The 144179-nt window shown below is 39.3% G+C and overlaps 7 protein-coding genes across 8 annotated transcripts in view; 4 read left to right on the forward strand and 3 right to left on the reverse strand.

Moving 5' to 3' along the window:
- The first annotated feature begins 1240 nt into the window (after positions 1 to 1240).
- Positions 1241 to 22607, forward strand: m1ap (meiosis 1 associated protein). Its single transcript, XM_034303357.2, has 10 exons — positions 1241 to 1496; positions 2520 to 2778; positions 3641 to 3826; positions 5131 to 5320; positions 15067 to 15252; positions 15385 to 15544; positions 16553 to 16694; positions 17571 to 17768; positions 19336 to 19518; positions 20518 to 22607. The coding sequence occupies exons 2-10, from the start codon at positions 2530 to 2532 to the stop codon at positions 20677 to 20679; spliced, it is 1656 nt and encodes a 551-aa protein (XP_034159248.1). The 5' UTR covers positions 1241 to 1496; positions 2520 to 2529; the 3' UTR covers positions 20680 to 22607.
- A 2356-nt stretch (positions 22608 to 24963) lies between these two features.
- dok1b (docking protein 1b) lies at positions 24964 to 40974 on the reverse strand. Its single transcript, XM_026936736.3, has 5 exons — positions 40632 to 40974; positions 30240 to 30533; positions 29522 to 29612; positions 27437 to 27609; positions 24964 to 26770 (listed from the first exon to the last, which is right to left on the reverse strand). The coding sequence occupies exons 1-5, from the start codon at positions 40686 to 40688 to the stop codon at positions 25628 to 25630; spliced, it is 1758 nt and encodes a 585-aa protein (XP_026792537.1). The 5' UTR covers positions 40689 to 40974; the 3' UTR covers positions 24964 to 25627.
- Positions 40975 to 43004: 2030 nt separating this feature from the next.
- Positions 43005 to 47407, forward strand: nagk (N-acetylglucosamine kinase). Its single transcript, XM_026936120.3, has 10 exons — positions 43005 to 43131; positions 43391 to 43475; positions 44591 to 44689; positions 44793 to 44934; positions 45158 to 45268; positions 45372 to 45484; positions 45566 to 45653; positions 45754 to 45851; positions 45972 to 46050; positions 46682 to 47407. Exons 1-10 carry the CDS (start codon positions 43103 to 43105, stop codon positions 46873 to 46875), a joined length of 1038 nt encoding a protein of 345 aa, XP_026791921.3. The 5' UTR covers positions 43005 to 43102; the 3' UTR covers positions 46876 to 47407.
- A 2332-nt stretch (positions 47408 to 49739) lies between these two features.
- Positions 49740 to 61800, reverse strand: LOC113539907 (polyadenylate-binding protein-interacting protein 2B). The gene is made up of 4 exons (XM_026936012.3): positions 61640 to 61800; positions 51364 to 51524; positions 50814 to 50993; positions 49740 to 50480 (listed from the first exon to the last, which is right to left on the reverse strand). The coding sequence occupies exons 1-4, from the start codon at positions 61644 to 61646 to the stop codon at positions 50424 to 50426; spliced, it is 405 nt and encodes a 134-aa protein (XP_026791813.1). The 5' UTR covers positions 61647 to 61800; the 3' UTR covers positions 49740 to 50423.
- A 10516-nt stretch (positions 61801 to 72316) lies between these two features.
- hspa12b (heat shock protein 12B) lies at positions 72317 to 87335 on the forward strand. Its single transcript, XM_026936442.3, has 13 exons — positions 72317 to 72689; positions 73707 to 73778; positions 75622 to 75716; positions 76343 to 76467; positions 76673 to 76859; positions 77070 to 77174; positions 78092 to 78208; positions 78944 to 79121; positions 82197 to 82283; positions 84185 to 84289; positions 85230 to 85488; positions 85903 to 86006; positions 86100 to 87335. The coding sequence occupies exons 2-13, from the start codon at positions 73730 to 73732 to the stop codon at positions 86759 to 86761; spliced, it is 2073 nt and encodes a 690-aa protein (XP_026792243.1). The 5' UTR covers positions 72317 to 72689; positions 73707 to 73729; the 3' UTR covers positions 86762 to 87335.
- Positions 87336 to 87421: 86 nt separating this feature from the next.
- cct7 (chaperonin containing TCP1, subunit 7 (eta)) lies at positions 87422 to 94670 on the reverse strand. The gene is made up of 11 exons (XM_026936443.3): positions 94545 to 94670; positions 92031 to 92184; positions 91777 to 91883; positions 91496 to 91674; positions 91047 to 91218; positions 90470 to 90634; positions 89899 to 90087; positions 89628 to 89725; positions 89319 to 89451; positions 88971 to 89177; positions 87422 to 88076 (listed from the first exon to the last, which is right to left on the reverse strand). Exons 1-11 carry the CDS (start codon positions 94548 to 94550, stop codon positions 87846 to 87848), a joined length of 1641 nt encoding a protein of 546 aa, XP_026792244.1. The 5' UTR covers positions 94551 to 94670; the 3' UTR covers positions 87422 to 87845.
- A 5464-nt stretch (positions 94671 to 100134) lies between these two features.
- slc8a4b (solute carrier family 8 member 4b) overlaps positions 100135 to 144179 on the forward strand; it is a 58781-nt gene continuing 14736 nt past the window's right edge. The window contains exons 1-5 of one of the 2 annotated variants that reach the window (XM_053233040.1): positions 100135 to 100664; positions 101517 to 101671; positions 124460 to 125545; positions 125717 to 126007; positions 127641 to 128119. In XM_053233040.1, coding sequence (XP_053089015.1) covers positions 124517 to 125545; positions 125717 to 126007; positions 127641 to 128119 — 1799 coding nt within the window. In that variant the 5' untranslated portion in view covers positions 100135 to 100664; positions 101517 to 101671; positions 124460 to 124516. The remainder of the gene's footprint in view (positions 100665 to 101516; positions 101672 to 124459; positions 125546 to 125716; positions 126008 to 127640; positions 128120 to 144179) is intronic. The other variant, XM_026937054.3, reaches the window with a different exon arrangement.

Genomic DNA, 144179 nt, shown 5'->3' on the forward strand with positions numbered 1-144179 from the left:
CGCTTACTTCAAACAGGAAATCTTTAAAAATGAAGGTAAAAAATGTAGGTTAAACGAAGTGTCACTAACCTTTGCGTATTCTGCAAAAGCAGTGAGATGTGTCGTTTTAGTGAAAACAGTATTAACTGCCGCACATACAACATTACTTACAGTCCTACCGTATTGACGATACTAACGTTTAAAAAATACAGTGGCATCACTGATATTTTGAAGCTTCAGTATCGCGATACTACCGTAGTACCGGTATACCATGCAACTCTACTTTGTAGGTATGTAATTATAGACTGCTGCTCCCAATTATAGATGGAATTAAACTATATTTTATACATTTCTCTAATTAGATAATATGTCTTTTAATCATACATTGATAATAGTGATATCTGATTAATGGGGTTTACACATCAAGTTCCTATGGCACTATAAGAAGGTGTAAGTACAAAGAGGTGGTTCTGTAGAAATGCACACTTTTCACCTGTAATTCAGTGAAGTGTTTAACACCAGAAAACCTTTGTAAAGTTCTCATATTTTAACATCAGTTCAGAGACGAAGAGTGTTTGTGACACCAGTCTCAGGATAAACAAAATATAGACTGTCTGTTTAGGGCTGATGAGTCCACTTGCACATGGTCTGAGTGTTTCTTTCTATGATGTTTATGAACTGGTTATGGATTTAAAGGTCTTTCCTTTCTTGAAGTCCTTACATGATTGGCTAAGTATATTGTGTTGGCAGCACATTATGCATTCCATAACATTTAAAATATCTGCATTTGCTTAGATGCCTGGCAGTATGCTTGCACATAACCTGAACACATGCACAAGGGGACAGGGTCATAACCAGATTGTTCAGAAAACAAACAAAAAAATGAAGTATAAAGTCTTGAGAATAGCTACAATAGCTTTGTCGCAATCTAATGTTGGTTGTCTGTCACTCCCTTCAAGGATCCATTGTCCTCTGCTGAAGTTTGCCTTTGCTCAGGTTTTGGTTCAGGTCTCTTCCGAAACCCAACACTACCTGATAGGCTTCCCTGTGTACTTGTCGCAGAGCACTGCACATTTGTACAAAGTGCAGTCACTTTATAAACCCCTTCTCTTCATCTGAATGCAAATACGTTGACATTCATCTTCACAGAAGTATAAACCAGCTCTCAGAAATCTCCCTCTCCTGTGTTGATATTCAGGTGTTCTAGTTTCTATGTTCTCAGTGTGTGACTGGCAGGAATGATTGGGATGTATTTATTTGAATTTTGGGTTCAAAAGAGCTAGCTTCAGCTCACTTACATCAAAATCTCTGTTAATACAGTAGTATTGTTGTGCTTTGGTAAATCAGGCATTAATTTACTTACCCATGTTTAATATTTGTGTTTTGTTATTAAATGTTCACCATCCAGCTGATCGGTGGCCTTTGTTACCCCTGCAGGTTTCAGCTGACCTGTTTAGTTTTGTGGTTCATCACTAAGCCTGTGTTTGTGCTGTAAGTGTGAGTTTGCCAATACAATAGTAAGTGCATAGTTTTTACAATGTTTTGTGGTCAAGTTTCTTTCTTGCTGACTCCATAATACAGTGTATTGAGGCATAGTTTCAGTATTTAGGAAAGGCAAAATTAACACTACACCATGATATGTGGACCCTCCTGCCTATTGTTTGAAATCATTTTCCTCTCTTGTAAATTGTATGTCCTTTAATAATGTGATTCCTGGCTACAAAATATGAAATATGAAATTATTTACAGTTCAAAGCTGAACCGTAAATATAATGTATGTGTAACATTGTTTAAATTACTCACAGACATTAAAAACCATCTCACAGATGTCTCAAAGATGCTAAAAAGTAATGATACAAGTTTGAAAATTTATTTCAAAATCATGAAGCATTAGTTCTGACACTTAATGCCAACAACTGAAGTGAGCACCAGAAAGTTCTTGTCAATAATACAGTCTTTCACTGCTTTCAGAAGACATTTGAAATAATAGGTCGAAAACACGGTTTTGCTGTAGAGGATTTTATGCCTATTAAAATGTCCCCATCATCTCCTCTTGTTTTGATCAGGCTGCTTGCTCATCTAATGACATTGGGCCTGTGCTGCCCTTCAGTCTAAAGCACTAGACTATTTTAGATGAGACAATCTGCCTTTTGTTGTGCATGTTGTGTTGAAACAGGGGGTGAAAGCCTGAGGCACAGAAGGATCCAGAACATCAGCTTGGTGAATGGGCTCTCTTGTGAAATAGAACAGAACTGATAAACCCATAGATTTCAGAGAATCATAGCCGTATTTAACCATTCTCTACCAGTATCCTGCTTGTTTGATGTAAGCAACAATAACAGCCTTGTTTTAAATAGCCATGGAAAAAGTCTTAGGAAAAAAATGCTTTTGGTCCGTCTGCTACTGGTAATTGTCCATTAGCTTGATTACTGCCAGTCATGTTGTGTTAAGAATGAATAGTTTTGTTGCTGCCTCATTTTTTTATTCACATAGCTGATTATTTTCTAATATCAATATCTGTAATCTCTGTTTTCCTGCAGATTCAGAAGCATGAGTGAAAGAAACCGGTCAGGTGCTTCGGCCAGCCAGGTGTGCCGTGCATCGTCCTTCTCCAATCAGCCACCCCGCGTGCTGATAGTTGACACATCGCCACCTTGGTGGTCAGAGACACGTTCCGTCTTGTGTGAGGCTCTAGAGAACTTCCTCTCTCTGGCAAGCAGTCTGGAGGGACCCAGTCGAGTACCGCTGCTCAGCCTCTATGCAGTAAACCTGCAGCAGGAGTGTCTGCTGCCATTTGTGGTGAGAGAAAGACTGTGTTTTTTTGTTGTTTTTTTTAACCAGTGATGATGTGTGAGTGAAAGATGGTACTGACATTCATAATTTCATCTTATTTACATGTATGTGAAACTTGGACTGTGTCAAATGTTACAAAGCACAGAGTTTATTCATATTACCCAGGGGTGGGTAATATGATGATTTATACCACAGAACTGTTGAATCCAAGTGGTTAGAAGGTGTTGATTCATTTCTTATAAGAGCGTAGCTCAGACATTAGTGCGGTTGTAATTCAAATACATTCTACATTATGTTATTGTTTCTATAGTAACAACTCTTTCACAGGGATTTCTACCCAGTTTAATTAATCCTACTAATAAACTGTAAGGGGCACTTAACACTTTGTATCTGACAGTAATGGGAGACTCTTCAAGACAGAGGACCTTGCTCTTTCTGGTACCTCTGTAACATGACAAACTCTATTTCATTTTCTTTTTTAAGTTCAAGAGAGAGAGAGATTAAACTGAGAAGCTGCTGAAGGAAGGAGTGTTTGCAACTACCATAGCATAACTTATTTCACAGACATTTCCCAACATTAAATATACCTATTAATGGATCAAAAGCATGGCATGTCTTTCTTTAATTAATAACATATATAATTATTGTCAAACTGCTGTGGTGTAAGGGGAATAAAATACTTTGAGACATGCTGTTATTGGAAAATAATCAACTCTGCAGTGGTAATTTGGTTTTGCGGGTGGCATCACACCATCGCTGCATTGTTTATTTTCACATAAAAGCATGTCTCTGTCGTATCATGCTACAATATTTTATCTCATCTCAACATATCCCCCTGTTTTGGTTTTTCCATTCTGTCACTTGGCAGCAGGTGAAGGGGAATCTTGTGCGTTTACACTCATGTGTGGAGGAGCTGCGCTCTCTTCCTACAGAGGGCTGTATACGGCCACAGGTCGAGCTTCTTAAACAGGCAGTGCTGGACAGCCTGCAGCAGTACAAACACTACATCCGCCATGCCAATCTGGGGAACAACCTCCACAGTGGCTCTGTAGAGGTAAGAACCCAGCAAATCTCTTATATGTTGATGAATGGGTAAGCAATGGGTAAGATTTTGCATGTTCCAATTTCTCCAGCCTTGCTGGAAACAAATGAATATTTCAGTTGGAGACCAGGGCCTTAGCCTTGTGTCTAAAGTGCTTTTAGTGTACTCGTCAATGGAAACCACCCGTCGCGCCGCATGAAGATAATCCCACTAATTTTTTCTGAGCACCAGCATTCATATTTAAATTCTCTGCTGATGGAATGTGGCACTGAGTTAACCCCTGTTATCAATCGGTAATGAAGCCATCAGCATTCTGACACAAACCACATGGCCTGATGTTTCCTCTCTGCTCTCCACAGGCCACACTTAGATGTTCTCCATACAGGAAGCAAAGCAGAGGACAAGTGCTTTTAATCAGATTGTTCTGATATTTATTTTGGCCTTAATGGGATTAATGTTACATTTGTGCTTTTTGTGTCGATTACTTTAGACAGCTGTAAGAGAATAAGAATGACTGCAATTCAAACAGAGATGCTTCTCTGTTAAAGGAGGGTTTTGTAGCCTACTCCAACTGCATGCTCTGTGTAACAGGGTTGGACATGAGGCAGAGTTGAGGACCTTCTTGTGCCATCATCAGACAAGGACCAATGCACTTTTTTTTACAATAAATGAACAGATTGAAACTGTATGAAAGTATCTGCAAAATATGTAATTTCTCATTATTTATAGGACAACACTGTCTACAAATGAGATTTTTTCTTCTTCTATTTTGTAGCTTTATAGAAACAGACCCAAGCCCAAATGAACCAAATCACGATACATTTTGGATCAGGGTTCTCAAATCTGTGGAGAATCTGCAGAGAACCTTATGATCATAGTACAGATTATTAGAATAAACATAAGCATATTATTCAAATATTAGGCAGATTAAGGAAAAATTAATGATCTCAGTATATGCATGTATTGGTCCAAATAAAACTTAGCTTATAGTAACTGAATAATAACTACAACGATTTTTGTTAGCAGTTAATAGTGACCACTATCAACTACCAATTTAATGTAATTTTACTAAATAATAAAACAATTGCAGACCCCCTTGCTATATGTTACAGACTCCTGTGGGTCCACAGACCCCACTTTTATAACTTTAGTTTAATTAACTACTGTTAAGGATTTTGTTAATGATTGATTTTTTTTTATTATTCAACAGATCTTGATATTTTGATGCCAAAAACAGAACTTCAGAAAACAGAAAAAGAACGTCCAAAGAATTATTATTCATTGATTAGGTTGTAATCAGAATTGTGTGTTTGAAGGTGACAGTACTGAGCAGTGAGCCGGGCCGGGCTGTACTCAGGCAGCTGGAACAGGGCCTGAAGGACTCCGACCTGGTCAGTCTGCGACGGCTGGCTGTCGTCCACATTGCCGTGGAACAGAACCTTCCAGACAGAGAGCCAGCTTGGAGTCCAGAGTCCTGCTCTACAGAAGACATGGAGCAGCCAGACGGTCAGCATCACTTCACTTCAACACATTCACTTCAGCACTTTCAGTTTAGAGGCAGTGAGCATATTTAGTAAAGCCTTTCAATATAAAATAATTATTATTTAGTAAAAATTGACTTCCTGCACACTGTGCACATTGTGTGCTCATTGTATACAGTATACTATTCTATACTATGTATACAGAGCAGCTAACCTTTTATTTTTGAAAATCCATTTTAATTATTTTTTTGTTGTTGTTGTTTTTGAGTCACAAGCCAAAACAGAATTAGGTGAACTTCTAATCAGAGTAAACTTCTAAACAGAGGTCTAATCCTTCTGTACATGTTTACTACATGCTTGCAGTTAGCATTCTAAGGCTTGCTATAGCACAGACTAAAAAACAGGACGTTTCCTTGGAAATATGGATAAATAAATGACCACACAATATGCGTACATTTAATCCTTTCTACCTGACACTCTTATTCAGGTTGTCTTACTCCACGTAAGCAGCGGAAGGCAGAACAATACAAAATACTTGAAGAGTCTGTAAGGACTCATAACCTGAAAGACTAAAGCTGGCTTTTGGAAGTTCAAGTAAAAAGCCAAGCCTCACCTGAATGAATGAGTTGATCAGTTCTTGTAGTGTGTGGCACACAATTACCCGGGCTGTATTTCAACAGTCACAAAGCCCAGGAGTGCCGGAATGTTATTTAAGTCAGAAATTTAGTTATTGTTGTTTCGTTGGTTAGTGCATGCCTTATCCCAGATATGTGTGTGTGTGTGTGTGTGTGTGTGTGTGTGCGCCAGCAAGCTCTGCCTTTCCCCCAGCATAGGCACAGGCAGTGTGTGGAATTGGTGGAGCACAGTTTAGTTGGAATGAAAGCAGAATTATCCGTCTGTGTATCTCTCTCACGGTCTCAAAGATGTCTGACCCTTAAAAAGTCAGCCAAGAAACCTCAAAGAATTTTTAACCAAAATCGGCAAGAAGAGTGAAAACATTGCTGTGTAATTGACAAAGTAGCAATTAATTGTGAGATAAATAGGCAGAGACTGAGGTCATGTGAGTTTAAAAACACAGTACAGGGCGTAGAAAACATAGAATTTCTAAAAGGACAGTTACATAAGCGTAATTACTTTAAAGATGGGCATGCCATGGTCCTTCAGTCTCGACTACATGATTATTCTGACTGCATCGCTCCCGGTCAGCTTAGCTGCTTAACATAGCACTTTTTCAAAAGAAGGAGTCAGATGGTGCACTAATTGTAAGACGTTGATATGGATTATAGTTGAATGTGTTCTCAAGTGTGCTGTGATTCTGCTAGACACACACTCATCCATACACTCAGATCCATGCTGAACTCCAGAGCCCAGACACATCAACAGGGTAGGCCTGCTGGAAAATGAGCCAGAACCCCTCCTTCACATACATCCTGTTTTTCAGCTTTCAGAAGACAGACTTGAGCATGACAGCCTCATGATCTGGGTTGTGGAAGGTGTTTTGTAAAAGAGGAAGGAAGCCTGAAAGTGTGTGCATATGTACACTATAAATAACAGAAAGAGATTTGTGCAGATGGCTTTTTGATACAGTATTCATTCATGTAGCACAGATTAACCAGAAAGTGTGGATTATTCTGTACTAAACTTTCGATTTATATCATTTATATAATTTATAGCCATTTATATCACCAGTGTCCAAATCTTTAGGCTCATCAGAGGTTAATTGTTTTTAAAATCTTTCGAGCTACAGAAAGAATCTCTTTTATCCCATGAAGCCTCAGAGCAGTACAAACCCTTCTGGGGAGCTTTTGATGCGTGTCATGTGTGTCCATCTGGGGTTTAAGCTCTGTGCATGAATCATAATTCCGGAGTCAGTCTGCAGTGTAATACTCTTAAGCAATACAGAGAGAGTTCAATGACAATGACTACCTTATCATGACATTACTCTTAAGTGCATATTCAGTGAGTGCATTTACCCATAATTCATAAGTCTGAGACTGTATCAGGACCATAGAGTAAAAACATTTGTATAATTTGTATAATTATATAACTGCATTCAATACCAATATTAAAATAATAATTATAATATTAATAATTTCTCAAACAGATTGAACATTCAGCCCAATATTTATTCTCCACTAAAGCGCAATTGATATTTTCCTGCTGAGACTATTTATAAAGCCCTTAAAATGTGCATAAGTGTAGAAAAATATACATGACCATGAACCATAAAACTAAACTTGACAAAATTATATAGAAATGGAACCTGCATTTAAAACACACAGCATAAAATCTTCTCTCATGCTGCTATTTTGGTATATAATGGTCAAAAATCAACCCTAATATCAGTGGTGGCTCAGTGAGTGGTGTCTCTCAGCTCAAGATTTTTAGAATCCCAGGACTGCCAGAGAGCCACTGCAGGGCCCTTGGATTGTATCCTGGTTTAATCGTAAGCCGCTTTATGTAAAAGTGCCCGTGAAATGATTAAACGTAAATGTAAATACAGGATCCAAGCATGTATCAAGAGTATGACCTGTGAGGCATAAAATAAATGACAATTTTAAATAAATCCAGTCCAAATCACATAGCCTAGTTATAAATGCTCTGTTACCCATCGCTGATCAGTGCACAGTGTGGTGAACAGCTTGATATTTACAACTTGATATTGGTGAGTTGAGTCAGATGGCATACAGCAGAAAACCAGAAAATTATGCAATGACCTTGTGTTCAGGGATGTGATCTGACTAACACGGTTGTAATCTGTTGCTTGTTTTTATTGGGCTATGTTTACTCATTGTGGTGAAGGTAGCACTGTCGGACTTCAGTCATTTCCCTCTGTGGCACTGAGAATTTCAAAAGCTGGCAATGACTCTTTCCTGAAAGCTATAGTTGCAGCTTTCTTATGCTAGAAATTAGACAGCACTTATGGGTCAGTGGTACATCATGAGTTTTCCACATGACTAGTGAAAACAAGGCCACCCAATATGTTTGTCTGACTTTCAACTTGTCCATGTATTTCTCTCCCATGTCTCTGTCAGAGACAGTAACTCTGGCCTTTACTATTTCTGAGATGTCAGATTTACTGCTATGGGTACAAGACAGACCTGCCCATAGGTCGTGCCCCATTTCTTTTTCTCTTTCACCCCGTTTGGCATCACCGTGGTGATGGGTTGGTGTGGTCAAGGCAACTAGATCAGCGAAAACATTAATGACACTCAGGCTGCCACTGGACAAGATAAAGTGTGCAAGGGTAATCTAAATATATCGCTAGACGTCAGAGAACTGGCATCTATGTGAATAGGTCTCTGTTGGTGCTTTGGATGTGCTGAGAGTGTGTGTGTGTTTGTGTGCCTGGTTGTGTATCCCTATCTCTTAACACTTATTGTTCATGAAAATCAGATTCCTGCATTCCAGACCAATTCCACATCACTGTATCATCTTGAACCTGTATATTTCACTGTGTAGGAAATTAAACACTGTTAAGTAATAAGTGACTATATTTTTAATGCATTCTATGCTGTAACTTGTTACGTACTGTAAATTAAGTGACTAGATGCTGTAATCAACACAGGCTAAACAATCTTCTACACATCTGTTTTTCTCTCACAGACTGAGTGCAAGTCCTTAAAAATCTTAATTTGTCTGAACATTTTATGAGCTAAAGGCCTTAATAATGTCTTAAATGTAATGTCACAAACATTTAAGCCTTTTAGTCTATTCTTAATAATGCAATACATGGAGACATCAGTATCAACACAGACTGATTTTATATACCCAGACTGGCTGCAGAACAGAACATACTGTCACTGTGTTGGTTTTAAATTACATTTAATTGGGATATTAAAGGGTTTTTTTTGTTTTATTTTGTTTTGTTTTTTAAGAAAATCCACTTAACTTGAGGATACCTGCAGACACCCTGTACCTAAATTTAGCATGATTAGTCTGTCTTTCCAGACTATAAGACAACCCAGACACTATTGTCTCATAGTGGTCACAGAACTGCAGGGAAAAGAGTGATGGATAGCATTTGTCTTTTACCTTCATCTTCTCTCAAGGTGCCATGTTTCAATATCACCGGGCCATTTCTGTTTTATGGGATATTAGTAAGTGTGTACCACATATCTACGACTAGCTGTAGTGTATGTTTGAGATTTCAGGATTCTCAGGTCATTTCAGGGGAAGGTGGCCTCTATCATCGACATATTTCAAGGTCAGTTTCACCAGCTTGTGAGGCAAGTGGGAGTTGACCAATGATGACCCCCCTTGAGTGGGGTTATCAGCTCGTGTTTAGACTGCTGTATTCTCAACTGACAAGCACGGATATTAAAAATAGGCCAGGCCAATAATCTAAAAGCAATAGTGGGTGTAATAAAAGGGAACAGTATGTGGCAAATCAAAAACGTTCCTGTTGCTGGAGGCAGCTTATGAACCTCATGAATTCCTATATATTTATTCAGAGTAGTAGATTAACCAACATCACTCATCAGCATAAGTCGCTCTCTAAACATGTAAACATCTTTGATAATTGCCATTGTAGGCTGATGAAGAAAAAGTGCTTTCAACCCAATTCCCGACCTAAACTGCTAGAGATTAAACCATAGAACTGGGTCAGTTTAGCCAAAAAATGGCATACAGTGCTTCACGGGTTCTCACATATATTCACAGTACTAATTAATATGTGAAATTGGATAAATTGTGTGCATTGTTAATGGGCTTTTGCTGATAGTTTGCAAAAAAATGAATGATGTCACATGGAAAATAGGTGGAAGAAACACTTTATATGAGGTTTTTGCATGTGCTAATTGTTCTTGATAGCCATGGTGAGTTCAGATCTCAAAGAGACTCACAGAAAAGTGAAACTCAAGTATTAAGTGTGATGAGACCTGTAGGAAAACTGTTGAAGTGGCATGGTGGCACAGCGCCTCACAGCCCCTGTGTCCCTCAATCCATCCTGAGCTCAGGTTATTGTCTGTATTAAGTTTTGGATGTTCTTACTGTGTTCCCTCCCAAAAACATGCTGGTAGGTGGAGTGGCTACTCTCACTTGCCCTTAGGTGTGAATGAGTATGTGAATGTGTGTGTGCATGGTGTCCTGTGATGGACTGGTGTCCTGTTCAGGGTGTGTACTCGCCTAGCACTCGATGTTCCTATGGTAGGTTCCGGATCTACCACAACTCTGACCACGATACTGAAATGGTTACTGAAAATAAATATGATACGAATGCAACATAAGTGTGTAGACATGAGTGTGTATTACATTAGTAAGGTTTTTGAATAAACCTCAAATATTTAACTATTATTTGCACCGGATGTGAATATTTAATATTGAACTGCCTTCACTGTGGTAATAAGTCATAATTTTGAGAAGCTTTCTGATTATTTTACTAAAGCATATTTCTGTAAGCTGTCTCAGTATTAAAACTCAGTGAATGGTATCATTTTGCCTTCAAACAACAGAAACAGGCTTCTGTAAATTTAATACCTGTCATTCGGTCATACTTATTTGTGTATGGGATTGCCAGTCTCAAAGTTAGTGTTCTTTTTTTTCTTTTTTCGTTACTAATTCTTTGGTTTGCACAGACCCCACCCTGTATTTTGCACTTTTAGGAATATTTAACATTACTTAACATTACATAACATTACTTTTAGGAATATTTAACACAGTTACTTTAAAGAGTTGTCTTGGAAATTGAGATTATAGAATGAACTAAACAAGCAGCTAATGTTTTACACAAATAGAGTGTATCTGAAAAGCTCTGTTCTGTGTATTAGATTATCTTTTGGCTGTAGACAAAGATTCTCCATTTTGGAAAAATGGAGAACAAAAAAAAACATATTTTGTTGCTTTATCTCACATTTACTCTCACATCTTTCTAATGTGCCTTGTTAACTTGGAGATTCACCATTTCTTGAAAATGAGATGAAGGATAAATGCGTGTTTGTGTACTTGGGTTTGTATGTGTGTGCTTGTGTGTAGGGTGTAACAGTCACGGTGGTCTGTCAAGAATTTGGCCTTGAATGGTTCTGTTTGGAGGGAGTTAAGAGGATCTGTCTCTTTGTCTGTCTCATATCTCACATTCTTTCATTTTTAAAAATCACTATGTGTATACTCAACTCCATTACATTTTCAGTTCAGTGTCATTAATAATGTTGTGATTTAAAAAAAAACAAAACAACTATGGTTTAATGGTAAGGTATTACTTGAAACTTGGTTGCGGTCTGTCACAAATGCTATATGCAGTCTATGTCACAAAAGCCCTTCCCATTAAATATAAAACATATCCCATTGCCAGACTTTAAACATTTGTTTTTTATTAAAACGGCAAGCCTGATTGATAAGTAAATTAGGGAATTATTTATTCTGGACTCCCACCACTATGATCACTGTCATGTTTATCACAAAAGTGTTTCACTGTTATAAATTATGGAGATAAACTCAGGCAGACCACCAGGGATGACGTGGAAACGTTTCACATCTGTAACACTTGTGTGTCGTTGTTTATAACTCTATCTTATCTTCTCCCTTTGTTGTTTATCATGTTCCATATTTGATACCTGATGTCTGATGCAACTCATTAGTGTTAGCGTTAGTGTTACAAAATCCAGGACTGGACTGTAAGACCTGGACAGTTATTTATTTTTTTTAATTTTCCATTCTGACCTGAAAGCCACCCGCACAGTCCAGCAGCTCAGGAAACAGTCACTGTGGAAAAGGTCATGTAAAACCATAGCAGTTGTAGTAATGATGTTAGCATCTGGCAGGTGTGTGTGCATGAGGTAGTCAGTCTTCATTTGCTAGTGATGCAGATTTTATAGTAGTGTTCTGTTCTACAGTCTTTTTTCCTCTTATCCCTTTGTGAGAATTCAGGAAGGAGGGTGTGAGACTGACTCTTGGCTTCAGCCTTCATTCAAAGCAAACAAAACAGTTTCTTGTTTTACACTCCATGCTGTTTCTTCTCTATAATTCTCCTATGGTTAATGGGAAGCTGTCAAATTACATAAAATGTGATGTGGATTCCTGAGAACTTACTCTCATGAGGCTCGATCACTCAGAATCTTTTCAACATTTGTCCTCACCAGAAACAGATAAAGTCACTTATAGAACTATCAAGGATCCATACTGTAACATCACCCTTATTCCATTTCCTCATAAGATAAGAGATTAGCTATTAACCCTTTAATTATTACCAGAGAGTAATGAGTCCTAATGACTCAGTAGCTATTAAGTGCACAATACATGTCAAGTTGAACCTTCTGATGTCTAAGTGACGGTAAAATGATCAATTAGGCTCCATTTGTTTCAATACGACAGAGAACAGAAGGTCATACAGGCAGCTAATTTGATAGTGTTTTCAGGACAGACAACATCTCTGATCTCTATCTGCTCTTAGGAAAGAGCTATGAGAGAGATGGACAGCTAGTGAGAGACAGTAAGAGACAGATCATGAGTGAGGAGTGAGGATATCATGTGACTTCTGTGTAAAAGACTTTGAGATTGCTGGTAACCACTTAACTTCATACAGATAAAGACAAAGGGAGTGAACCAGAGGAAAGAAGGAAACGGGGATTATAGGAAGTAGTATGTAAGTTGTAAAACAAATATGCTAAAAGCATACAATTTGATTAGATTAAACTGAATTTAAACACACCCAGTAAGGAATGGCGGGGGGGGGGGGGGGGGGGGGGGGGGAACAGAAGAGGCAGACAGAGAGAAATGAGATGTAATTTTGTGTTAACAGGTGATGTGGGGGTTGCTCTGCATCTGTTACTCGTCATGCTCTCCGTTTCCCACTTCTTCATCCTCACCTTTTTAGCCCACTCACACCATCTGGGTGACATTTACTAGATGTTAAATCTTATCAGTGTGCAGTGGTGTATGACATTCATCAGCCTTCATTTAGGATTCAACATTAGAGCTACAGCTAATGACATGTAAATGAACTCATGCCACGTTGTGAACATTATACAAAGATTTGACCTGTGTTGAAATCTTTGTCTGTTTAACTTATTCTGTAGAAGACATTCAACTGCATATATATGTATGAATAGCTATATACAGCTCCACGACTAATGTATGTACAGCCCCATGACTAATTGTTATTTTTAATAGTAATAGTAGTAGTAGTAAAGAACAAGAAATTTTTTACAGGACCCTTCTATTTATTCGCTTTGGAATGATGTTTACTTACTTGCATGTAACCGATCATAAAGCTGCTGAGGTTTAAATATTAACCTACAGCAAATGATTTCCGTGTCTTTGTTGACAACTTGTGAACAGCAAACAGTTCTGTTCATGTTTGACTTGCAAATTTTAGATAAGATACAAAGGATTAGCAGTTCTGCTTCACTGATAACCTAGAAAACACGTATTTAATACAAAACTGCTTTAGTGTATGTTTTTGGTTTGAAAGATCTCTAGCCTCTCCCATCGTAAATCACAAGACAGTGATTGCATGCTAGAGTTGCTTCCTTTTTTCTCCAATCTTTCTCTTCATTCCTGGCTCCAACTCTTCCTCCCCCTCTCTCTTTGCTACTTAATGAAAGTTTAAACATGACCACTTGAGTCTCATTAGACTCTTTGGGCCCTTGGAAGTACATGAATAATTGAATATGGCTCCAGAGGACGCACCCATGAGTCTTATCTTACAGAGGTTTATGTCCAGGATGACATTCATGAACAATTAGGCTCCTTATGTCAAAGAATCATATTGTGTACTGTATGTAAATATTAGTCTTATTGAAGATTTATGTTAGTCCAGAGTCTAAAATCCCAAATAGAGTAAGCCAAAGTAAACTTTGAGGAATCTTTTAAAATGCACTTATGTATGAAAAATTGTAGAGCAGGACAAGCAATATCTGATTATCAGAATTTTCATGTATTCATTAATCTTTAGTAACTGCTTTACTCTGGTCAGGATCACGGTGAATCTGGAACCTATCCTGGGAACACTGATTGTAAGCTGGGAATATAGCCTGGATGGGACACCAGTCCATCACAGAGTTCCAAGCACACTCATTCACACCAAGGGGCAATTTAGAGTAGCCAATCCTTATATCAGTATGTTTTCAGGACTTGGGTGGAATCCAGAGAACTCAAGAGGAAACCCACATGGATACTTGGGCGTTTGGGAGTGGGGGTGGGGGTGGGGCAGCTGGGGGAAGAACGTGAAACTCTGTACAGAAACCTTAGTAACCCAAACTCGGGATTGATACAGGAATGCTATCTGTGCCACCGTACTGCCCCATTATGTAAATATTTGATTAATTAATTTCAGGTACATCAAGCAATATCTTTGCTGCATTTGAAAGTAGTTTGCAGAGGTGTCTGCTAATCTTAGCAAGTAAAGTTTTAATAAAATAAAAAACCCCCAAATTTCTGTCTGTTTTCATAAAAGTTCTGAAATGCTTTAATCGCTGCCAAAACCTAGCAGATAAAAAAAAAAAAAGCGAAATAAAAGTTGATGAAAACTTTGTACTGTCGATATATAAGACACCACAGTTCTGCACCACCATCTAGTGGTAACATCCCACAAATACAAAAGCTTCATAGAAAAACTGAAAAACAATATGAAGCACTTTGAAGACACCGGTTCTCCTTACTTTCCCCTCAGAAAACTTACTAACAAAAACTCTCTGTTTTTTAAAATGAAAATCATATGATGAAATCACATGCTGAAAAGGATGGAATTATAATGACATATAGTTATATCTGATCTGAATTCTGTCCAAAAAAAAAAGAACTGCAGTGAACATTTTTAGCTTACTCTCTCTGTAGATGATCTGATGCTAGGGGCTGAGATGGACTTGCAGCTAGTGGAGAACAGTGTCATCGCTGTGGAGAACATTCTGAAGGCATGGCTTCATGATCAAACAGGAGAAAGAGAGCACCTTCAGCTGCTGTTACCTGCATCTGTACAGACAAACAGTCCAAAACGCACTGCTGCTCACAGACCTGATCCTGGTGATTCACAATACACATACACGCTAACTGTGACTGGTGACAGTCTTATGCTATTTCTTAAAAATCTAAGGAGATACAACATGTGTATGTAGGCAATAAAGTAAAAAAAATTGTGTATGTGTGTGTCTGTAGTGTGTATAAAGTGTGACATGCAAGAAAGGCTTGTGAGCCCAGCTCTTCTCCCCTGCACGTCTGACCTTGGAGCCAAAACTGAGAGCATACGGGACTTCCCTCCAGCAAGCAAGAGCCCATCCAATCAGAACTCAGGGCCGCAGCGACTCCGAGTCATCAAGTACAGCTTTACTACAGATAAGATGGCTGTAACTGTGTCAGTGTAATGATAATGGTTCAGCCTGAGGCATGCGCACAGCCAGTGATGTTTTCTGTCATGAACAAGGCCTTTCATGCAGCCCTTTCAGCAGATCAAACACACAGCATGTCCATGTCTGCACTGTCAGCAACAGTCAACAAAAGAATTCGAATTGCCTGTTCATTCATTACCAGTTCTAAAAGACCTATTTTGCTGAACTGAATGCAGATTTTTTAATTTGGGACATGGCAAGTCTAGTGGAACTTTACTGTACACCTTTTTCCAATTACATGCACTTTTAGAGACAATGAGCATGCATGTCTTGCCAGTCAGCTACAAGAAATTAAGCAGTATTAAATGTGACCTGTGGAAAAAACATTGAAACATGAAAGAGAGAAACTGAAAAACAGAGATAGTGAGGCTAAAGGAGCGGCCAAAAGAGATAGATGCGAAAATGAATGGATTATGCAAAAAAGGCATGTGTATCATGTTGAACATGGCCATGAGTCATGCCCTAATGTGGTGTGGAACATCTAGACAGAGACTTCTGTGTCTGTTGTAAGCACACACACAGACAAACACACTGCCATGCATTGTGGAAGCTTGTAGATTTTGCATACATTTTGCATGCCCATGAGGTCATTGATTTCAGGGAATTTTAGAGAGACAGTGAAAGCATTCTCACCTTGTTGTTGTGCAGTAAAGGGAAAAATCATCACTGTGTTATTCTATCTCCTTTTCTGCTTTCTGTCACCTCAGTTTCATTCTCACTCTCTCCTTCCACCCACTTCAATAATTATCAGGATGTTGCTTTAGTCTTTTCTTTTTCATTGTACTGTTTACTTATTCACAGTTTACATTCAGCACTTACTATGAAGCCGTGCAAATTAGAAGTATTTAACATATTTAAGAAGCATTAGTAAATAACTAGTGTGTGGTAATTGTTTCTTGATTATCGATAAATTTTGAGTCTGTATATGTGTGTGTCAGAGCTCTGCGTGCAGAAGGAGTGTGTCAGTCTGTTCTGTACGGCCTTCCACTAGTCATCAGACCTACAACTTGCTGGCAGCTGGACTGGGAAGAGATGGAGAGCAACCATCAGACCTTCCACGCTCTCTGTCACACACTCCGAGTCAGTGAACAATGTGTCTGAGCGTGTGTGAAGTGGAAAAAAGAAAGTTCAGATTAATATTTATAATACAGGAAGAGAAACATATCCATTACAATATGTGAGATATTATTAGAGTAAGGGTTAAATTTTGAAAATCTAATTTATACAATTTTCCATTTTTTCACAGTGGTGTCTGACTTTTGCTTCTTCAGTTTAGCTCTGGAGCTATCAGGCTAATGTAGTTAACAAGTGCAGGAAGTCTGTCTCACCTTGAATCTTTTCCGTAAATAAATGCCTTAAACTGCATCACTGGAAAAAAAAAAGATATCTTAGCAGGTGAAGATATCTTCAATAAAGGAAATGTTATCTTATATCTCTCATCATGAGATTATTATATAACAAATATAAGACCATCTACTAAAGAGAAATATTAGTTGAATTTGTTCAATTTATTTATTTAATTAAGATATCATTTTTGCAGCGATCCAGTGTTACTCAGACTTAGAATTGGTCTGTGTTTTAGTATCTATAAAATAAATAAACAAAACTTCACCTTGTAGCTTATTGCTGTAACATTAAAGGAGCAGCTGTCAAATTTTTTCTAAGCTTAGTTTGATCTCAAGTATGAAGGTGGAATTGAACTGAAAAAAGTTTATAATACTATAATTTCACACTTAAATGTGTAACTAAAGACTTTTACAATTTTGCAAAACCATTTATTTAAAATGAGGTCACATAACAATGACATTTCGACCAGTTATATGAATATTTGGATAGACATTTGGGGTCAGTGGAAAATAGTGTAAATGAGATTTCTTTGCTGCACTATTTTAAGGAATGTTCCTAATGTTTTAAAAACATTATGTGTTGTTTTTGCATTTCCTTGTGCTTCTCCAGACACGTGACTGGTTTCTCTTAGTGCGTTCAGAGCCTGAGTTTCGTTCCGCATCCAGCGCGTTTTCCTACTACGTGCTCCAGTCTTCAGCCTCCCTCTCTCTCTTACTAAAACCTGTCCTCACACGAGAATTAATACTGCCCTGCGATCTGCCTATCTCAAACGAGGACCCACCACTCAACACACTCAAAATGGTAGAGGTATTGTCTCTCTCTCTCCTTCTCTAATGTCTTAAACACAAAAACAAACACAAACGTGGCTCAGTATTCAAATTATGTTGTTTCAGTTTATATGGTGTCAAGACCACCTGGTCCCAGCCAAAACCCTCATAGTTTTTGACATATATGAAGGGCTCAGGTAGCATAGACATGTTACTTAGAGAAGGCATATGTAAACTTGATTCGGATGTTTTCCATATCTGCATATTAACATTCTGATAGCAGCAGTGACGCATCTTCGGCCTCACACTGGAGGCTCTCAAAGGACAGTGTTGTCAGAAGGCATGCCCAGTTAAGGACACAAACTTGGGTCCATGAGTAAGATCTAGTGTAAGTCATTAGCTGTCTAAATAGTGATTGCATGTTTTTCATTTTTTTAAAATCACCATTGGGTGGCTCAAGTCCATGTGCAAGTTGGTTTAAAATGATAGGAATGTTTGTTTATTAATACAGCCGGCCTATAATGCCATTGCCATTAACTATGGTTACTTAACAATGGCTAGAAATAAAAGAAACTGAAATTGGTATACTGATGTGTTACTCTTTGTAAAAAATAACATCACTCATTCACATAAATACTATAAATACACAGACACGCACACGCACATGCACACACACACGTTCAACATACATACAGGTATATGTAGCTTATTCTTTTAATTGCATAGTTCACAGCTTCAGTAAGCAAAACACTCATTACAAAGTAGAACTTACATTAAATGAGGCTAGCAAGCTGGTTTTGTTATTACTTTACAATAAACACTGTGGGCCTGCAAGGCAATATGTTGTACCTTATTTGCCTGTTTACAACACTGAATCTCAAAACAAAAGTAGTACTAGTTCTAATCACAATTAATGTGATACACTATAAAACATTTAAATTATAACATGCTGACTTACTAAAAATGTGTTGCATTGTTTTGGGGACTCCCCTAAAATTTCAGTGTAAATCAAACATTGGGCATAATTTGTCATTTCAGGGAAGCACTGTGACCTTCAGTGGATTGCTTTATGAGCTTTCCTAATGCCTGTGCTGTATGTTGCTATCATTTGATTCTGTGCATAATGTGTTCAGTGTTCTTCCCTGTAGTTATGACAGTAAATGACTCATAAAGTATTATCCTTTTTGGGTTCTAACATCCTGTTCCTGCATGTGTCATTTCCTCTTCTGTGATAGAGGTCCATGTATACAAAAAAAAAAAAAAAATCTTAGGGTTTAGTGAAGAGCATGTTCTCCTGAATCTGTCAGCAGGTCACAAAAACACGGTACTGTTACGTGTCAGGATATAATTATTAACTTGTATATGGTAGCAACATGTTTTGTTAACTTCAACAAAATCTTCACTATTGATTTTTTTGTTGGCCCAATATATTTGTTTGCTCTTATCTTCCTCACACCCCCCCCCCCCCTTTTTTTTTGTGGTTTACATTTTCATATTATTTGTATTCTCTCCACATAATACCATGACTACAAAACATGGAGCCCTAATCTCATAATCTAATGTGGATTTTGCAAAATATATGAAGTTTTTATTCATTTTTTCCCCAGAGGTGTCTGGAGCAACTGGAGACGGATCCTGTGTTTAACCCTCTTTGTCTGGGCTGTAATCTCTACCCGTACCTGAGGATGAGAGGCCTGCTCTCTCGCTCCTACGGCTCTCGCTCTCAGAGCCAAGCACGAGGCCAACGGAGAGACACAAACCGAGCAGCAGAGGGCTCCACACCTCGGCAGGTCAGATGCAGTAGGGAATGAAGCACAGAGAAATGCTCTCTGAAGTTTAATCTCAACATGAACCTACTTATTTCTTTTCCCTTACAGGTTTAATATGTCAGATTTTCATATTTGGAACTTTGTATCATTTTCTGGAAATAAGGTACCAGGCTAAACAAACTTGTTACACCTAATTGGGTGATTAGTCACTGTAAAGGAATACTCCAGAGTCTTTTAAACCTGATCTCTATCTACTTTACATTTGTAGCCTATGTGTGATTATAACAGACAAAACTATCAGCAATTCAGATGAAAACAACTTGAAAACCTTTTGACTTGAAACTCAGTTATATGTCCATAAATACTATAAGTAGCATCACTACATGCACATTCAGAACAACAACCGTTACAAAAAACTCTTTTTTATGCAACACTGGAACAATACATTAAAACGTAATCACTTGTGATTTCCCTAAAGTTTTGTGGTCTCCATGTGCCATTAGACCCACACAACCACATTAGTAACGCATAAGAACAAATTCCTCCCTCTGGAAAAAGTAGTCCCATCTCTGAAAAGACAAATGATTGCTTAAATTACAGAGGTTAATTTACAAATAGTTTTGACTGAAGAATTCACGAAATTCATAAATGCTTATGAGCTACCCCAAATACTTCCTTTAGAGCAGGTTTTGAGTAAACAGGTTTCTGTTCTTTTTTTTTAGTATAGGGAAATGTGTTGTCTTTCTTGTCCATAGCAATTTCTCATACTGTATGGAGGTAAATAGAGGTTAAGTTGAAAACTGCAGTAATTCTTTAAACTAATTAGAGAACAAATTAACATGTTATTGTGTTAATTACATTAATATTATATTATTACATTCTCACAGTGTCTTACACAGTTGTGTGGTCATTCTGGGTCTTGCCAAGTATTAGCAAACTACAGTAGTTTTATCATCAGCCTGTTATTAAGACAATGGAATTTATTTACGAGGTGAACATGTCTTTTCTTCTTGTATATAGTTGCAGCAAGGTCGTGTCAGAGCCATGGTTGCTCCTCTGTCCTCTGCACCCCCAGCCAAGATGGCCCGCCCCCCTCTGACCCTGAGCCGCTCACGACCCCATGACTCCTCCCTTTGCTTAGTGGACGATGATGTGGATAATGATCTTCTTATGATGTTGTGAGAGTGAGAGTGTTACAGTACTAAGTTTGGTGTCTACTATTCTGTGCAGACTGTTCTCACATTGGTTGTGTTTCTGGTAAGTGTATGTTTAGACACATAAAACTGGCTTACGTTAGCGTAAACTGACACACCACACCTCAGTGCACTTCACACCAAATCTTATATTTATAGCCCAGAAACACTTCCAGTTCTAAAGTAAGCTGGGGATTTTTTAGTATGTGCAGAAATTAACTCTAAACAAATGGTATCAAGATATCTTCAGATATAAACAGACTAATTGACAGAAGTAGTTGAAGCCAAATTCTAAAACTAGATATTTGTTGTCATTCACTATTCAGCAATCGCCATCATTCAGTGGTTAGCATGCAAATATCTCTATGCCCTACGAGGGAAAATATACAGACATGTTAATAAGTTTAAATATCAAATAAGTACTGCAGACAAGACAGCCTATTAATAATTCAAAACGATTCCTAAACACCACAATTTGTAATGAGTCAGTGATTGGACAAGGTTTGTTCCACTCACTGGTCTTTATTAGCTATTAGAGGACAAGATGGCAGCCTTACAGTGCAGCACACACACCAGCTGTTTATGCGTCTACAGCTGTTAAACATTAGAGCAGATAAAATGCCTCATTCTTCGCAAAAAGACTGGGAAAAAACTTTAGACCCCGTTAACGCCCCTACTTTGGCCCTAAATGGTCAGAACGCATAAAATAAAGCAGTTTTGTTACTGAGATGCTGACAGTTGAAGTAGTTCTCACAGTGCTTAATTAGTATGACTTGACTTTCAGCATATAACGACCGGGCTATTTGCTTTAACAGCAAATGTAGGAAATTAAAAAAATTGAAGAAAAAAACATAAGTAAAGGGTGAAATAAATATGAAGCAGGGTTTTCTAACTGTCTGTAGAGCTCTGAGGTGTAAGAGATATAGGAGAGCACGTGATATAGATGCATTGTGCTCTATCGTGCACTACAACATTCACACACCACCCAGCACGAGGCCACAATGAGTACTGTGCTGAAAATGAGAGAGAACTGTGTTCAGTTCAGAGAGAGAGAGAGAGAGAGAGAGAGAGAGAGAGAGAGAGAGAGAGAGAGAGAGAGAGAGAGAGAGAGAGAGAGAGAGAGAGAGAGAGAGAGGCTCTTTTTATAATGCTATGTAGCATTATAGTTTTGAGGATACAAAAGGGAATTAAACACTTTCTGGAACTGAAGTGATGTCAAGGCCATGGTGTTACTCAATGTCACTGTCTGACTGAGGCCCATCAGAGCTGCTTCATTAACATTTCCGCTATTCCACCCACCCAATGCCGCCTACACCAATGTCACTATGACCTCATTTTGGGGTTAGACATTATGCAAAACCCATCAAAAATGAGAAGCATTTTGTAAAAAGTTCTTCGTCTCAGTTTCCAGTTCCATATATTATTTTAAAAAGGCTTTAAACATTTAAAAGGAGGGATTTTCTGATTGTATTACTTGAAGGTTTTGCCCAGAGTGCTTTCACATCTGAATCTACCTAATGGCGTGAGCACGTGTTCTCTCCTGGGCCAGATTGCATGTGGATTTGTAATGTCTGTGAAGTGTTATTAAACTCCAAGTCGAAGTCCACAGCAACCTTTTTCCCCATAGAAGTAATTCTACAAATTTAACTAAAAAGTTTATAGAGATTGATACAATATGTCTGGGCATTTGTCCACAAACAACAGAGACGCAAATGTGTTGTATTTTAAGAGTCTGTTGCATTACAATAAAGAGCTTCCTTTCTCCTACCACTGCATTAAGGAAAGGAGGTCAGTGCATTAATGCTTCTTTCTTGATAATAATTAATGTTCAGTTTAATTGTTTTATTTTCATTAATTAACTTATTTTCATTCATAAACTTTATCTTAATGTAACTTGTTTAATACCCATTATTTAAAAGCCAGTAAATGTGTTAATGGAGTTTTGTCCCTGGCTGAGCAGTTTTGTTTAATTTTCTCACAAACAGTCCTACATAGTTCATCTACAAAGAACATTTTGTCATGATGTGTGTGCAACTGTGTGGAAAGCAAAGACAGGGTCTGGCAGGGACTAGAAAGACTGATGCTGTTTCCATAAATAGGAATGATTAGTTTCTGGCAGTAACAGATTTTTCATGAAGTAGGTTTTCCAGCTTTCCTGTTTTCACTTACGGAATATCCTATCAGTATGACTTATTACAAAATATATGTAATATGAACTCTCCACATACCTTTACTATTTTTATATAATGTTTATTTAGCTCTTTACGTAGTAAGGAGTTGATAAGTGCAAACACAACCACTGTCATTAGTAACTCATTCGTGACAAAGTTAAATCCTGGCCTGTAGTTTTATTATTATTATTATTATTGTTCCTCAAGCCTTTTTGTCACCATCATTGTCACTGACCACGCTATCCATCATGCCATGTGCTTTATGTTTTATTTACAAATTAATAACCATATAGAGTCAGTCAAATATCTGAGTTAAAATAAAAGATTAGAAACAGTTTAATACTCAAACTATAATTTGACTGCGATAAGAGTTTTCATATTCCAAAAGTACAATTCAAAGAGCAAGGGCACACTTCTGTTTTTTTCACCCCCTATGGTTATTCAGGCATACAAAAGGGGGTAGAATGAAAACAGAAACTGTACATTCTAGAAAAGGGGAAGTCAAGCAAGATGAGAAATACATCCCCTGTGCAACCCTTTTTATAGACTGGGAAATGCCAATAGTGATACCACTGAAAATGTCACCAATTAATTAATACTATTAAAAGCATTTGTGTTTAGATATCTTATTTTCCAGACACCTTTGGTTCTGCAAAGATGTCAGCAGGTACTTTTGTTTCCCAAGGGAATTGTGTAATCAGGTTTTTGGGTCACAGTAAATGCACTCATATATATATATATATATATATATATATATATATATATATATATATATATATATATATATATATATATTTGTTTTGTTTTGTTTTGACCAAAAAAGCATTTTCCTTGAAGCAGTTTGGCACTCTAATCACATTTACACTGCGTATCACTCTGCAATCTGTCAGTTACCTGGTTAAAAAAAATGCCAACGTATTAATTCGATCCTAATGGAACAACAGAACCAAGACATGGCTTAAGTATAGGAAATTATGCATAAATATTATTATGGTCACATTATGGCCACATGCTAACTTTGCTTTTGTGGCACTTTTACAAAAGTGGCAAAAAGGATTAGGAATTGTAGAGGTAATGACTTTAATGGCATCTTAATGACTCCACAGTGGTGCAGCGGGTAGAGCTGCTGCCTTACAGCTCCAGGGTTCCCAGCTCAACCCTGAGCTCAGGTTACTGTATGTGTCCGCGAGAGTTCTCCTCCCAAAAACATGCCAATAGTTGGACTGGCTTTGCTAAATTGCCCCTAGTGTGTGAATGTGCATGGTGCCCTGTGATGGACCAGGTTGTATTTCCACCTCAAACCCAGGATAGGGTCTGGATCCACTGTGACCCTGACCAGGTTACTAAATATGTTACTGAAAATGAATGAATGTATGCATTCACCACTAATACTGCCCTCTCTCAAACAATATCCAAAAACATGCACTGACAGTCAACTCACGAACTCACGAACTCACGAACAACCTTTGCTGAGAATATATAAAGAAAGGAGAAAGATGGATATGTGTACTTGTAACAAGCACAGTCTAATTTCAGGGGAGTTATTCGGTACTTTTTCAGAATGGACCAAAATGTTTTTGTCGTATTTTTTCAAGGAATACTATTAAGGACATGGCACTGCCTGCTTTTTAGCTTAAGAAAACAGCATGCTAAAAATGCACCACAATGTGATGAATAGATCAGATTCTGGCAGGCCAAGAGGGTGGTCATTGAAGAAAAACTTTCAGACAGTGGAAGAAAAGACAGAGGAGGGGAGAACGAAAAGGAAAGAGTGAAGGGGTGAATACGAGAAAAAAAACAGGACTAGGAACAGCCTGTACCTTCAGACAGAGCCAGGCAGACACAGATTAACTTAGCCAGCATTCTAGCCATTTAAATTAAAGCCCTTTTTTGTACAGCTGGTTAATATTCACTAGGCATCAGGCTGTGTTTTATCTTTTCTGGCATTCCTCAATAGCCATTTCAGGAGGACAGAATAAGGGGAGTAAATAGGAGGACGGTGAGAAAGGAAAAAAGTATTTGGGATGATTTTCCATCTTTGCTGTCTCCTGAGACAACAACAAAACCAGTTTTAAGACAAGCAGATATTTCTTGGAAAGTGCTAGGAGGTTCTGAAAAATCTTTTATTATTATCATATAATATCAACAGCACAGCTGTTTTTGACTTACTCCCACACATAGACATAGCAGATGATTAGTAAATTGCTACATTTAAAATCTCAATAGAAAAAAAATGTAGATGTGTGCATTGATTGTCTATATAGTCTATCATCTTTGACCATCCAGGGTGAATTGGCATTGTAAGACAACAGCAGATTCCCTTGTCTGGTAGTTTCAATTTCTTATTTAAGGGCTTTGCAGCCTCTAATATACAAGTCACAGACTCAGTATGATTCACTAAGAAGGAGAAACTGGTAAAATATGTGCAAAATTGACATAGTATAAGACCATGTGAGTAACCCACATACAAGAAATGTGTTTTAGAGAGCACATTTAAATTCTGCAAAATTTGTAGTTTCATTGTCCTTCCTAAAGAAAAGAACTTTGTGTCACTGATAATCGATCACAGTGCATTGTCTTTGATGCCAGTTGTCTATGACACTAACCTGCACACTTTTTCTGGTTTTCCAGTTACTGTAGTAATCCCAGATATTACAGTCGCCCCAGAACAAGACCCCAGAAAGCATGTGATCATTTAGAAACTCTAGGTATAGAGTTCTAAAGACACCAGAGTGCATTTTGCTGGAAAAGCAATGTAGGATCAAATCAGATATCACCCAAGTTGTCATAGATGATGTCTGGAGGTTGCATGGCAGGGTGCCATGCTGTGGCTGGGGGCTTATGCTTAGACACTTTACTATAAATATCAGCATGCTTTTCTACTTTTCCTCCACCAATTCCTCCATTTCCAAACCCTTCTCCAGCAGAGTAATTGATACTACTGCTGTTGTTGTTGTTGTTCAGGTTAGCTCCAGTTTTACCTTGGGGCAGTGGAGGTGGTTCTTTCCTGGGGAGAGCTCCCTTCCCTGGTTTGGGTGCTGTGAGGGGCTTGGGACCTTTAGGCTTGGCCAAAGCTGGTGGTAGAGGTGTCTTACCAGAAGGAGGGACACCATAGTCATCTGTATTTGGATTGTAAGTCACTTCATGACCCTGAGGTTCTTCAACTCCCCTGGATTTCCGGGACTGGTTTTCCAGACGTGCCTCGTCGTACAGACTGGTAATTGGCTGGATTGCTCTTCCTTCAGGCTCATCATAGATGTGCTCTGTCTGTGTTACGTCAGCAGGACGCCTGTTGCGGGGTTCAAGTCCCAGTGCTCCTGTTCTAGGGGTCAGGTCAAGAGTCACTCGGTCATAGAGATCCGAATAAAAAGGTTCGTGCTTGCTGCCTCCACCTTCATCACCAAGTGGACGATGCCATGGGTTGTGCCCTGGTGTAACTTTAATGCTGTCTACAGGGTCAGAATAAAGACATTCCCCTAAAAGAGTGGGCAGACGGACTGAGTCAGCAGGCTCAGAGTACAGATTCACTTGATCGTCCAATGCACTTTTTGGCCCGCGAGGCGATGTGCTTGGAACAGGGACTGGAGGCTCTGGTAAGGTGCGACCCTTAAGATTTTTACTTTCTCCTTCCCTTCGGCCAATGACTCCATCAGCAGATCCAGGTTTACTGCCACCGGAGTCTCCATCTGTCTCTCGGCCGATTCCCTCAGCGATGGCAGCCCGGATCTGTTGGAGAGCAGGACAGTCCCCGTCAAATGATGAGCTCTGGTGGTGTTCCTCAGCCTGAGCCTTCTGCTCCCGAATGGCACCCTCCACAATCTGGAAGATCTCATTCCCCTGCTTTGTCTCAAAGGTGAAGTTGCCTGGGCCAGATTCACAACGGCGCCCAGCCTCAAATGAGAACATAACCTGCACCAAACATCAGAAACAATGAACAATCATTATGCTAACCAAGGTACCTGTACATTTTCATTTTAATGGTCTGTATCTTTTGACCCAAACAACAATATACATAATAGGAATCAGCCATCCAGGAGGAGTTAACTGGGGTACTTTAACACTGTACGTCTTTTTTATTGCAGCACTGAGCCTGTAGACAAATGTTTCTAGTGAACATGTTATTATACGACCAAACTGTAATCTGGTCTAGCCGCCTAGGAGAATTAGCACGTGTTTATTTACGTCTGTGATAGATACCATAAGCTTGATTCCAGTCACCTTAGACCTGCCCCCCTGTCCACACTTGAGGGAGAGAGGAAGGCTAGTTTCCTGTATCAAACCGGTTTCTATGGTAATGACAGGAAGCAGAGATGGAAACAACTTGGCCTCAAGTTCCTGCTTTAGTAAAAGGGTAGCTGTCACCAAAATACAGTCTGAGAACAACCACAAAAGTATTTCAGGTGCACAGCATTTGTGTGCGCATGCATTAACAATTATGGGCATCAAGAACAATGTTGTTAAAAATAATACAAGGCCTTGTGTAAATGTAAATGAAGCACTGAAATGGCCCAAACTGTTGTAGAGCTATTTAATTTCCCTTCATATTCTGTTAAAGACAATAAAATAAGAACTCACCCGATCTCTGCCATAGCGACGTAGCAGTTTGTAGGGCCACACCAGTAAGTTCTTCTTCATCTTAGGCTCCTTCAATATCAGGCTCTCTCCATCTGCTTTAAGCCAGTAATTACCTTGTAGACCACAACGTTCGGATGCTTCTGTTCTTTGGACACTCACCCAGAATTCATTGACTGTAAAGTAAAACAGGTACAATATGTTTGTTCAGACCTGCTCAACTCCAGTCCAGGGGGAGCAACTGTGCCTGTGCAAATAGGGAAAACTTAATGTGCAGTGCCTCACCAGGGCTGCATTAGTTACAAGTTAGTTTTTCTTTAAGTGGTCTAAAAACCATAAATGTAAAATATATAATTATTAGGTCTGTCTATTGATTATTCACATAGAAATGAAAGTATCTCTTATATAAGTACATCTTATATAAAATCAGAGGCTAAAAATAGAGAAGAAATTTGTATTGGAAGTGTATTGAATACTGCACTGTGAAGTATGAGCTTAGTTTGACAAAGCAGATATTTCAAATAGTCTTGGTTAAGGGTAGGACAAAAATAACACTGCTTCACATTTCATATTCTAATGAAAACAAGAATCCGACAAACAGCCAGACCGTTTCAACACCCTCAACAGCTAGGTCAGTGGGCCAGTCCAGTGCATACTATGGCTTCTGAACCTGACTCAGTACTCAAGCTTATCAGGACCTGGCTCACAGTTGGCTTCATTTCAGAACGCCTGTAAAACCGACAGTTATTGCTATACAATAGCCACATGGTACACGGTGTTACTTCATATGCTGATGATACTGTTGAGCTACAGAAATACACCCACCACAGAGCATATGACATACACAAACAAGTGCTCCCACACACTCAGGCACTGAAGATATGACTGAGTGTGCCAAGACTGCAAAGTCACAAGCCTCTTAATGTCAGTGCTCACTCACAGACACACACAGTCTCTTTGAGGAAGTCACAGGTGCCCTTATGAAAAACAGAAGTATTAATGACCTCTATTTCCCTAAAAACCTTCTGTTCAAAGAAAGACACTGAGGTCTTCACAAATATCTATCAATAAAGCGCACTCTCTCTTCCCCTGTCGAAGGCATGTGTAGAGGTGGGTTGTGCCAAAGGGGTATGGGGCTAAATGCCTGAGATTCTGTGCAACTCTCTGTGCTCCTTTTCATGTAGTAATTTTTGTTTAACTACAGGCGACCAAGGCAGTCTGGCATTGCAAACATAGCAGTGAATGAGTATGTGTGTGTGTGTGTGTGTGTGTGTGTGTGTGTGTCATTTCTGTCACAGTAAGGAAGCAGCTCTCCACTATACTGTCTAGTGTAAACACATTAAAAGCCACATTTTTCCAGAGCTGTATGCCTAGCATGTGTCCAGAGGAAGTGTCCTTTGTATGTTGTATGAGGCCTGTTTTACCTTTTCTCCTCGATGGTTATGGTTTAAGTCAAAATTAAACATACACATTAAATGGCCAAAATTAAACATACACAATTTTGCCCTCAAATGTAGTCGATCATGTTCTGTGTCTGAGATTTTATGAATACAACTTCTTAGCCAAACAAAATCTTTTGAGGAAAGTGAGTGATGATTTCCTGGCTGTTCCTTTAAAAAGGCCAACAGTGACTGTGCTACCACCAAAATCGGACAGGAAACAATGTCACAAAGCCCCCTTGTTTGGGATCTTGTGTACCAGAGCCATATATAATTCATATCTCTGTCTCCTGCCTGTAGTGATGACTATGCTCCCAAAGCACACATAGCCACGGCGGTATAAAATAGAGGATAATCTTTTGACTCTTTTGTTTTATCAAATAAACATTTTGTCAAATAAATGTTTGATAGTAATGTTCATAGTCAATACAGGAACAACCAAAGGCTTCTACATTAAAAAAAAATCCCTCTACTGGCTAAGGTCAACAGAGAAAACTATCATTATATAACATCAGAAAAATAAAATACACAGGCTGAATCTCAAACAGACATCTGTCCTGACTCTATTTCATGCGAATGATTTGTTTACAGTGTTTAAAAAAAAAAAAGAATCGTAAAACATGCCATTTTTCCTATCTAACTTTGTTACCTTCCTCTCTGGAGTAATAGATCAGGTTCTCAGACATCTTTAGATCCTGCTGTCCATTCGAGTCCAAAGTACTGAAAGATCCACCCCCTCCCTGAAAGACAAAGAAAGAGAAAGTAAGTTAGAGTGAGAAAGGGAAAGAAAGAGAGAGCTGCTGAGTGTGCAGTGTTGCCCTTCTGACTCCCATAAAAGCTCAAATTCCCGTTTGCCTTTGGAAATTCCCAGCATGTATCCGGAACATGCCTAGACATTCCCTGTTCATTCTGTACACAAACACAAACAACCTGAGACAAGGGCAACCTAGTGCAGTTTAGTATTTTATCATTATATACTTCTCAATTTCTTTGATGTGCAGTATTTTTCATTTATTTAAGCCTGAGTACTTAGATCATTAACAAAGACCCTTTAGTCATTCATCCGTCTATCATCAGTAACTGCTTTATGCTGGACAGGGTCGCAGTGGATCCAGAGCCAATCCCAGGAACACTGGGCATGAGGCTAATAAAGCCTGATTTATTAAAATGGGCTATATATACAAATTTACATTAATTTATTTCCCATTTAAGATATAATTTGTTATCTTCAGCTGAAACAACTTGACATTATCAAATGTCACTGTGGAAGACAGTGAAATAAAAGTGTGCATCTGACATTACTAAAGGCCAGGCCATGTGAGAGTAATATTATTAAACACTTTTCATCTCGGGCCATGATGTCTCACCTGAAAGGCAATCTCACACATCTTCTCCACCCACTCACTGGTGACTTGCTTTTCAGCTGCAAACACATGCGTCTTATCGTTGGTCTCCACACAGAAGGCGGACATGTTCTCTTTAGGACAGCTTTCGGTGAGGGCAGGAAGGATGCTGATGCACTCTGACAGACGGATAATCTTTTTGTCTAGTTTTTTCGTGCTGGGTTTTTCAGTGCCACTACCTGCACAGTCAAAGAACTCGAGTCGTGCAATGCCGTTTTGACTCGCCGGATACAGCACAAACCAGTTCTTCTTCCATTTCTGAAAACAGATTGAGCACATGAATAAGGAGATATAGAGCTGGTTATACTTTAACTTCTATGATATAGTTTAGCAGTAAGCAAGGGCAGAGGGCCTTGGAGGAATGCCAGGTACATTTAATGGGTCTTGGCACATGCAAAGATGTACACACAAATAATGATCAAGCTTGAAGAATTACACCACTTAAACAGACACGGTCTTTAAAGCTATTATTTGGATGAAGGAGGAAGTGATTTGTGATGCCCTTGACTAGAAGATCAAACATGGGGTCATGAATGTTAAGCTTGTTGGTGGATACAAGATTATCATGAATCATTTGAATTGGAGAGTTGCCTTTCATCCACAGAACTGAGGCTGGATCTGCACCATTCCATCTTTTCTACACCTCAAATAGCCTCTCACTGTTTGTCATCATACCCAAAAGAGAGACTTCTTACTTACATCATGGCATCTTTATTTAGTGTTAGGGTGACTATGCTGAGGTTACCACAAGGAAACTTGCTGCCAGTGACTATGAAGGTCTGTCTTCCAGATGCACAAAAGAGGGAAGGAAAGCTGGGAGGTTGCGTGAATAAACAAACTAAGTGACCAAGGACAGTACTGTAGTGTGTCTGTAAAACAGTATCATAGCTAACCACAATACACTATGCATTTGCCTATGATATTCACCCATATCCTGCAGCCTGATACTGTACTATTAATACATTTTTTGTGTTGTGTTCGCTCAACCTGACTCTCCACCACAGCCTCCGACTGCTTTCTAACTTTACTCTATTTCGAAAGTAGTTTCTCCATTATTTTTACAGAAAGAAAATGAGCCTCTGAGACAGCAATTATTTTTAATCTAACAAATTGTGTGTTTAACAATGAAGGATTCATATTCAGTTTATAATAATAATAATAATAATAATAATAATAATAATAATAAACAATAACATAAAACAAAAATAATCTGAAGCATTTGGTCAGACAGCGAATGCAGACTGTTGTACAGAGACAGAATGAGCCATGTTACAGTTCTGAGCAAACTCATTAAATGCTACACAGGTGACAATTTAATAATAGTGCAGTATCGGGCTGCATGATATGGACAAAAATAGCTTTTCTAATTATAATGATACATATGTCTTGTACTATGATTAAACAAACTTGTGAAGCAGTGATGAGTCACAGTTTTTTTTCTGGAACCTCAGCTGATGGTCAGAACGACCACAGAAACAAATAAAGAATAACTGTGGTTTGTTTGAAATGGGGTTGGCAGTATAACAAAAAATAAAAATCGCATCATTACTCAAAGACATTTTATAGGATACACAACCTGCACTGATTTTATATATTGATTTTATTTCACTGAGAATGATGCACAGTTGATGCATAGTTGATATACATATATCAAAATTCAGTAATACATTTTAACCTCTAATCAACTGTTTCCGATTAGTTTGTAATTGTTGTTTTTATATACCACCATAAAATATTGATCAAAAATGTGTATTGTGACAACTGATCACAATATAATTATATTTTGATATCGCTCAATCCTAGAAAGCTCATTTGCATATTTCAGCCTTCTACAATATCAGTATTGCAATAACAATTCATAAATAATATACATGAAGCCCTGACATAGAGCATATTAAGCCATAAAGGCAGACATGCTGGTGTGTTACAGGAAAACAAGTGGCAGTAGATTTATTATAAATGTGATAACCAAACTACAGTGCTGAGGAACAGTGAACTCCACGACAGCTCGATTTCTGATTTAAAGCGTACATTACGTTATTGCAACATTACACATCAAGTCAAGCCACACTAGACTTAGTGAAAGACAGTCTTGTTAGGTCATTCAGGCATCCGGTTGCATTATTACAAGTCATATTCCACAACTGTGTACTTCCTGCGACTTCATTCCCGCTACACAAACAGAGTGTTGTGCAGTTCTGAGATTCTGACAGTCAATATGTTAAACACGTGAATGATAATATAACATGCTAAAAACAACAGAGTATGAGCAAATGTTACAAGTATATACAGTCAGGTCCATAAATATTGGGACAGTGACACAGTTTTGGTAATTGTGCCTCTGTACACCACCACAGTGGATTAGAAATGAAGCAGTCAAGATGTGACTGAAGCGTAGACTTTCAGCTTTAATTCAAGGGGTTTAACAAAAATATTGCATTAACCGTTTAGGAATTACAGCCATTTTTTACAGAGTTCCTCCATTTTCACAGGCTCAAAAGTAATGGGACAAACTAATATAATCATAAATATTAGGATTATTTTTATTACTTGGAGGTAAATCCTTTGCAGTCAATGACTACCTGAAGTCTGGACCCCATGGACATCACCAAATGCTGAGTTTCCTCCCTTGAGATGATTTGCCAGGTCTTTACTGCAGCCATCTTCAGTTGCTGCTTGTTTGTGGGTAATTCTGCCTTCAGATTTGTCTTCAGTAAGTGAAAAGCAGCTCAGTTGGGTTGAGGTCAGGTGACTGACTCGGCCATTTAAGAACATTTAATTTCCAAGCTCTTGCGCTGCTTTCACAGTATGTTTTGAGTTGTTATCCATCTGTACTGTGAAGCGCTGTCCTATCAGTTTTGCAGCATTTGACTGAATCTGAGCAGAAAGTATAGCTCTGTACACTTCAGAATTCATCCTGCTACTTCTATCAACAGTCACATTATCAATAAACCCCAGTGACCCAGTTCCATAGGCAGCCAAACATGCCCATGCCATAACACTGCCTCCACATGTTTGACGGATGATGTGGTATGCTTTGGATCATGAGCCCTTCCTTTCCTTCTCCATACTTTTCTCTTCCCATCATTCTGGTACAAGTTAATCTTGCATCAGAACTGGTCAGGCTTTTTTTAGAGGTTTTTTAGCAAAGTCTAATCTGGCCTTTGTGTTCTTGAGTGTTACCAGCGGTTTGCATCTTGAGGTAAACCGTCTGTATTTACATTCATGAAGGTGGCTCTTGATTGTAGACTTTGACAATGATAGGCCTACCTCCTCCAGAGTGTTCCTGACTTGGCTAGATGTTGTGAAGGGGTTGTTCTTCAATAAGAAAAGAATTCTGCAATCATCCACTTTAGTTGTTTTCTGTGGTCTCCCAGGCCTTTTGGTGTTGCTGAGCTCGCCAGTGCATTCCTTCTTTTTAAGAATGTACCAAATTGTTGATTTGGCCCTCCTAAAGTTTCTGCTATCTCTCTGATAGGTCTGTTTTGGTTTTTCAGCCTAATGATGGCCTCTTTCACTTGCATCAACACCTCTTTGGACGGCATATTGAGAGTTCCCATGAACAGCTACCAAATGCAAATTCAACACTTGGAATCAGCTCCAGACCTTTTATCTCCTTAATTTATCATGATATAAGGAGGAAACAGGCCACAGCTGGCCATGAAACTGCTTATCAGTCAATTGTCCCATTACTTTTGAACCTGTGAAAATGGAGGAACTCTGTAAAAAACGGCTGTAATTCCTAAATGGTTAATGCAATATTTTTGTTAAACCCCTTGAATTAAAGCTGAAAGTCTACGCTTCAGTCACATCTTGACTGCTTCATTTCAAATCCACTGTGGTGGTGTACAGAGGCAAAATTACCAAAACTGTGTCACTGTCCCAATATTTATGGACCTGACTGTATGTAAGAGGAAAATGGGGGAAAATTGTATTACACTGTCACATTGCTTAAACAGGACAAATGAACATAAACAGGAAAAATATCTCTAGTACAGTTTCAAACAGGCAATTAAAATAAAACACGCACACACACAACTTAATAGGGAGCAATGAATCTGCTTTATTAATCTATAATGTACATGTGCATCTGCCAGTGTAGCAAAAAGGAAATGTGTGGGATTACCCAGTGTGCTTTGCTTCCTCCAACACACTGCAGGTGTACAGAAAATCAGCAGATCTCCATCTGCAAAACTCATCTGAGCCTCCTTTCCCGAAAGCACCACAGTGAAAACCAATTTCATACTACAGAGGTCTCAGAATGACACTTATGTCCTTTGTCAAAATTATACTGTTGGCTTTCAAAAAGAAATGCCAAAAAGTAACCAACCAATTTTTTTGAACATTTGAAATGATTTGATACTCACTGTATTTATCTAGAGCAAACCAGTAGCTGATGTGGAGACTACCTAGATGTGAAGACGTATATAAAAACTATTATCTGAAAAGAAAATTGAATTTAAATCGAATCAAGTGACCTAGAGAACAGATGCACCTAACAGCTGACACATATATAAGAGGCACAATCTGTACAAGCATGTAAAATATAATCCTTATCAACAGGAGACATAACTAATCACAGTTCAAGAGACGTCTGTAGCACACCGTGAATGTATAATTCACTTGTATAATTCATTATTGTAGGGTATGCCTTTAGCGGTCTGTGTTTTTAATTTCAGTGGAAATAAAGCGAGTGGAATGGAAAATGAAAATAACACATTTAGTACAGTTAGTAATATTATATGTGGTTAACTATCACATGTGCTGACACTGCCCTAACACATAACTTTTACACCTTTTTAAGTTCTGCCTATGAAAATGCAAGCAATTTAAAATTGTGATCGTTTATTAGAATGTTTATGAGGTACATTTTGTAGCCTCCATTAGAAACACTCGTAACTGTTGTGATGCTATGATCATTTTTTATCTATATCATGTTTGCAGTGTGTGGGTGAAGCAAAGTTTTACTAGGTCAGATACAGCAGAATAAATCTATTTCTGTTCAGCATACATGTTTTCGATCAGATCCCCATCTCAGGTTCTCAAATTTGAACTGTAAAATTGCTCCCCCTTGAAGTGTAAAATGAATTCCACTGATCCATCAGTACAGCTTTATAAACAAAATCCAACTATTCACATAGCAGGCTTATTATCTAAATGTATACAATAATAATAATTTGGCTATTTACTTTGGCACCATTAAGATTTCCATTTCAGAATTCTGCACCAACAAAACACATTAGGTCCAAGTTAAAATTATTTATAGTTCAACTTGTTTTGAATTATTGAGGTTTGGATTAAACCAGTTCAACGCAAATGACCAGTCAAACAGGCTAATAACTATAAGTTATTTATAGTTAATATTTATAATAAATATATTATATAAATATAATAACTTTGCTTTGCTGCAATCAATGCTGCATTGTGATTTCTACCACTGTAACTAACTAAAAAAAATGCACCACATCTATGATTCACAAAAACCTACAGACAGGCGTCACACTGTGTCTCTCCTGAGCTCTTTTGACATACTTGCACCTCTCAGATTCAGACTCAAATTTCCATAAGACTTTAGCAAGACCTTTAATAACAGACTACATTTTCTGCTTTACCTGTCTGCAAACAAATGGAGCAACATGCCATATAAGATCAGTCATTGTTGACATTTGTGCAAAAAACTGAGCAAGTATTTTGACTGGATTTCTTTCTTTCATTCCTTTAAGGAACTAGCATTTAATATGAAGAGTTTTTGGGTCCATTGTATTTTCTGCTCAGTTTCTTCACATTTCTTTCTCACAATATTCTTGTTAATACAAAAATGAAACTGACATGTCTGCTTCAAACCTCTCTTCAGAACACATCATATTTATAAATACCATCCAATACACCCATGTCATTGATAAACTACCAGTAAGCTTCCTGCTTTGGCTAGTCAAAGTCTAATTAAGTACACTGTATGACCAGAAGTTTGTTAACACCTGACCATCACATTACAATTTCACTTCACTGGAACTAATAGGCCCAAACCTGTTCCAGCATGACAATGCCACTGCGCATAAAGCAAAGTCCATAAAGACATGGTTTGCCAAGGTTGGAGCGGAAGAACTCGAGTGTTCTGCACAGAACCCTGACCTCAACCCCAATGAACACCTTTGGGATGAATCTGAACGCTGACTTCACCCCAGACCTCCTCAGCCGACATCAGTGCCTGACCACACAAATGCTCTTGTGGCTGAGTGGGCAAGCACTCCAAAATCTAGTGGAAAGCCATATTGGAGGAAAGGGGGACGGAATGTGGAATGGAATGTTCAACAAGCACATATGGGTGTGATGGACAGGCGTCCATATAATTTTGCCATATGGTGGCCATAGAGCTGGTTGTGGATTTAAAAAACAGCCTGAGGTGAGACATGAAGGAAAGGCATGGAAAAATGTTTTTTCTAGCCATCTCACTTACTTTTTGGAAAATGGAGAAAAATATGTTACTTTTCTTGGATGGCATAAGAATATGTACAGTTCACGGATATTTACAATCAAAAGCACACAAAGAGTGATCTACAATCCACCACAACACCAAAGAGAACTGAAACCAGAATAAAGCCCAACTCGTCAAATCCAAGAAGTTTAATTTATGATAAACGTCAAATTTTAAGATGTGATTTCAGCACAGTTACGCCACCAGCGCCATATAAGGTAAGAGTCTGTCCGTGGAATATGTTACACAGGATGGAACTTATGCAAATGAGGCAAGAGAGAGTAACTTCCTCAAATCTGCGTCCTTGTCTTATCAGAAGTATAGCAGTGGCGTGACAGACACACGCAGACACGTACACCTTTCCCGTTTAGGCCTTATAGTGGGTTATGACTGCAAATATCACACAACTGATTATTCATTTTAAATAACCAGAACCATGGGTACAACTTGTAACAACTTGCACATAAAAAAATCCAAGATACTCACCCAAAGATATGTACGTGATATTTACGCTGATATTTGTAACACATCTACACAGCATTCCATTATTACTCTCATAGCTGGCTTTTTAGATTAATGAGTAAGCATGTTTGATATTCTATAAGAAGCTTTCTGTGTAGACACTGGGATCCACTGTTTCTCTCACAAATACACATTATAGTAAGTGCACGTGGATTCTGTGTGGTGTGAGGACATAACTGAGACTAAACGTGAAAGGGTGTTGATACTTCCTAATTAAAGTTGAGCTACAATATTGTTATTTAATGATAAAAACATGACAAAATGGCTTTGGTAGTTGAAGATGTCCGAAGTCTTAATGTGTCAAGAAGAGTATAATGACGAATAAGGGTTTAATATTGTGTTAAAGCATTAGAAGGTCTCTCCGGAAACAAAAGACTGTTGTGGTGAAATTTACAATTACTCAAAAAGCCCCAAAAGAGTACTAGATGTCTTGTAGTTCTGTTTCTTAGTGCTGCTGCTGGGAGGTTTGTGACTAAAACACAGAGAAGTATGTTACTAAAGCGGAAAGACAGCACGTTCTATTCTGGATCACTTTGGTATCAGTTCTTCGCCTCAGAGTGTTAAATGATGTGCGTGTGTGTGTCTCTTTGTACTGTATCTAAAGTGAGAAAAAATGAAAACATGCCACTGTGAAGAGCCCTGCCTGAAGGCATTTATTAAAGAACAGCTCAATCACTTGATCACAAATCTACAAGTCCTCATTTGCTAAAAGACAGTCAGAGAGAGTGTCTGCCATACTGCTCTGTGAGGCCACTGTCTACACTCTTAGTACATTCATAACAGACCCAGACCCAGGGTACTTGGTCAAAGGCAACATCCCCCTGGATTCAATGTTACACAAACATGAGTCTCAGAAGGCAGTACAAAGTTTGTCAAGGCCTTAAAAGTTGTCTAGCACAAACCCACACATTCTCTGATGTTTTGATCCTAAAGGTCAATGTGAAGGTCAAATGTGTTTTGTGGCAAACTCCTACAGTAACACCAAAAGTTACTTTATAAAATGTTTTAAAAGGTATTAGCTGAGTCTGAGCTACTTTGGGGAACAACAAGCGTTATAAAAGTTATTAAAGTTATTTTATTTTGATATGCATAATGAATACACTTCTACCCTAACTATGATTTCCAACACACAATGATGACAATTAAGATTTTGTGTACAAATTAGGTATGGTTTAATAGTCTCGAGTCCAATCTCAATGCCCAAACACCCTAAATTCTGAAGTGATTTTTTTAAAAAATGAATCCATTTATAAAACAGAATCCATAACCCACTTACACATACCACATACCACCTACATCAACTTCCTGAGCAACCAAACACACGTCCTGGTTTACCTCAGTCTTTATTAGCACATGCACTAGAGAAACATTTGGAAGCGACACTAGCATTGTGAGAACAAATGATTTCCTTTTTTTCATGGAAAAAGGACAGTAATGCATTTCTTATGATAGAACAAACTGGTTTTAAACATCTGCAGGAATAGTGCATAAATAACTGACTGCTGAATTTGTTGTTTTTAATACTGAGAGTTTACTGAAATGCAGTGCTAAGCATATACACCAAACTCTCACATTCAGATCCTCCCGAAGGCTTTATTCACTGTATTTATTCATTCATTGTATTCATCATATTTGGTAAATTGCAATTTTGTAAATCTGGTCAATGTAAGAGGCTGTTATTAACAAAGACACATTTTCATACAGAATACATTTGTATAAGAGCACATCACTGCAAACTAGTGGAATTTTTGACAAATCTGTCATTAAACTGGAGGTCATTAAACAATCATAAAATATTTTTATCTTTCAAAATCACTGCTGTATGCATACTTTGTATTAGCAAATTCAACAATTTAAGGATAATGTACTGGTTTAACAGCATTATATAAGTATACGCAGTTTAGTCATGTAGGACTTTAACCTGCGACCTGAAATAAAACAAATAGTATCTCAATGTTTCAATAAAATTATTTTATATCACCGCACTACTGAACACGCAAATCTGATTGGTCAAGAGGTGTTGATTAATTTACTATAACAGCAGATTTGACAGTAGTTCTCATTACAAAGCAAATCACAGGGTTATAGTAATGTGCTTATTCTAATGCAGTATCGTTTCTATAGTAACAACAGACACTTCATATAGAGTGGTTATCAACTGGTTAATGTGTAATTGTTTATATGGCGATGTTTTCTCCAAGAAGGCGTTTAACATTTCTGGAAGAAGTATCCAGTGTCTGCGCCATAAAGCTATCACTTTATGTTTCCAGACAGGCCAAAGTCTTAACGATGGAGATGTTCGCACTTTGCAGTTCATCAATAACATGACAAGCTGCATTTTTTTCTTTCGGTTTTATTAACTTCAAGAAAGAGAAATAGGAGAAGCTGGAGAGGGAATGGCAGTTTATAGACACTATGTCATAAGTGATCACAGGAACTAACTTATATTTCTGATGTTCCACAACATTAAATATGAGTATAAACAGATAAAAAGTATGACATGTTCTTTAATAGACACAAAATTATTAGCGCTGTGGTACAAGAGGAATAAAACACATCAGGATGTGCTGTTATTGGAAAATAATCAACTTTGCGGTTGATTATTTTCCCTATAACAGTACGGATACTGCGTGTTTTATTCCTTACATATCTTTTTGGCAGTTTAGGATTTATTTAATGAGAAGTCTTGTTTTTGTTTGCTCAGAATACCTGAAAGCAAGTCTTCAAAAACACATTCAGGAAGCTAAAAATAGACAAAGTGGTCTAAAGCAGTCCAGGTTAGTTAGTCTTAGTTGGTTGCACTGGATTGCTTATTTGAGGTTCTCACTTTTGTGGTTAGGCCTTCTGGTGAAACAACAAGGTTACACATTTTCCATCACATGTATAGTAAGAGCTGCTGACAGTGTAACTGCGTGCATGTGAGAGATCATGTGTTTCTTTCAAAGAATTATTTAATCCTTTATAATATTATATGAAAAATATGTAAATTAAAAATCTGATATTGATAAACAGATTCCTCAAATGCTTTGAGCAAGTGTGTAAGTTTTCTCCTGTGATCATGACTATGCTGTTCTTTCATGTGACTGGCTCATGGCAGAGGAAGAGACCAGTTTCCATGATATCAGTATTAAGTTCTTCAGATGTTTCTGCTGTCAGATCGTTAGGTCATCCGTGTATCTACACGTTGCCATCAAGTAGGACAAAAGTGATGCTCTTTGATGTGAATGACGTCAAACTAGCTCTTAGTTGTCTGTTTACAGCAGTAGACGGTTAACACAAGCTTTAGCCCAGGAAGCGACAGTCACTTCACATTAGTCTACTTTCTGATGAAGTGTTTAGCAAAAACAAAGACGCCTTACCTTTCCAAACTTCTGGTGCTGGACATAAAGTTGTCCTTCTTTGATATGAGTGTCCATCTTTGTCCTTCTTCTCTAAAGATAAACAAGCCAATCCTTCCCAGTCTCTGACTTTTTTTCAGACGGCATCAACTTCCGCTTGCCAAACTTCAGTAGCGCCTCACATGGGGGTTTATTTAAAGTGTTTGTTTTAATCAAATTAATTTTTATCTTAGCACAGCAGTAAGGAAATGAGGTTTATCGCTTTCGACGATAACAAAAGTGAAGCTGACTTCTCACTTCTCTGTCCTTCTGAAGTGAAGTGAGGAAGCGCTGCTCACAGTGTGTACACATGCTGCATACTCCCATCACCCAGCCACTGGGTTGCCAGATTGTGATTTAATACCACTCCCACACAACCTAATTGGACGTTCACGTTGTGGACATTGATATTCCATACCGCTTATCCTACACATGGTCGTGGTGGAGCCTGGAACCTGGAGCCTATCCCATGGGGACTCGGGGCACAAGGTGGGGGACACCCTGGACAGGGTGCCAACCCATTGCAGGGCACAATCGCTCACACACACACACACACACACACACACACACCCACACACCCATTCACACACTACAGACAATTTGAAAGTGGCAACAGTGCTTAACCACACTAATCCACTGTGTCCCTGGACATAGATAATAGTTTAGCTAATATATAATTTACCTACAGGCAGGTACATAATGAACTGAGTACATTTATACTCGCCTGGACTGAAAGGTTATTACAATCTGGCAACTATCTTCCAATCTTCCTCACTTCTCAACCTGTACTGTCTGGTCAAAAATAAAAATGCAGCTTCATATTTAACTAAAAAATGTACTATTGTTAGTGTTAGTTCATTTTATTGCTTGTCCCTGCTTAGGACTCTCAAACATTTTGCACCTCTGCCCCCATTGTTATAATCTTCACGACCCCCATCTAGCACAAATTGCAGGACAAATATATTTTATGAATATAGCCCAATTCATATATTAGGCATGTTGTGCCAGTGTGTACCATATTTATTTGACAAGAGCTTTTTATTACTGAAATTTCTGCCCACAGAACCTAAACCAGTTATATCATGTTAAAATGTATCTTTTAAACATTTTGTATCATATTAAGTTTTTCAAGTAACATTAAAAATATTAATATATTTATTAATATTATAGTATATTAATATTATAGGAATATTATTCACACTTGCTTTAGGTTATTTAGATTTAGATTAACCTTGTTCAAGTGATGAGTTCTTAGGCCTATAAGTTAATAATGGCTATAACCTCTATAACAAATTTACTAGTGGCTGATGGACTGATAATCTGTTGATGCATTAATTGTTCCTTAGAAGTAAATTCATATCACCACCCACTATGTTAGCAAACGCAAACCACATACTAACAGATTAAAAGAAATCTCTTCATCTCTGTAATGCACAAACAGTAATGCAGTCTGATGTTAGATAGCATTTGGGCTGAAGGTATGAGTCTGATTTTCAACCTTCATATTGAAAGCAGTTCTTCAAAGTGCTGATGGAAAAAGATACTCCCCTCACTTCCACCCATCCGAATAGCATTCAGACATACAGGGTGGGCCAACATGCCGTGGTGGGTGGCAGGGAACCACCATATCAGCACCACATCAACCACATATCAAGTGCTCCTGCAGTATCAGCTTGAAATAGACTTTGTTTATAAATTACAGTGTGTTCCACAGGCACCACTGAAATGGCTTATTCGACAGGGCTAACATATTTTCACATATAATCCACTACACACAATCTCTTCACTCTGTCAATTATTCTTTTATTTCAACTGAACCTTTGAACAAAGCATCAAAAATATGTGACTGTACAAATCCTTAGTAAGTTCATTATAAATTATAAAACAAAAAAAAATGTAACAAAAAAAGTAAAATGTGTGCAAATACTGTGCAATAAAATGTCACTCTATCACCATAATGAGGAGACAAAGTCTTTCGAATTAAGAAAAGACATACTGCCATCTACTGGCAATTGAAGAAAAAAAACTTTTAATGTAAGTTTATTTGCATTATACAAGACACAGCATTTACATGATTTCAGTTTTATGTATGTTCAGCAATGTTTTGATTGCTAAGTCTAGAGCCCATTTATATTACAGGTCGATAAAACATACAAATTATAGGCTACATATTATACCAAACATATTGAAAAACAACCAACCAACCAAACAATCAAACAAATAAATAGACAATCTCTCTATCTAGAAAAAAAACCCCAGGAAAAATGTGCATGTGAGTGTATTGTCTACATCCTTCCACAGAAATGAGGGAGGTGAGATCTGAGCTTGATAAGATAACAACGTGATAAAGTTCGCGTTTACGGCAGGGCACGAGCGATAATCTGATTGGTGGAAAATAGACCTGCTTAACACGTCATCGTCTTGTCACGAGGAAGAAACAGGAAGCGGTAGAAATGAGTGCGGTGTATGGAGGTGTGGAAGGGTGAGGTTTTGACCAAAAAAAAGTTGAATTATTAACACATTTTAATTTTCGTTTAAGGCAAATGACACTAGACATTTATGGGACACTGTGTGTTGATGTGTAATGCGTTTGGTAAGATTAGTTCTTCAAGTTTGTATCTGTTTACGTCGTCATCTGTTAGACTTACTGAATCCTGTAAGGCTGTTAGGTTAATGCTGGAATAATAATAATAATAATAATAATAATAATAATAATAATAACTTGACTTTTTCTTTGTCAGGGGCGGAACTCACTCCAAAGCAGTGCTGCTCTCCGCTGCAGGGGAGGTCCTCGCTGAGACAGATGGACCCTGCACCAATCACTGGGTAAGGAAGGAAATGCTGTACATTTGTACCTTGTGCCTGCATTCATTCCTACCATATAGGAGCAGTTTGTAGCTATACAGTTACTATGCACAGTTTGTCAGCCCTACTAGCTGAGCACATACACCGATCAGCCATAACATTAAAACCACTGACAAGTGAAGTGAATAACATTGATTATCTAGTTACAATGGCACCTGTCAAGGGGTGGGATATATTAGGCAGCAAGTGAACAGTCAGCTCTCAAAGTTGATGTGTTGGAAGCAGTAAAAATGGGCAAGCGTAAGGATCTAGGTGACTTTGACAAGGGCCGATTTGTGATGGCTAGACGACTGGGACAGAGCATCTCCAAAACGGCAGGTCTTGTGGGGTTTTCCCGGTATGTAGTGATTAGTACCTACCAAAAGTTGTCCAAGGAAGGACAAACGGTGAACAAATGAAAGGGTCATGGGTGCCCAAGGCTCACTGATGCACATGGAGAGCGAAGGCTAGTCCGTCTGGTCCGATCCCAAAGAAGAGAAAGTGTAGCATAAATTGCTGAAAAAGTTAATGCTGGCTATGATGGAAAGGTGTCAGAACACACAGTGCATCACAGCTTGCTGTGTATGGGGCTCTGTAGCCACAGACTGGTCAGTGTGCCCATACTGACGTCTGTCCAATGGAAGAGCAATGGAAGAAGGTGGCCTTGTCTGATGAATCACGTTTTCTTTTACATCATGTGGACAGCCAGGTGCGTGTGCGGCACTTACCTGCTAACGTCTTGGTGCCAGATACCACATCACACTTTCAGAGGTCTTGTGGAGTCCATGCCTTGATGGGTCAGAGCTATTTTGGCGGTATAAGGGGGACTTACACAATATTAAGCAGGTGGTTTTAATGTTATGGCTGATCAGTGTATGACTTAGTTGGCGGACTATTCTCAGCACAGCAGTGTAGCTAATAAAGTGACAATAAGTGTACAGTGGTTTAAAACCCCTACAACACTCATATCATGTTAATCATTTTCTCTGACCTATATACACTACACTACACCCAATGTAGTGTGCCACTTGTCCAGTTAGGAGCCATTAAGAGTGTGTTTCAAACCTTTCCTTACTGAAGTAATCTATGTTCTTTAGTTGGTTGGTGTTGATAAGTGTATCGAGGGCATTAACGATATGGTCCAGAAGGCAAAGATCAGTGCCGGGCTGGATCCCAATACACCCATATATTCTCTGGTGAGTCTGTATTACTATTTGGACAAACCAGTAAGGAGATTGCTTACATTGCTGTAATTTTCCTGAATGGTTAAGACAAAAAAGTGTGTGTTTTTTTATATAGGGCATGTCGCTGAGTGGTGGAGAGCAGAAGGATGCCATTCAGAAACTGATTGATGAGATGATGGAAAAATTTCCTAAACTAAGCCAGAATTATTACATTACCACAGATGCCATTGGTGCCATGGCAACAGCAAGTGGCCATGGTATTGTATCTTACATGTTAGCAGTAATGACCTCATGTAAATAGCAAATAATTAACAAAACTTGTATTCAGCATTATCTAACACACTGAACTTTATATATATATATATATATAAGTTCAGTGTGTTAGATAATGCTAAATGCTATATATATTAGTGTGTGTGTATGTATGTGTAAAATGTGTCTTGGCAAGACAATGAATATGTAGTCTCTTCTTCCCTGCAGGTGGTATAGTACTGATATCAGGAACTGGTTCAAACTGTAAGCTGGTGAACCCTGATGGCACTCAGGTGGGCTGTGGAGGATGGGGTCACATGATGGGAGATGAAGGCTCTGGTAACTATAACTACTTATATACCTTATATCCTTTATAATAGAATCATTACTGTCCTTAATATGTGTATGTTTACTGGAAATTTCTGATTCCCTTTCTCTTTAGCATTTTGGATCTCTCATCTTGCTGTAAAAGCAGTATTTGATGCCAGAGATAACCTGGTCACACCTCCACATGATATCACCTATGTTAAAAAAGCCATGGAGGACTATTTCAAGGTTAGTCGTCATTGTCCTTGTTTTGTGTTCATCAAATAGTTGTTTATGCTGTATGATTGATTCCTTTGTATCCATCTGTAGGTGTCAGATCTGATGGGCATGCTCCCCCACCTGTACAGAAACTTCCAGAAATCATATTTTGCTGGCTTCTGTAGAAAACTGGCTGAAGGTACTGTGAAGAGTGAGGGAAGGAAGATAGCCGATTGCCTCACTCATTCAGAGTGCATAGGCTGCTGTCTGCCTTCACGTATCAAATGTTTTTGTTTTAGGTGCTAATGCAGGTGATGCCTTCTGCCGATACGTGTTTACCCAGGCTGGTAAAGTGCTAGCACAGCACATTGTAGCAGTGCTGCCCAACGTGCACCAGGTTTGATACACTGTGTGTCTCAGTCAGTGAATGAACATTACTATACATGAACTTAACACACACTCTGTTACTCACATTCTGTCTCTGTTTACTCTCCATCTGTCCCTCTCTTTTATACAGGAGCTGTTCTTGGGTGACCTTGGCCTGCCCATTCTGTGTGTTGGATCTGTATGGTTAAGCTGGGAGCTGATGAAAGATGGTGAGTTTGGTTAAAACAGGTCACAAAATTAGCTACCTTCATTGTGTTGTGATGGTAAATATTTGTCTTTGATACATGACAGAAAACCAAAGCAGAAGTCATTTAAATACATTTACATTGATCTTATTTGGCTGACACTTTTATCCAAAGTGATTTACAGCTGAGACGGTATACAGCTGAACTGTTGAGGATTCGGGGCTTTGCTTAAGGACCCAACAATGGCTGCTTGGCAATGCAGGGATTTGAATTCACAACCTTCCAATCAGTATCAATCAGCAAGTCATTCCCTGCCCCTCCACCATAACTGTTGCTTTGACACTTATTTTCCACTAGTGTTGGCACCAAATGGAGTCTAATAATTGATTAGTTTACCAAAGTTTACCTGGATAAAATTATCCAATTTTTTTATTGTTCATTAGTGAACAATAATCCACAAAACCATTTATTTGGAATGCAAATGTATTGCATTACATTGTAGATAAGAATTTCAGTGACAAACAATGGGAAAAAGAACAAAATAAGTTATAATATTCCCTGCTGATTATCATGATCATAGCTACTGCATCAACTCTGTTAAAACCGCACTCAGTTGACAAGACACTGGTGAGTCTGTGGTTGCTTTTTCTTGCAGGTTTCACTCAGGTCCTCTCCCAGGCCAAACTGTCTGGTTACAGCGATTTTCAGAAGTATAGCCTTCTCACCCTACGCCAGTCGTCTGCTGTAGGTGGTGCCAAGCTGGGAGCCCAGAATGCAGGTGCCACCTTGCCCCTGGACTACTCCACTAGTGCCAGCGTGTTCTTCAGCCACTCGTTCACTGAGCAGTGATCAACACTAATGAGGACCAATCAAGCTGGAAACACTGCTCCCTGTTTTTATACATATTTGGCCCCAGTGCAGTATAGTACAATCAGAAAAATACCTCGACTTAAACTGGACATTGCTACGTAGTATTTCATGTGATCTGTACACCTCTGTATAATGTCATTCAGTTTACATGGCTCTTCGGCAGCAATCTGGGCATTAACCCAGTGAAAGGGAGAAGGTGAAGTTGCTGGGAGCGCGAGAGTTTATAGTTCTTTACATTAGAATTAGGGTCACTAAATGCAAAAAAACTTTAATTGCTTCCACATTTCCTATTTCCTATTTTGAATATAAAAATGAATGCTGTTCTGAGATGTATCTGTCCCCCGTGCACTAATTGTGAAATAACGTAAAATACTAATTTTAATATTTTTATACAGTATCTAAATGTCTTATCATAAAAATTGCAAGAGCAAGTGTATGAGGCCTAAGACCTGATTAAAAATCTTGATTAAAAAAAGCATTATCATTATTAAAAATCATGATTAAAAAAACAAAATGGTCTGTTCTTGTCCAATTTTAACTGAAAACATCTGTTAAAACATCAAGTCTTACTGTATCCCCCAAATTAATGGCATTTTTTTATTACCGTCCTGCTCAGTAGAAAAATGAATATTTCAATAGCAAATATAGACAGAAAAACTTGCAAATGGCAGAATGGAAACACATTGTAAGTGGTGTAGGTGCAAAAAGTGGTCAAACTTCTTTTTTTATTTTTTTTTTTTCCCCCCACCATAATTATATTCATTATTTGGAGGCATAACATTTTTTTTCAGTTTATTAGCTACCATTAACTAATGATATTGAATTCATAACTTGTGTAACTTAGGGATACTTAAGATGTAACCTTTTATAGCTTGGTGGACAACAATCAAATGTCGCTTAAGGATCCTACGAAGGCCACACACAGAAAGGGGTAGCCATATTGTCGTTTTCTATGGATCTAGAAAATTGACACCCCAATAAAGTCACTGGTTGTAACACAGTTACCCCACTGTGAAAGGTTTGGTTATACACCTGGTAATTACATATGTTAGCTGGGATCTTTCCTAAGGTTTCACCACAAATGAAGCTGAGTAAACAAGAGTTTTTCCTCACCCCTGTCACTTGGCTGACAGGAGTGGAACCCGATGTGGTCTTCTGCTGTTGTAACCAGTGTCTCAAGGTTTGGCATGCTGTGCATTCTGAGATGCTTTTATGCTCACCACAGTTATAAAGAGTGGTTACTGTTTGAGTTACTGTAGCCTTCTTGTCAGCTCAAACCTGTCTGACCATTCTCCTCTGACCTCTCTTATCAATTAGTCATTTCCACTAGCAAAACTGCTAAAAAAATTTTATTTTATTTTTTTGCTGCCACACAAATTTCAACTGGAAAATTGTATTGAAATGAGCAAGTTGAATGAGCAAATGTACAGCTGTTCTTAAAGTGGCTGGTGAGAATATGCCAACCAGCCATAACATTAAAACCACTGACAGGTGACGTGAATAACATTGATTATCTTGTTACAATGGCACCTGCTGTGATATCTCATGTTTTCTTTTACATCGTGTGGACGGCCAGGTGCATATGCTTCGCTTACCTGGAGAAGAGATGGCACCAGGATGCACTATGGGAAGAAAGCAAGCTGGCAGAGGCAGTGTGATGCTCTGGGCAATGCTCTGCTGGGAAACCTTGGGTCCTGGCATTCATGTGGATGTTACTTTGACACGTCCCACCTACCTAAACATGGTTGCTGACCAAGTACACCCCTACATGGCAACGGTATCCCCTAATGGCAGTGGCCTCTTTCAGCAGGATAATGCGCCCTGCCACAGCGCAAAAATTGTTCAGGAATGGTTTGAGGAACATGACAAAGAATTCGAGGTGTTGACTTGGCCTCCAAATTCCCCAGATCTGAAGCCGATCGAGCATCTGTGGGATGTGCTGGACAAACGAGTCTGATCCATGGAGGTTCCACCTTGCAACTTATAGTACTTATGATTAACGTCTTGGTGCCAGATAATACAACCTTCAGAGGTCCTGTCCACGTCTCAGTGGGTCAGAGCTGTTTTGGCAGCACAAGGGGTTTTAATGTTATAGCTGATCTGTGTAGAGTAAATAATAAGCCTGTGTACCCATTAAGGACAACTGTTTTTTTTTTTTTACCTCAAACTTCACAATGATTTTTTTTCCTGCTACTAGATAGTTTAACCAAATTATGTTATTGTTATTAAATACTTTATCATGTGTCAGACACTTCCATTTTGATATATGATCATGATATATAACCATATGCTCATACTCTCTGGTGGCCAAACCTTAATTTGGGATGTCACTATGTATAACAAATTAAAAAAATTAACAAGTAAAACTATATATTTTGTAACTGGGAATACACTGTACAGTCCTAATGTCCAGCTGGAAGACTATAGAGTCACAGACTACTACTATAGTCCAATGCTAGGCTCTGATGCCCCTGGAGGTATTGAAGCAGTCATGTTCACATGGGTACCACAGCAACAAATTCAAGCTGACTGACAGTAAAAGTTCTATGTGAAAACTACAGCTCACTGAAAGCTTCTTATGTTTCAATACAATGCATTCCGTATTTCAGAAATAATAATAGCCTAAAACTCAATGCTCAGCATGTTTCTGAATTACTCAACTGTTTAGAGAGAACATAAGGAAATGCTTTCTGTAAATGACAAAATTCCACAGAATTAAGCCATATCAGAAAAAAACAGAACCGCAGCATGCAGGATTAAGTGTGCTGGCATATGCATATAGTAACATTAGAAACTTGAGTAAAAAAAAAAAGAACTGCATGAAACACAAACGCTCAGCAAAATACCAACATTTTTTACATTTATTTACTTTTTTTCTTCGTTTTGTTTCAAATAACTGCAATCTTGCATGTAAGAATTTCTACTCAAAAAATCAAATAATGTTTTCATGTGAAAACCTCCACAGCTTTTTCTTGCCATTCTACTCAAACTGGCCCATTATCCAGTGAACCACTTTACATCCAGTCACACCCCAAACTGTCCCTCCACACCCACAGTTATGGGGCATGATTATCCCAGCCAGACATAACCTCCCCTGTTTAAAAAAAAAAAAAAAAAAAAAAAAAAAAAAAAAAAAAAAAAATTCAGGCAAGGAGAAAGTAAATACATAATCAGGCACGGACTTCTAAGTGAGAGCTGGGGTGATCTGTCTTCTCGGCTTATCAATAGAAAGAAATAAAACGGCTCTGTTTTGAGTACAATGTTAGGTCGCGATGGCACCTCCTAGAGGCTGCGTCTAAATTCCCTGCCCTTGTTTACATGTAACAAATGGAAAAATAAAAAGCTTATAGATAAACCCTCCTCCCTCCCTCCCCCCCCCCAAAAAACCCCTCACCCTCCTCCTCCAGCCCCTCACAGCTGTGTGTACATATTTATGAGAGCGTATACATGGCCGTGTCAATTCCAGCCAAAAAAAGTCTCTGTATGTGTGTGTGAGAGGGCTCCACTCCAGAGGGTGAGGATGATCCCTAGTATTTCACTCCTGGGACGAACTCCTTGGCTTCGGGGTTTAAGCTGCTCTTGCGCTGAGAAGAGAAAAGAGAGAGAAGACATCATGTCAGATTATAGCACACCTTATATTCCTGTGTGTTTCATAATGGAAGTACTGGACATTATTAATGATTATGGGCTTCATGATCATTTTTATACTGACATTTTTGTTAAGGTATGCGATACATGCTAGAGCCATATGTTTAATATTGGAGTCATCCTTGACCCAACTGGCTCAACTAACAAGAATTTCAAGTTAAGCAAGCAAAGCTAAGCATCTGTGCAGTCAATCCTGTACAAATGACACAAAAATTTGTGTGGTCAATGGCAATCAGGCAAAACTGGGCTTGCCAGGTCTTAAAGCTTACCACAATCTCCTCTGTGTTGCTGTTGCTGTCGCTGACGGACAGACCGTTAAACTGCTGCTGAATCTGTCCCATCCCTGGGGGAAGATCTCTCGCTGGAATAAACCAATCCTGATCCTCTTCATCCAACATTTCCTGGAAACAGCGCTCCAGAAACTCTTGCTCCAACAGCTCCTCCTCTACCTGTGAAAAAGTAAAGAAGGGCCACAATAAGAGAATTGAGAGAGAGAGAGAGAGAGAGAGAGAGAGAGAGAGAGAGACTGTTCCTGACACACAAAAGGATTGGCAGCAAAATCTCCACTCTCACCACTCGCAAGGGTGTGTTTGTTTTTACAAATGAGCATATGTGGGTTAGGATATTGCAGACAGGCCACTGCATGTCAACTCATGGAGCACATAGCTGGTTAAGTAAAACACTATGCTGAAGACAGAAAGTAGGAGAACTAGAGCATAATAGCTCAGTTACAATCACACAGTTGCATCCACCATTACTACACAGACCACCAGACAATGGTGCTTCAGAGTGTGTGTGTGTGTGTGTGTATGCACAGACCTGTCGGTTGTATTCTTCCTCATTTTCCATCCACATGTACTCTGCAAAAGGGTTGACTTCTCCCTCTGCATGCCCATTGGTTACGGAGTCTTTTCCGTCTTTCCCTGGAGCCCCACCCCCCAGCGTCTTTGCTAGATCAGGCCCGTTCAGATCTGTCGGCTCTGTGAAAGAGAGACAGAAAAACAAATCATAAAAACCAACATATTGGGAGTCAAACTTCATAATGAAAAACAATATAAAGATTTTAGAGGACTAACTGCATACATTGCTTCGTTCAAATCCCATGTACTACACTTTGCTGCTACAAAGTTTGGGGGGAGAAAAGAAAAAAAAAAAAAAAAGAGACAAGGCACACACACACACTAAATGTTCTATGATTACAGATGAGTGCACCTGAGCCCCAAATCCAGCTCTCACACACATATGCCAGAACTGGCCATCATTGTTTGGAGAGACACAGGCTGCAAGTTTGTCTGTTCTGCAAAGAGAACTGGAGGCATAGTGTAAAGAAACAGCTATTTTATATTGTGTGTCTCCAGGAATCATGTCATGTTGGTTTTTATTTTGCCATTCCTAACAATCATTTGGGTGTGACATACCAAGTAATTTCTTATAAAATCATTATTGTTGCGTTTACATTTCACCTTCACACAAACACACTATATGGCCAAAAGTTTGTGGACACCAGACCATCACACCCCTATGTGCTTGTTTGCTTGATTTAGTCCCCCTTTGTTGTTATAATAACCTCCCCTCTTCTTGGAAGACTTTCCACTAGATTTTGGAGCATGGCTATGGGGGTTTGTGCTTGTTTAGCCACAAGAGCATTAGTGTTATCAGGCACTGATGTCAAGCAAGGAGCCCTGGTGCGCAGTGAGTGTTCCAGTTCATCCTGAAGGTGTTGAGTGGGGTTGAGGTCAGGGCTCTGTGTAGGCCACACAAGTTCTTCTACCCCTATTCTCTTGCTTTGTGCACAGTAGTGCTGTCATGCAGGAACATGTTTGGGCATCTTAGTTCCAGTGAAGGCAAACTAATGCTACAGCATAGGAAGACATTCTAGACAATTGTGTGCTTCCAATTTGGGGAAGATATGGGTGTGATGGTCAGGTGTCCACATACTTTTGGCCATATAGTACAGATGGGTGACAAGCTGGATTCGTGAATCTGTTATATGAGGGCATGAGTTTGATTTCCTTTCAGCTTCTTATTGGCTGTTTCTCAGCGCTGTGTTTGCAACTAGTCGCAAAGGGGTTCACAACAGATGATTCATAAACAAGAAAATCAAACAGGCTTCAAAATATCGGAGCCTCTGTGACAGCCTGCAGACTGAGAAAATCACAAACCGCTCACGCTACATGGGCAGCCTCTGTGGGAGCACGGTGATGGGCAGTGTAGTCTCTGAGCACCAAAATTAGTCGACAACTGGGAAACCGGGGCCAAAATCATGTAGTCTCCACCAGGCTTAATGGGGAATTAACCACATGTGACAGGTCTCTCTCTCTCTCTCTCACTCACTCACACACTTCTCTCCTGCCCATGTGTCCTGATTTTAGGAGAGACTAAGTACTGCTTGTTGCATTAGCAGACTGGCAAACAGATTAAATAAACCAGAGCAGACAGCATACACAGATAAGGACAAAAGAGGACTGCCAGGATCCCTCAGTGCACACCATGGGGTCAAATCAATTTAGGCTTGTGTGGCCAAAAAACCTACATAATCACCTGGATTTTAGTTAGTGATCCAATATACCGTACCCATACTGTGCCAATATCAACAAAAATCACTGGACTGAATATAAGCAGTATTTTGTGCTGTAATATTTGGAGTTTTCTAAAAACTATAAACAGTTTTGTTTACATATTGATTATTAAGTTGTGATGGCTATGTACTTTTTCCTGTAGAGTAGTTTGTTGGAGCAGTTTAAGTGTTAGATGGCCATCTGAAGTGGAATGCTAGAAAATCACTCACTGTAAAGCTTAATAGTCACCGATACTCAAAGTGATATTGCACACATCTCCAATTTTACTCTTCACCGCTTGTTTGAAGAATCCAGAGGGTAGAATAGTTTCTCACTTTGCAATCCCATGTGCAAACAGTTGCCTATAATTTACATGCAACACCCACCATGTGTTTCCAAGATTTTCTAACTTCAGGAAAATACAGGTCACTGAGACCTGCTAGTCTGGTGCAAGCAGAAGAAAGGACATTTACAGCTTCATTTACAACATCCCTTCGAACCGTATTTGCCTGAGGTTCATCAATTATTAACAAAGATTAGAGCACATGCATGCACAAGCTTACAGCACAGCACAAGTTACATTCGCTAACACAACAATAACTATGAACCGATCAGTAAAATGCAATACTTGGATGGGTTGAATTGCATCAGCTCTGTGCTCATAGCTGCTTTAATGATGATCAATCAATTTGTCTAATAAAAGCAATTACACAAATGCTGTTAGATAAACTAAATGTGCATGCTCCGTGTAGAGCTCCTCTGATCTTTCTTATCAACAACGTGTTTCTGCATGCAGACCTGCCATATTATATGTTTTTTTTTTTTTTTTTTTTTTTTTTGCACCATTCTGTGTAGACTGCTGTATGTGAAAGTTTCAGGGGATCAGCAGTTTCTGAAATACGTAAACCAGCACATCTGGCACCAACAATGATGCAATGGTCAAAGTCATGAAGATCACAATTTCCCCCATTTTAATGTGAACATTAACTGAATACTAACTGACTTGTATCTGCATTCCTGCCACATGATTGGCTGACTGCATAACTGCATGAATGTGCGGACGAATAGGTTTTCCATAAAAGTGGCTAGTAAGTGTGTGTGTATATATATATATAAATTTAAATTGATTTTACATACTTATAGCATTATCGTACCGCATATTTTTCTTCAGTATCGTGCAGCCCTAGTATTTAACAGAGATTGTCAATATGGATACGGGAGTTATGGGGTAACACAAGATGAGAGCTGACTCGTAAATGGTGCCCTAAACCCATTAGCCTCATTTCAGTGACAGAAGCAAAGAGAAAATGTTCACAAGTTCTCAAGGGTCAACGATTTTTAAAAAAGTGGGATAAAGCATCTGTTTACCCAACAATTCAGTGCACAGTTCCACTAGCATTACAACAGTTTCAGTCACTCTCACTAGTAAATACAGATATCAACACTAAACATGGACTGTGTGGAGATTTATGGGCCTACATAGCTATAGATATAGCTTACCTCAGTTTTAGCCTGGCTCCCTTTCATCTTCCATGCATAAGAATTTAAAAAAAGACTAAAAAGAATCTATAGTTTCCGATTAATTTAAACCATAGTAATTTTAAAAAAATAATATAATTTTTCAATGTGATTTTTGCCAAATGTAATTACATCAATATACACACACATTCATACTTACTTTATGTTTATGCCTTACTTTAAATTGTTTAAGTACAGATAATATTACTTCATTATGCAATGTCTTAAGGGGTAAGACTAAACTTTTGGTTACTTTAAGCAAATGATCTAAATGAAAAGGAACTAAACTTTTGGATACTTTAAACAAATGATCTAAATGAAAAGGAACCTCTGGCAATGCTGTAGCTGTCAATACACTAGATAGTGCCCTAAGACACTCTGCACCACTGGGGAAGCAGAATGGTTTTGTGAGCTGAGCAGACTTCATAAAATGGCAGTGTTGCCAGGTCAGTGGGAAACTCTTCATTTTTACTTTGGTAATGCTAGAATTTACAAAGCAGTCTATATGGTTTGCAGGGAACAGATATTGAAGGTTGGGATCATTTGGGCTGCTGGTTTTTACACAGCCATGTTAACTTGCTCAAGTCTCAAGTTGCCTCAGCCTCAGTCACACACATGTATTAACATTTGTACAGGAAGTGGCTTCAATCATGAGTCATGTTTAAATCATTAGTACAGAGCATTTATGATTTTCCATCAAAAACAGTTGAGTCTTATGCGACTCTTTTGCCAGATTATGCTTAGGCTGATTAAGGCATGCAGTTGACAGTACTAACGTGGGGACTATAAACATCACTTAAATGTTAGTTACATTAGTCTAGCTTCAGTGCAAACACATCTTGGTCGTTTGACTACATTTTGGTTAAGAGAGAAAATGTTTTTTTTGTGGCCAATTGATTTCTTTTAAAAGCAGAGAATATTTGCTTTGGCATAAGGAAAGGGCAGAATATAAGGGCAGTGAATAAACAGTAGGAACTCATTTATTTATTCATCTTCAGTAACCACTTTTGTCCGGGTCAGGGTGGATCTGGAGCTTATCCCAGGATCAATGGGTGCAAGGTGAGAATACATCATGGACAGGAAGCCAGGTCCATTGCAGCCAAGCTGCCTTGGGTAAATACTCAATTGTAGATGTGAAGAAACAACATAGATTTGTGTCTGGAATTTCTAACAATAGATGAATCCATTTTCACTTGTCTACTGTTTTGGCTGCAGGCGAATGCTACCTATATGTGCCTACAAAATATATTTTCTAATGAACAGACTTTGCAGTAGCATTTCAGATCCACACAAAATGGTTTCATTAAAATCAGACACAAGGAAGTAAGTGAGGGTTGAGGAGAGGGGGCTTTATTTGATTTATGTTACTTGTGGCTCCTCTCTGTGGCTTTATTTATAAAAGATCTAGATCAAAGAAAATGTGGGTGGATTTATATAGCAGGATATATGCACGTTTAAGACCCGTGGCAAATAGAATGCACTCACATTTAAAATGGTTTATAGGGCTTCAATAAAAGTTAATGTCAATCACAATCTATGACTGAATAATAGCCTAACACAAAGGCTATCAGAACACACACCTATTACAAACTAAGTATGTTTTGCCTTAGGATCAGATCTTCTTTTAAAATAAAAAGAATTCATCATCATACTAACAGAAAGTGTGTATCTAAAATCAATGTGAAGTCTGCAACTCAAAGCCAATCCAGTATTCATCAGCTCATCGGGGGGAGTATTCATCACAGGGATTCATCACAGCTACCAGAACCAAACAGGGAGACAGAAAGAGTCACGATCAATGACTTCATGTGTCAAAGGCAAACTTTCTATTGAATTACAATAAAGAGAGAGGTTTCTCCATATCGTCACTTTCAGTAATAATTTTAAACATGCTTTTTCAAGTTAGGCAAACATGGACAAACATAATAGATTTGTTGGTGAAGTTTTAGTAGAAATACATTGATACAGGCAGTTAACTGGAAATGGGATGTCATTGTTTGTTCCCTAATCAGACTTTTAAACATGAGAGGACATAGCCAAGCAGTTAGCAGCTAATTATTTTTAGGATGCTGCAGCTTGATGTTAATTATGGAAAGTACCACAAAATAAACAAATTATAATTTAAAACCCTCAAAGCTCTGCCTTCAAGTCACTTCCTCAAGTTCCACTACTGCTCTTGACTTCTAAGAGACTGCAGGAAAAAGGAGCATCATTATTGATTTTCCACACTATTGATTATGATCGCGATATAAACATCTAGTGAGCTAGTTAGACAAATTTAGCTAGCTAATATTAAGGCTTTTGCTGGCACTCTGGTTTGAAATTTTCACAGTATGAAAAGTCTAAAAGTGAAATCACACTGTCCCCGTAATAATCAACAAACAAAATGAATAGGAAAATCTATTTTTGCACAAAAGTCTCTTTAATCATCCCTGGATATACATAAAAGAACTAGAAGAGACACTAAGAAAGGCTTTTTCACAAAATCTTTTCCATTGCCAGTATTTATCATGCTTTTGTTATAAGCTGAAAGATTGGCTGCAAAAAAAAAAGACTGCGTGCAGTGTGCTGCTCTGCTTAGGAAAATGACGTCTTGCTCTTCTGTGTGTCTGATAGCCAGTGTGCATGATGAAGTTAAGAAAATGGCAGAAGTGGCAGCAGAAGTAGCAATGTAATGTGGTTACAACTGTTGTGGATTACACAGCCGAAGGGTTTTCAGCGCAGCTGCGTCCCCTGTGCAGAAAAACGGAGGCTGCTTTAGTACGAATATGAGGATGATGAGCCCTGAGGGAAGGGATTGCAAATTTTTGGGGATTTTGACACAAAAGAGGGTGAATAACAGATTATGGAAATTAACAGTGTGAACAAAAATGGGTAGAAGATGTAATGACTAACCACGACACTGTAACAACACTGCTCTAATGACAGTAAGCTAACTTAGATACTCTGAGAACAGCAATTTTTACTTCATTTTAGGCTATAATTTGTTTCCATGTAATTGCTGCTGATATCAAAATATCGTAGGTATTAATCCAACAGGATTGACAACAAAATAGCCTCATTTAAGAAAAGGCTGGGCAATGAGACAATATAATGGTATATAAATGAATAAAGTATGTCACAATACACATTTCTGAGTTTTCACCCTTTATCATTTTAATAGCAGTTACAAACTCCGAAGAGAAGCAGCTGATTTGATCTTCATTTTGTATTGAATCTTTACAGTTGCAAATTTATTAAAATGAAGAGTTATTTTAGTTTTAAAGTAATTTTTGTAGACATTTTTTCATGTTTTTTTAATGCAACATTACTGTTTTGCTGCCAGTTGTTCAGCAAATCTGTATATCACGATACATATAAAGTATCATATGAATGTCTTCAAGTAATGTGCTATGATTTTGTCACATCACACAGCCCTAATTTAAAAAGGCTTCTATTACTGTTGAAGATTACTCCCACAGGAAGTATATGACCAGCCTGACTGCTTGAAGATTAGCTGTCATCTTACAGAAGATCAGATGTGTGAACACGACCTCATTTCCACATTCAGGATGAAGCCACTTTGAGCCTGCGTTAATTGCTTTCCCGGTGCTATTTCCTGGTTTTAGATAGGCTTAAAGCGTGTTTTACTGCTTTTTTAAAACCTTTTTAAAGCCCTTTCACTCTCTTTGGCTGTAATTAAGCTAATATGGGATAAAAGTTTGGTTCTAACAGATCCACCTGGCCTACAACAACAAAACAACAAAGATGGAGCAACATATGCAAATAAATTCTTAAAGGATGAAAGAAGTCTCCCAACTGAAAAACATTTTTGTTACTAGTTCTTTCTCACATAATACTGAACACTGTGCTGTTTATCATTAGTGCAATGTTCATTTCCTGTGCAGGACACCACAAAAGGCAACAAACTTGGGAATTAAATGTATGTGTATACACACATATTGTATATATTTTATTTGGTAAACCATATGATGTTCACCAGTGTGCCTCCTATTGCTTAACCGAGGGAGAAAAAAAGCAAACTGAAGCTTTTTGCCACTCGGGAGGATCTTGTACATTACCAATGAAGCTCATGACATAATACTTCATGTCAATCTGTCAGTTGTACCAGACTGTCTGGCAGGGGAACTTTTGGTCATTAACAATGAGCTTGTTCCTGCCAGGAATCTTTCTCTCTCTGTGCCTGTCAGGACTCATTCACCGATGATGTAAAGATCTATAAAGAGGTGGGTTTGATGGCAACCACCTGGCACACAAACATCCACCCTTCACCTTTCTGCCTGTCTAAAAACATCCATCTCCATAGGGACAGAACTATCATCAGATGAATGGGGAGAAAGGGCAGTGTTCAAAGAATCTTAAAGTTAAAAGTAGCTCTTAAGTGACCTTAAAGACTCCTAAATTTCTGCCCAGGATTTTAGTGCTTTAAAAAACAAACAAACAAAAAAAATTAGGAGTAGTCCAGGCACCAAATCACAAACAATCCTAAAGTGCTGCTGCTGGCCATTTAACAGCATACTCAAGTTCATGGGTTTCATACATTTAATGACAGCAACCTTTAAAGGGTATTGCGTCTATTGTGTAAGAATTTCAGTGACAGGAGTTGTAAAGACATTACCTCAACTATTAAGTAAAATAGTGCGAAAGACCAAAGTTTACTCAACTCTTCATGACTGCAAATAACATCTGCGAGTTTTACATCAAACAATAAATGCCCCTGACTACTAAAAATGAGATCATTGCTGTATAAATAAATGTTGACAGATTTCAGACTAAAGTGGAAAAAACAAATGCTGTGCATTCGTAGTAACTTGGGAAAACTCTTAGTACATTCGTACCTCTTAGTACCTTCGGGCATACATCCTCCGATCACTCACATTCAGTAAACTAAAAGCTTCAGCATTTTTTCATTGCATGTTACGGATGCACAATATATTGTTTGTAAATGGTTACCTCTACAATACTGATATTACCGAAGTCCACCAGCCTCAGGTTCCAGATAAGGTTTCTGTGGGTGCAACTCACAACATTGGTATGATTCATATTAAAAAAAAAACAAAAAAAAAAAAACAACACCAGTCTGTTTTGCAATGTCTTGCACTATAATAAGTCACAATATGTAGCAATATATTTGCAATATGCTGTTTGCAATGTGACAGGCTTCATACAACATGGGATAAATATAAGATAGTTTAGAAAGCATCTTGATTCTCAAGGGGGGAAAACAATACCAGAGAATAAATCTCTAAAATAAATAAAGGGCAATAGAAATTGCATGGATGGGCTGGATTTTGGTTTTCTTAGATAGCAGAGGCACATCGAGCAAGACATTTTTGTTGCAAGACCAATTTTGATACTTTCTTCGAGCACACCAAAATATTTTAAGAAATCAAGAGATCAAGAGATCAACAAATGTGAGCCAGGTCAAATCCATCCTTCATCATGCGTACACTGTCGTGGTCATCAGTATTTCAACGTCAGTATAGAAAGAAAGGAATGTTTCCTTACTTAGTTGAGCACACACACATACACACACAAGGCCTGATGTGACTATTGTATACAAACTACATTAAACTGTCTAACAGTAGCTGAGTGGAGGAGACAGGAGTTGTGGTATTGCCATAAAAACCAATTTGTTTTGTCCAAGTTCCTCTGATAGCTGCAGAAATATCTTTGAGCCATGTAAAAATGTTATATATCATTTGTAAAGCATATACACTATCAGGTGAGGAATTTCCCTGCCAACAAATTCTGGTGTCAGTCAGAGACACTAGCACAGGCTATCAAACATATGCTAATAAGTTTTATTCAGTAAAATGTGTGAGATTCAGCACCTAGGAAATATTGTAGAAAGCATAAAATGCTGTTTTATTCGTTTTTAAACACGGTGTGATGATATGAAGAGTTATTTTTAGGCACTGTGACACTATTCTTGGTATTAAAGTTAAAAAAAAAAAAAAGTATGGCAGAGTGAAAACTAATAAATTATCCTGTTCTGAGTTGCTTCTAACCCACTAAACTACACGATAGTGGTTATGTAAGTAAGAAGCCATTTGCTGCTAGCTGCTGTCCATCTTCTAGTGATGTGCCACTGAAACAGGACGTCGACATGTTCACATATGAACAAACGAAGCTCATGTAGCACTGTATGCTAACGAACCACACAGCGCGTAGGCCAACTGTGAGGAATAAAACAAAATGTCCCCAATATTTAATACCGTAAACACACAGATTCCGCAATCAAAACCACAGTTAGGAGTATTTTTTAATGTCCAAACCATTTGGACGGAACAAGGTTTGGTTTTTCGTCCTGCCTGGTTAAACAAAACAAAACAAAACAAAAACACGTCTCGCCAAAACAAAGAGCACGCTAGGTGGCTAATGTTTGTGTTACAGTGTTTCCTGTCTGAAGGACATTGTTGCCGTTATATGAGACAGTTGTTTGGTAGAAACATTGTTAATCACTAGACGCTTTCTAATGCTGATAGCAGAAATGTGGACCATATTAACGAGCGTTGCATTGAAACTGGGCAAAGCATGAAGCCACAAACAAAAACACGAGAGGGAGAGGCATATTTTATTGGTCTAAAGGTGAACCAACAAAAGGTCGAGGCAAATGAAGTAAAAAAAAAAAAAAAGCGATGGGACGAAATGTGCTGAGGCAAAATCAGAGCAAGTTCGCTCAGAACATGGCCAACAACAAGGGGAATCAAACCTTTTTCTCCCTAAATACCTTCATTACATGCGTGTATCTGTGCGTTAGATATTACGACGTGTAAATGCTACACTTCAGTGTACACCAGCGCGCGCTCCCGCGTGTGTGTGTGTGTGTTTGCACGTCTGTGTTCACGACATTCACTGCTTTTGTAGAGTGCAAAATGCATGAAATATGTCCAAAGATGGAGTTACTGAAGTCCAAGTCAAAGCACGCAAATACTGCACCTAATCAGCTCAGGATTAAAAATAATCATCAAACCCAACACAGCAAAGCAACAAACAAAAGGTTTAAAATTATATACCTGGCATGGCGTTCTCTCTGGTCCGTCAAAATCCACCAAAAAGACTTAATCCCGCACAAAGCGCAGAGGAATAATTCCTTCACTCTCAAGGTAGTTGAGTAGCTAACTGCTGTTGGCTAAATGCATTAGGGACGCGCTGGTCATGTGGTCTGTGCTTAAACAAACATGCAGCCCCCTCCTTCTCCTGACTGCGCATGCGCACCATCGGGCAGGTTTACTAGCGCCCTGGAAAGAAGGCTGAATCCCAAGTGGCTCCCTCTGCTTCCTGTAGCACTACACCTCAGAGATCATCACACAGGCTTCTCCAACACGTGTGCAAATATATTCTCACGTAAATTAAATGAATGCATAAATAATTTCTTCGTATAATAAATTGTGTAGAAATGCATAATTAAATAAAAAATGTTGTCTAATTATGTTTTTACTCCATAAGTGAGCTTTTCAGAAACATTTTTATTTTTTCTATTTATTTCTTCTGCTATATTTCTTCTTCTTTTAAATTTTAATATCAACAAAATGAGAATATCATATACATATAGACAACAGTGTTAACAATATAAACAAATCACACATCATGCAGGACCTGTCATGGTCCTGTGACATTAACACCCTGGTGAAGAAGGCCCATCAGTGTCTTTACCACCTTAGACGCTTAAAGGACTTTAAACTGCCCTGTAAGGTGCTAAGGAACTTTTACACCTGCATCATCGAGAGCATCCTGATGAGAAGCATCACAGTCTGGGTTGGGAACAGCACCCAGCAGGATGGGAAGGCTCTCCGGAGGGTGGTGCGATCAGCTGAGGGCACCATCCACTCTGAGCTCCCTGACCTGCTGTCTATCTACAGCAGACAGTGCTGGACCAAAGCCAGGAAGATAGTGAAGGACTTCAGCCATTTGAACAATGGACTCTTCTCTCTGTTGCGGTCAGGGAAGTGTTTCCACTTCCTGAAGATCAACACAGAGAGAATGAGGTGGAGCTTCGTCCCACAGGCCATTCGCACCCTCAGCCAGGACAACACCTAGGACAACATCTAGAGCTTTGACTTGTTTGCACAACACCTACACCACCTTCATTCCTGCTAATATACACATATTACCCAGTATTTATAAATATTTATTATATATGTTGGCAACTGCTTTACAACTACCTCAGCCTGATACTGCACAGCATTATACTGCACAAACAACTGCACATATCTGCACTTTATTACAAATATAATCAATACTGTTGCTGCCATCTATCTTTTATATCCCTTATATTATATTTTTATATTTTTCCTTTTCTACCTCTGGTTTATGCCAATTCTGTTTTATGTCACGGACAGCAGGAGAAAGCATTTCACTACACGTTGTCCTTCATACTTTTGAGCGCTTCATCAACGATCAGTCAAGAGCCTGTATAGATTTACACACATTTACTTGCGCTCATTTGGGTGATACTTTTATCCACAGCGATTTACAGGGAGACAGAGTAAGGATTGTGGCAGAATAACTGAGCAGTTGAGTAATAAGGGTTTTGGAATGGCCCAAGGCCATAATCACAGAGCCAAAACTTTCCCGCTTTTCACTCACTCGCTGTTGTTTACTTCTGGAACAAAAGTGGGCGTTTTTCATTTCCGCCTTTTCGATGCACGCGACTTCCGGATACGGCTGTCGGAACGAGCCCCCTAGTGGCAGCTGTGCTGAATTGACATTTTGTTCGCAACGAGACTGATAGCAGCAGCAGCAGCATTGTCAGAGCTCCCACAGACACAAACCCTCCAAATGATGCTTGAAGAAAATCAGTGTTAGTGACAATGGTCACAGATTTATTGATATATATGGTCTACATTACATGTGAGATTTAAAAAAAACAAAAAAAAACATGGATAAATATGCTATATGTGTAGTGTGTGCGTGTACAGTAGAAGGTAGCTTTGTGGAGAGCCCAGATGTTGCTTTGCTAACCAGCTAACCACCCAACAAACACAGAACGTTAGCATTTGGCTATTTTTTGGGAACAATTTCATAATGCTCCTACTCTTCTCCCTGTACATCTCCAGTCACCAGTCTGTCAAACTATTGAAATTTGCAGATGATGCCACCCTCATTGGGCTCATTTCTGAGGAGGATGAGTCTGCCTAGAGGTGGGAGATTGACCATGGGGTGACCTGGTGCAGTCAGAACAAACTGGAGCTCAATGCTATTAAAACAGTGGAGATGGTGTTAGACTTCAGGAAGAACCCAGTCCCACCTGCCCCCATCATCCTGTGTGACTTCCCAGTCAATACTGTGGACTCCTTCCGCTTCCTGGGAACCATCATCACCCAGGACCTCAAATGGGTGCTGAACATCAACTCCCTGATTAAAAAAATTGCACCAGCGGATGTACCTCCTGGGGCAGCTAAAGTATAGCTTAGTATAACAGTAAAATACAAGAAATAAAAAGAATATTAATAAGGTAAACAAATATGAGCATAAATATAGAAATATAAAAGATAAGGAAAATAAAATAAAAATAGAGACATTAACTGTACATTAGTGCAGGATGTGCAAAAGTGGGCCAGTGCAAATGCTCACAGTTTGAGGTAAGTAGGTGCAGTACAGCAGTCTGAGTTATGTGTGATAATGTAATGCATATGAAACAGAAAAGTGGGGTTTTTTTGTTACTGTAATGTGTTATGTCCATGGAAGCGGATAAGAGAGGGTGGTGGGTATTGTTGACACAAGGCACGTTGGGTCCATGGATTCATGCCGTTGGTGCCAAATTCTGACCCCACCATCTGTGTGCTTCAGCAGAAATCGAGATTCATCAGACCAGGCTAAGTTTTTCCGGTCTTCAGCTGTCCAGTTTGGGTGAGCCTGTGCCCACTGCAGCCTCAGCTTTCTGTTCTTGGCTGACAGAAGTGGAACCCAACGTGGTTTTCTTCTGTTGTAGCCCATCTGGCTCAAGGTTCAACATGCTGTGAATTCTGAGATGCTTTTCTGCTCACCACAATTGCACAGAGTGGGTATCCGAGTTACTGTAGCCTTTCTGTCAGCTTGAACCAGTCTGGCCATTCTCCGTTGACTTCTCTCATCAACAAGGCGTTTCCATCTGCAGAACTGCCGCTTACTGGATGTTTTTCTTTATTGCACCACTCTGAGTAAACTCTAGAGACTGTTGTGTGTGAAAATCCCAGGAGATCAGCAGCTACAGAAATACACAAACCAGCCCATCTGGCACTAACAATCATGCCAGTTCAAAATAACTGAGATCACATTTTTCCTCATTCTGATGGTTGATATGAACATTACCCGAAGCTGCTGCCCCGTATCTGCCTGATTTTATGCATTGCACTGGTGCCACACAATTGTCTGTATAGATAATTGCATGAATGGGCAGGTGTATAGGTGTTCCTAATAAAGTGTTCAGTGAGTGTATAATGTTAGTCACAGATTGCCTTTAGGCACTATTTTGTATAATTACAAACTAATTCCAGGAACGTTCCGATCATGGTCTCATAACAGGACGTTTGCCATATACTACAAGCTAACGTTCCCACATAACATTCTCTTATGTGAAGTTCTCCAAGTTCACCAAAGGTTGTTTTCAGTGGACTCATTTAGATAAACATTTACATAGAAATTATATGATAGATAGTAATTGGTTTGTATAAAGATGGTTTGGAGACGTTCCCCTAATGTTATAGGTGGAACATTCTCTAAAGCATCCCAAGTTACTGCAAGGTTCCTGAGAGGTTCAAGTCATTTTAAGGTTACCAGAACTTAGGAGAACGTTCTCCAAAACATTGTGGGTTACAAACAGTTACTCGGTTTCACCAGCTGCATCCCTGTTACTAACAAAATGCGTCACTATGAAGTAAATCTGGACCTCAAAACTCTATATTGTCAGTAACTCACCCCCTGTACACATTTTAACTGAAATATAAAGGCCTACTTCCGGTCACGTGGTCGCATGTGCAGCGCTTGTGCTCCCCGCAGCCCGCGTGCGACTCTCTATTGAAAATGAATGACTTCCGTTCTGTAGTCTGTTGTTTATTCTGTATTGTGTCCGTTTCTCGCTTGACAGAAGCCATTGGGCTCTTTCGATGCCATGTTCACGATTTTCGCTCTAAATTAACAAGGTCGACCATCAGAATAAGATTGGTGTAGAAAATAATTTCAGCTAAACAATTATTTGCAGTGATTGTTTTGTTTTTGTCATAAAATCTCCATAAAATTGCATTTGAAACGAAATAGCAAGAGCTCCTTTTATTAGTTTTAGTATTATTCATGATTATTCCAAAGTAATCCAGCGACATGTAACACTGATCTAAACTACACAACTGCTAAATGTTAAGATGTTCAGTGTGTGTTTGTCTTCGTGGCCTGCAGGTGGAGCACTGCGCACACTGCTCTGACACTTCCTCAAAGCCTTCTCTTCCTTTCCTTCTTAGCAGATAACAGTCTCCTCTTACCCTTATCCCTTGTGTTCTGTTCAGGTCAACATCAATCATTAAATTGAAATGTAAAATTGTAATTTTTACTGCAAGCAGAACTATGCAAAAAATGTTTTTAACACAAACTTTTACTTGGATTATTTTATTTATTGAACATGAAAAAAGGACAAATTTACCTTTGATACATCTGCTATCACATTTAGTAGCCGTTTTATCATGGTCAGTATCGTGGTGGTTCCGGAGCCTATCCTGAGAGCACTGGGCGTGAGGCAGGAATACACCCTAGATTGGATTCATTCACCCATACATTGTTCAAGGGACTTTAGCCAGTCCACCTACTGGCATGTTTTTGGGAGGTGGGAGGAAACCAGAGGAAACTCCACACAGACACAAACCTGAGCTCAGGATTTAACCTGAGACCCTGGAGCTGTGCCACCCACTGCACCACTGCGCTTCCATCTGTTTTATTTTTGGGTCATTTGGATGACCGTTGTCCCTGCTAAGAAGTAAACAGAACACAAGCGTCAAACTGTTACAGTGAAAGTTTTGCACTTAGTTTTTTAATAATCTGTCTAACAGAACAAGTTTTTGGGGCTGACAGTGTGGGATCATTCAGTTCTAAATATTTCACAATCATCCCAGGACCAATAATGACAAAACCTAGCATTCATTCTCCGATGTGAACATGCAAGTTCCTTTTATCCAGCTGCCAGCCTCTTTTGCAATAGTGTGCAACAAAGTGTCAGTGTTTAAAAAGTTTGTTTTTCTGTTTAAAACTGGCATACAGAAGTGCAGATATCAAATTGATTCCAGACTACAAGTTTCTAAAGCTTGTGGCCAGTGTACAAACAATGTCAGATGCAGCGCCATAGTCAGAGTGGCTTGAGACTGGAGACAAATTCAGAAAATTCAGCTCCTCTTCTTGCACCAGCTTTCAGATGTATGTGTTTCGATTTTGAGTTTCAAGAGATCTAACTTCGACTACCAGCAAAATAACTGACTATACCTTTAAAGACAAAACTAGCAAATCTACAGTCTATTCTATGTAAACTAATAGTTTGGTGTGAGCACAGCAATTCAATAAGTATAGTGTAACTGTTGTATAACAATGTATAAAGCGACATTACTTTTAAAGTAATCCAACCCTTAGCTATTAATAACTTATATCAATTAATTGGCCCTCATTAGCTAATTAGATACACCTCATAGCCAGTTGTGCTCTCTGTGTATTCTTAGGAGTTCTGCACATCTCCTATGTATGACCCTGTGTGTCAGTAATGCAAAGAGTAAATCCTACCATTAGATAATAGATAATGGAGAATGTCTAGGAAATCAGCCAGGTCTCAAAAAAAAAAAAAAACACTGTTTATGCTTAGCCGCCTTACTTGCTTCCACAAGAGAGTTTTTTTTTTTTTTTTTTTTTTTTTTTACTATGAGTGTGTTTATGGGGCAAACCAGGGCACCCACAATGTAAGGCATGATCCACATGTAAATATAATTTGCACTGTAATGCATAAGCAGTCTTAGTGATTTAATGCAGAAGTTTCTGGAGTCTGCTGTAAAACCTCAGCTGTAATTTCACCAGAGTTCTTGCTGTTTCCCAGTGTGGTAGGAAAGGCAGCGTTGTGCTGATTTATTCTGTCTCTGCCGAGGGGGCCCAGATTGCACAAGAGTAAAATGGCAAGTTTCATACATTTCTGCACCACTCTCCTTCCACTCCTCTAAAGCCCTAGTCTGAAAAGGCCTGGTGAGGGGCTAGGTCTATGCTCATAGGGGGCTATTTATCATAGTCACTCCCTGGAGAATTGTGTGTGTGTGTGTATGCAGACATACACACACATCTAGCACACACAAACCAACACAAAGCTCATGTTCTAAATGTCAACAAATAAATGTTTACTCTGTACTTCGTCATCCACACACATACATACACTCCACCAACATGCGCAGAAAACCTAAGAGCTGCCACACACATAAGCAGGGTGAAACTGGATTTGATCCTTCAGCAAGTCATTGCTTTTTGACAGTTTGGCGGAAGGGGGGAATTAGGAGTCTGTGTTTTAGTGGTACAGGATTGTATATGTGTGTACGTGCATGTTTCTATGGGTGTGAATGCATGAAAGGTGGAAATTTGTCGCAGGAAAGCCAAGGGTGGGAGAACAAAATACACTACACCAGCACACACATGTGTATACAATCACCCACATGCTTATAGAATTACAGCATAGTGTACAGGCCAGTCTGGTCAGGAAGGAACACTTGAGGGTGGAAAAGACATTTAGGCTTGTTTGATATGTCAGTAGATTTGTTCGCACATATACACACCCAGAGATATCAGTGAAATCTGTTTTTGCTCCTGCAACTGTGAAAACACTATCAGTGTGGAGTTAACTGCTACAAATAATTTGACTCTGTTTTCTTAGACTGTGGACATCATGTCCCAGACAACTCTCGCTCTGCCTTGGGTGTTGGCCATTAGAAAGCGGAAGGGTGGCAAACAATACAGGAAGGGTTTGGGGTCAGAGACAAATCACTTCCTGGTTCGATGTACAGCACGAACAATTTTGCAGTAGGTCTATATGGTGCACTTCCTGTCAGCTGACATACTGACTTCCTGTCTGAGTCAAAGGTGGGAGAGGACAAGGCTGCATGCTGATAGATGTAGATTGATAAAACAGAAGGGAGAGGGCTTCTATGTGTGAACCAGTTGACTATGGCTTTGGCTGTTGACTAAGACTTTTTCAGAGACATGAAAAACGCGGTGCAAGTGGGCTATAAAATTGTTGTAGCAAGAGATCTTTATGCTCATATAGTAAATATTCAAAATAGTGACACATACATGCAGACCTGTGACAATGCGGCTCAATTACATTTTGGCATAGATTCTACAACTCACTGGGACTGTACTGGAAGCATTAAAACATCAATCTTTCAAATCATATTCCCTCCGCTGGTCATAATGGTGGTGGGGAGTGCTGTCTAACACATCAGTCCAAAACCTATGTTTGTTTTGAGATCTGGACAGGCCATTTTTGCAGGCCATAGCACGTGACTTGCATCATTTTCATCCTTGTCAATCCATTCAGTGACCCTCATGACCTCTGGATGGGAGTAGAGTCATCCTGGAAAAGACCACTCCCATAGAAATGTTTCATTATTTCATCAGGATAAAGGTGATCATTCAGAATAACTTTGCATTAATTTGTAGTGACTCCTTCTTCTAAGGGGACAAGAGGACCCAAACCACAGCAGCAATATTCCCACAGAGCATAAGAAAGTCACCATTTTTTCCTTTAATTTGTCCCTGTCTGTACTCACACAAACACACTTTCTTTCTTTCCTTCTTTCTTTCTTTGTGTATATATATTTGGACAATAACAGAGTTTTTGTGATTTTGCCTTTATACATCACCACAATGGATTTGAAATAAAACAATCAAGATGTGATCTAAGTGTAGACTTTCAGCTTTATTTTAAGTGGTTCCACAAAAATGTGGCATTTACCATTTAGGAATTACAGCCATTTTCAACAGAATACCTCCATTTTCAGGGGCTCAAAGGTATTTGGACAAAGTGACATAATTGTAAATATAACCATAATTTTAATACTTGGATGAAAATCCTTTGCAGTCAGTGACTACCTGAAGTCTGGAGCCCATGTTCTCAAAACTCAAATTCTGAGTTTCCTCCCTGGAGATGCTTTGCCAGGTTCAGTTGCTGCTTGTTTGTGGGTCTTTCTGCCTTCAGTCTTGTCTTCAGTAAGTGAAAAGCATGCTCTACTGGGTTGAGATCAGGCGACTGACTTGGCCATTGAAGAATATTCCATTTCTTTGCCTTCAAAAAGTCTTGAGTTCCTTTGCTGTAGTTTAGTGTCATTATCCACCTGCACTGTGAAGCAGCATCCTATCAGTTTTGTAGCATTTTGCTGAATGTGAGCAGAGCATATTCATCTTGCTACTTCTGTCAGCAGTCACATCATCAATAAACACCAGTGAGCCCGTTCCATTGGCAGCCATACATGCCCATGCCATAACACTGCCTCCACCATGTTTGACACATGATGTGGTATACTCTGGATCATGAGCTGTTCCTTTCTTTCACCATACTTTTCCCTTCCCATCATTCTGGTACAAGTTAATCTTGGTTTCATCAGTTCAAAGAATCTTATTCCAGAACATGGGAGGCTTTTTTAGATATTTTCTGGCAAAGTCTAATCTGGCTTTCCTGTTCTTGAATGTTACCAGTGGTTTGCACCTTGTTGTAAACCCTCTGTATTTACATTCTCTTCATTGTAGATTTTGACAATGATATGCCTACCTTCTCCAGAGTATTCTTGACTTCTGTTGATGTTGTGAAGGGGTTTTTCTTCACCAAGGAAAGGATTCTGTGATCATCCACTTTAGTTGTCTTCTGTGGTCTTCCAGGCCTTTCGATGTTGTTGAGCTCACCAGTGCTTTCTTTCTTTTTAAGAATGTACCCAACTGTTTATTTGGCCACACTTAAGATTTTTGCTATCTCTTTTATAGATTTATGTTGTTTTTTCAGCCTAATGATGGCCTCCTTCACTTGCATTGAGATCTCCTTGGACTTCATATTGGTAGCTCTAATCGAACAGCTGCCAAATGCCAACTCAATACCTGATATCAACTCCAGATCTTTTATCTGCTTCATTTGTCCTGAAGTAACAAGGGAATGGACCGCAAATGGTCAATTAACTTCTTGTCAGTCAATTGTCCAAATACCTTTGAGCCTCTGAAAATGGAAGTATTTATGGAATAACCATAATTTTAATACCTGGATGAAAATCCTTTGCAGTCATTGACTACCTGAAGTCTGGAGCCCATATTCTCAAAACTCAAATTCTCAAATGGTCAATTAACTTCTTGTCAGTCAATTGTCCAAATACCTTTGAGCCTCTGAAAATGGAAGTACTTTGCTTAAAATGGCTGTAATTCCTAAATGGTAAATGCCATATTTTTGTGGAACCTCTTAAAATAAAGCTGAAAGTCTACACTTTGATCACATCTTGACTGTTTTATTTCAAATCCATTGTGGTGGTGTATAAAGGCAAAATCACAAAAACTCTGTCATTGTCCAAATACTTCCGGACCTGACTGTATATATGAAGTCTGGATGTAGTTAAAAAAGAGTGTAAGAGTGGTTTGCATGAGTCCCCTTACCTGGGCCTCTCATGATGGCATTAGTAATGGTCTCCAGACTTGGCCAAAATAAATTGATTTTGAAATGGGGCAAAACCTGGAATGTGCAAATCACAGAGACTTTTTCTTGTGCTAGAGTGTGTGTTTGTCCTAAGAAGTTCCTGAGAAGTTCTTCCAGCACACTGCCAAATCCTACTTGCAAATAGTAATAAGGATTGTGTGTATATGTGTTGATGTTTGTGTTTGTGTGTATACATGATCTATGGGACTCCTAGGACACAGATTGAGAGATAAGTGTCCAAATACAGTCTCATTTATACTGTTCTGTCTCTGTCCCTGTACCAAACAGCATGACTATATATTTACATTCCTATACATATATGCACTCACATACACTTAAATGACGATATAGAAATTTTACTGGTAGGGCGTAATGCATCAAAACAATGTTTGCTTATCAGCTGCATTACAAACATATGCCTTAAGCTAATATGTACTGGGTACAGTACCATTCAGTACAATTTCAGCTATGCTAAATTATTGCATATTCCTACTATTTACATTAATCTTGACTAGCCACTAAAGTTACAGCACATAGTTTGGCACTCTAAAGCTGACAGTCACTAAAACAATAAATGTTTATGCATCATGCCACCCAAAAAAGTCTTCAGAGCCATTTTGACAACAAATGGTACAGTTAAACTCAGTACATTCTTATTCTGTCGAAGGCTACCAAATTGCAAAGCTGCAATATGACACTCAGTGATATGGAGAAAGAAACAGATGGGCTAGGATGAGGAAGTGAAAAGGGCAAAAGATGAAAGAGTGTGAGGAGAAGACAGGAAGAAAGTTGAGGCAAGACGGGGAGCTGGGATGGGAGGAAAAACAGAGCGTCTGATGCAGGGGGTGTGGAGGGAGGAAGAAGAGGAAAGGGGGAGCAGATGACTTAATCACTCTGTACTGCCACTCTAAACACTCTCCTCCCTCCACACACACACACACACACACACACACACTTGCACGTGGTCATTGAATATGATCCCCTATGAAGTCACTCTCCCCTCCCCTCTCTTCTGCACTATGAGAGCCTCCAGAGCCAACTAAAATGTATGTGTATGTGTGGCTCCCTCTCTATCACCCTTTCCTCTCTGACATTCCAGTGCAGTTGAGGAATTGAGTGCCTGGATACAGACACAGGAGGGAACACATGGCGAGGGAGTGAAAGGGAATTCTCTACTCTGGACTATAGACTGAGAAGTGTATGGATTTTTCCCTCCAATTCAAACTTTGAATACACTCTATTTGTAATTTTATTTTATCTGATTTCTTGACATCTCCAGTCGGACTTTTCATCATTCTAGAGCCTCAGAAACATCACAAAGTATTTTCTGTGGCTCTGGCTTTTTTTTTTTTCCACCAATTTCAAGTGATTGGTCACAAAGACCAGAGAATTGGTCCATCAACGCAGGGGTGAGTTGATATATTCTATAGCAAAAACTGGCTCTTGGAGAGTACGGTAGCATGTTTTGCATTACTGGTCCTGTAGTAACCATGCACTTCGATTCTCTAAAGCACCCACTGGGTTCCAGAAGAGAAACTGTTACTCTCACTATACAATACACTAAACTCCTGCAAGAGTTGTATATGAGTTGATGGGTTGGATCAGGTGTGTTAGAGCAACAAAATGTGCAGTGCAAGGAAACTCCAGGACCACTTGCAATTACAGTAATGGGAATTGTGTGTTGATTTTGTGTGTTAGTGTTTTCATGTACTGTATAATGTCTTGAATAGACTTAAAGATGGGATTCCTAAGCTTGATTTAGTGTCTCTTATCTCCTGTTGTTGTGGGTTTGTTGTAGAGATGAACGGAAAAATAGAAGATGGGCAGTGAGAGACATTAAGGTGGAGCACTTCCACCAATAGCTCGTATAATTTACGTCCTGCAAGCTATGCCAAATTTAGTATCATGTGAAGGTTTTGGAGGACATGGGTAATTGCTTTTCCCTTGTTCTGGAGTGATGCCACTCCAAACTGTCTGAATTGTAGGAAAGTCCCACTTGGAGGGATAACTGAGTTATAATTGATAGAGTAAATGTTATATACCATTGTTTAGACTATCCATTGTTTACACTATCACCTGAACTTGAAGTAAAAAAAAATGCAGAATCATGACCTCTGAGTGCCTGTGTGAGTGGACATAGAGGCAGCTGGTGTTAATGGTGCGGAAAAGTGGCTGTGAGTTTTGCTCTTGACAGTAAACTATACAAACACAGAGTAAGTCTCTCTCTCTCTCTCTCTCTCTCTCATGTGGGGAAAGGAACCAAGAAAATGAGTAAATGTACTTTGTTTTGTTATGCTGTTCAATATAATTAAATTAACATCTTTAGTTTAAACATGTTTTACACTCAATGTCATGTGCAATTGTTAAATACTATCAGTATACTATTGATACGATTGATCTATTGATAATATTTCTGTCCTGCTCAGGCTGTGATAGCCCTGTCTCCTCCATGATGGCAGAACTCCTGCAGCCCAGCCCTAAAAGTCTCCTGGTCCCAGGTATAATTGTACTCTGTAGTCTTTTGCTCTTGTAGCCTCAAGGTTCAGTGTGTTGTGCATTCTGAGATGCTTTTCTGCATTGTAAAGATTGGTTATTTGAGTTACCATAAAATTCCTGTCAGTTCGAATCATTCTGGCCATTTTCATTCTGGAGCTCTCACAAGAATGAGGTTTTTCTACACTCAGAACTGCTACACATTGGATGTTTTTTTTTTGTCTTTTTGCACACTAGAGGTTGTTTCACATAAAGATCCCAGTTGATCAGCAGTTTCTGAAATACTTAAACCAGCCTGTCTTGCACCAACATTCATACCATGGACAAAATTACTGAGATCACATTTTTCCTCTTTTTGATGTTTAAAGTGAACATTAACTGATGTTTTTGACATGTATCTGTGTGATTTTATGCATTGAGCTTCTGCCACATAATTAGCTGATTGGATAATTCAACAGGGGTACCAATATTTCTAATAAAGGGAATGGTGTTTTTAAATTACATTTTTAAGTTCTTGTTAATGGAAATTATAGAAGGATTCTAAAGTCTGAGGCAATAGACCTTTTATTTGTTTTTGCAAAAAAGTCAACACAGATTTTTACACTCTACCATATTTTCTAACATTAACATTCCCGATCCTGCTATAGTACAAAGTGTAACTCAGTTGATACCTATTGTAATCAATCAATAATATGTATTATTGGATTACTGAATCCTTTCAAATCTTTTCCATACAAATACAAATATATCTGAACATCTTATTTGCACATAATTTGGATTTTGAGGCCATATATTTCATTTCATTCATGTATCAGACTAACACAATGTTAACTGTTGCTTACCTCAGTAACACTCGATTTTGACTCGACTACTATGCTCCTCTTTGTTATGCGCTATTACTTCTTTCAGTAACTACATTAATGAAGAATGATGTATACAGTATATGATGATTGTAAAGAGATTCTGATGAAATATAATTTGATAAATTATAATCTATAAAAAGATTCTGGTAGTGGTGCGCTGTGGTTCACATAGGTGTGGCATATCCTTATCTAACATCCCCTCTGTGATCTGCCTGTGTGTTTGCATGTGATAACATTCCAGTTATTCTCATGAGTGAGTTATTCATCTTGTGTATGTGTTGGTGTGCACATGTATGTATTTGTGGGTTCACATACAGTAATTATTTAAGATAGATTAAGCTAGAATCCTTAGAAACCTCAGGAAAACACTTCAGCCTGATATTGGTCTGCTTAGTGTGAAAGTGGTGAATTTTTTTTTCTTCTGGTACTAGGGTGGGTGCATGCTGAAAACAGATTCAGTCTTTCAAAAAGTTTAGAAAGGAATGAGAGAGAGAACTGCTGATTTGCTGATATGAAGGTGTGAAAATCCATTATGCACTCTATAAATACTTTCACCAGTGGTGATAAACCCAGAAACATATCAACTTTAAGGTGGCAGGTTGTAATTTCAGAAACTCTTTGCTGTCTGTGAAGTGAACTACAATGAAAATGGGGGTGGAACTAATTTTATAGGCCAGAAAAAATGTAATCAGAAGCCTAAACTAAAGAAATTAGTGAGATCTATTGCATAGCAGTATTGCACATCACACTTTTCCTATGGCATGTTTGAAATGATTAAATAATCATTTAATCACTCTGGTGTGTGTGTGTGTTTGTGTGAGGGACAAAATAGGAATGTAAAGACGTTTGCATGGGAATTTTGCATTATACACATTTGTGTATAATTTGAAATATCCTCCATAAAGGTCATGAGCACAGTAGGCACTCATGCAAAATGAAATACTCCAGGTTTTGAACATTAGTCTCTCCATCTCTTCTCTTCCAGGTGAGGACAGATCCAGGTCTATATCTCCAAGCAGCTCTCCTTCTCCTTCCAGAAATGACTGCAGTATTGCTCCTCTCACTCCCTCGCCCTCTCCGGTATGACGTCACATACTAATCTCAGATCAGGTGCCACATCCACATTTTTGTTGTTAACCATAATGGGGCAAAGCCAAAGCTGACTACTACTTTAAAGTCCAGTAACGGTAAAGCAAGAAGTGGCCTTTGCAATGTCTGCAATTATGTTTCTTTACTTAGTGCCCTGTATGAGGCTTTTAAACCAAAATGTGAGTTAATACTACATTCTTCAAATGCATTCTTCACTGCAATCTGTGGTAGGCTCTAAGACACTTTAATCCGGAGTCTGCCTTTAGAAAGCATTAACAAGATATTCAACCATGACACACTCCTCGAAACACGAAACCAAGTCTGGAATGTCCATTTTCCCTAACTGTAGTTTTTAAAAGGGTCAGAAAGAGGAATGGAAGGTGAGAGAGAGGGGAGGCTGCTTATATTGGTACCAGGCAGAGCTGCAGATCTGATAACCACACCTCCTTGAGAAAAGGTTACAGCAAAGGTTTCAGGATGGAGAGACTCCTTTTTTCTCTGTTTTTCTCTTCTTCGCTTGATACACCAAAGTTTTTTGGTTGAACATTTTATCCTGTTCCTCCCCATACCAAAAATTTTTTAAAACTCTCTCTCCCTCCCTCCCTCCCTCCCTGCAGAGGACTGAGCTGAGGCCACATGTAGCACGTCCGTTTTCTGTAGTGGTGGCTATTGATTTTGGCACCACCTCCAGTGGCTATGCCTTCAGTTTCACAGAGGACCCAGAGGTCATCCATATGATGAGGTAACTGATCACATCAGTATTTAATGACTTAATATCTATCACTGCTAAGTTCCAACCAGTACCACACTTAGAGAGACTGATAATTGATGAGTTACATCAGCACCAAAGACAAGATCATCCTGCAGTTCGGGGAATACAGTATGGCACAATCTCTCCCAAATGCTTACTTCTATTTCTTAACAGCCTTATCTTCCAATCTCCACAGGCGATGGGAGGGTGGGGATCCAGGTGTGGCCAATCAGAAGAGCCCGACCTGCTTGCTGCTGACCCCTGAACTGCGCTTCCACAGTTTTGGCTTTGCAGCACGAGACAGCTACCATGACTTGGATCCTGAAGAAGCTAAACATTGGCTCTACTTCGACAAATTCAAGATGAAGATTCATAGCACTAGTGTAAGAAAGCAGGCATACAACAAATAAACATACAGCTCATGGATATTTGGGGATGGAATTATATAAAATTACAGTATGTCTGGGCATCGGTTAGCAAGATGGAAAGGAAATGACAGGAACATTCACTGGAAACATTAGTTTAAAGACTGAGTTGTTGAATAAGAAATGGGGAGTTAAAACATTTTGAAGCACTTTTGTCCTGTTTTGTAGGACCTCACCATGGTGACAGAGCTGGAGTCGGTGAATGGAAGGAGAGTTCCAGCCATTGAGGTTTTTGCACATGCTTTAAGATTCTTCCGGGGGCATGTTTTAAAGGTAAAGTATAAAACTAGGTTTTCTTTCTCTCTGTTTCTCTCTAAGACACAGAATTGTCACATACCACCCATTCCAGACATACACAGTCACTATCATTCATTCAGTAGCTGCGCTATCATGCTCATAGTGGGAAATAAAAGCATGTGAAAAGAATAGTGAGAAATAAAAAACGAAAAGGGTGGTGTGTCCTTGTGAAAAAAACTTATGCATAGCTAAGATGGTAGAGTCAGTAAACACTGTGTTATTTATCTTATCTCAGTTATCCTCCTCTTACTTTCTGAACCTTATGGGTAAATGCCAGCATCAAATCTAACCACATCGTTTTGTTATCTGTGATCAGCTTAAAGTGATCCAGATTTCCTGTAAAGTGACTACATAGGCAGTGTGGCCTGTGTGAGATAAATATTAGATTACACATTAGAGGTTATTGTAACCTATAGATTATAGCCTAGATATCCATGCAAAAGTCGTGCATAAGACAAGATCTCACTGCTTTAGTATCCTGGCTTCTAGTGGTGGAAGGCTCTTCCATCTCTAGTCCAAATAGACAGCTTTTTCTAGTCCTTCCTCAAGAATCCAAAGACTTACCTTTTCACACAATATTTTGGATAAGACCTATCTCTCTGCACTGGCATTTAGGTTTTGATTTTTTTTCTTTCTTCCTTTTTTTTCACCAACTAGATCACTTTAGCATTTGTACAAATCAACTCTAGTCTTTCAGGTTATGAATGCTTATATATTACTTTTTAAAAACCTTGTATCCTTGTGCCCTCAGTTGTTTGCACTTTTTGTAACCTTCTCTAGACTATGTGAATGTAAATGTAAGTATAGCGTTTTCTGAAGCTGAAGGAGATATTAAAATTAACCCTAGATCTCTCTCTCTCTCTTTGTGTGTGTGTGTGTGTATGTGTGTGTAGGAGGTGAAGGACCAGTGTTCGTCTGTACTGGAACGTGATGAAGTGCGATGGGTCATCACTGTTCCTGCTGTGTGGAAACAACCAGCCAAGCAGTTCATGAGAGAGGCTGCTTACCTGGTAATCCACTTGAACTCAGACCATCTGTGTATAACCACGGGGCATTCATCAATGCCAGACACACTCAGACTCACTGACATGCCTTTCTGCTTGTTTCTCACTCCTTCTCACACACTCACACACACACAGTCTCAACTGTAGACTAGACTCTCAGTGAGTATCGTCATCTTTATGTGTGTGTGTGTGTGTGTGCACGCATGAATAGGAGTATGAAGAGGGTGTGTTAAGGATGTCCCATCATCCATCACACTTTCCCATTCATCTCTCCCATCTCACTTTACTACTGCCACTGATGCAGTTTGTTTTTCCTCATGCATCTCCAATGTGCAGCTTGAACATGGCTTCCATAATGGTGTTTTAAGTCGAGGCAGCCTCCCTGACCCGCACTGCCTTTCTGCTCTCCTCGGTTCTGACGGTTCGAGAGGGGTGTAGTTTCCTCCTGGTGGTGGCTCTGATTTTGAACAATACATGAGACAAGAGCACAAATACAGGAAACCACGCCTGCTCCGGCCAAGCATGAGAAAGACAGAGAGATTGAGAGGGAGAAAGGGGAGAGAAGGATGGAGAAAAGCAGAGAAAAACAAGGCACTTAATTCATTGTTGTGGCTTACTCTTAAAAGCTTTGCATTGTGTTTGTGTGGCTAGCACAGATCAGTAAAACAGCACTGACTTAAGGCTTGAGATACTGTTGCTTGTCTTTCAATTTTTATCCGTTCTTCTTCTCTCTTTCTATAGGCAGGTCTTGTGCCTAGAGACTCTGCTGAGCAGCTACTTATTGCTCTTGAACCTGAAGCTGCTTCAATCTATTGTAGAAAGCTCCGTCTCCACCAGGTCATTGACCTGAGCCAGAGGCCAATGACCAACGGCCTGGACCTGGAAGGGTCCCGCCCCTTTGACTCCAGTTTCAGGCAAGGTACTAGACCTCTTTTTGTTTCCCAGTAACACTGCTCTTTTTTAACTTTACTCTTAATGATAAACATGATTGTACAAAGAACACTCCAGGCAGAGCTCCAATACAACAAAGCGGATCACTTTCCTGCATTAACATGGGATGCAAAACATCTTCATGGTCTGGGAAATCAAGATGGGATTTCATCCGTTGTTGGGGTTGTGGTTTTCTAGGGGAAATGTTGTGTCCCTCTTTGGTGTGTGTGTCAGGGTAAATGTAGGATCAGATAGAGCGCTAGGGGGGGTTCAATCAGAGGGGTATGGTAAAACAGCATGTGGTTTATATTAAGAGAGCGAGAGGGAGAAATTGGGGGCCCAGGTTGTCATTCTCCTTTTAAAATCAAACAAATAAACCACCATCCGCATCTATCATAAGACAATAACACCCCCTATTGTTTATGCAGCCGTTCCTAAACAAGACATGCTATTAGTCTATGCAGCTTTCTCCCTTACATAAGCATATACACACTCACAGTACACAGACAAAAGCTTTTACCCCCCTACACCACACACACATAATTGGAACAAGGTGCTGTTGGACCATGATCTCAGCCTCCTTTAGTCTGTTCAGTCAAACATTTCACATTTTCTCTTCATACCCGCCCTTTCCTTCAAACCCCTGCCCCTTTCTTTTCTTTCTTTAAAACCCACAAGCGTTTGAATGATGGCTCCCTGCTCTTTCAGTCTCAAAAGCATGTTTGACATTGAAACAGTTCCAGGTTTGTCTGCACTCCTCTGCTTCTCCACTTCTCCTTTCTTCCAACTCTTAAACTCTCAAATCTGAAAAAGGCTACTTTGGAGCTGCCCATCACTGTACACGTATAGAGAAAGAACTGACTATGCCAAGCACAATGGCAAAAAAAGTCTAGCAACTGTGATCTGATTGTACACATGTATACCAAGATCCAGAATAATCCTCATTACTTATTATTGTAATACAAACACTTACACACACACATACACACACACACACACACACACACACACACACACACTCAGATTTTCATATTACACACTCAGGCTCTCCTTATATAGTGAAACTAACAGATTTGCTCAGCTTTTGTCTGCAGTGATGTCAGCCAGGATTGGAAGTCATTACTTTCCAAATTGAATTTTTTGTTTTCTTTTCTTTTCTCTTCTCTAATTTCTTCTTTAATGTTGTTCCATACTGTAAATGGTTTCCAGACTGCGCCTAAAGCTCAGTGCTGAAGTAAAAGCATCCTGGCTCTAAAATTCTGGCAAACACAAAGAATTTTGTAAGGACTTGATTTCATTCATTTACATATTTTGCTCAAGACATCCGAGTGGTCACTTTTGAATTTACTACTACGTGTATTGAAATATGTAGCGACAGTATTAGAAAAAGGTTTCTTTAAAAAAGGGCCAAAAAGGGTTCTATATAGAACCTTTAAGGATTCTCTCAGAGGCACAACCGAAGATCCTTTAAGGGTTTTATAGTTTTGAAGAGTGTACAACCAATAGCTCTATAATGAGCAAAGGGTGTGATTTTAATGAATTTGTCTGTAAATTCCCCAAGTTCTACCCTATCAACCATTGCTTCCTTCTCTTCACTTCCTTCCAGTAGCTGTCCACATTAGATTTAAAACATTGATGCTTCACTACAAAGCTAAAAATGGACCAGCCTACATCTACCTGAAGGCACTTATCACACCCTGCACTGCACCATATTCCCTTTGAACCTCAACTAGAAGTCATACAAGGAAGACATACACTATATGGCAAAAAGTTTGTTAACACCTGACCTTCATACCCATATGTAGGTCATCCCCAAACTGTTGCCACAAAGTTGGAAGCACACATTTGTCTAGAATGTCTTTGTGTGCTGTAGCATTAAGGCTTCCCTTCATGGAACTAAGAAGCCCAAACCTGTTCCAGCATGATAATGCCCTTGTGTACAAAGTGAGATATTTGAAGACATGGTTTGCCAAAGTTGGAGTGGAAGAACTTGAGTGGCCTGCACAGAGGCCTGACTTCAACCCCACTGAATACCATTGGGATGAATTTGAGCACCGACTGCACCCCAGGCCTCCTCACACAGCATCAGTGTCTGACCACACTAATGCTCTTGTAGCTGAATGAGCACAAATCTCCAATTCGCCACACTCCAAAATCTAGAAAGCCTTCTCAGAAGAGTGGAGGTTATTATAATAGCAAAGGGGGACTAAATATGGAATGAGATGCTCAACAATTAGGTGTAATTAGTCAGGTGTCCAAATACTTTTAGCCTTATAGTGATTGTGCTTCTTCTCTGTCCTGGATGTCCGTACAGCTGAGTCACAGTCTGTCTGCACTAAGCATTAATGAGCACTTCTTTAAAAAAAAAAAAAAAAACCCTCGACTTATACTGTTTTTGTTGTTGTACCTACTCGTACTCCTCTCTGACAGGGTTTAGCTTGAAATTCTTAGACGCTGACCTGTGCGTACATGAGGATATGTTCTGATAGAGACCACAAAGCACTTCTGCAACTCGTGTTGTAAATGTAAACTATTTTATAATGAATTCAGCAAATAACTTCTACGGCTTGCAACTGCATCATGCAAGCGATAGAAGCACAGTTGAATCAGATGTAATCTAAATGCACTGGCTGAAGCTCAGCTGAAATGAAGGGTCACAGTTAATATGACCCACGTTAAGTGAGGAAATGCTTTGTTTTACAGCAACAATAAAAACATTCCCCCTGGAATACAGGCAGTTATTTGCTTCAGCCAGAACGAGAATCAGAGATCATTCCTCCTTGAGTAGGTCATCATTAAGCATGTACTGTAACTAATGCTGCAACTCATACACCACACAAATACCATGTAATCGTGTCAGCTAAGCTGAACAATAGAGAAGAGTATGTGTTAAAGAAAAAGAGCTCATGTTCATGAAAATGTGGGTTTTGTTATTGTTCCGGACCTCCACCCCAACCCCCCACCCCTTACTTCTTGTTGTAATATGGTTTTTGCTAATGAAGGCCATGTGCTGCTGATTAGGAACGACAGATTACGGAGTGAAGTGTATGTTTGTATATTACAGCACGTGAACAGCTTCGCAGGGCCAGACACAGCCGAACATTCCTCGTGGAGAGTGGAACTGGGGAACTGTGGTCTGAGATGCAGACGGGTAAGAAACATAGCACACATACATAGGTTGAAGATGAAAAGAGGTTTTCAAAAAAAAAAATCATATGAAGGATATGCCATATAGATAGTTGTAGGATGTGGTACAGTGGTGCAGCAGGTATTCATGCCATCTCACAGCTCCAGGGTCCCTGGTTCGAGCCTGAGTTCAGATTACTAGCTGTGTAGAGTTTACATGTTTGTGCGGGTTTCCTCCTGGTACTCCAGTTTCCTCTCACCTTCCAGGCAGATTGCAACACTAAATTACCCTTAGGTGTGAAAGTGTGTGTACAGTGCCCTGCGACAGACTGGCATCTCATCCAGGGTGTATTCCTACCTCATGGCCAGTGTTTCCAGGATTCTCTTTGTATCCACTGACCAACTTAAAGCAGTTACTGAACATGAATGCAGATAAAACGTTTGTTGTACTGTTGGGAATATATGTTTTTGAACATTTAATGTTTAAATAAAATAGTAGACCTTTATATTTCTTTTAATGTTATTTTTTTTGTAATCACCTTTATGAGACAACACAGAAGTACAAGTGGAATTTTACCATGTAATGTTTATTCATATTAATCATTTTCTTAATAATGAAAGGTCATTAAATGAATGAGGTACTCACACATCCACATTGCCAAATACAGTTAAAAAGAAAAACTGCCTAAAGGACGGATATGTTGTGACAGAGATTTGCAGCAGTTGAGAGATGCAGGCAAACTGCATTTATAGATGGAATGGATCAGCTTATTAAAAAGCCAATGAGCAGAACTGTAACCAGACATGTTTGACATTGATACAACAAACACAAATCAGACTGCCCAACCATGACTATTTCAGCATATAAAACCAGCCAAACAAAACCCACACACAAACATTCTCTCTCTCTCTCTCTCTCTCTCTCTCTCTTTCACAAGGACACAGAACACAGACACATACACACACACACTAAAGTACATGGCTTTTCATTTCCTGAAAAAGGCACAATATCCTGGTGGTACACAATATCAATTTATTACACATGGGACACAAAAAGCCAATCGCTTTTTCCACCCTTCCTGTACCTGATGTTTAATACAATTTAATCTGTGAATAACTGGGACAGAGAAGTGATTCTTGTTGTTTTGGATCTGTACAATTACATATTTTTCTGCTGTAATTCCAAACCCACATTTGAATGTGCCGGTAATCACAAATGTTATTTCTGACTACAGCTGCTCTATTGCCATGGAGGTGCTTTGTGGGGGTGTGTATATTTTAAAGCATGTTATTCCTTGCCAGGCAAGCTCAGGAGGTCCAGGTCAAAATAATCAGTTCTTCAGGTCCAGATGTTTCCTACCAAGAGAGAGAGGAGGAGCGAATGAACGAGAGAGAGTAGAAGAGAGAGACACAGAGAAATACTGAATATGTGCCAACTCCTCACACAAAACCCAAAAATATATTTTGCCCTTGTTAGTGATGACTTTGGTTGGGGAGTTAGGTGACTATTAGACATTTTCGACTGCTATGTCCAAGACACCCCCATAGCAAGTGGGATGTGGGTGGTCCCCCTGGGATTAGATGCCTCTAAAGGGAAACAGCATTTATGTGTTCGTGAGCTAATTTCAAATTCAAAGAAACTTTAAAGAAGTTGATTTGAATAAATTTAAATTAATAAGAGGCAACATGCTCCCTCTCTTCTTCCCATGCTTTATGCCATCATGCTATGCCCTTTATGCTCCCTTTATGCTCTCACACTGTGTTCCTCTTCACACTAGTGCTTTCTCTAGTGCCATTAAAATGGAACCCCGTTTACAGATATGTTTAGCCTAACCCAAAACTTAATGCATTTTCAGTGCAAAATGAAACTTGATGCTTTTCTACAGAGGAATGACCCCTTGCACACCTGCATGTGTGTTATTGTAGGTGATAAGTACATAGTGGCAGACTGTGGAGGCGGGACTGTGGATCTGACAGTACATCAGATTGAACAGCCTCAGGGAACACTGAAGGAGCTGTACAAAGCATCAGGTGAGTGCAGGAGTGGAAGATATGGACATATGCTTATTATTACTGAGAGGCATTACATCACAGTGCAGTTTTCTGAGTATACTGTGAATAATGGAAGAAGTTTATGTCAGTTAAAACCTGTAACAAGTGGCTGATTGGATGTTATACTCTTACTTTATTACTAAGTAATTTGAATGATACAGAATCTATTTTTTTCATATAGTTTTAAATGCAGCACTACTGATTTGTTGATGTATTGTCAGAGAAAAAAATGAAAGAAATACTTTACCATTTTTTTTTGTGTAGTCTCTGTTTACAATTACCATTTTGACATTTCGCTGCACTTTGAAAAGAACAGAAAAACATTTACTCAAAGCTAACTTACAGTGGCCGTCTAAGGACAGTTGTTGAATTCCATACAACATTTAAAAATATGCTATATATTGTAAACTGTACAGTAAAAATATGCTATATATTGTAAACTAATAAACAGTTTTAGGGTGACCTTCAGGATGACAGTCATGCTGAACCTGTTCTTACTGATCACTGGGGCAACACAGTAAAACACTCTTTCTGGTTCCTTACACCTTCCTTGAGGTTTTGTGGTATTCATGCATCATCAGAAGGAAAATAAATGGTTGGAAACAAATAACCACAAACCTTTGCCTTTGACCGAAGAATTCATGAAAGCTTTCCACATTTTTTATTGCATGATTGTTTATTGACCTAACAACTGCTCTTTCAAGTTTGAGTAAACAGGTTTTTGTTCTTTTCTTAGTAAAATACAATCTGTCAAAAGTCAAACGTTTTGGAAAATATGCAAGCGTATTCATTTAAGTATCATGATATTCATAATAGCCCTCAAATACATGAACCAGTGTACTTTTCCATTTTCCTTTATCAGCTTTTAGTGCAATATAGTGCAGTAAGCACTCCAATGATTCCATTCTGTGTTTTTCAGGAGGTCCGTATGGTGCGGTGGGTGTAGACCTGGCGTTTGAGGCCATGCTGTGTCAGATATTTGGGACAGACTTCATTGAAACATTTAAAGCCAAGCGTCCGGCTGCCTGGGTGGATCTGACCATCGCCTTCGAGGCCCGCAAACGCACAGCAGCCCCCAGCAGAACGAGTGCACTCAACATCTCACTGCCCTTTTCCTTCATCGACTTCTACAAGAGACACTGTGGCCAGAGTGTGGAGACAGCACTACGTAAGAGCAAGTACGGCTGTTTTCACTGGTCAAGGAAATAGTTGTAGAAAAAACAGAAAACTTAAACATACCTCTTGATATGTAGATGTGGATTTGATAGAACTAAAAGTGCAGTACATGCTTCATGAGTAGTTATAATTTATGCAATGTAATTGGTAATTTATGTATGGCCGCAAAGATGTATTGAATATAAAAAAACAGGAAAAACACCAGTTACTTGCATGAGATATACTAATAATAACTAATGTACTATTACAGTGCACCTATATGAAATGATATGGTAATGGAAAAATATTGTTATTGTTTTGAAACATCAATAAAAGACTGAACAGGAGATTCTCTACTGATGAGAATTAAAACAGCCTATCAAAATGTGCATTTTCACTTTCCAGTGTCAGATCATCCATTTTGATGTCTCTTTCAGTATGAATATAGTAAAATGGTCTTCTCAAGGGATGCTAAGGCTCACGGCAGAGGCTACAAATGAGCTTTTCCAACCTACCATCAGCAAGATCATCAAACACATTGGTAAGACACACTCTCTACTCACACACTTTAAAAAAAAAACAAAAAAAAAACTTAAACACAGCTGAGTGAACTGTTTTTTCTCTTTTATAATAGAGGACCTGATGGAGAAGGAGGAAGTAAAGAATGTGCGCTTCCTGTTTTTAGTGGGTGGTTTTGCTGAGTCTCCTATGCTCCAGCGTGCAGTCCAGAATGCACTGGGGCAGCGCTGCCGCATCATCATCCCCCAGGATGTGGGTCTTACCATTCTGAAGGGGGCAGTGCTGTTTGGCTTAGACCCCACAGTGGTGCGAGTCCGCCGCTGCCCATTAACGTACGGCGTTGGTGTCCTAAATCGCTTTGTTGAGGGTCGTCATCCACGTGAGAAACTTCTCATCAAAGATGGCCGGCAGTGGTGCACAGACATCCTTGATCGCTTCGTTTGCACTGACCAGTCGGTGGCCTTGGGGGAGGTGGTTAGGCGGAGCTACACCCCAGCCAGAGTGGGCCAAAGGAAGATTATAATAAATATTTACTGCTGCACCAGTGATGATGTGGTGTACATTACAGATGCTGGAGTTAGGAAGTGTGGCACCATCACTCTGGATCTGCCTGAGTCAGAGGCAGGCGCCATCAGCAACAGCACGAATGGAGCAGCGCTTGAGCGCCGGGAGATACGAGCCACCATGCAGTTTGGAGACACCGAAATTAAAGTGACTGCTATTGACATGGCCACAGGGAGACAAGTCAGGGCTTCTATTGACTTCCTGTCTAACTAACTGAATTACCCACACATTGAGGAAAAGAAAATAGGTATATGAACAATTCAAAAGACTAATTCAGAATCCATCCATTAGGGGTCCTGAAATAGTTTGGCACATTTTCTCAGTTTATCAAGCTGTTTCCTTATAAATAACCACTTAAAAACTTTATTTTTGTAGACTGCTACTATTGCTGAGAATTATTACTGTCCAAGTACTCGTTTTTTTCCTTTTATTATCAAAGCTTTTATGCAGATGCAATTTCTTTCCCCTTTTTTTTTTTAAACCAACAGTGCCTCCTTGTGACTTGGGGAGAAACTGGACATCTCAAAATGTACTGAATGAAAAGCTGGAATACTAGTTCTTCATAGGGACTTTAGAGGAATCAGATACAGACATTGCAAATGTACACATATGTTCTCATATTTTCTTTAAGCAATAGTTTTTTTTTTTGCTATGCATTAACTTTGAATATGTACCCAATACATATTATGAACACAAAACCTAATCTAGTATTCATCTTTGGTAGAACCAGTTCATAGCGTTGCTATAACCACTATGTTAAAGTTCAGTACTCTGCATGCAATCAAATACATTATACAAAGCAAAAATGCTGCTAAAACTTCTGAGAGCATCAGCAGAGAAATAAATAAAGAAATAAATACCAAAGACAGCAGATGAAATGTCAAAGTACGGATTTTAATGGTCCAATAAATAGTTCGACCGAATGACAACATGGGAACATCCTGCAGTCTGGCTCAACGCCCAGTATCAGTGCTTCTACAATTTCACAAACCAGAAAGTCCTCGTGTGTGTGATCAAACTATTACAAAACAAGCAGCCACTAATAAACAGCCAAAATCCCACTTTACTTACAAAACCAGACAATAAGCATTAGTGATGCATTTAGCAATCTGCGCTTTCTTTTGCATTCCATAGCTGGCAGCCACCACACGAAACAGCTAATAACATTGTAGGCATTAACTAACAGGTTAGTAAGTAAAATGGGACCAAAACTGCATCCTTTTGATCTAACAGTCCAGAGGCTACACATATAGAGCTGCTGTGCTCAGGGTTGGTGCATGTGTGTGTATGGGGCATTCTAGTGGGCATGGGGCCTACCACGACCCCTGCCTCTACCACCAGGTACTGGAGGGCCGTCGACACTAGAGCGGGGGTTTTTGATGGTCTCATCCACAGAGAGGATGAGGCAGGCAGCCTCAGAGGCAGCGGTCAGAGCGTTGATGCGCACAACGGCTGGCTCCCACACACACGCCTGGAAATTATCAGCGATGTCCTCATTGTTCACGTCCACGCCGTACCACATTCCACCCTGACAGACACACAATTTGTGAATGCATTAATACTCCATACATTTTTAGAAAATCTATTCAATGATTTTGGATGTAAGTGTATCAGTGTCACTGCTGTGCTGAGGATGATCCACCACACAAACATCATCGCGTCCTCACTGGTCCTTTTCTATGTCAGATAGGGTGAAGAGCATTCTGACAAAAAAAATCATACTAACAGCCGGGATGTTAAAATGACCAATGGCTGTAGCTACAATGGAGATTCTGCACATACAGAACCATGTACTATGTAAAACGGTGATTAACAATAGGTCAGTCTCAGATGCTCTGCCATTGTCCACAGTGTGTGTGTGATATTTTGTACACTTTTTCTTGCCACAAATCTGATTGGTGATCTGCATTTCCGTGTTTATGCATTTCAGTGCAGTTTCCAACAAAAAAATGTCATGTTTAAACAAAAAGTATGCAAGATACAGTCAATGAACTGAAGAAAATTCAAGACATTCCGCTTTTAGAAATGATTAATTTTGTTTGTTTAGAAAAAGTTTTGAGCCAACAATATACTGCCGTGTTTGAAGATGACCAGCCACAGATTCTTTCTTCTATCCTGTTGGCAATGTCAGTCAAATGGCCTCCTTCTAGGAAAGTACACCATTCTAACCACACATTTATAGAAAGTTTCAAATTAGTAGCTTTCAGTTTCAGTCAGTCTAATCCTCACAGACCATACGTGTGTGTGTGTGTGTGTGTGTGTGTGTGTGTGTAAAACAGTGAGCATAACCATATCAGTATTCTTACCTGTGCGTGTCTGGGTGTGTGTGTAAAACAGTGAGCATAACCGTATCAGTATTCTTACCTGTGCGTGTCTGGGTGTGTGTGTAAAACAGTGAGCATAACCGTATCAGTATTCTTACCTGTGCGTGTCTGGCTCGGAGCTTATTGAGAATATTAGTTGCATCAAAGCCAGCATTGTCACACAGCTGTCTGGGAATGATCTCCAGTGCTTTTGCGTAGGCTCCTATCAGCAGCTGCTGCTTGCCTGGGATGGTCCTGGAATAGTCCCTCAAATATTTGGACAACTCCATCTCTATAGCACCACCTCCAGCCACAACTGAGTCATTCTGTAATTAAGAGATTACAAATTGGGGCCGAGCAGGCAGGGTTTCATTTGATGTACACAGTTCTATCAATTCCACAATAAATGAAAGCTTTTCCAAATCTATTAAAACAATTCACAAGCTTTATCATCACCAGTAACACACCTTGATGGCTCTGCGTACGATCATAATGGCATCATGCAGTGATCGCTCGGTCTCCTCCATAAACTGCTCAGCTCCACCCCTCAGGATGATGGTGCATGTCTTGGCCTTGGGACAGCCTTTGAAGAAGTTATACCTAGAAAGTTGGATATAAACTCATTCAGTCCACACATTTTAATTTTGGTATACAGTTACAGATACAAAGCAAGCACTGAAGTTTCTATAATGGTTGTAATCTATGATGGTTACATATGTTCCTGTCCACATGATTAATGCAGTGCTCATCACGAAGTATGAATAAACCACCTTTACCTCTCTCCTCCAACCTGCACCTCCTCAAAGAGCTCACAGCAGCCCAGTACATCATCAGTGAGGGAGCCAACACTTGTCTGGATAGAGCCACCGCAGGCCTGGAGGAGACACCATGGTCACTCAGCTTTCTTAGGTTACTCAGGATGCACATTAATAACCAATAAAATGCATATATTAACACATAAATAAATATATCTGTGGTATTAAGTACATTTCTAACTATGCTTTAACAACCAAGAGGAGCCAAGAGGAACAGCAGGATCTTCCATACCATCATGGTTCTCTTCAGATCCTCCTCCTGGACGCGGCCAGCGCAGAACAGATCTCTATCAGCAAAGTACTGTGTAGCAACATCCCCGATGGGCAGTTTGGACAGCACCACTTTGGCTCCAGACTTGTAGATCTTCTCCAGCTTATCATATAGAATGTTCCATTCGGCATCCACGATGGCTTGATAGTCCTGGAGGACAGAGGACAGAGGACGAACACACACACACACACACACACACACACACACACAAAGATGATATGGACAGTGTGGGAATTAATAATCCCTTTCTGAACACACAATGACATCACGTTCTTTAACTCATGTCCAAGACCAATCCCCCAACTTCTTTGTAAAATATAAAATACATAATGGAACATTAATTGTGTTAAGGTCAGAAATGATCAAAATAAGATTAATATAAATTAAGATATTTGTTAATTAAAAAAAATAATAATTTAATTAGCTGAAGTTGCTCTTAAAAACCAAACATCCAAGGAGATGGATGGCACAAACTATGTGAGAACAGTGCTAGCTTAGTGTAGCAGACTACATGAAAAGCATTGATACTGACCTCAACGTTGTTGACGCGGACTTCAGCATTGTCCTTCTCTGCCTTCAGCTCCAGCTCGATGTTGAGGAGAGCGATCTTAGGGTTCTCGTAACGTTTAGGCTGCATCTCAAAGCCAGCATAGGAGAAGGTCTTTTTAAAGGCCACACCAGCCACCAGATGAGAGTCCTGCAGAAAAAAAAACAGTAGGGTTACTCACAAACTACAGCTGAATTTGTACTGATGTATGGTATATACACAACAGATTATAACAGTTTGAAATTTAACCAAGAACTCCTGACACCATCTATATTTCCACTTCTTAACTCTCTTTTCCCCAACATGAGGTCAGAGTACATATCTGAAAGGCATTTTATTTGACATCATGTAGAAAAACCATATTGAACACATTCATTTCCAGCTATCTTGGAGCAATTGGTTGTTGAACATGTTTAATTAGACTTTTGATTAGAATCTAATGTGCTTTAATGTACTGAATTTATATTACAACAGTTAGTAGATAGACATTAACAAAAAGACATCTGATCATACCATGTAGCCATAGTAGAAATCAAACTGATATGCTTGGTAAAGTTCTCACCTCCAAAGCTCCACCCTGAACTTTCTTCATGCCAATCATCTTGAGTGGCAGCAGCTCATCCAGCATCATCACTGCATCCACCACCATCTTGGAGAAGAAGTCCTTCTGGCCAGCAATCAGCTTTGAGTTCAGCGCTGTAGCAGCACACTTCTCCAACAAACGCCTCTGCTCCCTGAGTGAGAGAGAGAGAGAGAGCGAGAGAGAGAAAGAGAGAGATAAATAATTATATCTTGTTAATAGTCGAGTTCTTATTCTGAAACTAATTAACCACCGTCAAAAATGTTATCCACATACGAGCCTGATTTAACAGCTTGCCAAATGAAAACACTTGCAGTAAGAAAAAAAGTCCAAATTTGACACGCATCTATTTTCTACTCAACAGCCGAATGTGTCCACACCGAAGCTCCAATATAATGCCTGGTAGATGAAAGCGTTGGGTTCAGACTCACTGCTTGTCGTCCTTTTTGACGGTGACTGCAATCTCTTTAATCTTTTTGACTGCGAGCTGCGTGGCAGTGCGGAAAGCTCGGATGATGGTCTGTGGGTGGAGCCCCTCTTCTACGTATGGCTTCAGCTGCTTCAGAAACTCTGCTGCAAGCAGCGTTACAGAGGTGGTGCCATCGCCGACCTGGAGACACACACTCAAAAGTATGAGCTTGAGCATTGCCTGACATCATAAGGCATTTTCATTTTTTTCTCATTTCAACTTTGAGTCACATTTAATCTGCACCTCAGCATCCTGAGACCTGGCAATGTCCACCAGGGTTTTGGCTGCAGGGTGAACCACATCCAGCAGCTTCAGGATGGTAGCTCCATCATTAGAGATGGTGGCCTTACCTGCAAGCACATACACAACGTCAGCACTCCTATCATCACTGCCTTAGTATCAGCTGAACCTACGTGACACTACTCTGATCACTCTCTGCCTATAACAGATGTGATAACTTTGCAGATATCTGCAGGCTCTCCTCATCTCATTCTCACCTCTGTTGTCCACGATAAGCTTGTCCATGCCGCGGGGACCCAGCGTGGTGCGCACGGCCTCGGCAATCACCTGGCAGGCATTGATGTTGCTGACAAGCTGAGGGACACCCTGGGACGTGTCTGTCCCCTCCTTCAGAAGGATTACAGGTGTGGGCTGTGTAGAGAAAAGAAAAACAACTTAGCAATAGAAAACGGCAAGGTACAGAGAGCCAAAATGCTCAGTGTGACTTGAACAACGTTATCAATTAACAGTTAAAAACATCGCTAGACTAGCAATCTGATTACATCCCCATTAGACTGACTGTTCCCTTGTGCCCAATCCCAATTTTGTCAATTTATTAATTCTTGAATCTGATTGGTCAAAAGGTGTTGATTAATTTCCTAAAACAGCATAGCTCTCTGATAGCTAATTCACAGGGACTTCTATGGTGGACTCTCCACATAATCTATGACTAATAATATATAGATAGAAAAAAATAATGGGTTAACAAAGAAAAATAAATAACTGTAGATATGGTGAAGCTATAAGGTAAGGAGGTGTTTAGTTAACATCTACAGAAGGAGTCTCCAGTGTCAGAAGCTGTAAACTAAAGGATTCTGACAAAGGAAAGTTTTCAGGACAGACGATTTTATGCTTTTTTTGGCCATGAGAGGGGAAAAAAAAAAAGGTAGTGATGGGATGACTTTATAGCTGCTATAATGTTATAATGTTACAGTTAACACAAGATGTGTCGTTCATTAATAAATGTAATCATTTGCAAATTTGTGGTATATGAAGAATAAAACACTTAAAAAAATCACTTTAAAACACTTAACTATAACAGCACACCCTGTTGTGTTTAATCCTTTATGAATTGTATAAAATGGTTTCCACAATATTTTAATGCGTTACTTTTTTTGCATAATATATTAAACAGAGGTGTGTATAATGTTGGGTACAAAAGATGTGTGCGCCATCTGCAAGATTCTGTCAGTTTGGTCAGGCAGAAGAAGTGCTAGATACTATGTAATATGCTCAGATAATTGTGGGAATTTTGTTTACCCTGATGTGGCGAGCAGACTTAATTCTAAAACGTTATTTATACCGTCATTACATTAAAATACAATATGAAGGAAAGAGCATACACAGACACTCAAGTCTCTGCAATGATATTTGATTCCTGTCGAATCCATTTTCAGTTACTGTATTACAACATGATTTGGTAACCTGTCCGTTAAACTCAGATCACAACTCCAAAACATGATCAGGGCTTGAAAATAATTGGCACGCTGCCCTCATCTTCTCTCCAGGAGAAATTTTAGGAGACTGTGAGGAAGCAGAGACTTAAATTCATTCGTGACCCAAGCCCCATCCTTCATAAAGAGTACGAGCTGATGTCTTCGGGCAGAAGGTACAGGTCACCAAACTGTAAGTTGAACAGGTATAAATATTCCTTAGTTCTATTATCAATCAAATTACTGAACAGTAAGAGATGAAGTATGTGTGTGTTTTTTTTTGTTTGGGGGTGGGGGCTGGGGAGGGGAATTGTAATGTCTAGGTGTAGGGTACTTGGGCAATATTTAAGTGTAGGGTATTTGGGGAGTATTTAAGCAAAGGATGTGGGTAATATATAAGTGTAGGATGTGTGTGTAATATTTAAGTTTAGGGCATTTGTGCAATAACTGATGTATGGCATGTGCGTATGTTATGTGTAGGTGTGGTTATTGTATGGCATGCAGGTTTGGTTATTGTGCAGGTTTGGTTATTGTACTTTGGTTTCTGCTGGTTATTCATTTCTGGGTGTAGCTGCATGTCAGTGTAGTCTGATTGTATGTGTGTATTGTAATGTTAGCCGTGTTCTCTCGATTGCCCAAAACTAATTTTTCCTAACGGAGACAGTAAAGGCTAATCTGATGTCTGATTTAATGTCTGATTTAATGACAAGGAGCTGGTCGCTGTCAGCTATTGCATCTGCTTCCAGGGTGGATAATGTCACTTTAGTTGGACCTAGACTTAAAAATACTAGTGTGTATTTGTGTTATTCCATACAAAACGAAATTCAACTAATTCAACGAAATAAGTAATGAAAAGACTAAAGAAATACAAGCTTCCAAGATGAACCCAAACCCCGTTAGCCGTTAGCAGTCCATTCACTGTTAGCTTGTTCCCATGAAGAGGTGGGGTTTTATCCCACATCACAGCATCAGCTTAGAAACACACACTTATCTGACTGTTATTTCACTGATTTCAGAGACAGACTCAATTATTACGAATATCACACACAAATCCAGAACCAAACATGCTCATATTCAAACAACAAAATCCATAAAGCACCAGCTAACAGCTAAAGCGCTAGCGACACTTTAACAAGATCAAATGAACAATTACAATCCTCTGCGGAGAAAATAAAAGCACAGGTTCAAACAACATGGCGTCTTCTAACTATATAATACCAGAAAGATGATTTGTGATGAGTTCTCAGGACGGATGGAGGAGGATTAGCGGAAAAAACAGGCATGATATTGGGCACTCACCATCATTTTTGCAGGCTAGAGAGGAAGACCGGTGCCGGGTGACGTTCCCACAATGCACTTGGAACTCTCTAGAACAGCTTCTTCTTCTTCTCCTTCTTCTTCTACGAATTATGGCGAAGTGTATACCGCCGCCTGGTGGACAATTTAGTAACCATGATAAAAGATAAATACAACTGATAACTGTTTGTTCTTTTTAGCAGCCTTAGTTCCCACCAAGCTTTTTACACACACACACACACACACACACACACATATAAACTATATTTCATGTAGACTCTCAACAGTGGACCTACATTCACTTTTCTAGCTGAAAAATAGATACAAAATATTCAAAAGTCTACCCTTTTTAAATTTCCTTCACACCTAGCTACAACACTGATCCAGTACAAATTAAAATCTCAAGTTCGGTAGCTATTCAGTATATAATGCTTCACTGAACAAAGCATTGCTTGAACATGGTTACTCATCAAGCTTATTAAAGGGAAACTCCTCCTTGAAAGAAATTAAATATGTTTTTATTGAAATATTTGTTAAGTGCTTAACTATTCTGGTGCTCAGTTGTTGATTTTTATGAGAAGTTGGTTGTATTTGGTTGAGTGCTGCAGTTGCATTGACGTCACAGGGTGACATTGCTAACACATTTACAGTGGCAGTTAATGGAAGGAAAAATTTCAAAGATTTTCATCTTAAATGATAACATTCAGGTTTTGCTGTTCGTTCCTCAGAACAAAAGAGTACACATGTCATTTGTCACTCACCATATTCCAGTGATTCAACGGCATAATAATGATGAAAAATCCAGTGTAAAAGTATTGGACTCAAAGCTCCGGAATGCAATGAGGCTATACAAGTTAGAGCAGAAATTCAGCTTGGTTAGTTAGTGATCACTGAGATAATGAGCACGATGGCATTGTATTAGCATGAAAGCTGAACCTTTGTTTCTTGTGTTTGTAACCTGCAAATCTATCTATCCAACCCTTCTTAGTGATGCTTAAAATATCATTTAATATAGCCAGGTCTGAAAAACCAACATTCCTCATCTCCAAGAATATCACATCACACGGACAAAACATACAGTCTCAGCCAGCCCTCTAGAACGGCAAAGAACATTCAAAAGGGCTACTAACACAATAAATAGTAACCTCTGTTAAAACAGTAAAACACCTAATTACATAGGAACTTGTGTTCTGACATGGCTCTGTATTTGAAAGTCTGTGAATATGGGTGTAACATTTTCCCAGAAACTCTCAGTCATATCTCAGTGAACCATATTTGACCACACAAGTCTTAAGAACAAAGTAAAAAAAACAAAAACAAAACAAAACAAAAAAGCACATTTGACAGACATCTGTTGAATTGCCACCCTGTTGAAAAAACCATGTTAATCTGAAAAACTACCAGTTGCCATGACACAGGCCGAGCTGCTCAAAATGGTAGAAAGGAAAACAGTTTCTGAATTACTGCCTCATTGTAGATTATTTTAAAGAATATAACAACTGTGAGTTTATTAGAAAATACTGTATATAGTTTTCAAACATGTGGCTACTGATAGTTTAGTCAAGTAGTAAGAAAGTTGTAGAATATCTTACAAGCTGCCAAAGATCTACCAGTCTACCATCTTGACCAGTACATTTATATGGATGGAATAATATTGGCCTAATATCTGTATAGGGTACGCAGAGTTTGGAGAACTTCACCAGTCAATTGAGGTCAGAAACGTCTCCCATTTCCCCAGTGTCCACTTGGTGTCACTATATGACAAGGTCCACAATAGCAAGTTTGCTCAGTTTGTGTAATGAGAGTCCCTTCCTTCTTTTCTCAATCTTTACCCTTAACTGGGCCATGTAGGCTACTTCGATCACCATTACTAGGATTAGCAGCTTCTTTCATTTTTACTTCCCTTCATTTATCCTTTATTTTCCCCTACATTGTAGTTTTATAATTTTCATGGCATTCTCCCTTTATTACTATTTTGCCACATCTTTTGTCATCTTTTATATAAATTAACAAACACATAACTGCTAATTTGTGAAATCAATATTGTTTTGCTCTACAATATGCAACTCATCATAATAATATGAAAAGAGGACTTTCTTGCTCTCACACAGACTCTTAAAAACATAAACCACTTGCTATTCATGTCCTTGGCTGCACACTTCATACTCTTCTACATGTCTAAGCAGAGACAGGCTATTTTCTTCTGTGTAAGTACAGACTTTAGTTTCCGTGGTTAGTTAATGTAGCTTGAGCTGCAGAGGTGGAACACTCTCCTCTCTCTCATGTGTCTGCAGTCTGTGGTTGAGCGCAAAGCTTGCAATGTTCACTGCTTTTAGACACATGCAATTATCAGGCATTTATACACATACGCAGCCTGCCTCGCCCTTTCAGAGGGTAGCCTTTAACGCAGATATTTCTGGATATAGTGACAGACGACCCACCTACTGCTGAGTCCATGCTTACGGTAGCTGTGAAATCTGACCTGCTCCATTCTGTTAGTGGAAGGCAAGCACTTAGTGCAGAAAACTGTCAAGCTGCATTCAATATGTGTCAAGTTGGATGTTGAATGCATCAAAAGAACTCCATCATGGAATTATTTAAGACATGCACTTGAGAATAAGAATAATCACTTGATATAACTAATTCATTCATTTAAAATTTAATTACTTGATATAACTAATTCATTCATTTAAAGTTAAGCCATCGTAAGACCCAGCACACTAGGCACACTAGACTAAACTTGTTTCCTGCTTGTTTAAATTTTCAGGCTGCAAACCAGTTCTTGAAGGTTCCACCCAGTAGGACCTCCATCCCTGTTCTTATAAGATTACAGGGAGCTCTCTCTGTCTTTCTGTCTTAGCCTATGTCATTACCTTCCCTCTTTCCATTTCCATCTCTTCCTTCCTTGGTGCGTCCTTTAATGTGGTAATGTGGTTTCATATCTACACATGTGGCCCATGTGCAATGGAGTGTGTTTAGCTATCACATCCAGCAGTAATGAAAGGGCGGGTGAATTGCTAGATGGGAGTTATTTTACCATCATGGATGCTATGTGTATCTGATGGTATACTATCTTTAGCCATCCAGATGAAATGTAGTGATACAAGCTGTCCTGTGAGGCAGGTGGATTTGTATGTACACACACAGGGTGGCAGGACTTTGTGGGCAGCAAAATCCCAGATCCTTTTTTCTCCCTGTCATACTTAGATGACATAAAATAAGGAGGAAAAGCATGGAGTGTTCACTGAGCACTGGATAATATAACCATAGCGATATGAAATGCTGTAACATTCGATATCATTATGGCGTGATGACAGAGAAGTCACTATACAGTTGGGGTGTAAACGTCAGGCTTCCACAAAATATGACATATGTCATAACGCAATGATTCAATATTTGATGATAACACTAAATCTGCTACAACAGGATTAAGTGTAGTTGTGTCTGATCACTATATGACCAACTTTGTTCAGGGTCTGGGGTAAGCCTACTGTTAATTTGTGAATGATGATGTAGAGAAGGACTATTTTACTTATCAGAGTTATGAACAAATCACTTTGCTGATCTATTTACACATCAGTTAAAAATTCTGTTTATTTTCACACACCAGTTGTCTCTTGTTTTTTGATAATAATCTATTTATAATCAGTAATAACTGATTTATGATTGTTACCTCTAGTCATTTCAATCATTGCCTATTAATCGATGCATCAATCCAAATTGTCACATCATTACGCCCCTCTTATACAGTGCATAAAGAAAATGTGTATGGACATTGAGATTTTACATGAAAACACCAAGCCGGGCTTGTGTGTGTTTCATGCAAAGAGTGTTGAAGCGCCAATAATTGTAATCAATTGCAATCGATTCTTAAGCTATTACCTTAGGTCTAATTGTGTGATACAAGCACCTTCCAGGCTGAATGTTATGGGTTTCACCAGGTCATTGATCCCAACAACGTAAGTCACACTTCACAATTAATTGTGGCTCTTGACAAACCTGATCAATATTCTCTTAACGAGAGCATCTTAACTACTGTTTCGAGATCAGCACAATTTGAGCAGCAGAACAGATGTTTCAGCAGCTATTATGAAACACAGCAGTGGCAGTTATCATATAACTGTATTGGTGCCAGTACTGCAATAGAGCACTAGCTGTTGTGGCAGTTTAATTTTTAAATAATTATAATTCGACAGATGATAATTACACATTCAGGAAACATTTACTCTGCTTTATTCTACTGGTCCAATATGTCAGTATTAAAAAGGGAGAGCAGTGAATGCTAAGGACTTCATTTGGATCAGTGTCACTGATCCAAGAGATCTAATAGCTTTGCCAATATTTGACCGGTTATTCAGTCCACAGGAGCAGGTTGTCACTGATCTAATAGCCCATGAGGTTTGGGCCACTTGTCTGCATTATGCTTCCCAGCAGGATGGAGCCATAAAGGCCAACTCAAATCAGAGGGTCAGGAAACATACCCTACAGAGTCAAGCTGCCATGTTGTAGCCTGGATCTGCTACATTCATTTTGGCTACATCCAAAACCACATACTGGCAAACTAAAAAAAGATGGTATGTCACCTACAGCACTTACTATTTTAGCCTGTTATAGAGTATGGCCACATGTGACTTGTATGTATTTTTTTTTTAGTGTAAAGCTGTACTAAATGTATTTAAAGTCTACAGCTATGGTACTTGTTACCTCCCTTATAAGTGGTAACAATAGTCCAGTATTGTCAATAATCTTCAGCATTCACAATGTGAACACTACAACTTAGACTACTAGGCTGGCTAGCGAGACAGCATGAACTAACTGGTTAATGTGAGTATTCACAAGCGACACTGTTAAGCCTTTCTTGTATATACGTCTACAGTATATACACACATATGAGACAGTTTAAAGCCACTTGTGAATACCCACATTAACCAGTTATTTAGTCCTTGCTATCTAGCTAGCCAGTCTAGTGTTCGCTTTGCCATTTGCTTTGTAAAAGTAAGTATATGTTTTATAAAATAGTGAAAAATAAAGGTCTTTAAAGGTGTAAATGGTGCAGATGGGTTTCCTCCAGGTTTTTCCTTCCACCTCCCAAAACCTGGACACTCTGTTGGCAACTCTATTACCTCTAGACGTGAAAAAGTGTGTGAATGTGCTAGTGCATGGTGCCCTGCATCCAGTATTTATGTTCCCACCTCTAACCCAGTGCTCCCTGGATAGGCTCCAGATTAAACCCAGTGCTGACCAGGATAAAGCAGTTACTAAAGAAGAGAAATCAATCAGTTAATTAATTAACCATAATTACCATTAAACACCACAGTTAAACCAATGAGGCATCATTGTACAGAGTTTAATGACCACAGCTGTCATGAGGTATAGCACCACAGTGGAACCTTTAAGGATGTACAGGCTTGTATGTTAATTAATTAACTTTTGCTTTCAGTTATTAACATTTTTTAAAGTAGTCTAGGTCACAAATTTCCAAAGTGCTGTATTTATGACGTAATAAAATGGGCAAAGTGCGACTTAAGGTCCCTCCATATCTCCATTCACACCAGGCTGATGCTGATGGAGCGCGCACACACACTCACACACTCACACACACACACACACACACTCTCTCTCTCTCTCTCTTTCTCTCTCTCACACACACACACAGATTCAGTTCCCATTCTCCTCAGTTTCAGTGTCCGCAGCTCCTGCTTCTCTTCTCCTCTCAGCCTGAAGCTCTCCTTCACCAAGGCACAGGTATTTGCATAAGTTCTTCTCGGCTGGAAAGGAGGGACAGGAGCGTTCATTCAGCTGATGAAGGAGACAGGGTGAGGGCGTAATTCGGTTTGAAAGGGCATCGTAAATTATCCTCAGACTCTACGATCGATCCTGCAGCGGAGGAGAAATCCTTTTGCCCTGCTGCTCACACTGTAGTGTTGAGGAAACTACGTGAAGAGACGGATCACCTCCAGAACACAGTCATTCCTAACTGACGGCATGGACCCCAGCAGCGCGCTTTTCCTCTAGAGCAGCAGCTGGCTGTTAGACAGCAGGACCAGGAGCGACAGACAGGTGCATCACACACCGAGGATCTCTCCTGTGGATTTCCGCTTTATCTCTGACCCGATTCAGTCGGTAGGTCAAACGCATGGACTGCTGTAATATTTGCATATTAGTCTACAGCCATCATCCTAGCATTAGGATATTTATGCAAAAAAAATAAAAAAAGGAAGTAGTACTGGGAGTCACATATAGACAAGAAGCTACTCAGCAAAACTCCCTTTTCATTAAGAAAACATGTTCATATATTGAAGAAAAAACAACTTTTTTCTTTGGTTGCACATTCAAGAAACAACAACAACAAAAACAACAACAACAAAGGTACTAAACTGTAGCTTTCCTTGTGGCTGATGTGGTACCCCCAATGGTACACCTTTTGGAAAGGTGCATGAAGTGTACCTTGAACGCTTGATTAAAAAGTAAGGTATAAAAGAAGTACCTTTAAGGGTACCACTGCAGCATAAACTGAACGTACAGTTTAGTACTTTTTTCCTAAGAGAGTGGACTAAGTGGGTGTTAATGAAGCATCTGTTAATTCAGCACTCCAAGTGTTAACACTACCATTTTTGTGGTGTGTCATTATGAGGGTTGAAATGCGATTAAGGGTCGTGGCTCTGATAAACCTGTTGTCGCATGACTGCACTTTCAGATGATTGAATGATCTTTATAGTTGTAAACACTTTGTAGATTTGTAGATGTGATCTTTAAAAAGACAGTGACAACAATTTGCAGATTTGTTGCCAAACAACAAATGTTAAAGAAAGTTCTAAAGATCATGAGTACAATTAAAGAAATACACATCAAGGAGTCATTTGAGACTCAAGTTATAAATAGGTTATCAGATGCCACCAAAGACAGCTGAAAATAAGGAGCTCTCACGCTCTTAGAGCCAATAACGGAACAAATCTGTTAATTTGTGTGTTGCAGTGTGTCAGCAGGATAAGAGGAAGCTAACCTAGTGAGTGAGAAACCCCAGCCATGACTGCCTAGCACCAGACTTCTGTCCCTGAGCCACCAGAGAGACCCTGACAAAGCCATTACCTGTTTATAGAGGAGCTTTGGTTCTGTCAGACCAACAGTGGGTAAGCACTACTTTTTTTTTTTTTTTTACAATGCACAGGGAAAACAATACTACTTGCAGCACATCAACTAAAGAGTAACACACTTTAGAACTATATTGGATAAATAATATGAATAATATAAATATGAAAAGGAATTACAGTGCGTTTATACAGTTCCTCTCTTTCGTGGTAACTGTGTATCATTATCTCAGTTACACACAAGAGAGCAAATGGTATATAAAGGGAACTGATTATAATCTCATGCATACCACTATATTTGTGTAAAATGGTGGGATCGGCGTGTAAGACTGATAGTAGAACTAATTCACTTATCTTTATTAATAATGTTACTGCCAGTGACAGCAGCAGGATGAATTCGGTGTGCAGAGATATATTAAATGCTTATGTCCTGCTTCTCCATGATGATGTGCAGAAAAGTACTACTGAAATCACTATGGGGCCAAAACATAGCCAATTATACAGTGTACCAGGGACAAAAGGACACAAAACATGAAAAAAAATAGAAAACAGTTGCATTACAGGCCTGGCAGTGCATCAGCATGCAAACCACTCAGAGTCTGGTGATGTCTGTGACAGTTTAATAACACAGACTTCAGGCAAGCTATGATTGCAAAGGATTCGCAATCAAATACTCAACATTGACATTTCACTTAATGTTATGTTACAACTTTACTTTACAACTTTGTTACAATTACTTTGGTTCCTTGAAATGGGGAGACTATGTATAAAAGAGCTGTGGCCATCAAGTACACAAATCCCAAAGTAAAGCTGACATTCTGCACCTTAACTAGATTCTTTCATTTACAGTGGGCTGGGATAAAGATCCCAAAAAAAATAAAAACTATCACTGTCCAGTTATTAGTGGAGTGCACTGTGTATGTTTTCAAAGAAGGTTCATTTACTTGAACTTTGTGATGTCATGTGTGAAATTAATTTTGAGGTTTATACTGACCACTAGTCATATTTCTTTGCACCAGTAAAATGCTTGAGTGTTGAGGGTGAATATGAATAATTTAGCCGGATGCTCTGGTAATAGGCTGCAGTTTGCTTTATATGAAGGATTTATTTCATGTTTCACACATCTCAATCATGAAGCTGTTAACATTTGATGACCCAAATCCATTTCAGACACCAACTATTTTCCCCCCTCTCTACCTTTCTGCTTGTCTGTCTAACCTCCGCTTATCACCCTCCACCGCTTTCCACTCATTCTATCACACAGTGTCTCACTTTAGATTTTCATAATCCACAGTGGAATTGAAGTCTGACCTGCATTACGTAATATATTCAGTACGCTACATTGATGACTCTGGTATCAGGAAGACACATGCACCCATGCACGCTGATGTGTGTGTTGGTGCGTGTGTGTGTGGGCCAGTGGGTCTATAGTGCCTGAAGTAGATCCCCGCTTAATGACTGGATTATAGAGGGATCAGAAAAAGATAGAATTCAAAGCCTTCATAGAGGACAGCCTGTAAAAATTTTCCCTGCTCTTGGTTGCTCCTTCATGTTGTATTTCTTCACGTAGGTTCTAACCTAGTACTCTGCATATGCACACATGCTTAATTTGTATATTCATGATCTCATATGTAAATAAATCGGACCAAAATTCTCTGTGTACTCGTTTGTAGAAACTCTGGCAAAACCAATGCGTAGGTAGGTAAGCATTTAATCATTTTTTTCATGTGTACTAATGACATGTTATTAAATGAATTTTGTTAAGCAATCTAAATAGGACTTTCTATCTGCAGCTAGCTACAGTATAGGCAGCATAATAATCTAGCTAATCTCAACTAGATATAGCGTTTTTAGGAAAATCAATTAAATGAGTCTCAGTATCAACAGATTTATTTGTGAAGTGTCAATATAGCGACTTTAACTAGCGGCTAAGTTAGGCCATATGAAACCTAAACAAATTCTACACATTTCATGTTACTATACATTTCTTTTGGGAAGTCAATTAGGGCATCTATTTTGTTCACATCAGATGTAATTTTAAAACAATCAAATAGATTTATTTAAGCTTGAATTCACTATATCAGAGTTCCAGTGCGTCAAATATTTACATACACCAAGCTGACTGCCTCTTTAAACTGTCTGGAAGAATCCAGAAATTGATGTAATGACTATTAGAAGCTACTGATTGTCATAATTAGGAGTTAACTGGGAGTGCACCTGTGGCTGTAATAAAGGGCCTAGCTTTAGAGACAATATCTCTTTGCCCTTGATACCATGGGAAAATCTAAGCAGCCTAGACATGAGAAAAAAAATGTGGACCTCCACGAATCCAGGTCCAAACAACCAAAGGTACCACGAAGATCTGTACAAGCAACTGTATGTCAATATAAAAATGTTGGGACCACACAGACACTGAATAATTCAGCCTCAACTATATCCCTAATTTGTGAGGATATTTTTTACCTTCTTGAATTTCTATACGAAAACAAACCTTGCTTTTGGAAGATGGATATTTCATGCCAGATTTGAAATGAACTTGGACTGCCTCACAAGTTTCTCCATCCTAAGCTCTTTATTTAAGAGTTGCAGATTTTTTTCTGAGCCGATGCCAAATTTTTCATTAATATGGCAAGAGTGCCAGGAAATGTATGCACATTCTGATTTGGCCCGCAGGGGGGGAAAGGAGTAATTAAAATAGATGGCAGAAGGAAATGGAGCCTGGCTAAGGAAGGCCTGCATTACAGAATGACTTGTCAGGACTGCAGCTGTCATCATTCAAACATCACTGGAGCCAGTGAACCAAGAAAGGGTCGTGTAAGGTTTCTACCACTCACTGAAATTCTGAAGTTAACAATTAAGTAGACGTCCCTGAGTTAATATATAATTTGGGTAAATACATAATGGGATATTGTCACTTAAATGAAAAATCCACCCTGAAAATCAATATTTATAATTAACATGTGATCAACAAGATTTATCTTGTAATCAAACTTCTGAGTTGACTTTTTTAGTTTAAACTCCTTTCATTGTCCAAAGAATGGATTCCTGGTCCTCTTAAAAATAGAGGTCTGGGGATTGCTTCAACACATTCCACATCAGGTGTGGAATCTATCCACGCTCGGGTCTGCATGCTGAGTAATGTGTTTGGTTCAATTTGTCATGCTCCGTACTGTTTCTACTTTTGTGATGCCAGAGAAAGAGTTGTTATGGTTATTGATATATAAAAGACATTCATAGGACTGGAGCACTGTAATTAGCTCACATTTGTGGTGCGAGTGCTTGCATTGAGAGCATCGTGATAAGTCCACGTCTCGTGCTGCCTGCACGGCTAAAAACCTTCTTATACAAAAACAGCTCCTAGTTTGCAGGTGTTCCTGCACAGTGACATGCCCTTCATCCAAAAAGTGCTGTTAGTCACTTGAGTGTTGAGTGTTGGTACTACAGGAAAATAATTTAAAAAAGACAACAAATGGATGAAACTATTGCCTACAATTTTGCAAACCTGAGTGCACAAAAGTGATGTGTTGAATTGTGCTATCCAGACATGGTTTGAAATGAATACTTCTATGTGAGCACAAACCTGCAATTTTGAGCGCCTCCCCCAAACAAGCCCAGAACTGGTCCTGAGTATGAACTCAAGTATTCGGGTGAAAAAGTGTGAAAAAAGTGTGAAAAACACTTTAACTGCATTGCATTCTGTGTATCCACTAACTTCTCACAGAAATAATGAAAATACAGCACCAACCAACAAATTAGCACATGTAAACTTGTAAATGTATTTAATTTGTTTCAAGGTGGAGATTTCCTTTAACTCTGTACGCAGAAAAAGTTGTTTAGTTCAGCTGAGAGACAGGAAGGACCTACAAGGCAATTAAGCAGACTTAATCAGTCTCCTTTGTTTACATATTTTTACATATTTTTTGCCTAGAGTTAAGCTCCCTCTCTACTTAATAGATTTTTACTAGATTATTGTGTTTTTTGCACTGTGCTACTTTATTTTTATTGTATTTATGTTGATATGTTATCTGTAAAAGTTTGTTTTTATAACTGCTTTAACACTGCAGTCAATAAAGTATCTATCTATCTATGTATCTATGTATCTATCTATCTATCTATCTATCTATCTATCTATCTATCTATCTGTCTGTCTTTCTGTCTGTCTGTCTGTCTATCTATCTATCTATTTATCTATCTATCTGTCTTTGTAATTTAAAACAGCTACGTTCTCTCAAATTACACAGAGAAGGAGACAACCGGCATGCGATTTTAAGCAAATGCAATTTTTTAAACAGGGACACTTTCCCTTAAAAGAACTTTCAGAAATATGTCAACTGATGTGTTTGCTGTTAATGTCCTATTTTTACACTTTTGAAAGCTAATCTTTTACACTTGTATTTTGAAGTTCTTGTCATCTGCAAATGTAATTCTGTTCATTATACTATTCATCTGAATCCTGCAGCTGAACTAAATTGGTACTGGGCATAATTCTGGTAATCAGGAGCTGTTGTAGCTTCAACGAACTCTTAGAGAAAAAAAAAATTAAAATCTATTACAATCTAGCAAATGTAATATCGACTGCAACCTAAACTTACTAACTAATCTAAGTAATATGTCCGGTCAATAGGAGAGGAGTGCTGATGAAGCTGGCAGTGAAGGCCACTGGAGGTGGAAGGGGAGCAAAGATAGGGGAGAAATGAATAAATGGATGTGAGAGTGAGGGAGGATGATGGAGAGAACTTGGAACTGCAGTGCTTCAGAGGTGAGAAAAGAAAGAGTGTGATTTGTATAGTGGTATACAGATGAAAGAGTAGAGACAGGTAGAGAGGAGAGCACCAGAATTAAAGTGGGACTAGTGAGATAAGAGAAGGACTTTAAGGGATACAGTTAGGTGAAAGAAGAAGGAAGGATGGTGGATGGATGTTTCTGCCAGAGGTGCTTCATTCAGGTTAGTCAGGATAGCTGTCTGGTCTTTTAATTAATTCCACTCCAGTCCAAGGATGTGTGCAGCTCAACTGCAGCTTTCTTCTACTTCCATCTCATGTTCTCTGACAGCTCTGTGGTGGAGACAAGATTGTAGAGACCGACTGGCATGTGCACGCACACACACACACAGACACATAGACACACACACACACACACACACACACACACACCACATGGTTACACCCTCCAGAACTACTGTCACAGTAGTTAAAGTGAGATAATTTATTTCTAGTTCCTGTTAAACTGCTCTAAGCCATGGGGCTGACAGAGAGAGAGAATGAGAGAGATGTTATTAGGAACAGACTCCAAGTCCCAAAAGCATATGTTTTATTTGACAGCAGCAGTCTGTAAACAGTATTCCAGCAATAAAGCCCCCATGTGTCCCAGAGTATCACAGAGTACCCCAGGCTGAATGCCACTTTGCCCTGTGTGTGTGTGTGTGTGTGTGTGTAAATAAATGAGAGACAGACCAGCCTTCCCACTGCTTGCTCAGTCATAACGACTGTGTGGAGCATCATAGAAGCTCTACACACATACTTCGCTGGACGAATGATACCACAACCGAGTGAGCATGATGATTGTCCTGCTGGGCTTCATCTCAGGTCTGTAAACCCTGCCTGCTTTATGAGAGGCTTTTAGCCAGTGACGTTTAATGATTGGAAACCATGGCGGGGTCTTAAAAATTGATTTGAAGTGGTGGAGATTTGCAGCCAAGGCTGGCAGCTTTCACCTAACTTTCTTAAAATAAGCTAGACATAACTCAAATTTATGACATGCCGCAGTGCAAAAATCATAAATAAAGAATTTTATAAATATTTTTTCATTGTTTACAGAAATAAATTATGGCAGAAAAAAAGAGACTATGGCTGTTATTGTCCAGTTGCCTCCAAAATACTCTTTTTTTGCACTAGTGTTTTAGCAAGTTTTGCACATTTGAATCTTGTTTAAAGGGACTTAATTATGTACCACCAAGGTTTATAGCCATTTAAAGAAATAAAGTGAATTGTCAGCATGTCTGTAGCATACACTATATGGCCAAAAGTTTGTGGACCCCTGACCATGACACCCATATGTGCTTATTGAACATCCCATTCCAGATTTAGTCACCTTTGCTGTTCTAATAAGCTCCACTCTTCTGTGAAGGCTTTCCACTAGATTTTTGAGCATGGCTGTGGGAATTTGCCCATTCAGCCACACGAGTATTACTGAGGTCAGGCATTGATGTCAGATGATTAGGTCTGGGATGCAATGAGACTTCCAAAAGTGCTCAGTGGGGATGAGGTCATGGCTCTGTGCAGGACACTTGTGTTCTTCCACATCAACCTTGGCAAACCTTGTCTTTATGGACCTGTCTTTGTGCACGGTGGCATTGTCATGCTGGAACATGTTTGGGCCTCTTAGTTCCAGTGAAGGACATTTATAATACTAAAGCACAGAAGGGCATCCTTGTGGAAATAGTTTGGGCAAGGCCCACATATGGGTGTGATGGTCAGGTGTCCATAAATCTTTGACCATATAGTGTGTGTGCAAGCACCACAGACAAGACCTTCCACACGTTTCCCTGTATTGAGTAAAGAACAGAAAATCTATTTACACAAAACTCACTTATAAGGCTCCCGAGTCATTAACCAACCTTAACCAATCCTTTACCATGCCCCTTTAATTAATTGTTTAAACTGTGCTTGCAGCATATACTACATATTTTTCAAGTGTCTACATTTTATTTGCCATAAACAATCATGACTCTGCACTACTGGCATATGTATGTGTGTGTATGTGCACGTGTGATCGTCAGATGGGAGCTTCTCAGCTTCAAACGCAAGGGTTAGCATGATCAAAGGCAGCGTTTAGCGCTGTGTGTTGCTATCACATCACCGGCAGCTCCACAATCAGCAGCTCCAATTATAGCTTTCAAAGAGGAAGTTGCTTTCTGTGTCTCTCTCTGTTTTTTCCTCACTGCAGCCTAGTGTCTGAACACATGGATTATGTGCTCTGAATAGAAAGAATAGCCCACATCTTTCCTTAATCAATTTTTTATGGTTATTATTTTTGCGTGATCCTGCAGCTTTTATTTATTCATTTGTAGAGATTGCCTTGAGAACATGTGGGCCTACACTTTGCAGAAGATTGTAGGTCATTTCTTTGGTTACAGTCTGAAGCCTTTTGTGTATTAATCAGAAAAATTGTAGGGGAAGGAAATGACTAATTCTGAAGAATAATAACACCAAAATCTTTGTATTATACTTGATTTGACCCTTTCCTTTTAAGTGATACTATAAGTAACCAACAATGACATGCTCATGGTTAGTGAAAGGAGAACTGAAAGAACCTCACACAGTACTGTTTATTCCTTTGTGTGTCTGTGGCTCTGTTGGTGGTGTGTTTTCTGGAATTTGTGTATGCCATTTAAAATGCCCATGTTATGTGCATGTTTTGTGGGTAGATTTCTGCCTTTTTTGTTGGAAACTCTGCATGATTGCCTAAGGCTGTTCATCATTACATATATAAACATAATTGGAAAGAAATAGCCACATTCCGTATTTCATTTTGGTGACATACCCAGAAATGTAACCCCTATATTCATTTTAAAAACTTTACACAGTCTGTTGGACTAAAGACATGTCCACAAATTCTCTGCATTTTTGTTTTTTTAAAGATTGTGGTACTTATGAGATAAAACATAACACGTTGTGCTTAATTATATAGACTGTGTAGCAGCAAGGTTTCACACTTGTGAATATTAGCAATATTAGCAATAATAATAACAATTAGCACAAATCAATTAGCTAGAAATGTTACAGTGTTCAAGATTAATTCATATGAAATCCAACAACATCCACTTTTTCACTTCTGAAAGTTATTCAAAACAACCACATTTTAGCTATTGAGAAGGCTTTGTGGGATTTAAAATGAGTGATTTTGATAGGTTTAATATAAATAAGAAAAGCAATGACAGCCAGATGTGCTTCTAGCCTCAGGTTTGACCGTTTGAACCCTTAAAATTAGTTTTTTTAAATTAGATTTTGCAATATGAAGTTGACTAGTGAATGAACCTGTTTTTGTGGTGTTTTACAATTGTACAGCTAAAAGTTTTTATTATCTGCAGTACAATATTGTGCCAAGCAAACTAAGATATGGTTGTAGTACATTTTTCAGAGCTAATTCTGAAGCTGAGGAGATGTGATTACTGAGCAAGTGCCTTGGCGTTAAGCTCTTTTCTGATATGATTACTGAGTGAATGGCTCAGTGATATGCAGTGTTCTGTAGTGGAACAGATTTAGTTCTGGAGCTTGGTGAGCCAGTGGTGGCAGTGAGTCATTTCATTTTCAGCAGGATCCAATACTGTGCCCTTTCCCTTTTGAAAAAAAAAAAAAAATAGAGGGATAAAGACACAGAATAGCGTGTGCGTTCACTTGAAGGACAAAAGACAGATGTAACCTTTACTTTTCCTCTTACAAATTCAGGGAAATATAAAGCTATAAAATGACTAGTGCTTCCTCCACCTGCCCTTTCACTTGATCTCAGTTCTGTCCCTTACATTCTTCATTTATTTCAATATTACTACATGCCTGTGCAAACCTATCCCTTTTCAAGGCTGTTGTAAGGGTTATGGACCTGAATATGATTGCGTTCCCAGAATTTTAAATAAGAATACTGTATTTCATGCTGTGGAGCCTAACCCACTGAGTCTGTGAAGAACTGCCTCTTCTACTGATTTATCTGAAAACAGCAATCTACACTATTGTATAGTTTGTGGACTTTTAACCATCACACCTATATGTGGTTCTTCCCCAAACTGTTGCCACAAATTTGGAAGCACACAATTGTGTAGGATGTCTTTGTATGCTGCAGCATTACAATTTCCCTTGCTGTGAATGACATGGGAGAGAGTATGCCACCTCTCACATCCAGAGAGCATGGCCAATCTTTGCTCCCTTGGCCCCCTGACCACGGATAGCTGTGGCATCTTTGGGATTCAAACTCATGATCTTCTGATTATAGGGAGAATGTCCTCCCCTGACATCAGTGACCTGACTTGACCAATGCTCTTTTGGCTGAATGGACAAATCCTCACAGCCATGCTCCAAAATATAGTGGAAATAACAGCAAAGGGGAACTACATCTGGAATGGGAAGATAACAAAGCACATGAATGTGATGGTCATTTGTCCAGAAACATTTGGCCGTATAGTGTATACAGGGTGTCCCAAAAGTCTCTATATATTGGGGAAATTAACACTTTTTAGCAAAATGTAACTTTAAAAGCTATTTACAAAACATCGTCTACATGAGTGCCATTTCTTTGTAAACACACACGGAGTCTCTCGCACGGATGATGAACTTGTGTTAACAGATCTGGTGTTATGCATGTAATTGCATGTCCATTGCAACCTTGTGACAGCTTCACCATCGAGCCATGAAAATTATTTCAATACGTTCGTCTTTTGTCAAAGGCATTCTTAAAGGCTATACGAAAAAAAATATATATAAACTAAGTATGAAAAACTTTGAAAGACATTTTGCTAAAAAGTGTTAATTTCCCCTATGTATGGAGACTTCTGGGACACACTGTATTATACATGCATATCTGTAACTTGTATATTGTTGAATATTTTTTGATATATATTGTTGCTATTAGATTACATTAAGCTCAAATAGTCTGGCTTTCTATAAAATGAGGAGGATATACGGTATTTATCTGTTGCATTTCAGAATTGGGAGAGTCTTTATACAATGAATATTTCAAGTGTACGGTAGTTAATTAAATTACTAGTGTAATAATAATACCTAGCTTACAGCTTAACATCAGCTTTAGTGTTTCCTCTCTCTCTCTCTCTCTCTCTCTCTCTCTCTCTTTCTGTCCATCTCCATCACTACTATCTCTTTCACAGTTCCACTGTAATAACAACAATAATGTCTACTTCCTGTCATTTACAAAGTTGTACTAGCACTTTGTGGAAGAGTTTTGTTGGAACGTCAGTGATCAATAACTGCGGTTGCCACATGGTCTGGGCTTGTGTCTGGCTCAAGCCTGAAAGAAAAGAGTAGATCAGTTTATCTTATCAGTGCCAAGGGCTTCAGGGAACATTACATTTATTGAGCCAATCATGCTAAGAGCAAAAACTAACCAGTTATTGTTTAGTTATTGTGTGGCTCATACATATGCTATGAATTTGACAGAAACAGATATAAATGCAGAAATATGGTATATTACCTTGTTATTGATAGACTATGGTTACAGAATAATGTAGACATTTGAACAGATGCTAATTATCCAACATGTTTTTGGCAACATACAGAACATCCCAGTCAAACATGCACTACATCGGGTGTGTTATACAGGGACTGCAGCATATGATTAACTGGTTTAGACCCTTTTGGGTAGTTATACACATTACTGCTCTCTGTGTGACAGTTTGAAACTGCAGTGTCAGTTTGTTGACACAATTTTGCACTCTCTCTAGACAAGAAGCCAGAATGTGGTATAATGTTCCTGAGAACTGCACTGAGAGTTGGTAATCATGGGCTGCTGATGTACCTGTAGTTTCTAATGATAGCTCATTGCCAAGGCTCCTTCATATACCTGTTGTCACTAGTAAGAAGGGCAGGCACATACACACACACACACATACACACACATTTATGCAGTTTTTCTCTGTCTCTCCTCCTGCTGCGCTGCCACCTGCTTGTTTGTTAGTGCTGGGTCATCTAGGCCATCGCTCTCTTTTCCTGTCCAAACACACTCAGGATCGGCGACTGATGAAGGTCACATTGACTGTGCTGACTTCAGTGGCTGTTCTCTGATCAGTTAGTGCCCAGATTCATAAGGCTGAGTCATTCCTGCTGAAATTCTGTCACTGATCTCAGGCCTGTTTGAAATTCAAAACTTGAAAGCACTGTAAACAAAGTGTAGGCTGAAATTTGCTTCTCCTTTTTTGATGCTCTAAGGTTTTGCATTGTCACTGATTTTGCATTGTCACTGTTTTTACTTTCTCTGCTTTTTAAAAACCTGTTGTATTGCCCATCTGTGTACTGCTCTCATTTACTTGACATTGACCTTCCTCTCATTTATCTTTTGGCCTGTCTTATCTTCTCTTTGTCTTTTTTTCTGGCATTCCGTCTCTCATTTCTGTTCTCATTTGCTAGCAATGGTGTGTGTAGGTAGACTTAGCATTAGCACATTCTGTCTTGAGTGAATTTCATACACCCAAGAAGGAGGCAGATCTGCATACACACACACACACACACACAGTATAAGCTATAAGGACCATGACCCATGAACTCACTACCATATATCTACAGCTAATTAAGATACACGATACTGCATTAAACAAGTGCCATCATAATTACCTGGTAAGTACGCAATTAACTAATTCTAAAGTATGATTTTCTGCCTTAAAATACAAGAATGCATGATTGCATTTATGTAAGGTTTTTATCTACTGTGTTGCCATGTATAGCTAAATGTAATGTTGGAGGCCCAGGGCTTATTTTTGGAGTGGAATGTGACAAAAATGACACCTTGAAAAAGTTTTCCATCCTCTTTAGATTAATGTCATTGCATGACATTATTTAATATGTCCATTAACATTGTCCACCCCTCATTGCCTGGGGTGGTGTGAAATACCTGGATATCTCCTTGTGCGCATACTCACTCATACTGAGAAAACAACATCATATAGTGAAGTGTGATGCAGTATTTGCAGTAAATACCACCATCATACAGCCTACTTTCCCTTTCTTCTACTCACCTTTGCATGTGTTGGATTATATGCACATGATATGTCCATGAAGCAACAGGTGACCTGTCCTCCAAATCTGGGGATAGCTTCCTCTCATTCTCTTATACCTTGGTGAGTGTTCTTTCTTGCATCTCTTCCCTGCTGGATTGGTTTGTCTCCTCCAAATATTTTACAACTCCATCATCTAGCTAACTAGTGGGTCTAGCATGCTGCTAGCATGGTTGAGTGGTTTTCCATTAACATGCCATGCACTGTTCATTGCTGAGATTGCAAATTAGCTGGAAATCTGATCATCCACATCACTGGGGTTGGAAAGAGTTGGGTTTAGAAGGCAAAGCTGCGTGCTCACTGCCTTGGCACTGAGCATCTTAAGGACACTGTGTTTGACTTTGACATCCTCTGTGCTGACTGCGCAGTGATGCCTATGTCAGTATAACACGCTTGGCTAGCAGATTTTGACACTGGCTCAGAGTCAGAGACAGCTGTGATCTGGCCCAAGCCCCACGGCCTAAACAGCTTGCCAGTCGCAAATGTTCACATATGATGATAACTGATAAACATAGCAAGAAGCCCAGAAAGCCTATTTAAGAGAGCCCTCCTTACAGTTCAATGCCCAGCCATACTTCTTGCACCTAATCAGAGGAGCACAAAGATGCTTTGTCTACTGTCATGTGTGAGAGTTTATTCTAGGCTGATAATAATTCTAGGTGAGCTGCAATGTTCAACTGGTCTCAGGAGCATCTAAGGACGGGCCTGGATTGGCCCCTGTAAGCTTGCAGGCACCACTGACAGGTTTGAAAGTAGCTGATGCAGCCACTCTAAAGATGGTGGTGCCCCATGTAGGGTTGAATGGTGAAATGCAACCCACAACACTAAATGAACACTTTCTCACAACACTTGAAAAGAAAAAGTTATAGCAGAGTTCACTATGCCACAGAGCAAGGGTTTTATTGACAGCTTTCCAAAAGGATTTGCTTTCAAGGCCCCATGCTGAAACTCTGTGATGTGTTCTGGGTAAGCTGATAAATCATTAGCAGATTGGGTGTAGCCATTTGGCTACAGTTGATGCCTTTGTTGTGTTGCCGGTGCTATGCCCTTCACCTGTGTGCTGCCCTAATACTAAGACTAGGACTCCCACCATCAAGATCAAGTGAGGTGTGAATCAGCTCAATTTTTGCTGATTAGAGAGACTGCTCCAATGCTAGCAGCAAAATAGCTTGCATTTCCAGTGCATGCTGCACCCAGTGCATTGCCTGATTCCCAGGATCCTGATTTTAGGGATTGCTAGACAGCAGCAAGTCCCCATTAATATTAAACGTGTATGTGGCAGCCATTGCAGCATATCATGGCACCATGCGTCTCCTTAGGGTATCACAGGCTAATTACTGCCTTTACAAAGGTAACAAGGTGCCTCCAGCCGCCATGTTCCCCTAGGAGGCTGGTGATAGGACCTTCCCCATGTGCTGGAGTCCCTTAAAGGCCCCTTTATGAGCCAATCCAGGATTCCAACTTGAATTACGTATCTAAGAAAAACTGCCTATTTGCTTGCAATCATCGTTTCATTACAAAGAGTAGGTGAATTACATGCTCTGGAAATAAGCCAGGCCACATTCTAGGGTGACATTGTGGTTGAATCTGGGATTTCTGCCCAAGCTTATATCACCCAATTTTGTGAAACCGTTGATTGACCTTGCCTCCTTCAGTAAGGTTGAGCCTGCAGAATGGTCCTTGCTGTGGTACGTGCCCTATAATGTTATTTAGACCGAATGCCAGCCATCTGATTCTCAGACCAACTGTTTATCTGTCATGGAGGAAAACACAGGGAGAGTCCTGTTCCTCATGACATCACTCCTGGAGATGGTTCAAGATGGTTGTATGATGGCAATATTTATTGGTGTCATACAGTATGTCACTACTTGATGTTATTGGAAGGTTGCGGCATACATGTGCACATGCACAAGGAGGTATCCAAGTGTTTCGCATGACCCCTGGCTTTTATCTGGGGTTAATAAAACTACAGTTACATACATAAGAACATTTTATAGATACAGCAAAAGATGTCAGGAGTTTATATGAGTTTTTAATCTTGGGAAGCTATTTAGGATTTTAGGATTATTATTTTTTTAAAATTAGTAGCCTAGCTAGCTACCTGGGTTCATATGGATCTTTCCTTTTGAACGCACCATCTTCTGAGCCCTATTGAAAAGGGCCTTTTGCATCTTTAATATGAATGTTTTTATATAGTCATGTGAATATGGACGGACTCTGTCCCCATCAGCCTGTTTGATGGATACCAGCCATTGTTAGGCCTCATTGGTTTTGCCTTGTGGAGTCAGCAGGAAGATGGACGTAGTCAATAGCTTTGGATGGCATCATGCCTCGTAACACATCTGTCATGGATGGCAAATCTTGACTGATAGCATGCACATACAGGCTGTAAAACTTTGTTTAGTGTTTGACTCTTTTATTCTTTTTCTTCCTGAATGATAGCACAATGTTTGTGAAATGAATAACTCTTGGGCATGATATCAATGTGTTACTTGCCCTTTGAGGCAATATTATGATAATAATGTATGCAAAAATGCACTTGGCACAGCAATACTAAACAAAGAACTCTCTTTCAGCGCTCAAGCAACTGTCAGCTTTAGAAAAAAAAACAAATATTTCAGTACACCAGCACTAACAATTTTCACACCTGAATGTGCACTGTGAGAGTGTTGCTCGCATCTCAAGACATCACCCCCAGAATAGCGCTGGTGTTGTGTGCTGCCTGGATCTGTCAGAGCTCAGCACTGCAGGTGAGAGGAGAGTTTAGCTGTCAGTGTACAGAGGTTAGGATTCAAGATCAGTCCATAATATGGGTGTGGATTTAGAGGAGAGAACAGGGTGACCAGGTGAGGAAAAGCTTTAAATCATCTCATCTTTGATTTGACAGGAGGCCATAATCTCTCTCTTTCTCCTCTTTAGGATCTGATTGCATGATGGCAACAATTAACACTAAATTGCCATTAATGGACCTGATAAACCAAAAACACCACAGCCACCCATTTCTCCATTAGTATCTTTGCCTCTGTCTGTTTCACACTCTGCCCTTCTTAATGCAATCTGCATTTTCATTCATTACGGCAATGTGCTCCATTCCATTGCCTTTATTGGAGTAAATAAAATGAAACCCACCCAATCAGTGCACTCTTGATTAAAATGTTCTTACTGAGGAGCAGTATTGGCCGTAATGCTGATTAGTATGGACGTTTTTGTTAATAAGCTTGTCGAGTCTGTCTTTAAGTAGCATGTCTTTGCTTAACTGTCTAATTCCAGTAAAGCACTGTTAAATACTGTTGCCTTAAGATCATGCTATGTTCAATAAAAGTTCATTGAATTGTTCTACATGAAATGTCTACCGATATATATTTAGGTTATTTACTATTATTTATTGACAGTCATTTTACACTATGACTACACTACACTTTTCTGCCAGATTAATTTATATCGTGGCTGTGTGTATATATGTACTGTCAGTAACAGTGCACATGAATATATCCAGGAAGAAAACTTCTTCAGCAAGAGCAAATTTCATTACATGAACTAAAGCCTTCCTTTTACTCCAGAACTCTCTGAAGTCTACAGGTTTCTGTTTTGTCTGTGGTCCATGAGATTTTTTTTTTTTATACCTTTCTATCTTGCAGACTAACCTCATTACAGGCTTAGCCCTGTGGGGCTCTTCCTGTCAACAGAAGGACTCCTTTGATTGCCAATTTTCTTTCCAGTTATTTCATTAATGCCGTTACACTGACAAGACCTGACTGCTTGCCTTTACCTTCTGATTATTGCTTGCTTTTTTCCAGCCATGCATGCTTTCGTGTGTGATAACTGCAGGGCAGAATGAGAGAACAACATGAATTCTTTGTTGTCCTAATTGGTTGTTTTATCTGGCAGATTAGCCGTGGATGTCTTTTTTGACCTTCTAAGAATAAATAATATCAAGCCTAGATGGAAGTTATATGAAAAGCATTTTACTATTGCTCTAGTTCTACAACTTTTGAGGAAGAGGGACATTCACTCATTTGATTTAACTCAAGGCGTTCTGCTAGTCCCCGAGCTAAATTTGGGGTTCTTGCAGGCAGCCCTCGGAGTCTTGTGCCTGCTACTAACAGATCTCTCAATCAGGTCATAATGAGCAGTCGTCCTGTCCATAGAACTGCCCATGTTCTTAAGTATGTGCTCTGGGTGTGCTCAAAGCAAGGCAATATGAAAGAAAGGGAGAGATTTCCTAGCGTTTTGCTTTTGATTGTATTCACACAACCAATACCGTGTAGCTACTGATATGCTGTTTGTGATTTCAAGCATAGCAAAATCTTGCCAGACACAAACTGAGTTTGAAGCAAGGTCATGAAAGAATCTCTGGAGAGCTGGAAATGTGCTGGTTTCCCTGCATCACTGCAAGCTCTGAAAATAATGTTTATTTAAAGGAAAGAACTGATCCTTTTATTTGAGCAAAAATCTCAATCTTAATACACATACAACTTAATAAACTTAAGACTAATTCAGTATTTGCTATTTGAATAACATAATTGTGTGAAATGCAATATTTTCTTATCCAAAGTACACTGTTAGAAAGAAAAGGTTGGATCTAGCACCTGAAAGTTTCTTTGGATTGTCTCGTTCAGGAAACACTACAAAGAAGGTTCTATGCATAATCCCTTTAGGCTGCTAGAATTGTTAACCATCTAAGCCCTTTTTTGTTGTACGATTGTATGGTTTTCTACAGACCAGAGACCCACAAGTGCAAGAGGTTAAACACAATTAGGTAGTAGTTCAAGTAGGTTCAAGTAGGAGTAGCAATGCAAACTCTATGTAGGTTAAGGTCACATGATACCGTGTCGATGCAAGCCAGACTGTATAGGCTTGCTATTAAATATGCTTGTATTACAATCAGAGGTTTTATTGGATTTATTATATTAGCTCAATATACATAGCTAGTGAGCTTACATCTTAATAAAATGAGTCATTAAATCTAACAAGCTGGCTAGTGCCATACTGATGGATTTAGAGTAGTTAAACAGAAACAGCTAACTGACCTGTTCATATGGATTCTTCTTGTAATACAAGCCTGTATTAACACAACATCAGGCATGGTGTAGATGTTGGATAGATTCTCCAAGGTTGCATCTGTAGGCATGCCATCAGGGCTGACCACCTCGGTTACCACACTGATGCAAACTGGGGTAAGCCATGATTTAACAATAATAAATGTGATATGTCCATTGCAGCAATAACCACACCCATCTGGAGTTGCCCTTGCAAATTTCTGGCTAGTTTTGTTATGATAAGATATTGTTCCTCTGTACACTGCAATGCAGAAAAGCAGTTTATAGTATTTTACTTCCAACAAACTATATGGAGCAGTTCTCACTGTATGACATGTCCGTGTCACAAAACTATGTATCATAAATAAATCCACTCAGTAATTCTGAGCTGTATTCACCATGCAAGACCTCCGGTTACTACAACTACTCATCGTTACCTTTTGCTCTTGATATCCTGGCTATGTAGTCCAGTCTTTGCATCCACTCATTAAAACTCAACTCTATCCTGTTGGAATGTGGGAATCTTGTAACCCAGCTTTGGTGGGCATTAAATGAATGGGCAGAGCTTGAGTGTGGCAGCCCTTTGCCATGAGGAGTTTTAGCAGGGAGCCTAACCTCAGCAGGCTGCAAAAAAATGCCACGTACTATATTTGGCCATCTTAGCTGCACACAGCATCCTGTAAGACATTCCTTGTGGAGGGATGAAGTGAGGGAGGGATGGAGGGAACATATGTCACCACTGATTGTGATTTAGCAGCATGTCTGGGCAGCTGAAGGATGGTGCATTTTGAAAAGGTTGAAAAGGTTTCCAGAGAGTTAACAACTTATTTGACTTAGAACCCTCCTGACAGAGGGCATAAGACAGAGAATGCACGTGTCTGCCAGCAGCTGCATGCTTCTATGTGTGTGTGTGTGTGTGTGTGTGTGTGTGTGTGTGTGTGTGTGTGTGTGTGTGGTGTGTGTGTGTTTGTGTTTGTGTTTGTGAAGGGCACGTGCACGATGAGTCTGAAGTTAATGAAGTGAATTCTGAAAGGGCCTCACCAAAGATAATTAGGACAGAATAAAGCAACACACACACACACACACACACACACACACACGCACAAATATGACTTTGCAAATGGAAAGCACCTACAGCACACACAATCAACCTGCTCACTACAGATAATCATGACACACACATGGTGTCTCTCTAGAGACACTCACTGTCCTTGGGAGACAAACGGATGTGGTCCTGACTCAAATTAATTGAACCAATTAAGGATTTGAATTCTGGTGTGATGAGCAATTTTCATGCACACGCAGAGCGACGCGGGTGAAATGGAAAATAGGGTGGACAAAGGACAAAAATGTTAAGAAGTATGTGGGAGTGTGTGGGAGTGAGACACACACATACAGACACCACTCTGACACAATCACAGCCGGCTCTGGAGTATCTTGGCCTCAATATCCTCTGTTCCATCATTTTTGTCCTTGTACTTTTATGCATACACAAAAGCAATAAACCTGTCCAGAAAATGTTTTTTTAAAAAATGAACAGGCTCTGTACACGAGGTAACGATCAGAGTTTACGTCTCCTTAAGAAGAATTAGCCATATCATAATTTAAAGTATGTTTGAATAAAAAAAGGCAGTGTTTTTGTTTTTTTCTTAATTTTCTCTGATTTATACCTTTCTTTTTCTTCTTAGTTAGAGAATCAAGTGAGAAGTGTGAAAAAACCAAACCGACCAAACTGTCTCCTCATCTTTTCCTACCACTATTTTCATCTTATTGTCTCTCTTTTTCACTTTGTGAGTGAAACATTATGGTAAACATTTCTTTTTTTCGTTCATTCTTCTTCAGTACCCACTTTATCCTGGCCATGGACATGAAGAATCCAGAGCCAATCCCAGAAACACTAGGTGTGAGGTGGGGATACACCTAGGATAGGATGCCAGTTTATTACAGGACACGCTGCACAGTAAATTAATCCTTTTAAGATGTGTTACACAGCTGTCAGGATTGTAAAAGAGAGTGTAGCTCTGTCTTTATGGATAACACCAGTTATGAGACACATGCATACATATAGTATGCAGATACATACATATAGTAGGCTCATACACACACATTACCATATAATACACATAGATAGCGAATTTATTTAATATCAAATGGAGTACAGGGTCAAAACAACAAAAAATGCATAATTACTAATGTACTGGAATGGATAAACAAACAAATTTTGGGCACTGAATAGTCAAGTCAAGCACATTTAAAACCAACTTTCACTGACCAAAGTGTTGTACAGAGAGAGCTAAGTCTAAGGATACTAAGATTTTAAAAGTGGAAAGGATCAAATACGATCCAGTTGAACGAAAAGAAACATACAAATAATAATGCTAATAATAAAAATAGCAATAATAAAAGAAAGCATAAAAAAGAAGAGATTAGGAAGAGGAAAAAAATAAAATTTTGAACAGACAGAATAGAATTGCCAGGAGAGAAAATGCAAGAAAAGAAAATGTGAAAATATCAAAACAGGTGATATGGTGCTAATGTAAGGTTAAATTCAATAAAATGTTTTTTTTTTTTTTTTTTTTAGGAATTATAAAGACATTGTTGCTTTGTACAAGTCATTGCACGGATGCCTGCCCAATTTGCATCCCGCATATACACCACTTTCGCAAATAAGCGTAATCACACTTGTTCATTAACATTTTTTTTTTTTAGCCCGTATTAACTACTTGCTGTGACAATAATTGTTTGTCAGAAAAACAGTTTGTCTTGATTATGCTCCTGCTTTGTGCATGGTAAACCTGTACTGTATTGATGCCTGTGTTCAAATTTGTAAAGAGTATTGCACTTGGTTTTTGATTTCATTCTAGCTTTGGCCATTTGGTGCATCTACACAAGTGATTGTATGGGCAAAATATTATGTCTGTACTTCATCCAGATGCAATTATACACATTAACAAAAGATGTTAATTTAATAACAGTATCTGCATTGGAGTGAAACACTTTCTGGTGCAGTCGAGTCCAACATTTCAGTGGCACTCTATGCAATCTTTTCTGTATCCTTTTTTCGCCTGCACAGATAGATTACACGGTTCAGTAGACTACATTATACACTGTGAAGGGAAATGCAATTATACCCATTTTTAGTCAGTCGAATCCGTACACACTATGCAAGGTCGACCCTCGTTTAGCAGTAGACTACTAGCACTTTGGAGAATTCATTATTTTTAGTAGCAACTGAATGTAATGCTCACCGTGCATAGGCATGAATGTGCTTGCTGTGAGGTTTTGTGTGTGTGTGTGTGTGTGTGTGTGTGTGTGTGTGTGTGGTACAGTAGCTGAAACATTGCTTTTACTGATTAAGGACAGGAGGAAGATCAATGCTAGGAGATTTTTGCTGAGAGAAAAATGGAGATATTGACTGAGAGTGTGCTGAGTAGAGTGCTTTTCAGCATGTGTAGTAAATATAATCACACACTCATACATAATACATGCAGAACATACAAATGTACATGTTCTGCTTTACATATTCTGTTTGCAGTAGTTCCCATAATGATTAAAAGGGTTTGTCAGCATTCTTTGGAATAGTCAAAGGTTCAAAGCTTCTTATACTTGGAACAATCTCTGACAGGGCAACACTCTGTTGTAGGCTTCTTTGAGGGTTCCTGCAGATGGACAAACCATAGAATTTTTCTAGTTTTCAGGATTTAGCCTTTAGAGCTTGTGTAGTTCATATTTTCTTCAGTCTCTGTGCACACTCTAATAAGGCTAGTCACTGATGTCACTCCTAGTTTGTCTCTTGCAGGCATGTAGCGACTGCTACTGTGGCCTGTCCATTTTCTTGGATTAGTTCTAATTAGAAATGGTAGTATTCAAAATATATGTAGTCTGCTATATAATTTACACACATCATCACGTTAACACTGTTTAAAATGTATTTTAGTACTGGAATAAAACCAAAGAACAGATGAAACCATGGCTATAACATTTTCTTCAAACCCTCTTGCCATAGGATTGGTATGTGGAATCGGTTGGAGCCAATACTATGGCTTTTTTGCTTTACTGTATCATATGTAATTTGCCTACAATTAAGAAAAACATTGTTGGCCCTGTCACTTTAGTGTGAATGCAGAGCCAGGATCAGGAAGTGCTGGAAAACCTCTATCCACTCTGTGTGTGTGTGTGTGTGTGTGTGTGTGGTTTCTGCTCCAACACACCAGGGTTCAGTATGCATCTCTATTTCTTTTTCTACAAACTATGTGCTGCATTGCGAATCAGTAAATCTGTTCAATTATTATTATCAGCAGTTCAATTATTTGTCTCACCAGACCTTTACACAGAATCTAGTAGCCTAAGCCCCTCACCATTACACACACAGTGGGACTTCCTGATTTAAGAACTGTCACATTGGCCTACATATAACCACAACCTTAGAGTACTAAAATATATGATAAAATTATTATATTGGCTCCTCACGATTTTCTTTTTATAATGATTCTCCATGGTCCTAAAAACCAACAGCAGTTACAGAAAAAGTAAGCTTCAAGTGAAGAGTATAGTGAAGGAGTATCGGTGACTTTTTGAGAAATGAAACCATCCTTCTTGTTTCTTCTGTTGTTTTGTATTACAGCGGCTTTAGAGGGAAACAGAACCAGGTGTGCTCCCAGCCTGCCTGCTACACACACACACACACACACACACGCATAGTGCTGAAATGGTATATCCTGCTACTGGGCCTCCACCTGCATCATACAGGCTTTTAGCTGCCCACCATTCATTTGATTAATTATAACAGCCCAGAGTCACAGAGAGGGAGAGAGAGTATGTGCGTGTGTGAAGATGAAAGACTTAACATTTACAGCTTGATTTAATTATAGAAAATACTACTATTGTTCAAAATGTAAATCGATAAAAATAGTGAGGTGCAGTGCAAGTGTGTGTGTGTGTGTGTATGTGTGTTTGTGTGTGTGTAATCACGTCAGACTCGTGAAATGTCATGAATGGCCAGACAGTGTGCATTCTGTCAGAAACACTCAAAGATGCACTGTTGAGCCCCAAGGACAAGAGAGACAGAGAGAGAGAGAGAGAGAGAGAGAGAGAGAGATTGGGAAGAGAGAGAGAATGGGAAGTGAGAGCCCAAGAGAGAGAGAGAGAGAGAGAGAGAGAGAGAGAGAGAATGGGAAGAGAGAGAGAGTGGGAAGAAAGAGAGAATGGGAAGAGAGAGAGCCTGAGAGAGAGAGAGAGAGAGAGAGAGAGATACATACAGATAGACACAGAAATCAGTGGTTTTGGCGTTTCTTTACCTCATGTGTTGTGTGAAGAACTGTGCCTCAGATTTTACTGCCTTTTAAAAAAGGTCTCTTCTTACTTTAGACTGTGTACACACTTTGTACACACACATACCAACACCAACAAATTAGGGAGTGTGTATTATATTACACTTTAAGAAATGGCAGACAATAATGAAACAAGTATTTTGTAGCAGAAGAATAAAGAAAGAGGTGTTGACATATGGAAGAGGGTGAGTGAAGAGCTGGTGAGATGAATGGTAATGTGACAGGAGCATGGCAGGTAGGTGAAGGGAGGATGAGTCTTGGGGGATGAATGGCAACAGATGAAGGAAAGAGCCAGAAGCCTTCCACAAGCTCTTTAAATATTAGATTATGAAGCTTTTTGGAAAATTTCATATTACATCCAGGAGTGGAAACATTAATGTATTGAGGCAGCATTCCAACCAGATGTAAGGAAAACTCAACATGCTTTAAGACATATTAGACAAAGGGTTGCATTTAATTTCTAAACCACTCGTTATGCTATAAACCATCTCTGATAGTGGAATGTTGGTGTGGCAAGATAAGCACTGACATTTTGATGGCCACTGTCATCACTAATTGTAATATCACTAACTGTAACATTGAATAATTACCTAAAACCTTCCTACTGGATTGGTTTCCAAACCAATTGTAATGGAAATGTATTGAGATCACATTCACTTTCAATCTTTTTCTTTTTGTTTCTTTATAGCTCGAAACCACAGAGAAGATCTTAAAAACTGCTCTGGAGGACTGACGATCCTGAACCATGCATCTCACCCCCCAAACCCTCTCTTTCCTTTTCCCTTTACTTTTTCTTATCTCTTTCTCTGTCCCCTCAAATGCTGGTTCCCATGACCTATCCTCCTCCAGTGCCAACTGTTCCCAAGGTGATGTCTGCTCTGAGGGTGTGATCTTACCAGTATGGAACCCCCAGAATCCCTCAGTGGGTGACAAGGTGGCTCGTGCCATTGTCTACTTTGTGGCCTTGGTGTATATGTTCCTAGGGATGTCGATCATTGCAGATCGCTTTATGTCTTCCATTGAGGTAATCACCTCCCAAGAAAAGGAGATCACCATCAAGAGGCCCAATGGTGAGACCTGCACAGCTACAGTGCGCATCTGGAATGAGACCGTATCCAATTTAACCCTTATGGCTCTTGGATCGTCAGCTCCTGAGATCCTGCTTTCAGTCATTGAGGTGTGTGGGCACCATTTTGAGGCCGGAGATCTTGGCCCAAGCACCATCGTGGGCAGCGCTGCCTTCAACATGTTTGTCATCATTGGGCTCTGTGTCTACGTGGTGCCTGATGGTGAGACCAGGAAGGTCAAGCACCTGAGAGTCTTCTTTGTGACGGCGGCATGGAGTGTCTTTGCCTATGTGTGGCTCTATGTCATCCTTTGTGTGTCATCCCCTGGTGAGGTGGAGGTCTGGGAGGCTGTGCTCACCTTCCTCTTTTTCCCCGTGTGCGTGGTGCAGGCGTGGGTCGCTGACCGCCGCCTCTTCTTCTACAAGTACAGTCGCAAGCACTACCGTGCCGACAAGAGCCATGGCATTGTGGTGGAGACAGAAGGAGGGGATGAAGGAGTGAAGGAGACAGCCTTCAACAAAATGGACATGTTGGAGCTGGACGGCATGGCAGCCCACCTGGATGGAATGCTGGGGGGAGAGGATGGACTTGGAGGACGTGATCATGAGGAAGAGGCCAGGAGAGACATGGCCAGGACACTGAAGGAGCTCAAGCAGAGACACCCAGATAAGGATATGGAGCAGCTTATAGAGATGGCCAACTATCAGGTATGGTTGAGTGCATAGCAGACTTTAAGTAGACTTTCCTGTACGACTGGGTAGATAAATCGTAGATAAAACTCAAGATGTGCAACAAGACATCCCACAATAAGAAGCTTTATTTTCTGAGCGTATCCACATTTTATCTGACTATTTTTCTGACTTTATATGAAATAACAGTATGTTATTTCATGGTCTTACTCTCAGGTGCTGATGCAGCAGCAGAAGAGCCGAGCATTTTACCGTATTCAGGCCACACGGATGATGACCGGAGCAGGGAACATTCTGAAGAAGCATGCAGCCGATCAGGCCCGGAAGGTAGTGAGCAGTGGAGAGACGCGGGAGCAGGAGGACGACCCCTACACCACATGCCTGGAGTTTGAGCCTCCACTCTATCAGTGCTTTGAAAACTGTGGCCTGCTGAAACTCACAGTGGCAAGGCATGGGGGAGATGCAGCATGCACTGTAAAGGTGACTATTCTGAAACTTCTTCAGGAAAAGTACTATGCAACAAATTGTTTGTGCATGTGCAGGTCAAAGTAAGGCTTACTGTATATCAACAATAATTTTTATAAAGGTTCCAGTAGAACCCATTTCGAACAAATATAAAGAATGTATATAACCAAAAGCCTAAATTATGTATATATTCAGCCAACATTCGTATAAATATATACATATATATACACCGATCAGCCATAACATTATGACCACCTGCCTAATATTGTGTTGGTCCCCCTTTTGCTGCCAAAACAGCCCTGACCTATCGAGGCATGGACTCCACTAGATCCCTGAAGTTGTGCTGTGGTATCTGGCACAAAGACATTAACAGCAGATCCTTTAAGTCCTGTAAGTTGCGAGGTGGGGCCTCCATGGATCGGACTTGATGGCCAGCACACCCCACAGATGTTCGATTGGATTGAGTTCTGGGGAATTTAGAGGACAAGTCAACACCTTGAACTCTTTGTCATGTTCCTCGAACCATTCCTGAACAATTTTTACAGTGTGGCAGGGCGCATTATCCTGCCGAAAGAGGTCAGTTCCATTACGGGATACCATTGCCATGAAGGGGTGTACCTGATCTGCAACAATGTTTAGGTAGGTGGTATGTGTCAAAATAGCATCCACATGAATGCCAGGACCCAAAGTTTCCCAGCAGAACATTGCCCAGAGCATCACACTGCCTCTGCCAGCTTGCGTTCTTCCAATAGTGCATACTGGTAACATCTCTTCCCCAGGTAAACGATGCACACGTGCCCGGACTTCCACATGATGTAAAAGAAAATGTGATTTATTGGACCAGGCCACCTTCTTCCATTGCTCCGTGGTCCAGTTCTGATGCTCGCCTGTCCATTGTAGGCACTTTTGGCAGTGGACAGAGTTCAGCACAGGCACTCTGACAGGTCTTTGGCTACACAGCCCCATATGCAGCAAGCTGCGATGCACTGTGTGTTCTGACACCTTTCTATCATAGCCAGCTTTAACTTTTCAGCAATTTGTGCTACAATAGCTGTTCTGTGGGATCAGGCCAGACGGACTAGCCTTCACTCCCCATGCGCATCAGTGAGCCTTGGGGACCCATGACCCTGTCGCTAGTTCGCCGGTTGTCCTTCCTTGGACAACTTTTGGTAGGTACTAACGACTGCATACCGGGAACACCCCACAAGGCCTGCTGTTTTAAAGATGCTCTGACCCAGTCATCTAGCCATCACAATTTGGCCATTGTTAAAGTCTCTCTAATCCTTATGTTTGCCCATTTTTCCTGTTTCCAACACATCAACTTCGGGAACCGACTGGTCACTTGCTGCCTAATATATCTCAACCCTTGACAGGTGCTATTGTAACTAGTAATATATATATATATATATATTGTATTTAAAGGAAATAATATTATTTATAGTGATTTTTGTGGGATATATTTTTTTCTCATTTAAAGTCAGAAGGTTAGTTTAAAATACAGGTCCATGTACTTACCTGCCCAACTTGCCCTGCCTCCTCCAGCACAAGAGATCCACATTCGTCCCCTTATCTTTGATTTGGTTATAGGCATGTCTAGAACATCTGCTTCTCTTTCTCCCATTGACCTCTGACCTGTGTAACTCCCTAGGTTGACTATCGTACAGAAGATGGCACTGCCAACGCCGGCTCTGACTATGAATTTGCTGAAGGGACTCTGGTCTTCAAGCCCGGAGAGACCCTTAAAGAACTGACTGTTGGCATAATCGACGACGACATCTTTGAGGAGGACGAGTACTTCTACGTGCACCTGAGCAACCCACGCATTGTAGACGGGACCGATGGCCACCTGGCGGATGGGGGCGCTCCGGCTCTGAAGGCGGCTCTGGGAGAGGCTCACACAGCCACGGTGACCATCTACGATGATGACCATGCTGGAATCTTCACGTTTGAGAGTGAGTCAACACGGGTCAGCGAGAGCGTTGGGATCATGCAGGTGAAGGTCCAGAGGACGTCTGGTGCCCGGGGTCTTGTCGCTGTCCCCTACCGCACCATCGATGGTACAGCCCGTGGCGGAGAAGACTATGAGGAAACTTCTGGAAAACTGGAGTTCAAAAATGACGAGACCATGTAAGTAGGCAAATGCTTGTATGTGTATGTGTAATTATTTTTTTATTTTTATCTCATTTGATTCAGTAATATTCCCATGGCTAATCCTTTGGACTGTTTACTCTGTGTGTGTGTGTGAGTGTGTGTATTTGTTTAAAGGTGTGTTTATTTGTTTGTGTGTGTTTGGGTTTTTCAAGCATCTGTCAGAATTGTTTTTGAGCCAAGACACTGTGGCACAAGGGTTTGGGTTATTTTTAGAGTGTGTTCTTGGGAGACTGTGTACGTGTGTGTGTGTATGTGTGTGTGTGTGTGAATATGTCTCCATGAGTAATGTTCATTCTCATCTGAAGGTGTAGCCATTTTTCAGATAAACAGCAGATTCAGAGATACTGAATACTGAAATAAGTCTCATTATGGTGTTAATAGCAATATACTGCATGTGTGTGTCTGTTTGCTAGTGGAAGCAGAGTTTAAAAACACTATAAATTAGGGTGCGTGTGCACATATTAAATAAATGCAGGATTATTCACACCATGTCAGCCATATTGCTTGTGACATTAAACTCTGGCAAATATTCAGTGAAAAGATGTGAAAGGAAGACAAAAGGGCAAAATTGTACTCAACAGATAACTTTGAAAAACGTGGAGATATTGACAAATACCAGTAGCAATACCTCACAGGACACAGTGAAAGGACACAGTAAGACCCATTTCAAAGACTGTAGGTAGCTAGATCATTAGATTAAGTTAGCTACTTAGCTATTTAGAATTAATGTTATCATCAGCTTATATCGCTAACTATACATCACTGAACACCATGAAACACGTCAATGACTTGGAGTGTCAAATTAAAATAAACCGTTTGGTCAGAAGAGATAAGAACAGTGGGCATTAGTTTCATAAACATTATAAACACTAGCTAGTTAATGCTAGCTAGCAAGGTAAACAAGGCAGTAAATTCAACCAAAAATTCAATTTAACTAGCCCTATCCTAAACTAGATAATGTGAGCTAGCTAAATAAACAATGCAATAAACAAGGCACACCAAGGCATGGTGTATTAACTACTGTACACCATATATAACCTTAGCCTAAGGTAAAGATTGTTATGCTGCAATATACTAACTTGGAAAAATGTGACCTCCAACAAAAGTGCAATGGAATTGACATTTAACTCAGAATTTCCAAGTCAGGAACTTGGGCAACATCTGCATTGCCACGAACAAACCTGATGTGACAACAATATCACTTTTTTCAACAGTAAACAGAATTCCCGTTGCATTATTTTCAACTCGATAAAACTTGATTTTACTTGGTATGTAGCTTCTCTGTTCTGAAAAGGTGTTTTAACTGCTTGGTAAGTTAAGATTTGTAACTCTGATTTCAGCCCAGTTTTACTAATGTGATAAGACCACTGTAACCGATCATTTTAATGAGCAAGAACATTACAAGACTTTATACGTCATTTCTCTTCATTAATCACACGGAAATAATTCATGTACATCTTATTACTATGCTTATCAAATTCAGAGTCTAGATTATATTAAATATAATCAGTCCCTGTGAATTAGTTGTTACTACAGAAATGGTAAATAAATAAGATATAAGAATGAGCATGCTAATAAATACCTGTGTACTTGTTAGAGTCATACTTTTTTAAAACATTAATCAAGACACAGCTGCCAAAAATAATAGAAATAAATAATAATAGAGTGAGCAATCGCAGGGGAGGGGAGAGAGAGAGAGAGAGAGAGAGAGAGAGAGAAGAGAGAAATCTTTGTAGCAGCATCTTGTTAAGCAGGTATCTCGAGATTGATTAGGCACAGAGAAACAGAGATGGATCTGAAGATTACAGTCATTACTTTGTGTTTGCAACTGTCACTGTTGATGTCTGTCTATTTTCATACCTCACATTTCTTCTGCTCTCTTTTTTTCTCTGCTATCTTTTCTCTGCTATCTTTCCCTACCTCTGTTTTCCTCTTACTGTCTAATACAGTCTTCCTTTGTCCACTTTTTCCTCTTTTCCTTTACCCATTTCCCTTGTGATGGAGATGATGGTGCTTTCAGTCCTGTCTTTCATTATCCTCCCGCAGACCTTCATCAGCCCCCTGCCTCAGCTCTCTCCCTCGCTCCCTGTCTTTCCTTCATTCTAGTGTTATTCTATTTCTCCTGCATGTTCCTACTGTCAGCACTAACAAATGAGGTTTGACTATGTACAGTAAGCCTCATCTCTTCCTTCATCGTTGTCTGCATCCAATCTCCCACCTCTTCCTCTTTTCATTAACACTTGCTTCCCTCAGACTCTGCCCTCTCCACTCCTCACATTCGAGACTTTTAGATAGACTAGTGCAGGTCTGTGTATTTCTGTCTGCTATTGTGTGTGGCTAGATTGAAAAAGTCCATCTAGTGTGTGTGTGTGTGTGTGTGTGTGTGTGTGTGTAAGGTAAGAGATTGTTGAGACTGGATTTGTTCAGTCTCAGTGGAACTCTGCAATGTTGACAGGATGAAATGGGAAGTAGAGGAGTGGACGAGTTAGAAATGGTTTGCGTGGTAGAAAATGTAATACTAGTGCAGGGTGTGTGTGAAATGCCTCTGTCCTTCACACTAGTGGCAGATTTAAAACCAGGCTTAGGAGTAAATCCATCATTCCATGCAATTTATCACACTTACATCATGGAGAATTTTTAGAAATGCACACACATATACTGAAGTACACACACTTCTTTCATCTTCCATCATTTAAGTCTCTGATCCTCAGCACTAGCTTTCACACTAAAATTCTCGGCCAATTTACACACAGACACCTTTTTTGTGCAGTCTGCTGCTTGTTTACTTTGTACTTTCTCCCTTTTTTCCTTTTTACACATTGTCTCACACTCAGGTTCTTTAATATTTCTCCTCCTCATCCTATATATTAGGTATGCATAGATCTTGGTATCGAATAAGATTTCATATTTTGTAATCAAGTCCAGCATTTCAGGGCAACATGAACATGTGATTTTTAAATTTTGACCCCATTTGCTTGCAATTTAATAATTTCTAATTTCAGCACAGTATCTAGTTCTCCTCTGTTGCATCCCCGGGGAGGGCGAAGGCTAACTCGTGCTTCCTTTGGGACATGTGAACCCAGTCACAGCATCTTTTTGAACTGTCACTCATGCAACATCATAGGGGAGTTTAACATGCTTGGCTTCCATATACATAAGTTCACAGATGCCCATGAATGGCTTATGTCACTCTGTACAACAGAGAGAAAAGGCAGTGAAGTCTTTTTCACACAGAGAGCAAAGAGCATGGCCAATTATGCTGTGCAAGGACTGTGTTGTGGACTTTGCAATGGCATTATCAGGATTTAAATTTGTGTTTTTAGAGCAGTGTGTTGATGTTGACTGACTTTACACTTTCTACTGCAAGGACAAGAACAAGTGGCTTAGTTAGGTGCATTATCTCTCATCTTAAGCACAAAGAAATAATGAAGAATGCACACAGCAACACCTTTTAAAAGCTTCTGCAATTATTCGAGTGACAAAAGTGGGTATCTGATCAGTATTTGATTATCAGCTAATGATCATATTATCATATGGAAAATGCATCTCTACTTATCTTTCTCTGCTTCACTTAAAAAAACACACACTTTAATTTTGTAGTCTTTGTTCCTCTTGTCCTCTCTTTTCTTCAGAGTGACCCAGAAAACACTCCCCAAGCCAAGCCTAAATCCACACCAGAAATACCCAAAGAGCTTATAACTCTGTGAAGTTATGTGCAGAGCAGTGTCTGTGTGTGTGTGTGTGTGTGTGTGTGTGTGTGTGTGTGTGTGTGTGCGTGTAAAAGTAGAGCATGGCCCCTCGGGTGATGCTTCATGACGGGGAGACTCCTCCTGCTCCAAACTGCTCAGCAACCTGTTCACCATCTACAGCCTGACCCAGTAAACACACACACACACACACACACACACACACACACACACACACACACACATGTACACTTGCAGTTAGAAACCCTCCTCTCCTCTACTTTCTTCTACATGCATTTATGTGTGTGTGTGTGTGTGTGTGTGAAGCCCAGTCAAAGTTTCTTATCTGAGACTTGTGTTTTTAACATTTTTTATATCTTGTCAAATGCCACCTGTTGTGCTTTTTTTTTTTTTCCCAAAGAATTGTAGTCTCAGAAAGCACACCCTTTTATCCAGGTTTACCTCAACATCATAGCATTTTTGGTCCCAGGCTTTTTTGCAAACACAGAGAAAGCAAAAAAAATAAAATAAAATAAATAAAAGAAAGACCACCCACCCTTCTTGTCTCTCTGTCTATCTCCACATTATGTTTCTGAGCAGGTACATCTCTCACAAATGAATAAGTACCATCATGCTTTGTGGAGGAGTGTGTCATGTAAGCATGGTAATGGCTCTCAAGAGACAAAATGCTCTATTCATGCTGAAATGACTCAACAGGATAAATGTTTGGTATCTGAGTTTAGGAATTAACAGTCGCCACGCAAAAGAATAATTCAGTATGAAGTAAGGTCATTTACAGTGGTGAAGCTGTTGCATTACTGCACTTATTCAGATTAAAGTATTAGCATGACCAAACAACTCAACGCTTCTCTGGCCAACACTGCTTTGAAGTACCCCAAAACATGCCATTTTAAACCATCACAAACAATATGTGTAGCCTTAGTATTGCCCACTTATCTTCCTCTTACCTCACATAGCTAGCAAGCTAGTTATCCATTAGTAATGAGCATGACGTTGTAGGCAAACACAAATGAGATTTTTAGTATCTGTGCCATAACTTTCATTGTCACATTTAACAGTAGCCAAATCTTTCAGAATAAACCATGACAACCTTAACTACAAACATTATTTAAGCTCTCTGGCGGGCTTAGCACACACCTTCAGAGGCTAAAAGTGTTCAGGTACCATGTTATTCTCTAATAATTTGCATAAAACACATGATAGCTTTAAGCCATTGAGCCCATTTTATGCACAATATGAGCTGAACAGGGGGTTTTTAATTGGAAAAATGTAAATTTAATGGAAAATTATGAAACTATAAAAAGAACCTTGTCAAGTATCAGTATTTCATGGTAGTAATTTGAACCTTGACACACAATAGCCATTCTCTACCATATGTTTAAATCCACTTGAAAAAGATAGACTAGTTCCATTTAAATATGCTCCATATGCTTTTAATAAATGGTAGCTAAATGTTTCTCTAATTGAGACAGCTGCAGAAATAAACGGATGCCTAGTTTCTAATTTTGCTGTTTAGGAGCCACCCAGAAAAATAACTGTTTGTGTGTGTATGTGTGTGTGTGTGTGTGTGTGTGTGTGTGTGTGTGTTTATCGAGCATGCATTTGTGTTTATTGCGCTTATAGATTAAAAAGGCTTTCTGACCCAAATATAATTTGCAAGTACAATAATAGACACATAAATGTTACAGACTAATACTTCATCTGGAAAAAAAATTGCTGCAAATGAAAGCAATTTACTATAAAAGGCTTGTATGTGCTAACCTTCTGCATTTCATTCACTTGCTCTTCTCATGCTCCCTCACTACCACTTTGTATTTTTCTCCCTCCCTTCATCCCTCCATCAATATCCATTAAAATCAATATTTTTCATTATGCCTTTTTCCTATAAACCTATATCATTATACATACATGTGTACATATAAATCTATAAGATTACACACACGTGTACATGTATATGTACACACCCTATGCAGAGCTCTAATTAGAGAGCAGGGATGTAGGGACGTGGAGGTCAGACGCTGCCAGTTGCTCACATGATTAGAGCCTTCACGCTGGACTCGCTGTAATCACTCTGCCCTCTCGGGTCCTGGACAGCAGTCTCCAAGGGCGTATACGCAGACCGGTTGTTAGCCCACCACATTAAGAGAGTAAGATCTACATATGGCATCCACTAATTTTCAAGGCAAGTCAAGTCAATTCTGAACTCCTCCATGATCATATACTGTATATAGTACAGTAGGGTGAAATTTCTTGCCTCTAGAACCACAGAGCAACAAAATACAGGGATGTAGAATACACAGCTACATAAAGCACAAATAGTGTGAGAAGAGAAAAAAATACAAGATGATATAAGGCAGACTACATGAGATTTTATTATAGATATATATATTAATATACATAGATAAGTATGCTATATCATACACTGTTAACAGAACAGATATCTAAAATATCTTTCCCTAGACCAAGCTTCAAGCTGAACAAAGATTTAACTTTAACGGAAATATGAGTGATGGCAGAGTTGACTGTTTAACATCAAAAATGGAGAAATGTTGATAATCAATATTTCTATTAACATTTTTGGAACTATAGAAAACTTTTACAAACTTTTGTAAAAATTTGTGTAACAATCTTGACAGAACACCGTTCAGAAAACCCAGAAAACTTTTGTAAAACAAACAGTGTTGCAGCCTTTCAGCGTTTATCCTGTTTGGCTTAGGCTATAATTTAATAAAAATGTAAAGAATTTCTAATACAATCTTTATGAAATCTACTTAACTATTCCATGGGATAAATCACACTGACAGACGACTACCTAGACAGTTACTATTTACACTAACACCCCCGACCCTCTCCCTCTCTTCCATGAGTTTTTAATTTTGGCACGGTATGTTTATTGCTGATTCCACTTGTTCTGCTGATTTTCACAAGATAGCAAGTTCAATTTCAAATATTCCTGCTTTTTAATATTAAGCTATATCAAACAGCTGCATAAATTATTTAATGAGCTTCAACCTTTGAGTAGCCTGGATTAATGGTGTTGTGTTTTCTGCCATTATAACATTAATTAAAGTAATTCCAAAGCATTCTGTTGCATTGGTAACTAGTTAGCCTACTTTCCATAGCAGGTATATTTGTCGCCTATGAGCTTGTAGCTACATGAAATATATCATTCATTAGGCTCAATTTAAATTCATAGGTTTTGATTAAATTTAGCAGGCAATGAGTTAATTCTGCAATTATTTTAAATTGAGCCCTTGGAACCTAGGACCACCTTAGGATAAATGCCTTAAATCTTAAATGCCTAAATTTCCATAATAATGATGGTACTCAATTTAGTAACATAGGTTAAACAGTGCTATTGCCACACTGTTTCCACTCATGAAAGAAACACTTCCCCATTTTAAAATCCTAATTTAGCTCCTCACTCTCTTTCATTAAATGTATCCCATAATTTACATTATATGCACTTAGTGAAGTAAGTCTTAACTACAATTTGGTGTTCTGGTTATTGTTAGTTAGCTAGATGGATAAAGTGTTGGTAAGGTAATATTAATGTTAGGAAATTTATTTAACATTAGGGAAAAAAATTGCTCATGAAAATAATTGTGTGATGTGGGAAAATTACATAAAGTTGGTTTAGTGGAGTTTTGAAAGAAGTTTTCTCTTACCCAAGTTTTAGCCTTTAGCTTCACATCGTTGATCTGTGTGGCCGCAGCTCGAAGCTGCTTCCCAGACTGGTCTGAGTGCTTTTCCACTTGGCCATTCGGGTTTTAGACTGACGTTGTGGTTAAATATGATTTATAGTCCAGTTATGGGAAATCTGATTAGGCACCCATAGAACTGCAGCCCTAAAGAAAGCGAGTGATTGGAGTCGGCTATTAGAATGGCTTTGAGAGGATGTGATGTATTATAAAGAGAACAAGGTTTGAAACACAGCTCTCTTGCATGACAGAGGATGAGTGAACACCAGTGTGTGTTGCCATAGCAATGGGACCAGTGGTACTTTGTTAAGTGAATGGGATAGCGATTGGTTTTGCTGTACAGGAAGCACAGAGAGTGAATATGATGCAAAGAGCTGTTAATAGATCACACACTCAGAGTTTATGTGTAGCAGCAGGATATGAGTGTGCTCTCCCTCTTCCTTTGTTTCTTTCTTATTATCTTGCTTCGTTTGCCACTGTGCAGTGGGGAGGTGTGTGATTAAGAGTCTTATCTTCTTGTAAGACAAGTGAAATGTGTTATAATTAATTATGCTCCTCATCTTATTCTTATTATATCTTGTTATATCTTATTATATCTCATTCTCTTGCTCCCTTTCTATTTCTCCCTCATTTTCGCTCTCTTTGTCTTTAATTAGGAGTAGAGACAGGTCCTGGGCCGATCCCTCGAGCTCTACAACGTTCTCAGTGCTCTGTGGTACTGTGCTGAGAAGCTCATCATCACTCTCTCTATTCATTCTCTCTGTTCACCTTAACCTGTAGATATCTGTGTAGTAATTGAATTTGGAGAGTGCTTTTTATAATAGGTATTGTCACAAAGCCACTTTTTCTGGACTACAAGCTCATTGTGCAAGCCAGCAGGCTGCAGAAGAAAGAAAAACGTCTTTGAATTACAATAAGGAAGAGACCCTGAAAGAAACCAAAACTCAAAAGGGGAACTCGCTCATTGGGTCTGAGAATCAGCTTTAGTTTGACACAGTCAGGATGGTGCAGTAGAGGCATACCACTACAAAATTACTCAAAGAACAAAAACAAAATTTAGGGGAAACACAATGCAAATTTTTTCTCATAGAGATTACAGAAGGTGACATTCCCATTTCCACCTCTATAAAGAAAAACTGCCAGGACAACTAATGAATTTGGTTGCTAAACTGCAGTGTCTAATCATGGGGTTGAGAGCTTTTCTCTTTATTAAGTCAAGTCAAGTCACATCGAGTCAAGTCAAGTGGTTTTTATAGTCATTCCACTATACACTGATCAGCCATAACATTAAAACCACCTGCCTAATATTGTGTAGGTCCCCCTTGTGCCACCAAAACAGCTCTGACCCATCGAGGTAAGGACTCCACAAGACCTCTGAAGGTGTGCTATGGTATCTGGCACCAAGACGTTAGCAGCAGATCCTCTAAGTCCTGTAAGGTGAGGTGGGGCCTCCATGGATCGGACTTGTTTGTCCAGCACATTTTACAGATGCTCAATTGGATTGAGATCTGGGCTATTTGGAGGCCAGGTCAACACTGTGAACTCTTTGTTATGTTCCTCAAACCATTCCTGAACAATTTTTGCAGTGTGTCAGGGTGCATTATCCTGCTGAAAGAGGCCACTGCCATTAGGGAATACCATTGCCATGAAGGGGTTTACTTGGGGCACGTTATGTTCCTCAAACCATTCCTGAACAATTTTTGCAGTGTGTCAGGGTGCATTATCCTGCTGAAAGAGGCCACTGCCATTAGGGAATACCATTGCCATGAAGGGGTTTACTTGGGCTGCAGCAGTGTTTAGGTAGGAGGTATGTGTCACGCACCAAGGTTTCCCAGCAGAACATTGCCCAGAGCATCTGCCTCTGCCGCCTTGCCTTCTTCCCATAGTGCATCCTGGTGCCACCTCTTCCATAGGTAAGCGACGCACATGCACCCGGCCATCCAAATGATGTAAACGAAAACGTGATTCGTCAGACTAGGCCACCTTCTTCCTTTGTTCCATGGTCCATTTCTGATGCTCACGTGCCCCATATCAGCCCCATATGCAGCAACCTTCGATGCACTGTGTGTTCTGACACCTTTCTATCATACCCAGCATTATCTTTTTCAGCAATTTATGCTACAGTAGCTCTTCTGTGGGATTGGAACAGATGGGCTAGCTTTCGCTCCCCATGTGCATCAATTAGCCTTGGGCTCCCATGATTCTATCACCAGTTCACTGGTTGTCCTTCCTTGGACCACTTTTGGTAGGTATTAACCACTGCATACCGGGAAAACCCCACAAGACCTGCCATTTTGGAGATGCTCTGACCTAGTTGTCTAGCCATGACAGTTTGGCCCTTGTCAAAGTTACTCAGATCCTCATGCGTGCCCATTTTTCCTGCTTCTAACACATCAACTTCGAGAACTGACTGTTCACTTCACCTGTCAGTGCTTTTAATATTATGGCTGATCGGTATATATCCTGTATACATTGGAACGAAATGTTGTTTCCCCAGGACCATGGTGCCACACATAAACAATACAGTGGCACAGTACACAGGACTAAATAAAGTGCAAATACACAACAAAGGAAGACAAGTGCAAAAAATAAAATAAATACACAGGACAATAGATACACAGGACAACTAGACAAGACAAAAGAAACAGTGTTGTGTGGAAAAAATAGAGCAAAAAATTGTCTGTAAACTATTGACTGTGATAGCAGCAATTGATTGTAGTAGCAGCAATAAGAGTCATCATAGTAAACTGTCCAATAGGTACAATTATAAAGTACAGGTTATAAAGTGCAGTTGGTCAGAGATGAATGTACAATGGTAGCTGTTGGGAGGTTTTGATTAGTCCAGGTGAGTGCTGACAGGCAGCAGTGTGTTGAGTATTCTGACTGCCGCAGGGAAGAAACTTCCGCAGAGTCTTATGGTGGTGGAATAGATGCTCTGGTACCTTCTGCCAGATGGCAGATAGGTGAAAAGTCCATGAGAGGTGTGGGAGGGGTCATCCACAATGCTGGTGGCATTACTACCAGTCCATTGCCAACTCTTATTCATAACAAATATAGTACACACAGTATGATCAGTGGGTGGAACTGGCAGATTGACAGGAGCAGGGAAAGTGCCATGGCACTGCCTCAGCCAATCACATGCTCACCTTCAGCTACAACTTCATGATTTAATGCAGGGGTCTGCAATATTATACACAAGGGGCTGTTGTGGTAGCAGGGATTTGTTATAACCAAGCAAGAGCAAACCAATTACAACTGACTGGGCAATGGTGGCTCAGTAGTTAAGGCTCTGGATAGTTAAGGCTCAGCAGTTTGTGAGTTTGAATCCCAATACTGCCACTTTTGGACCCTTGAGGAAGGCCCTTAACAGCTCAGCTCAATTATAAGTTTGTATATAAAAGCATCTGCCAAATATGTAAATGATTATACAAGTGGAAATGGGTTCCTTGCTTGAATGAAACTGGAACAAAAGCCCATTGCAGTTTACTTATAACTGAATGGGATTGGAGGGTTGGGATGAGATCAATAGTATAGATAACTATGTTCATGACACTGATTCAAGCTTGATGCTATATGAGTGTCATTTATAGCTTAGGGGTACGATTGTGAAGCAGGTTAAAAAGAGCAGAGAGGTGTAGCTAAATGTTACCACTGTAACTTATGAGTCCAGCACACAAGACGGATAGCCACTGCCATTGTGCCCTTGAGCTACGCCTGTAACTCCTGTGGGACTGTCACTGTACTCAGCTGAATGATGACACTTGTGTGTAAATGACACAATCAGGTAAGTGCCACCGTATCGCAGAGCAGTGGGCGGGCAGGAAGTAAGTTCAAGGTTTTGAAATGCTGTCATGGAAGCGAAGGCAGCTTCTAGCAGGTCCCTTGTCATCCCTTAGACAGACAGGAAGAGTTTGAAGTGTACAGCGAGTTCTGCTGGGATTCTGGTACTTAGGCAGAATTGTGCACCATTGCAACAGAAAACCTGACTCCTCTGGAGGACGACTCCATAATGACGGACAGGAAAATACATGATGTGTGGTTAGTCACGAGGACCACACTGCCCTACTAAGCTAAAATACAGTACCTGCCAGCTTTACTATCCATCAACCAAACTTCTAATTATCTAGTCATTATTTATTTGATTGTGGCTGACACTGACATTATTTTTCTGTTTCACTCTATGAGCAGTTGCTGCTTGCTACCTTAGTGGGGACCCATAGTCATTTAAATGTAACATTCAGTCTGTGGCTAAGGGTGTGTCTGTAGAGCTGTATTTTTGGCATTACAGTATATTATGCAAGTTATACTTAAGCCTTATAGCTGCTTTCATTTTATTCTCAAGCTGCCGAACTCCTTCTATCATCAACTGAAAGTAGCTTAATTAATATGACAGAGACAAGTGATGATGAGGCAGTGTTTTAATATATTTTTAAATGGCAGACCTTTGCATGCATGTGTGAGTGAGTGTGTAGATGTGTGTTGGGGGTGAGCTGGATTCAAACAGACAGTGGATGCTGGCGGATGCAAGAATAAAGGAGAGAGTGATGCTGTAGGTTAGGAGAGTGACAGAAATAGAGCAAGGATGTGCATTTCAAGAGGAATGAATTAGAATCTTAAGGGTGCTACGACATTCATTTCAGACATTGTTGTGCTATTCTTGAATACCCATGAAAACCATTTTGTATTTTTAATTCAGAAAATCATGCCTATGTAGAGTGTCTGGAAAATGAATAAACACCCATTCAAAATGTTTACATTTTGTTATGTCAAATGGGACTTGTTTTTCCCGATCCAAACCACACAGCATACCCCATGAATGCTATGATTTTTGACATTGGTTGTGAAACGGGGGCATTTCTGTCTCTCCAAATCACAGGCCTTTTTAATTTATAAGTAGAGTTCATCAAATAAGGAGTAAGCATTACATATTGATCTTATTCAAATAGCATAGTGGTGGAGGTGGGATTGATTAAATTAGGTTGCTGCAGAATGTGGCACACAGTGCATTTGAATGAACGCTTGATATGTTGGTATGCAACATATGCTTGTGACAGAAGGTTGATATTCATTTCATAGAAGGTGTTGCAAATAAGTTGCATGTGAATGTTTTTTTTCTGTGAAACTGGGTTGGGAATAAACCATGACAAGGCATGTTGTTATAGGAAAATGCTCAACAACGAGATGGAGTGATGTGTCCAGATATGAAATGGCATTACTGAAGTTACGCCCTGAAGTTTTATTAATTGAAAAGACAAGACATTGTATTTTTTATCAGTTTATAGTTACAATTATTTATAGTTACATGCTAGTCACCATTTTCACTTTCATTATAAAAGTTATAAACAATAGTTCCCTCACCAGCCTCTCTTTTTGCCTCTCTTGATGTTAATAAGAAAACGAAAATTCAGCTTGTCATAATATAGAGAAAATGGAAAGTCCTCTGTCCTCAAAACTCAGGAAGCCTGTCATGGAAAACTTAATACTGACTGTTACAAAGTGCTGACACTCGAGACATGCTAAATAAACAATATACATGTTAAATAAATGCCACTGTATAGAAAGCTTCAATATAGGTATTCTTTGTTAAAAAACAATATGTTTTTTAGTCCCTTTATTGTTATTGTTCTCAATCAGATTTGAGAATTCAACAGTGTTGTTATATAATATTCATTAACTGCTCCATGCAATTTTGAAATACAGTGGCTACACTAAAAATGAACTTGTATACCTTAGTCTGATGCAGAATGTGCAGAAAAAGAGAAACAATTTTAGTTCACTGGTAGAGCTGCAAGAGTCTATACTACAGTTTATCAACTTGGAAGCTTGTAAAGTAACTATCACTTACCCTGCTTAATTAGCTAAAAGCATGCTAAATAAAGGGGGCGTAGGTTTCACATAAATACAAGCAGGCATCTTTGAAATCAGTGTTTTTCAGTCACACTAGACATTTTTGTATAAAGAAGAGCTTCCTGGAGGAGTGTAACTTCAGCCAAAATACATAGGGTAGTGTGTCAGCTTTGTAAAGCTGCCAGCTCTTCAAAATATCTTTTTGTTTGTGCTGATGTGAAATAGAAGTGGCTCACGCAGCATGCTCACTGTTAGTATAGCAACACTGTTACAACAAGGTCTGCATTGTGTCTGATTATTATCTAGCTATCTATAACTGGGTCTATTATTAATATACAATAAATATTAAAATTCTTTCGAAATATATAGCCTAACTATGGCAGGGAGGAGGGTTAGCTTTGCTTTGGCTTTAGAGGCAGAATATTAAGAGCAGGAAAAGCTTCTGTAACTGGACAGCATTTACTGTAAGGTACTGCAGTTAATGTAGGACAGTCAGATCTGATACCACTGTCCCAAATTAATACATTATTTACAATGAAATCTTGTAATACTGGCTCTGATTTGGCATAATATAAAGCTGCTTATAGTTGCTCATTAGCAAAATTAATATTTCCACCTGCATTTTCCCCTTCATCTTTTCACTTGAGCTGTGACCTGATTAGTTAGATAAAAAAAAAAACACTCCAGATCACTCAGCACTTCTGAAAAGTTTTTGAAAGGTGTTCTGCTCTGATGGAATAAGTGTGAGCAGCAAGTCACATTCTAACCACCTTATTCCTGCTTCCCACTGGACTATGTGCAAAATGGGCTGGTGGAGGAAAAAAAAAAGACTAGTGTGTGAACACAGCCCAACTCCTTGCTATGTGCACCCAAGTATAAGGACATGTCATTTTGATGTTGTTGTGACTTCGCTTGTGAGCTTTACGTTGCTGCTAAGCTATGTTTAACTTCACTTAAATTGTTCTGTATGCTAATTTCAGCCATGGGACGATCACAATGAGTATTTAAATATATTGCTCATGTGACAGTCTGGGGTTCTAAATGGTGCATAGAAATAGGACTTTGTGTCACTGCTGAAGTGAAGAAACGCCACCTGGTACAGACGTCACATTTTCTCAGTATTTCAGAAATGAACTAATCTTAAGAAGTGTGGAAATTTTAGGCAGAGGCAATTTTCAGAGGAACTGCTACAGAGGGGGTGCATGAACATATGCAGCTTTCATGTAGTGACAAGGTGGTGGATTGTGTTCATCGATTAGTTCTTGCTATTGTGTGCTAAATCAATAAAGTTGACAGAGTCCTAGAGGTGGATGTGTTTGTGTGTATGTGTGTGTACATGTGTTTATGTGTGACAGAGAAAGAGGTGTAAGTGAGCAGAAGGACAGGAGGTGTGTTGTGATTAAAATTGATGCGAAATAAAGATACAGTGATACAAGCCGATGCCCAGGCCAACTGTTGGCATGGTGAGGAAGATGGTCGGTGGACGCAGCTGACAGCTTGGCACTTTGCAAGACGCTGCCATGAGTGTGACCTCAGTCAGTCACATGTTCACCTTCAGCTCCTGATGAGACATCTCTATGAAATACATGTAGTGTGAGAGCTTTGGGTCGGACTGGCAGCCCTGCAAAATATTTTGCAGCTCATAAAACATTTATAGGCAAGAAGGGGGGAATAGGTAATGAGAGAGAAAAAAGTGAAAGGGCAAGAGAGAGAGGGAAAAAGAGAGTGATGTGGTTGTTTAAACATACATGAAGACACAAGAAAGAATTGGGTATATTATAGATGGCATGAGAGGAAGAGCAAACTAGTTTCTCATAGAATGAAAGGAAGATGGATAAACCAGTATAAATGTTTAATGAAAAAGAAAAAATATGAAATTTGACATTTTAGCCAATGGGTTGAACTTTTCTCGTAAAGAAAAAAAATGACCATACTAATCATATCTTTGGATTTTCTAAAATATAAATGACCCTCTCTTTAGAGATATGTTTCTGACAACCTTGTCTCACGCTTGAAGATTTGACTCAACTTATATGAAAGGTTTGAAAGGTTGTAGTTATTGGTATGATTAGGGATGATACCTTTCCTCAGGACTTGATGCATAATTTGTATATTTGAATGAAATACAGCCACATTATCCATGTTTGTTAGAATTGTATTATAAACAAAAGAATCCATGAATACAGCATGAGAACCATTAAGTGGTTTAAGAAGAACATACAGAAATTAGAAATAGGTGATTTTTAAGAGAACCTTTTCTAAATATTTAACTCAGCTCAATGACATAACACTATTTCAGACCATTTCAGCTAGAAATCGTTCGTGTGGTGACACTTACACAGTGTGAATGTGTGTTCCTCTTAGTATATGGGAGTGCGTGTGTGTGAGTGTGTGTAGTTACAGGTCTTGAGGTGTGATCATAAGATTATCCCAGGACAGCCAATGAGCCACTGTTAAAGCAAACCCTCTAACCTTTAACTGTTCAGCTGCATGGCTGAACTGTTCACTTGTATCTGGGTGGTTTGAACATTTGGGGATGCTATACAAAATCCTCATGGTGTTGAATGTTTATTCTATCCATGACTAAAAATAAGTCCACATAAAAAATGAAGTTCATAACTCTGATCTCCAGGTTAATACTAAATATTAAAACTTGCTATTCAGGGACTCCCGAGAAGCACAACAGAAAAAAGTATTCACCCAATTTTGATACTTTGGCTCACGGCCACAGATGACTGTGGCATCATCGGGATTCAGAATTGCTACCCCCCCCATCGGTGA

This window comes from Pangasianodon hypophthalmus, chromosome 4, assembly GCF_027358585.1.
Source record: "Pangasianodon hypophthalmus isolate fPanHyp1 chromosome 4, fPanHyp1.pri, whole genome shotgun sequence".
NCBI lineage: Eukaryota > Metazoa > Chordata > Actinopteri > Siluriformes > Pangasiidae > Pangasianodon > Pangasianodon hypophthalmus.

What these genes read in the sequence shown, in the direction of transcription:
- m1ap (XM_034303357.2), top strand. Translation starts at nt 2,530, where the DNA reads ATGAGTGAAAGAAACCGGTCAGGTGCTTCGGCCAGCCAGGTGTGCCGT. An exon ending in TCCACAGTGGCTCTGTAGAG is followed by an intron (nt 3,827 to 5,130) that starts GTAAGAACCCAG and finishes GTGTGTTTGAAG; the next exon opens with GTGACAGTACTGAGCAGTGA. An exon ending in TGCTCACAGACCTGATCCTG is followed by an intron (nt 15,253 to 15,384) that starts GTGATTCACAAT and finishes GTGTGTCTGTAG; the next exon opens with TGTGTATAAAGTGTGACATG.
- dok1b (XM_026936736.3), bottom strand. Translation starts at nt 40,688, where the DNA reads ATGGACACTCATATCAAAGAAGGACAACTTTATGTCCAGCACCAGAAG. An exon ending in AGCACCAGAAGTTTGGAAAG is followed by an intron (nt 30,534 to 40,631) that starts GTAAGGCGTCTT and finishes ATCTGTTTTCAG; the next exon opens with AAATGGAAGAAGAACTGGTT. An exon ending in GTCGCTATGGCAGAGATCGG is followed by an intron (nt 26,771 to 27,436) that starts GTGAGTTCTTAT and finishes TGTTTGGTGCAG; the next exon opens with GTTATGTTCTCATTTGAGGC.
- nagk (XM_026936120.3), top strand. Translation starts at nt 43,103, where the DNA reads ATGAGTGCGGTGTATGGAGGTGTGGAAGG. An exon ending in GACCCTGCACCAATCACTGG is followed by an intron (nt 43,476 to 44,590) that starts GTAAGGAAGGAA and finishes TATGTTCTTTAG; the next exon opens with TTGGTTGGTGTTGATAAGTG. An exon ending in ATACACCCATATATTCTCTG is followed by an intron (nt 44,690 to 44,792) that starts GTGAGTCTGTAT and finishes TTTTTTATATAG; the next exon opens with GGCATGTCGCTGAGTGGTGG.
- LOC113539907 (XM_026936012.3), bottom strand. An exon ending in AGGAAGAATACAACCGACAG is followed by an intron (nt 50,994 to 51,363) that starts GTCTGTGCATAC and finishes ACTTTTTCACAG; the next exon opens with GTAGAGGAGGAGCTGTTGGA. An exon ending in GCAACACAGAGGAGATTGTG is followed by an intron (nt 50,481 to 50,813) that starts GTAAGCTTTAAG and finishes TTCTCTTCTCAG; the next exon opens with CGCAAGAGCAGCTTAAACCC.
- hspa12b (XM_026936442.3), top strand. Translation starts at nt 73,730, where the DNA reads ATGATGGCAGAACTCCTGCAGCCCAGCCCTAAAAGTCTCCTGGTCCCA. An exon ending in TGAAGATTCATAGCACTAGT is followed by an intron (nt 76,860 to 77,069) that starts GTAAGAAAGCAG and finishes CCTGTTTTGTAG; the next exon opens with GACCTCACCATGGTGACAGA. An exon ending in CAAGATCATCAAACACATTG is followed by an intron (nt 86,007 to 86,099) that starts GTAAGACACACT and finishes CTTTTATAATAG; the next exon opens with AGGACCTGATGGAGAAGGAG.
- cct7 (XM_026936443.3), bottom strand. An exon ending in TTCAGGGTGGAGCTTTGGAG is followed by an intron (nt 90,635 to 91,046) that starts GTGAGAACTTTA and finishes TTTTTTCTGCAG; the next exon opens with GACTCTCATCTGGTGGCTGG. An exon ending in TCCGCGTCAACAACGTTGAG is followed by an intron (nt 90,088 to 90,469) that starts GTCAGTATCAAT and finishes TCTGTCCTCCAG; the next exon opens with GACTATCAAGCCATCGTGGA.